The sequence below is a fragment of the Chroicocephalus ridibundus genome, chromosome 7 (assembly GCF_963924245.1).
Source record: "Chroicocephalus ridibundus chromosome 7, bChrRid1.1, whole genome shotgun sequence".
In the NCBI taxonomy this organism is placed as follows: Eukaryota; Metazoa; Chordata; class Aves; order Charadriiformes; family Laridae; genus Chroicocephalus; species Chroicocephalus ridibundus.
This window is the reverse complement of record NC_086290.1, coordinates 21,773,887-21,893,980: the sequence shown is the minus strand read 5'-3', so window position 1 is coordinate 21,893,980 and position 120,094 is coordinate 21,773,887. Positions and strand designations below refer to the sequence as shown.

Below are 120,094 nucleotides of genomic sequence, written 5' to 3'. Positions count from 1 at the left end.
CCTTGGATTAGTCTAGGAGAAGAATAGCTGAAAAAGACTGTTGTAGATTTCAGGTGATCTAATCTATATAATGATAGATTTCAGGTGAGAAGAGCATCTGAAGGCATTCGGCATCTGAACTGAAGATGACTAGAATGAGGTTTGGAAGGGGTAACAGGCTGGGGAGATACAAATACCTAAGCGGCAATGCGGGGGAAGGGGTATTTAGGCAGCAGGAATCTGGTCTCAGGATTTTAATAGGAAAGTCAATAGCTGAAAGCTTGACTGTCACTGTACAGGACATAGAGAGGTTAGAAAAGCGCAACTAGAACTATTAATTCAGTTAGAGAGCATTATTCTGTTACCTGGGTGTTGAGAAGGGGAATTGCATTACTGCTGAAGAAGGTACATGTGCGTCTTGTATAAGAACCTCACTCTGTATCACATTTTGGTCTGGTGGGGTGCTATCTGCCTTTTTAAAATAACTGTGTTACGCAGCACAGTGTTCATGCCCAGGGTTACTTTCCGTTTGCCTTCCCAAATGAGGCCAGTGCTGGTCAGGAACAAAAGGATTGGCTCAGGACATGAGCTCCAACCTGGGATTCCCTAAACAAAGGGACATCCCACCACAAAAAATTGTATTCCAAGACCAAAATGCAGACAAATGGCAAGAGACAAGTTTTAGATAACCTTGGTAGAAGCTACCTAATGCTGATTAAAATAAATACACGCCTTCAACTCCACAGTTCTGGAAAATGAAGTGATTTCCATTTTCTCTTCTTTCCCTCACTCTCTCCAAGACTTGAATCACAATAATGATGATCAGAACAGAAAAGGAAGTCTTTTTTCTTTTTAAATTTTACAGCATTCACTTAAGTTGCCATAATGACACTGCAGAGAGATGAGCTGGTTGATTCTAAGATTTGTGGCATACGATAACTATGTCAAGGCATTTCTTACAGTAAAAGCTATAAACAGTCTTAAAACATAGACTGCAAAGGAAAACTGGGGGCATAATTTTCAGAGTTGGTATTTCATTAAAAGTTGCTACCTCATTCTCAGCTCCTGTGTTTGTCACTTCAAGTGTTATGTGGTCCACAATTTCTGCTTTCTGATAGAGGACTTTATTAAGTCACTTCATAATGAAATAGATATAAGTTTCAGCTCCATCATCCTAATTTAATTAGTTGCTTTGCCGAGGGACTGTTGGTACAATCAGAGAAAATCACAGCCCTGCTCTGTTGGATAGTGCCAGGCTGGGAGACTTTTCTGCTGGCGGCAGCACCTGGTGCAGTGCTGACGCCCCTGCCTCCAAGAGACTGAACAAGCTGCCTCTAGGCAAGGGCATTCAGTGGGAGCAAAATCCAGCCTCCCCATGCCCCGAGCAGTAGCTCCCACGACGACTGGCGTATCTCCACAAGCATACCATAGGACAGTGGTAATGGAAGGGCATTCATTTTTGTGGATCTGTTTTATATTTGTCTCAATTGCCTGTGCCTCAGCTGGCTCCTTCCCCACAAAGGCAGGAGGAGTGGGCTCTTCTGGGAAGACACAGCTCTCTGTTCTCCAGCCCTCTGGGCTCTGGGGAGTGTTTGAATTCTGTAGGTTCTAGACGGGGGTATCTTTTTGAAGGGAAAATCAAAGCATTAGAAATAGTTTAAACAAATCACTCTTCATGCCAAATACTGTATTTGAAGAAAGATAAACTGTGGAAGGATTTCTCTTTTTGGTATGCCAGCATGACAGTGGGGTGGCTTTTTTTACACTTCCAAAGAGCTGTGCAAAACAACAATGTAACCCTCCAAAGTGAATGTTAGGAACAGAAGGTGATAAGGTAATTCCAGGAACTTGCAACTTCTCTGAGTGCCTTCACATTAGCAATCCATCTGGTTTTGCAGTTCTCTTACAAGGAGTTTTGTTCACTGCACTGTATACCAACCAAATTATTTTGCATGTTCATTATGCATGCACATATACACCAGGGAATAAAGCTGGTGTGAATGAAGAGACCCAAAAAACCTTCTAGAACAAGTAAATCTTCAGCGATTCTTTCTCTCTCTGTTGTCTCTTCCTGTCCATTTGAACACAGACTTTTATAAGACTTGTTTAAAAGACATGTAAAATTTAGACATCCTGTGTTTTAGGTGGTAGTTCTCAGCACTCAGATTCTGCTGTTAATCTCTAACTTTTTTTAAAGACAAGGAAAGCTAGCTTAAAAAACAGGTAATATGATGAGAATAGGATAGAAAGTATAAGTAAATAAAACAGCAGTGGAGAGAATACACATTGGGAGAAACATTATGTCGACACAGAATTTTTGGCCACCCTTCCCATCTCACCTGGTCATGTTCCAGACCTAGGAAGAGCCAGATACATCTGTGAGCTGTCTGGATCCCCATGTGCGATGAAAATTTTTAAAAACTTCACTCTAATAATACAAATGACCACTGAATTTTTCAGTTTGATCACCATTAAGCACAACACAACTAGAACAAAATGTTAACCTGGATCAGCTTCTCTTCAAATATTACAGCACCTGAGAAGTCCTGGTCCTACACTTCAGAGCTCTGTTACATGTGACAGACCCATGTCAAGGAGCACCGCTCCTCCTTTGACTACAGGTCCCACCAGCAGCCCCTATCCTCTGCTCCTGGCTCACCTGCCCTCAGAGGGCAGCCCAGCCCTCGCTGCTCCCTGATAGACACCGCTTGTAGACAGTCACCTTCCAGAAAGCTCCAAGTCTGGGAATCTGCTAAAACCAAACACAAGATGTATTATCCCTCGCACACACCTAGCTGCCTGTGCGCTCATCCCCCCAGTCTGTGATAAATCCCAGAAACAGCCCATGGGGAAAAGTAATCAAGGTATACAGAAGAGTAAGGAGTAGTATCATAAAGCTCTGGTGGGATAAAGGTGAGAGATCACATCTACTGTAGAGCACCGATACTGCTGGAGAGAATAAATGAGTGCTTGAACACATGGACGTTCTTCAGTCCTGGAACAGAGTCACTAAACCCCAGGCAAAATACAGGTAGGTTGGCAACTACTTGGAGTTTAAACCCTTTAAACAAGTTGAGGGAAACGGGTCATTGGCACCTGTGAGGCACAGATGCCTGACAACAAGGAGGGAGGCAGAGAAGCTGTCAGGGCAGTAGGATGTAGCAAGTCATCAGCTCTGGAACAACAGCAGGCACAGTATGGCAAAAATTATCTGTACTGAATTTATGATTTTTAATAGGTAGTGAAATTATGTTTTGCTCTTCCTAGACTCATCTCTGGAAAGCAGCCCAGGATGAGACTGAGAGGCCAGAGCCGCAGTGGCTGTTCCCTGAAAACATTCTCCTGTCCTTGGCAGCTGTCTCCAGTTCCGACCTGCACCCATCCCCAAGCTTTCTGCTTCAGAACTGAAGCAGCTGTGACCTGAAAATTTGCCTTTCCTCTTCATCCCCCTAATAGTATCAATTAGAATGATAAGAGATCACTCCCTCCCATAACCTTGTTTCTGAGAGTATGAAGAAATATATAAGCTATACTCTAACAAAACCTCTCTGACTCTAAACAGACTTTAAGTAGCAGAAGGATGTACACATCTACCTGGTAAAAGTAATTCGAGCTTCTGCAAATTGCTTAGATAGTTGAACTTATAAGCAAAGGCAAGAATGGGAATTAAAAATTAACCTATGAATCTAGAAACTGACAGTCTACAGGTGAGAACAGTCCCTTGGCCTCTGATTACAGTGTACCTGGCCCTGTCATCTGGCTGAGTGAGTGGCAGCTGCTTGGGAATCAGTTCATCGTCTCCTTGCAGTTTGGAGCTGCTGCTAAATGATGTTCAGTGGCATTCTCTACAGAGAGACTGAAGATTGATGGAGTGGTAGCGTCTGAAACGGTGTTGACTCTGCAGCCAGAGGAAGCCTGTCTGCCTGCCTGCAGTATTACTCTTCTTCCATTAAGCAAGCGGTTTTAGCATCCTGGCTAGCCAGCTTGGCAACTTTCAGGGGCACAAGGTTAGAAATACTTTAAAACTTAAGAAAACATAGGCTCTTTCTGTTATGAAATCTCTCATTTGAAAGTAATGGTTCCTTGGGTTTGTCTGGCTTGCCTCTACAAATGATATGAACTCATAATTCATCAAGTCAGTGGAAATGTCACCTGAACCGTGCTGAGGAATCTGGGATCAGCACTAATACAAATCAATACAGTTACTTTCCCGATTCATAAAGCAGGTGTCAGGTTGCAACTCCCCTGGCTGAAGGCAGCCTGCCTGATATATTTATCTAGTACTTGAATCAGTGCCCAGCTCTGCAGAGTGTAAGATTTCCATTTAAAAATAATGGTGAGTTTTGAACCCTGAGGCTTGTTCAGAGATCTCACATTGTCATTGGGGTGCACAGGTGTTTAAATACAGTTGGATACGTGCCCTAAGAAAACAGTCCTAACTGAGCAGCACTGTTTACAGCTCGGGGGTTCACCCCAGTCAGCAGGGCCAGTTTCCTGAAGGCTCTTATCATTCATATGCTGATGCTTCACTTGTTCTGATGCCAGTAAGCCTTAGACAGTAGGGCTGAGTCCTGCACCTCTTGTGAGTCACCTTTATGTTCTCTGAAAATATATCTGGCAAATGTTTTTTCTTTTTTTTTTTTTAAATCTGAAATATCAGTCAGTTGGGGGCAAAACCCATTTGAACTGATTTAAATTCTTCCCCCTGCTTTTTGACTAGTTCACATACCAGTGCTTCACAGAAGTTACACAGTTGGATAAATACTTTGCCAGAATTTCTAAGCAGCTTTGAAGAGGACTAGTACTATCTGCAGTGCAAATGCTAAATTAAGTAAACAAAACCAAAACTATTTTATTCATATTGCGGGAAAATCTTGTGTAAGCCTAGAGTAGATAATTTACTTTACAGCCCAGAATCTAAAGCACTAATTGAAAGCATAAGTCTTTATTATTTGATTTAAGAAATTTGGCAGACTAGATCTGAATCTAAAAAGCAAACATATTTTCTAATTTCTCTGTCTCTATAGATATGCGGTTGTTTAATTGTTCAATACAGCATTCATACCGTGAACTCTATCAGAGAATATCAATAAATATGCACGCAATTAGTCTGGTTTTTGCTTCATTAAAAATAGCAGCATTTTACTGCAGCAGAAGAAATACATCCTGCAAATGTTATAACTCCTACATATTTTGAGTTTACATATTGCACTGCTTCAAGCAGCGAAAAATACTCTTATATAACTTCAGAAGTACAACAAAGGGGCAACATAAACTTGTCCCTTTAAGGGAGAGACAACAAAAAGCCCTTTATGTATTGTCACTTGCTGGGAGTCTTGGGAGAGTTAACAAAAAAGAACTGCTACTTTATTCCTTGTCTGACAAAGCAAGGGAGGAAATATTCATTTCCTTTCCTATTATTAAAGGCTACTGTGTTTCTGCCTATTAAAGAAAAACTATCAGATGCAAAAGCAAGTACAAAACCTGATTGGTCTTCCTTAACCACGGTGTGAATAGATTCTTGGAATACATTCAGATACCTGCTTGCTAAAAAGCTTGTAGCAGAGAAAGGAGTTCCTGCCCTTCAGTTGAGGTGGTGTAAATGACCATAGGAAAGCCCTTAGCTGATTTTAGTGCTGCAACTTTCTTTCTGGACAACATTTAAAAATATATGGGTATTTTTAAAATTTCCAGGTGATAAATGGAGCCCACTTAGATGGTTTACAACTTAAAAATGACAGTGATTCTCAGACAAAATATCAGTGCTACTGTTGATATGGAAAATTCATTTGTTCTGTTTGTTTTTGGTGGTCTTGCCACAGGTCTGCAGCAAACGTTCACTCTTACATCTCATTCTGTATGTGTCTGGTCTCCCTCCTTTCTGGGAGCTGGGTAAGGTGCCATATGTTCCTTTCACTGTCTCTGGCTGGGGATGACCTTATCTGTCATCTCTCATATCTATGATGACTTATTTCCATTTTTGTCTTTTTTCAGAGAGGCATTAATTCGTAGGTACTCACTACCTTTGTTACTTGAGTTTTCTATTTTTTTATACGTTTGCACATCCCATATTTTCTTCTGCCTCCAGTTTCTTCCATTATTAGTATTCTAGTTTGGAGTTTTCTATCAAAAACGCCTGCAGGTTACCAACAATGATTCATTGTTAGAACTGTTAAATTATACTTTGCACTATTAAATAACAGCATATGGCATCAATGAAACTGAATCTGACACTGTTTCACTACAATCCCTTTCAGTATGGATGTTAGTACTTTAAAATTACTTTCACCTATCCCACTGAATTAAGGGAGAAAGATGACCAACTTTACTGTGACGTCCTCAAACTTGTGCCATGTAAACTGCAACCTAGAATATTTATTTAGCTAAACAAGTCTGACTTTGTCAATCAGCTGCTTAGCTGAGATAATCCTTTAGTTTATCTGTTCCAGCAAATTGAGAATATTAAATTATACATTTTTGCCACCAACATAAACAAGTCTATGAAAGATTTTACTCATGCCCTTTTCTTTTGTCACCAGGACATACACTTTTGTCCCCACCGGAGCTGTGTCCATGGCATATCACAAGCTTCTGCAGTTAACCTGATATCACAGAAGCTACAATAAGGCCTATATAAAATTTTACTAACTCTTTTGTTTGCTTTTTAAATCCACACGGAGCCTATAATTTTTAATATATTTTCCTCTAACACCTTAACGATCAGTGCTCTGCTGTCTTTTAAAAAAAAAGTTGACATAGGGGTGGGATCTTGCTCCAGAATCGTTAAGTGGAGCTGGGCTCCTCCTGTCCCAACCTGTGCTAACAGCCTTAACTTTGCAGGCTCCGTTGTTCAGATACATTTTGGCAATCACAGTCCACATTTTGTTAAAGTCAATCATCTGGGTTTTTTTGATCTAATCATTATTTATCTACCTGCCTTTCACTTTTGTTCACTTCCGGAAGCAAAGGCTCTTATGGCATTTCTTTAATTTCCGTATGTTAGGTATTGCCCTCGTTTGTGCTGCTGTTGTTAGAACCACCTGCAGGTCTTCCTGGATTTTGAGCTCTGACACCTTTCTCTCCTCAGGGCTGGTTCTCATTCCCACATGGACCATCAGGGTGTTTTCCACTCTCTGCAGATTCCTTCCTGCAGTGGACAACTGCAGCTGTCTCAGCGCGTCAGCAGTCTAGCCTAGTTTTGGAGAACTGAAAGACTGGGAGTGAAATTTTTGTTCAAAGTTCCATCCACAATCCAATCCATTGTGGGAAACCAGAGTAAGTTCCTAAAGGTGCACAGCTTAGTCAGGTTGCATATTCCCTTACAGTTCCACTTTCCTTTGGTTCAAAGACATCACACTCATACATTTCAAATATATGTGTAGCGCATTGCTCAAGTCTTTGTAATACAACTTTGTAGCAAACTTATTCTAAGTAAGCGGTGTCTGCCATGCATGCGTTGAAGAGTTTTTAGTTAATATAGGAAATGAAGTGATACTCCAAGGGTTTTTTTTTTCACTGACGCTGCAGATTCAGATGAAAGCTCTGTTTAAGTATCTTCCTGTTGCCTTTTGTATTGTTGGATATTCAGTTGTCTCAGAGCTTCCAGCTGCGCCATTCTTCCCATCAAATGCTATCCTTGCCTTTTGGTTGTTACCCAGCAATATTCACCCTGGGCCCTACACATGCCAGAGCGAGCTGTGCCTGCTCCCCTTGCTCGTAGCATCCTCTTCCCATACAGTTCTCTCTGGTGCCACTCAAAGATCATATCCTAGAACTACACCACTGCAGCTGATGCTTTGTGTAAGTGGTTCGACCTATACCAGTGAGTACTTTCATACCAGCACTATGCCATGTGTTGGTATACTCACTGGTAAGACAAACCTGTGCCTACGCTAGGACTTGTTTACCAACAGAGGTAAAACTGCATTTTACTGGCACCACTTCCAAATGTTTTCCTGTATATTGGCAAAATTAGGCTTTTATATTAGTACAGTAAGCACCCTTACATAAGCATAGCAAACAGAACTAGTCAAAGTGTGGTTTCTGCTGCTATAACTAGTTCTGTAGGTGCAATCATACTGGCCAGAGTACTGGGTCAGAGCGACTTTGATCACTGTATTTGCAGAGGACGCATTACAAGCTATAACAGCAAAACCTGCCTACACCAGGGAATCTGACTGTCGCGCACAGTTGATTCTACTATTGATAATGATTGAAACAGAATTAGGAGTGCTTTCTTGACATGTTATACCTAGTGGTATATACTAAATGTAGGGCTTTTATGTGTACAGCATGATGTCTGCTGGGGGTGTGTTGTTTGTTTTAATGATATGCCAGTAAAACTTAAAATTAGGTTGTGCCTAAACCACCTAATTTCTCTTTCTTGTCTATTAAAAGCACAGCATTGATGAGTTTAGGTTTCTGTCATCCATAGATAAATCGGATATTTTAAAAAATCATAAAAAAATAAGGGATGCATTTGCAAAGAAAGTTACTTTTCTTAAATTACACAAATGGTGTAAGACTTGAAACAATTGTTAAAGGTCTTCTAGAGAAGAATAAAATACAAATATTTGAGTCAACAGATCTTTTTCCAATACTGTGAACATGCACGGAAATTATTATTGTATGGTTTAGCTTTTCTTACAGATAGGAGAGAAAGGAATTAGTGTGTTTAGGAATTTTAAAGCACCTCATCGTTATGAGGAAGAGAGATTTCTCCTTTAGATTTGAGTTCTATTTTTAGTGCCTTAACTGGCATTTTAATCTTCCCAGAGTGGAGACTACTCATTTGTTACCGGATTTTTGTTTCAGGCATTATTCCATAGCTTGTCTTGGTGCCAGGAAGCTTTGTGAACTTTAATTGATAAATAGGAAAGGATGGCAACTTCTGACCTTTCCCCTTTGGGTAGATCGCCTTGTTTCAGCACTTTATTAAAGTAGAGGGAATTGGAGCAATAGGCAGTTTTCTGAATCCAAATCTGAAGCTATGCGGATGGTACTTTTGCTCTGCCCTGAGACTCTGGAAATTAATGATGGTTATGGTAAGCACTCCCAACCAGAGAAACACTTGAGACTTCTTGATGCTAAGCACATGCTGCCAGGGCTCTGACCACACCAACTGCATTTGCAACCTCTTTCCCTACTCCTAGGGGTTTCACTGTCTGTATTCAAGGCCAGCTCAGATATGGTGCTGCTCTGTAACCTTGGAGCAGGTCGCTGTGAAAAGAGCCAAGGTTCAATAAAGAGCTATGAGAAGCCTTGCCCGGGTCCTCTGCCGCATTCAAGCTCAGGCCCTTGCCTGTGGTCCTTGCCTGAGCTACGCTGCAGCCATGCTTGGTCCTTGCCTGAGCCTGATACTCTGTAGTAGTGCCCAGTCTTGCACCCTACCCTTGCTGACTGAGCTTCCTAGCTGCAGCTTGGACCTGCCCTGTCCCCACAGACTCGCCTGGCGGTCATCGGACTGTCACCAACCCTGGCTGCCATCCCTGAGCCTGCTCCCTCACCTGGCTGGGGTCCTGCCAGGCCCACTTGGTGCAGCCACTGGCCCTGCTGCCTTGCTGGCACCCACAGCCCAGCCCTCGCTGCTCCCTGACATGGCTTGCTCAAGCAGGAGCTCTTCATTAAACAGCTTTCTTCCTCAAGAATGACCTAGGTTGAGGAGCTCTGCCAGTTCTGTGAAAGCAGAACAAGCTGCCCTGAGAGATAGGAGCCTCAGCTTTTTATGATGCTCAAGTTGGACTGGGAATCTTGTTGAATTACTTGAGGGGAAATTTAGCCAGCAGCTCTGGACAGTTTAATTTCTCATTTGCAAATCATAATGCTGGAAAGAAAGATAAAATACGAGCAAGCTTTATTTTGTTCTTAACTGCCATTTTGATTTCCCAGAAAGCGCTGCCATCAGACCCCAGGTTTTCCATCAGAAAAAAAAAATTGGAAATTTTAAATGTCATCACAAATTTTTCTTTAATGGTTGGGTTTCATATACAGGCACACTTATGGCATTTAGATTACAAAATTATTTCAGCTTACATCTTCAAAACCAAAAGGGAAACATTTCAAAGTGTTTCAATCCCAAGAACTCAAGCACTTTATAAACATTGCTGAATTAAGTTTGTAGTTTTCCAGTAAAGTATGAACTGTTCCTTCCCTGATCCTATAAATAGAAAACGAGGAAAGGCTAGAGTCATTTACTCAAATGATGAATAGCCTTTTATAATTAAGGCATTTGGTTTGGATTTAGTGTCATTTCGTGACCATCTAACAAATCTAAAACTGTGCTCCTGCTTAAATCGTGGCATATCCCATTCCCTGCTATTGGCCACATTTTTCTCTTGTCTCTCCTGCCTATCACCTGTTTGGCTGCCCAGTGAACTCGCTAATATTTTCAGCTGAACGAAACCAGGAATTAGGTGTCAACCAGATTAGGCCTCTGCTCTTGCTGTGAGGCTGTGTGAAATCCCATCCATAGAAAATATGTGTTATATTCCCAGTTTTGCTACATGTATGACCTTTAGCAAACCCCTTAAGCTTTCTCTGTTTCCAGTCGTGAAATTGAGATAATTATATTCCCCAGCCTTTTGGTATGTGAAGATTAATTTATTAATATGCATGAGATGTTCATATCCTACAGTGATGAAAGCCATGGAAGTTCCTAGATCAACTCTTCTATACGTTTGAGTTTTATCCATTCACAGATACAGAGAGTTCATTCCTGCTCAAAGCCCCAGTAAGCCAGACACCCCCACAATATCTTAATGATGTTAAACTGGAGCTCAAAAGCAACAATAATCTTTAGTCCATTGTCATCTTCATGGTGACTGTAGCCTAAATTCATTCAAATCATCATAGCAGAAATTGATTCCTCCAGGTTCCAAAAGGCATTTGTTGAAAAAAGGCTATTGTTGCCAATACACGAATGGCTAGTGTGTAAACATTCTAAATGCATGCACAGCTCTGAATTTCGAATGTTTGAAATGTATAATCATTGGTGTACCATCATGATTTAGGTAATGACCCACTGGTGCTTATGATGCTGGAACGAGCTAGTCATTTTTAAGCTGATGATTTTCAAGTTTTGGCTGGTTTGGTACCAACGGCAAGTTAAGGGCAAAATGCCTTCTGCTAGTCTCATCTGAAAAACTGGATGGGGAGGATGGGAATACTTAACTACCTTAACAGCGGTTCCTATCACGCAATGCTAGCTGTGACGTTGAGGAATGAGCTCTTTGGAGACTGAGGCTGCGTCTGCTCTCCCATTCTGCAGAGAAGCTCACATAGGCTCCATTATTCTTTTAAGTGACGCCTTCAAGATGCCTGTCAAGGCCCCTCACGTTCAGAGTGGTTGAGACAAAGATGTGAGCATTTCCTTTATCTGTGGCCTGAAAAATAGCATGGTCAAATAAGAAAATACTTAAGAAAAAGGTTTGGTGTTCACATGGAAGAGAACAGTACTTCATTCTGTTTCTAACAGAAAGAGTCACTAATCACAGTGGCATGTAGTGTGGCACTGACTGTACTTGCCAGAAAGGCAATGGAAGTTTCTGTTGCAAGGACCGGTAACAGCTTGGGATATGGCATATAATGAAATAATTAAAGGGCTCATTAGACTATATAACAATAAACTCCAGCTTAATGGTTACTGGTTCAACAATCATTAATATCCAGAACACAAAATCTTCCTACCTGAGTTTAAGGAGTAAATTTGCTGAGTGGAACAGCCCGCAAAGCTTTACAAGGTGGGGGGGCAGAAAAGAGACAAAGGCACCAAGGCCTCCAGCCTAGGAAAAAAATAAAAGTGGTTTATTTTGTAAGGTCACTATGCTCTGATAGACATTAACTTCAGTGAGACTTAGTAAGAACACAGCTGACAGTGACTTCTGAATCAAATGTTTTCCAGTATATTAAGGCACTTTTTGTAATGTGAATTTCCAAGAAGATTCTCATGTCTTCTGCGAACAGAAATTGACCTAAGCTGCCAGCTTTGATGAAAGCAAGCATCCTAGTGACAATAATGGGTGTGTTACCTATTTAACTGTACATTCACTAGAGGAGAAAGGAAGGTTGAAAGCATTTAGTCCACTCCCATCAGCACCAGCTGCTGCTGTTCTGTCAGCCTTCAGATCTCACTACATGGTTTAAAGCACAGCTGTCCCTCACCGCTACCAAATTAGAGGCTCTCAAAATTTACATACATAATTGCAGAGAGCTGTGCTACACCATGTGATGGTCATAACTGCAATATTAGGCCACTTTTTGGGAGAGAGGATGGTTTTACTTTACTTGGTTTTTTGAGGCAGAAGTGATGGTAAAGAGAATAGTTCCTTTTCACTGTTTTAGTCTGTGTTAGGTTATATGGCCGTTTACGTTGCATCTGCTGCCTTTCTACTCAGAAAAGAAGGAGTGAGTGGATGTTATGCCTTATGCATGCTACTGGTGTATGTACCGTGGCTTTGAACCCCAGTCCTCCTGCTTGTCTTTGACTTTATATAGGTATGTTTATGCTTATAGCTAAGTAATAGGTCTGAAATGTTGTTGTAAGCACCAGTGTTATTCTTGTCTAAACCCTTCAAACCTGTAAATGAAGTCTGAGTTATTTTGCTCTAAACTTTTTTTTTTCTTTTTTTGGCTCTATCTGCAGAGGGTACTGCTGGGGACTATCGAAAGGTCTGGGCATTGGCTTAGCTCTTCTCCCATGGTGGCCTACAGGGTTTTAAATATCACTAGTTTTGCTTGTAGCTTGGCTATGTAAAGCCTTTTTTCACTTTGGAGTCAATAATTTGTTGACTGGACTCGGTGACCCGGCCAATCTCTTGGAGTTCTGTGTCTTCAAGCACTAGGAAAGGCCCAACCATGTTCAGACAGGATCGATCTGAACTGGCTTCATCTTGGAGAACAGTGATTTTAAGTGAGTCCTAGCTCTTTCTCTGGCATCTCCAAAACCTGCAGATTGCTATTCTTTTCAGTGCCTGAAAAGTCTTGTGGGAGAACTCCTGCTTGTAACGCTTTGAACAGCAGAGCCTTCGGTACTGCAGGGCTCTTCTCCTCTATCTCCAGCAGGGGACCTGCTTTTCAAAGGCAGCTTGGCCTACTGGCACGGACCAGCTGCTTCAAGGTCTTGCTCTTGCTTTCCTTCCCATTATCTTACCCGGCTCTGATGTTTTTCTTGAGTTGTACCCTAAATGCACAGCACATCTCACACAGGTTCATAAAATTGCTATCCTGGAAAGTTCTTCCTGTAAAATCTGCTCATTTCAACAAGTTGCGAGTGCACTCTACAAATTCCCAAAGTTGTAGGATTATTGGGGCAATAATCGTGACAAAAATCACTATGATGGTATCAGATGTAAACCAGCAGTCTAGACAGAGATATGGCAGGAGCATCACAGAAATTCATGGCTCAGGAACCAAAACCACACCATACCCCCCTGCCACCACCCGCAACAACCGAGTACAGATGGAGAAGTTGGCTCTTTTCCATCAATAGTGAGTAACCCATTTTTCTGTGCTGATTGATTTGGCCTGTGTTGTTGCTGTCTTTCTTTTTTTTTTTTTTTTTCCATGCTATTGCTGGCAGAAAGGTCTTCTCTACTAACAACAAGTTTGTCTAGTCTTGGCATTAAGCTTAATATTGAATGACAATTTAATACGTCCTCATCCAAGTCTTGCTGACCTTTAGTTTTGTGGCAGATAATTTTTAACATGTGTACATGAAAATATTTTAATCACCTAGCTTTTAAAAATGAGATTGAGAGTAATCATTAGTTTAGCACAAGAATGTGCGATATTTCTTCTACTACCTAGAGCCTCTATAGTGAGCTTAACTGTTGAATGTGAGAAAACGGAAGTTCAGTGCACAAATTATCCCTGTTTGCAAGTTGCTGATACACCTTCTGATGAAATGTTGAGAGGTAGCGAGGAATTCATTCTCCCTTCAGCTTTCTCAGCAAGGCAGCAGAACAGAAGTAACTTGCTTTCCTTTTCGGAATAACCTTTATTAAGTGAAAGTCTTCACTAAATAAGTTAGACAAAAATGTTTAGTTAGTAAAAGAGGGTTATCATGAACTGAACTAGGACTGAATAAGGTAATCTAACAGGTTGTGTTATAGGTATCTTTTTATGACTTTAAATGACACTTCATCATACTTCCTAACAATTGATGAGATTCAGTTCTGCTTTTAATCAGGTGCTGACTTTGAAAGCTCTCCTGCTCACATATTTTCATTATTAGTTCTAATTACCTTAAATTCCTGCTGTAGTAGGAAGTGGGATTTCAAAATCTACAGAAGTCTTTTCTTACCACTCTTCCAAATCTCCATAAATCTTAAAATATAAGGCATTCAAAGTGGGAGTGAGACTGTAGTCTGTACAAATAGCTATTTTCTAAATTATTTCATAGTAAGTAAAATCCTGCTGATATTATACAAACACTGGTGCTACAAAGAGGGTGGAAAGATAAAAAATAATTCTGTACTAGTATTATCAGCAGAGTTCCATCTAACCATAGACTTTTTTTTTTAATTTCATCTTGTTTGGGAAGCAGTTGAGAAGTTTAATTATGATTCTTGTTTTGAATATTTGTTTAAATCACTTGTTTCTGGTTAGCCGAGGGGAACATTTCTCGACTGTACACAGTCCTCCTTGGCAGCACGAGCGGAGGTGGTGTCCACACAGAGGTGACCTGGTGCAGCTCTGCTGCCCTCCATGGAAAGGGCCGCTCAGGTCAAGTAGCAACTTAACTGCTTTGCAGGACTGGAGCTCTCATCCCTGATGAAAACACATAGGTTTTTTTCACATCCCCAAATTTAAATAGAGGTAATCTTGCAGCAGCAGTCCTCTCAGCAGTAATGCTTGTATGCTTGAGAGCTCCAGGGATGCCTGTGTGCTTATGGTACCGGCCTAACAGGTGCTTTCCAGCATCCCCACCATGCCAAGCACCTTCCCTCAGGGCCTTCCCTGGCTCCTATCCTCAGCCCTGGCGGGGTCTGAGGGGGCGCCTGGGGCTTTGCCGGCGGGGCCGGGGCCTGCACAGGCTCAGCCCGCCGCCCTTTACAGGACCTCGCCGTGCTTCCAGCCGCGGCTCGCAGGGAGCAGCGGAACGAGCCGGCAAGGAAGATGTCCGGAGATGCCGCCAGGCAGGTTACCAGGCGCTGGGGAAGGCGGCGAACCCCCGGGGTGACCGGGGCCGCCATCCCCCCCGCCTCCGCCGGGGACCCCACCATTCCCCCTCAGGCGGCGAGAGGGCGGGAGAGAGTGACCACCGCGCTCTGCCGGCACCGGCCGGGGGCCGCCGGGCCCAACAGCCACCCTCCCGCTCCCCTCAGCGGTGCGGGGCGAGCGGCTGGGGCCGGCGGCGGCGCCCGCCTCTGCCTCCTCCCCCTCGGTGCCCTGCCTCCTCCCTCCGCCGGGCGGCCGGCTGCGCGGGGAGGGAGGGAGGGAGGGAGCGAGCGCGGCCGAAAGGTGTTGCTGGAAGGGAAGTTTGAAGGAGGTCGTCGGGTGCCTGTGCGCTCCGACAGCATCATGGCGGAGCAGGGCGAGTCGCCAGTCCACGTCCAGCAGCCCCAGCCGGCGCCCGCGCCCGCCGCCCCGGCCGTCGGCTGGCCCATCTGCAGGGATGCCTACGAGCTGCAGGAGGTTATCGGTCAGTGGAGCGCAGAGGGCGGCGGGGGGGTGGGTGCCGCGGGGCGGAGGCAGGGGATGCCGCGGCGGCTAAGCGGCCGGCCGGCCGGCTCCGGGCCTACCGGCGTTCATCCTCCGGCAGGCTGGGGCTCGCTCACTGCGGCGGATGCGCCCTGCACTGCAGTGGCGCCGCCGCCGGCTGCTGCAAACTTTATCCGCCCGGCAGCGGGCGGGCGGCGCGGCCCCGGGGGGCGGCGGCTCCTTCTAGAACCCGCCGCGCCGCGCCGCGCCCCGCCCGGTGCGGCCCGACCGAGGGTGCTGCAGCCGCTGCTGCTGCCGCTCCGCTGCCCTGCGGTGCATCGTCAGCCGCCGCCCGAGCCCTGTATCTGCCGGTGTGCGCTGGGACCTCGGCAACTCCGCAGAAGCGCTCTCGGTGCTTTGTGTGTGTGCTGGGTCCGGCTGTGGATGCGCACATGTGCGTGCATCCGCTTAGATTACTCTGCATTTTTGCGGTGGTTTCATGGGGGAGGCAAATCTCACCCCTAGATCTGCTACTATCGTGGTGACTTCCTTTTACATTTATTTTTTTTTTATATATATATAGATATGTTTAAACCCCTTCCTCTTCTCCCTCACTGTTTAATCTTGCCCTCATCTCCTTGTGCCCCTGGGCCCCGCTCCTCGTCCCCGCCGGGGGCACGTAAGGCCGGCGGGGGATTACAGCTCCGTTTCACCCCAGCCGACCTGCCGCCGTCCCGGTTTGCCGTGTGGGGTTGTGCCCGCCTGCCGCCCCCTCCCCGCGGCCCCGCCGGCCGGGGGTGTCTGGTAGCGCTTCAGCGCTTTGTTCAGGCGTCCGGCTAACGCAGATCAGATGTCTTCAGTCTCCATCCCCTATATTTGGATTGGATTATTTTGAATTTTACTATGTGAAAAGATGACTGTTGTTAGCAGTATGTGCGATGGAAAGTTTTGCCTCTCCTGACCTAGATGTTGCTTGTTGCTAATGAACTACTTTGGGAAAACTTGCTATATGTAACATTTTAAACCTCCAGCAAATACTGTGAATGGCAAAGGCCAGCTCTAAAACTGTAAATCACTATTTCTTGTGAATGAAAAAAAATCCAGGAGTTTAGCGTGCTGATGCTGTTGGTTGTTTTAAGTATTACACATTATTGCTAATTGTTCTCAGGCTGATGACAGCTAGAACTAAGTCTTATTGATCTGGCTTGCAAAGTTGTGCGTACTCAGCTTTTGTCATCAGCTTTTTATTTTCCACAGGCAGAAACAAAATAGTTGAGAAAAGTACTTCATCCTTAAAATGGGATGGCTTTCTGTTGACCCAGGTGGTGCCTTTGTGTTTCTGTTTGCACTTCCTAGTCTGTGAAAAGGGACTGAGGAGGGATTGAGGGTTCAGGTGTTCGGATCCCTGGAGGTGGCTGGCCTGGACCAGACTGGTGCTCAGCGTCAAGCCAGTGCTGCCAGCGCAGGGCCCCCCATGGGCTGCATTTCCTGGCCAGAGGACTTTGTCTTACTCAGTCTGGGGAATGGATCTAAATTAGCCAAGTGGAAGTGATTATATTAGCATAAGGTCTATCTTTGCTGAGTAGATCCTTCTAAGGTAAAAAAGGCCTCAAAGGTGTTGGATTAATCCTTGTCTAGGGTGTGACATGAGTCATATGGGTTATTTAAATAGTAGTTATTTTCTGTTGTGGTACTTGTAGAATGCCTTTGTGAGAGTTTAATTTAGAAACTCCTTTCCACTTTATTCTTTCCACGTAAAAGCTTGTATCTTTTGATATGTAAAATGTATTTCTAATCGTTTATATATAAGCATACATCTATTTTACAGGTAGATGCTAAATTGGAGTAGCAAATACCTATCTGTAGAGAAACCTACTAGTCCTATCTGTAGAGTTACCTACTAGTGCAATTAAATGTTATTTATTATTTCTTTAACTAAAGTGCGTGCCTAGTGAGGAAATTGAGGTCAGTTTATATTGAATCAGATTCTTGGACACACTGAACTTGCCTGAGTTCGGTTGACCTTTCACTAAGCTTAGATTGCTTACATGACTTTCTCTCAAACTCACTGAGATTTATTTTGTACCACTTAACTTAAAAATATTGTGTTTAGTCAAATATGTATTTTTTTTCATTAACACCTTGTATTTGTTGTCTTAACTTATAGGAGACCCACTATGAGATTAAATTTAGTATTGATACTATTAAAAATAGTAAAAAACGTACCAAACACACCCCACCCCGCTTCCTCCAAAAAAACCCCAAACCTTTATAAATTCTATATATTTGACCAAATGCGTGCATAATTTTGGAGATGTTGGATGAATGTTGTTACTTTTAATGAACGTAGTGAGGGAGTGATTCTTAAAGCATCTTTTATACCTGAAGGAGGGGAGATGATACGGTCTGAACTTGGTTCAGCAGCAAGTTATATCCCTTTGCATCAGCCATGCCAGGGTTAATTGCATTGTGAACGTGAGTTGTTACCACTTGCTGAAACAGAGCCCTTCACTTCTGGAAAGCACTACACACCTCTCCCTGAGGAGCTGGGTAGCATCTTAAGGGATGGGTTCAGTTACAATAGCCCTTTGCCAGTTAAATGAGAAAAATAACAACAAGGAAGCATCTTTGTGGGCTTTGCAGGAGGAAAGGTACACAGGGTAAGGTACACCAGGATGGTTTATCACGCCACTTACCAACTGAATAGGCTTTATATTGTATGGTAACTAAAACACAGATGCAGAACGACTTCAATGGCCTGTTTTAGGGGGCATTTGAAAGTTTTGGTGGTGATCATAAAGTGAAAATCATTGTTAGTCATGTGGGCTGTCTTCATCCTGTGGGTTTAGCAAGTTGGAGAAGTTCTGCTCTTTTTCTGTGTGAGAATGTGAACTTTTCTTGTTGTTCATCTGTGTCTAGCCAAATGCTATTTTCAAAACCGAGGCCACATTATATGGATTTCAAATGATACAGGTTTTTTTCCTTCTCTGTCCGTTGCTTCCTTTGGGATGGTCGGGAGATTCAAGTGCCTGTTAAAGAGAAAATGCTGGCTTTAAGGAGTGCTTCTTAGGAGATGTTATTCCATGTTTGCTTTATTTTTAAGGTGGCTAGCCAGTTCTTCATAAACTCTTGGTATGCAGTTCCATGATACATTTAATTTGCTCTAACAGGCAGCTGTTGAAAGGATCGCATTGATCTGCCAGAGAACTAGTTCTTCTGCCGTGTTAGTTTTCTGTTGGATCAGGTTCCCTGTTTGACTTGCTGCATGGCTGCGTGATTGATAGATCTGATGCAAGGAAGAGGCTCTTCCTATTAATGCCTATTTTCTGGAGCAGGAAGAAACAGTTCTGACTGCTGTCTGTAAATGTGTAGGTTAGCGAATTAAGAGGAAATTCTTACATTAATTCAGATTGATACAGGCTGTCCATACACTTACCCATTTGGAAGTTAGAAGGGGATTTCTAACTTAGGACAGGAGGACCCAAAGCAACCTTCCGGTAGGAGTTACAGAGATAAGAACTGTAATTGCCATTAAGGGAGAGCCAGATTTAATTTAGTGAAGACCTGGGAGATGTCTTTCTATGATTTTAATGCATTAGGTTAAAATGTGTAGTGGACTTTAATGTATGTGCTGGGTTTTTTTGTAAGCTGGATATGACTTAGATTAAAAAAAAAGCTAATAAGAGCAATGCTGTGAGATATGTTCTTATTCAGTTTGTGTTTAGAACCAAGTATTCTGACTAAAATAACTGAAATAGATTTCTCTGAATTTGTCACTTATGTATGCGAGGTTTTTTCCTCCTTAGAAGCAAATCTTCACAGAACAAACATTTAAATGGTAATCGACTTCAAAATGTGAAAATTGAATAGTGTTAAAATTCTATTTGTACCTTTCAGATTGTAATGAGTCCTACATCTCATGGATGAGACAAAGCAGCACTAAATCTATGTTGTTTTTTTTTTTGTTTGGGTGTTTTGGTGTGTTTTAGTTTGGGTTTTTGTGTTTTGTGTTGCTTTTGTTTTAAAAAAAAGGTTTCTTAAATTGATATGAACAAGTGGCTTTGCCTTGTTTTTGGAAAACTGCATTGGAGTTGATGCTGTTTTGATGTGATTTAATGTTTGTCAGTCTGCGTTGATAATTGTGGAAGAGTTGGTTATGGAGAAGCACTGGATTATCTCGTGATTAGGCTGGGTGATCGCTTTCATTATAAAATTATATTTTCAGCTCTCCTGCTGCAACTGACTTGGAAAATTAATTTGGCTAGAAACCAGCCAGAATTAATTGGAAAATAAAGGGTTACTGCTACATGATGGATTATCTATATTGGCTGCAACTCATTAAAAAGGTTACCTTACTTGAACTGAGGCTTTCCTCTAGTTTTGCCTTTCTAACTTTGAGCTCAAGAATGTCTGTGGCTTGTTGCCTCATGAGGTGCGGTGTTGCTAAGTCAAATGTGTTAAGATTTTGAGTAGAACGGGTTATCACTCGAGACTGTTCTGCTGATTTTATAGTTCTTATTGTGAGCAGCCTGTGAGCCACTCTCACGTTAATGGCTCTGGAGTCGCTGGTGTTTCTATGGCATGCTATTTACTTTTTTCTTTTTTTTTTTTTCCTCCCCCTCCCCTGCTGCATGTGTATTGCTAATGGCTTTTTGTCTGACAGAGAATAGACTCTCCTATATTTGTTGTTATCAGAGATCTTTGACTCTGTAGAGAAGTGTCTGATTATGATGCTCAGGAACTAATGTTGAAGCCTGTAAGCACGGTGTATGCTGTTGTGAAAAGCCTCCCTATAGTTAGAAGTAGAGTTACAGTTCTGTGTTGCTCTGTTAATCAGGCGCTCCTGTCTCATTCACACTTTTAAAAATTTCTTACCCCTGTGCTTAATGAGGCTTTTTGGTTTTTGAGTGGAAAAAAACCAGTTGCAGGGCTTTCTTTTGCAGTAGTTGTTATGTATATGCTGCAAATTAGGTTGGACTGCGGTCGGTGAAATACCACACCATAGCAACTACAGCTATGGTAAACTTTGATATTTGCTCTTGCAGAGATTTATTTTCAAAACCCCTGTAATTCTTGCATAAGGAGCTGCATAATTTGCTAAGTAATACTTAACACTACCTAAGATCTTTATACTGAAGCTTTGTGTTAAAAGAACGGTGTGCCTGCCTTAATTCTGCTCCAAAGCAAATTCTCTTCCTTACCAATCTTAAAAGTTACCACAGCAGCCTAAGGATATTGTATATGCACATATTAAATATAGCCTTCGTAATGTTAATCATAACTTAATACATCTGTAGCTTGACAGGAAGAGTTTATTATTTTGTAAATTAAAATTTTATGTTTTGGGAAGTAAGTGCTCAAGATCTTCTGTTAGCTAATAACCATTTGACGGAACTCTAGAAATGTTAAATCCTTATTTAATATTTTTATAAGAAGTGGCTTCTAATTTATTTGTCACAGTAAAGATGGTCACGGTGCAATTTAAAAATACCTTGTAGAACACTCAGAGTACTGTGCTGCTAATGAGGCTGTGCAGAGCTTGTGGTTGTTAATTATTTGCCTTGTCTCCACATGATAGTAATAGTGTTGGGGAAGGGAGCTCTATCTTGGCTTTTTTTTGAATGAAAATGAACTTTCTGCGTTAGAAATACCCGGATTGGAGACAAGGCTGTAGTTTTCATTACTTCAAAGAGGTTAAGCTTCGTAAGTGATTCAGTGATCAAACTTTGTTATATAATTTAGTGAATTTAAAAAAAAAAAAATTAACTCATGCAACTGGAATTCAGACTTATCAGGAAGAAGATTAATTATGTTTTACAAGAACCTGAATGGCATGAAAATAAAGAAAATTATACATTACTTGCTTTGGGGTCATCATGATTGTAAATAACCAGCAAATAAAGCTTGTTTTAAAGTTAATTTGTTAACTGGAACGGTAAAGGTGCATGTAATCAACACATCAGGCAGTTTGCTGATGCAATGTAATGATAATTTACAGAAAGTGTGCTATGCTTTCCTGCTCTTGGAATCTGCCTACCTCCTTTATGCTTGGCCCTCCTGTCCCTATGCTCTCCCTGCTCCAAGTTCTTCCTACAGATAAGGTCTGAAACCTCTGAGACCTGGAAAGTCCTGGCTCCACAGGAGCTGCTTGAGTGCTAGAAGAGGAGCAGTTCCACTGGTGACCGTGTGGAAATTTGAAGAGACTGCATGATTTTCATTCTCATTAAGCCTTACAACAGCAAGGCTTTACATCTTCAAAGTGGGACCACCGCTCGTGACCAGCATTGTAAGGGTACTTTGATAGCAGGGGCCAAGTTCAGACCTGGGAGAGCAATTTTAAGTTGGGTCATGTGTTGCTCTGCAACAACATAAGAACTGTTTTACTTTTTTTTGTTTTGCTTTCAGTGAAGAAGCACTTTCCCTTCAGTCAGAGACCAGTTGTTTTTTTTTCCAGAATCTGCTTGTCAAATGGAGCCTCTCTTTGTTAAATGGAAACAAAACCAGATCTGTTCTGAGTGGCCTGAGGGCCAAAATCAGTGAGCACTCAATGCAAAGGAGATGTGGGTGGCTGATATAGTGGCTAGAAGTGTAGGCCATATTTCATTTTTGTATGACCCTTTTGGTTTTCTTTCTGTTTCCTCTTCCTCTCTTCCAAAATAATTCAGAATGATAAGACAGTGATAGGTCGAAGCTGGTTTTATTTCCAGTAAAAATGGCAATTCTTGGTGTTGAAAGAACAGACCTTAAAAATCAAGTGAAGTTAGTTACTTTTATTAACTTCTTGGGTTTGCTGAAGTCACTGGGATACTGCTGAGACACTGCACTAGAGGAGCAATCTGTTTGGAAGATAAATATGTCGCTAGGAAATTTACTGGTGCCCAAAATTAAAAGCAAGATTTTTAATTTATTTTTTTTTCCCCTAAAGGAAATCACACTTGACAGAAGTTGATACTGCTTACCCTGTGTAAAAGAATAATTAGCTTTTTTGAATGAGTGGATTTTTACTTACTGCTGCCTTTTGCAGCACATCCTTGTTGGTAGATTGAAATCCTGACAGCACTGCTAGATTTCACTGTTTCTTGCTAAGTTTGAAGGTCTTTTGGGTGTGCATAAGGGTCGCACGGTTGAAGCTTGTGGGTGTAAGAACATTATCATCCAGCAGTGGCAGAATGAAGCAATGCTGGTATGAAATCCTTGAGAGAAGAGTTTCCTTTAAAACTTTTCTTTTTCCTTCTTATGTCAGTCTGTATACACACCGTACTAGGTTCTGTGTGATTGTGCAATCAACTCCATCATTGAAGCGACTAGTGCATGTTGAATGCTTGTCCCGTACCTTCTTTGGTGGGGTTTGGCTGCTGTCCTCCTCCCTTGCCTACCCTAGGGCTGTGTGGTGGCAATGCAGCTCTTCCTTCTCTCTGCCACCTGCTTCCTCCTGCACAGTGCTTCTGGCCGGAGACCGTGCTGTGGTTTTTAACACGTGCCTGGGGGCCTAGGAGGGCGAGACTAAAAACATGTGGAAAAAAAACCACCCACAAAACCAAGGCCTGGGACAGAAAATGTAGTAATGAGAAAAACCAGGGAGAGTATACAGGGAGAAACAAGCCATTATGTGGTACCTGACAGCGCAGGAGGAACTTAATTTTTCCTGAAACTGCTGTCAAGTTAGAGTTACTTTATGAGAGTTGGTTGCCTTTCAGGAGAGGGTAGATAGTTGGGGAATGGCAGTAAAGGGGAAGAAGCTTAATCTTCGTGGAGAAATGTGCATGCCTCCTGACATTTAAGTAGACTTCAGTTGACTGGTGACTGTTTTGTAGAAAGTTTCCGTGGCTGTGGTGAGATGCTGACAGTGCTGATGAAGGTGGTGGATTTTTAGAGTCTCTCTGATCAATTCTCAGGTGCGATTTTCCAGGGTTGCTGTGTCAGTCCTGCAGCTTGCTCCCGAAAGAACCTCAGTGAAAAGTTTGAGCAGTGTCGCTCGTTCGTTCGTTAGCTGCAGGATTAAGTTTGTGGCATTGGTGGAGTCAGTATTTCCAGTCCTTTGCCCGTAGGTATTTGGCTAGGTATGTGACTTTACTCAACAGTTTGATGAAACCCCAGTATGATAAATTAGTAGTCTCCATTAATCTTTTGTCTTTATGATTAACAATTTCTGAATCATTTTATTAGCCTAATTATTTCTGTGCATGTCTAACTTCCTCTGAGGTATTCTGATCAGAAGCAAAACGTAGGTGAAACTTGAGGATGTCCTGTCAGGCAGATGTAATGATTATATTACACAGCTTTTAAGTTGAACTATGCTAACACACTTAAAGAGAAGCGAGGACTAGAAGCAGACTAAAACTTGGAAGGTTTTCTGAGTTCCTAGTCATGCTTTCAGAAGTAGTATGAACTTAAAACATACGATCTTGAAGGTCAAAATCAATGTTGAATGTCTAAGGGTTTTCTTAATAGGAACAAATTATTTCTATAGTTGTAAGCAAACTATGTGCCAAGTATACCTGCCTCAGGGTAGTGGTACAAAACCAATTAATTTAGCAGACCATAAAAATGTTGTGTATTTACTTTTTGATCATGGTTTCTGTCCTGTAGGAGTAATACAGGCAAGATCATAAGTTTGAGGTATTGCTTTAGAGTCCTGAGAAGAAACATGCTTAGATTCAGAAGGATCACAATTCAGTTATAAAGTTACTTTTCCCTTCTCACTTCTTTAGTTTGAAGACACTTTATTACAGGGACTGAATTTAAACTTATAATTTATTCCTGTTAGTGTCTTGTGCTTCCAGCATCTGAGCCACTTCAAACTAATAATAGGATCTTCATTAGAATTAGATTAGAATCACCTGATGAAAATTTAATGCTATGATAGCATTTATATTGCTCCAGCTCTTCCGTTGTTTCATGAGAAGCAGGATGAGAAATAGGTAAGTGTTTCGCTTGTACAGTGTGGCCACGAGGAGTTCAAATTCTAGCAGGCACGTTCTGTTGGGGTGAACTGGCTGAAGATGCTTTGTAGCTCAACATTGCAGTATTAATTAGAGATCTTCATGACAGTGCAGTAGCAATACTGCCTTTGTTTTGGGAGATTGCTGTTCTTCATTCTCGGAAGAGAATGATGCACTATGTGGTGACATCCAGAAGACTTGGAAAATATTGCATTTATGGTGTTAGAATTGTTCCAAGTGTTTACTTTCAAACTAAATGAGAAACAATAAAACATGCCAACTAAATCAACACCAGCATTTGTTTATAGTGATACTTCAGAAATGAACAGTAATTCTCTTTTAACAGCTTTTTTTTCTAGGCAGGATATCTGGTTCAGCACAGCAAATCTTCGATTTACCCTGCTTGTATAAGGTGGAGTTAAGCAGATTTCTGTGGAGTTCTGATGATGGCCTGGTAAGGTAACTTTTGGTCCCACAGTGAATATCAGGTATCAAGTTCTCACGTAGTTATGCAGAGCCATTTCCAGTATGAGTTTTGCCTTCCAGATGTCAGGATTTGCATGCACATTGAATAATGGTTTCTGTATTGATGATGAAACAACAGGGAGAATAAAACGATCACAATCCTTGTTTCTTTTTCTGAAAATATTTTACCTAAAAATTAGATCTTGCAGTTTATCTTAGGGGGAAAAACATCTAGCCATGTAACATAATAGTCTTTAAAGATTGTAGTAGAACATATGATAGGAAAGGTGTTTTGTTTTTATTTTGTATTTTTTAGGAAGAACTGACTCTGTATTAGAGTGATGCTGGAGAAAGAAGTTATTTCCTTACATCTATGAACTCTGAAGGAAAATCTTTATTTCTGCATTGGTGTCATGCACCTATATTTGGTCTTATAAGATGACATTGCTGTGGTAAAGTATGATTCAAATTAACTGCTAGGTTAACTTTTTTTCTTCCTTATTACAAGAAGGTAATTTATTTTGAACTTTTCTTCCTTCTAGATTTTTGTTGTGTAGACAGCTGTAGCTCAAAATAGCTGTTTCTTTCAGATATATTATTCAGTGTATGTTACTCTAGGGCTTTTGTTTGTGGTGTTCTGAAAACTCACAGCTGAGTGAGGTTTGGGCAGGCAGGTAAGGAGGAGATCAGAAACAGTACAAAACTTAGCGCTGCCGGTCATGTCTCAGCTTGGACAAACTAAACCTGTTCAGGAGGTCTCATTTAACAGAGATTTTCCTCAGCTTTGTACTTCAGGTGTGAGCCTGCAAAACTTCAGCATGTCCCTGGCCACAGAGATGATTATGGGACTGGAGCGTCCTTCATTTGAGGCTGAGAGCTGGGACTATGCAGCCTGGAGAAGAGAAGGCTCAGGGGGATCTTATCAATATGTATAAATACATGATGAGAGGGAATGAAGAAGAGGGAGACAGACTCTTCTCAGTAGTGCCTACTTACAGGGCAAGAGGCAGTGGACACAAAAATCTTAACACAAGAAAACTTCTACTGTGAGTGTGATCAAACACTGCAACAAGTTGCCTGGAAAGGCTGTGGAGTCTCCATCTGTGGAGACACTCAAAACCTGGCTGGGTAACCTGCTTTATCTGGCCCTGTTGGAGCAGGCAGATTGGACTAGATGATCTCTAGATCAGCCTTAATGATTCAATGATTCCATAGTTTGAAACATTTTTGGTGGTATCTTTGTGTGAAATAGCAGAAAGATAGTCGGTTGGGGCTTTGTTCTTTCAAAGAGCATCTTGAGTTTAGGAAGCAACTCTGACAAAAGTGTTCCTGCTAACAGAAAGGCAGATTTGGAGAGTATTTGTGGATTACAAATTGGTTGCACATTGGAATTTCATTAGTATCTTAGTTGTGTCTATAAATTTCTGGTGAAATGGGAGCAGATAAAGGGAGCGAATCAGTCAATGTTGACATCTCTACGAACTATTCGGGTTTGGAGTTTTACTTCGAACAAGATATACACTAGTTCCATAGACCAAACATCCCAGCTGTCCTTGTTTTTTGAAAATATTTGAAGACTGGCTGAGCCATTACATTTTTCAGGGGCTAGAGCATGTTTCTGCTGGAGCAGAATTTCCGGTTCAGGTTCCTCCAAAAGGAGTTGATTTTGCATGCACAAGAGCTGCTCTACAAAGCAAACTAAAGCTCTGTGAGGAAGATTGAGAGGATACTCACTTCAAAACTGCCCTGTTTGCTCAAAGCCAAAATGCAAATGTGCAGGCAACTAAATAGTATGAAGTGCAGGTTGGTGCTCTCTTTTGAATTTCCCTCTAACCTCAATTACTTTATCTTCTGTCAGTTATTCCTCTGTTTTTTCTACTGTCTAGAAATTTTTAATTTCTCTTGTGTCTGATAGGAGGCTTTGCCCTTGAGTAAGAACTGCATCTGGATACGTGTATTTCTAAATTGCATTGTTGGTCTTTTTAATACTTGAAGTATTACTGCTGAGATTTTTCCTGTGAAACTCTTGTGTTGACTGTTCACTCTAGGATAAAACCCTAGACTTTTGCAACAACGCATTTGGATACAAAATTTTTAAGGGAAGAATGATGTCAGCTTTTCCATTCTCTTCTAGATAAACTTCTTTGGTTTAAATTGAGATTTATTACCCAATGTTCTTTTGTTGTGCAGCTGACTGAATGATAAGGAAGTTTATTCTAGCAGTTTTTCAAATGAATGTAGAAAAAAAAGCTAGTTCTCGTGGCACGTCTCTGAGTGAAGTGTTTATGCTTCTTCAGATCGATGACGGAAAAATGAAATGCCCCCGCTGGTATGCTTTCTGGAGGGCTAATTAGGTAGAAGAAGATCTCTCAGATTTCTTGTAGAAACACCCTCTTCTACAAAAGCCCTGGAGACTTTGCTTTTTCTTTCTGATAACAGATAGCTTGAAGTCTGCGATTTTTTTAATTTTTTTTTTTAAGTGTTAAAGTATATTGTAAGCAATGAGGTGAAAAATACACTTTTGGACTAGCCCGGTAAGAACAAATTTATTATTCTCCCAAAATGTGTGCAAAATTCACCTAGTTTTATAAAACTCTGTAAAAACAGAAATTGTCAAGACCTCTTACATGTATTTCAAGGTGATTTTTTTTTTTCTGTGTAACACTGTATGAATGACAAGAAAAAGTTTAAAAAAAAAAAAAAAAAAGTGAGACCTGTTAGGTCATGGATATAGTCTTTGACCTAACAGTCCTGATCTAGTTAAAGATGTTAGATCTAGTTAAATCTTTGACCTGATGTAGTTGAAGATGTCCCTGCAGGGGGCTTGGACTAGATGACCTTTAAAGGCCCCTTCCAACCCAACACGTTCTATGATTCTGACCACAGCATATTAAAACAGCAAGAAACTGTCTCTGTTTTACACAGATGTTCTTTTGTATGGCGTTTGGTTCTGTGAATTTGATGGCAAGTTTTTGGTACAACTCTTAAGTGGAAAAAAAAAATAAAAAAATCCAAACACAGACGTTTACATTATTACCTGAAAATCTGACCTACATTGTCAGGATGAATGGAAAATAACACGACAGACAAAATTAATTTTAATTTTTTTAGCAAATTCTTAAACCAAGTCGTAGCCTTCCTTTCAACTCTCTTTCACGCCCTTTGTTGGGAAAATGCAGAATGCGTACGGATTTGTTGGATTCATTCATGTCAAGTACAGTACATCCACATTTCTCCTTATCACACGATGGCCCTGGTGTAATTGTACAACGGGAGTGGACTCCTGCTGCAGTGTGCCAGCTGGGCGGCACAGCTGCGCTGCCCATTATGCTGCAAGAGCAGCGGAAAAGCGTGGGTGGAAAAGCCTGCTGCAGGTTCTTTGGCTGCTGCTTTTTCTGTTTCTTCTTCCCTAACAAATTTGTGGTGTGATTGAAGTTGGATTCTTTTGTGTTTTGCAGGAAGCCAGTGCAGATCTGATTACAAAACTAATGTGAACCGGAGAAGGGCTCAGGTGCTTCATAGCTTTCCTTCCCCCTCTCTGTCTTGTGAGCTAGGTTAACAGATAATAATACGTCTTACATGTGTGCCATTGTTACCTGTGGCTCAGTTCCTTGTTTTGGTCTTCTCAAGAGTTCTTTCAGAGAACTTTTACAAATGATCCATGCTCCTGCCAGCGTATTCTTTTACAGAATTAGACCTAATGACAACCTAGCAGGGTAGATCTTCCCTTTTTTACTTTATGTGCTGGGCTGAAATGGATTTAGTTAGTTAATTATTTTTCGTCATGCCCAAAGGAAAGTATTTCTTTAAATCTCTTTAAGTAATGGACTGTTATGTCTAATAGTAGTCATTGTTCAATGGCACAGGTATCTTCTAGACCATAAGTTTGGTGAATTCACAAGTTAACCTTTATACACTGATACAAAAATTTGAGGCATCTTAGGCATTCGTTAGGTAAGTACAACTAAGCAACCTCCTTGTTCTCTGATCTGATACATGCTATTTCTTGGTGGCATTGAATTCCCAATTCCTGTTCTGCAACTTTTGTAAATTTGAGTAAAATTAATATTAAAACAGAGCCTAGTTTATTTTACTCCTATGCATAATACCTGGTATCAATTTTTTTTTTTTAACAATGGCAGCTCACATGGAGGGTAACGTGATTCACAGGAAAGATCATTCCAGGTATAGAACTTGACTTTTCACTGCTAAGTTCAGTTTCATACTCCTTAGTTCATTAAGCTCTTAATGAACTAAATTCATAATCACAACCTTGGAAAAATCATAGTGAAGGGATTATAAATGGACTAGGAATATAAAGTGGTGATAAGATACCTCAAGCAGACCTGAAAGCCATGGGACTTGTGAGGAAAACCTAACTTGTGCAAACTGGGACAGAGATACTTTCTTTGCATTTCACATTTGATGACCATTGAAATTCTTATGTTGTAGGTTTTAAGTAGCATATTTTACGAGAGATTTGATGTATTTTGGGGTCAGAACTGAATGTTTTTAGCTTGTTTATTTGTGTTTTTTTTTTAGGTTCAGTTGTATTTATTAATTTGTCTGTGTATGTTGGTTGTTCCCCCCCCGCCATACCCTTCTCTTTTAGCACATGTGAGCAGGATAATTTTGTGGTGTGCGAGAAGTAAATTCTGCACTAGAGAATAACATCTGTTTACTCCCAAGAATCTGTTAATTGAGCTTACCAGTTGTCACCTGTCACTAAGGGGACAGATATGTTCTTTTAGGGATCCTTGGCAGAATGATGATGGCACAAAATTGTAGTTACAATTAAAGCTTTATTTTCTCAAGAGGGTATTATGATTAGTATAGCACAGAATTTATGATTAGAACAGCACGGGATTTCTACAAGCAGAATCAATATAGTACAATTTGTAAGTATTGTAATACAGAATTTATAATATAACTTATGAATTCTAATCACCTAAGTAATACAGAGTTTATAATACAACTTAACTTATAATTTCTAATTACCTGGACCCTCGGCAGATCAGGTCAAGTATTAATACATGGTTTGTTGTATCAATATAACAATCATAATCTAGACTAGAAAATCATATAAAAGCATATGAGTCAGTCAGTCCTCGGAGGAAGCAGATGATGGTGGAGGCAACCCTGACCACCGAGGGTGCCGCAGCTCTGGTCCACGTTCCCTGCTTAAAACTTGTAACTGCTTGATTTTATGGACAGTGCTCTGTGTGCCGTTATGCTTCCCTGTTCTGTGATGGGGTTGCCACCACCACCACCAGCTTGGCTGGGTGCCTGGGACCTTCAAGGCCAGTAAGGAAGGGAGTAATCGGCCTGGCGCCCAGGAATGTTAAGGACAGTAGAGGGGGAAGAAGAAATCTGCTTGGTTTGTCTGCCTGGTTCACAGGACCTTCAGGGCCTGATAATAAGGGGAAAAGGAATCAATACGTGACCTGCTCAGTCACAGAGAATGGCTCCTTGCCTTATAAAATGGTGCTAGTTATGCTAACCTACATTACCAGGGGTTGGGAGCAGGGGCCGCCAGTCACACCAGTCTTATCCTGACACCTCCGCAAGGCAAATTCCAGTTCTGATAACTGCAAATTCTGAAATAGTGGTGATTGTGGATTTTTTTATATAAATATTTTCCACTTATAACAACACTTCTTATGAAGATGTTTGAGATGTGGAGCAGAACAAAAGGAATTTAATCTTAGGTAGTGTTAATAATATGGGGTTTGCCTAGACGGTCTAATTTGAGTTGCTATAGTTCCCTTTCAACTTCGTTATTTAGACGACTCATCTATTTTAAATGGCAAGTCAGGGAGAAGATAACACCTGCTGAAAGTGGACTGCTTTTGTTTAGGTTTTCCTTACCTGCTGTGGTGCTGACATTTCCTTGACGTGTATTGCTAATGAATGGGAAGATGCTCTCGTGCCAGGTCTGGAAATATACCAGGCTCCCTATGAGCTCCATGACTGACACATAAGAGGACTCAAGGCCATGGAGTACTTAGTTAAAAGATAGATTTGGTGATGACACTCACAGATGGGCATTAAACTGCCTGGATGTTTGGCATCACTCCAATTTCCTTTCTAATGCATCTACACCTTTCTTTTGGTGTCAAGTACCAAGGTGTTTTTGGAGTATGTGCGGCTTCCTATTCAAAGATGGGCAAAATCATAGAATGGTTTTGGTTGGAAGGGACCTTAAAGATCATCTAGTTCCAACGCCACTGCCATGGGCAGGGACACCTCCCACTAGACCAGGTTACTCAAAGCTCCATCCAACCTGTCCTTGAACACTTCCAGGGATGGGGCATCCACAGCTTCTCTGGGCAACCTCTTCCAGTGTCTCACCACCCTCACAGTAAAAAGTTTCTTCTGAATAGCTAATCCAAATCTACCTTCTTTCAGTTTAAAACTGTTACCCCTCATCCTATCACTACGCTCCCTGATGGGGAGAAGCATTGAGGTTATTTTCTGTTTCTGATGCAATGTGCTTCTAAAAGTCGATGCTCAACTTTGTTAGCACCTTCTCTTACCTAAAAGACTTGAATTGCTTTGTAGGTACCTTCTTTAAAAAATGGGCAGGAATGTGTTTTTGTCATGTACCTTGTGTTATTTTTGTGATTGACAGGGCTGAAAGTTTTCCAGTGTTGAAATGCAGGGCTGTCAGGTAGGTTGCTAACCATGTCTGCTGCTGTGGTGTTGTCACTTCAATCACTAACCACGATAGCACGGGGGGATAAAACTGTTCTGCACTATATGTAGTATATTGGATTGGAAAACTGGTAAGGGAGCTGGGATACTGACTGTCTTACTACTGCAGCTTCAAAGGCAAGACTCTGTGCAGTATGTGACATGACTGCATGGGGGAACAGAATGTATTTCTCTAGCAGAGAGGCATGGCTTTATTTCTACCAAGCTTCAACAGAATGTGTGATCTTGATCCACCTGTAAATTATTGTTTCTCCCATGTGCTTAAACACAGTGACTATATTTATTGTGGTTCACTTATTTTACTTGTTTCAGTAGTTGCACTAAATATAGCCTCTCTGACAAATGAGGGGAACAAAAGAATCTCTCAGACTGAGATTTAACATCAGCACTTCTTGTCAGTCTCTCTTGGGAGAGCCGGGATGGGAACAGAGGGAGGGGCAGTCCTGAGGTCAGAGGAGATAGCGGGCGTAGCCTGTCTTTCTTTCCTCCCTTTCCAAACTGTGTGCTTATTGCCAGCTTTACTTGAATACCCCAAACACAGTTAATGGTCATCCTTGGACCTTCTAATCTGATTTTAATTTGTTGATGGCATTGTACCAAGCTGACAAGTGCTGACCTTTTTATGGCTATAGGCGCAAGTCTCCTCACCAAGAAAGTGTCTGAAAGCAAAAAGCCATCACTTAGGCTGATACCTTATTTCAAAGCTGAACACGGTCACTATTAAATAAACCTGTGTCTAATCTAAATGTATCTGGATTCACTTTCTAGCCACAGATTTCTTTAATGCCTTTGTTAGAGTAAAGGTCTTTTAAAATTCTTTGAACTATGAGTGGTGGTGATAGCTGATTGTTCTTCAGATAAGACAGACATTTCAGAAGAGTTCCTTCAAAATAGTGTGTCTGGGCTCATTGGTGGAGGGAAGGAAGAGTTTTACATTTTCCAGGTCATCGGTATAAGTTCTCCACTTTCTTGTACAGTATTGATTTGTCTCATTTCCTGAATAATTAATTTGTGATTGATAGTTATTTGCTGTACTCTGATGCTAGAAACCTCTGTATTCAAGAAGGTAGATTCCTGTTATGTGCTTTTCTCAGAAGAATTTCTTTATTCTGTTATACAGATTTGACAGGGAGGGAGTTATAATATAGTACTGCATGGAAAACCTCTAAATATTTCCTATAATTTATCTAGCCAAAACATCTGATACAACCAGTCCTTTTACTATTTTAGTGAGGGTGGAGGGAAATAGAGACGAGTTCAAAAAGTCTAGTCATTCCCTCCTGCCTCTCTTTTTATTATACGTGGGGTTTTGTTGCTGATTGTGAGTCCCCCGGCTTTTTTTTAGTTCATGGAGAATGTGATGTCTGGTTAATGCTCAAGCTTGCTGTATCTTAGCCTTGGTACAGGTTGGCTCAATGCATGTGTAGAAATTCTCTTGTAGATTTTCTATAATGAATAATTATTTTGATGTGGATGTTTAGGATACTTCTCTAAGATTTCAGTGGGATCACTGAAATATTTGTGGACCATTATCATCTTTGGGGAGTTTGAAAAGTAGTATGGGATAAGCTAGACCTCATAGACTTTGTGTAAGCTTCTCTCCCAAAAAAAGGTAAATAGAACAATTGAATAACCCAGTGATTCTATAGCCATAATGGTGATGTTTTTAAATGTCCAACTGCAGAACGAATTCATTTTGTATAGCTCCATGATGAATTAACGAGATTAATTGTTGAATGACGAAAATGCAGAAGTAGCAGTTCTATGTATGCACATAGATTTCATAGAACACTTAGTGTATTTTAAGTGAATTATGTCCTAGTCCTAATGGCTAGGATAAACAAACTAGTATCCAAGTGAGTTGTAAGGGTGAGTTATAAGATTTGATCCCAGCATGAATTAAGAACACAAAGTGGGCAGAAATTGTTAGTAAATTGTATTTACATGGTTATCCTGAAGTTCTTAGAAGGCAAGCATTTATGTTGTGTGAAGATGGAGAGAGAAATCATGAGTTCATTTTCTGTGAAGAAGTTCAGTTTCATAAAGTTTTAGGGTTTAGTATGGTGGCCTAAAGGAACATAGTGAGCTGAATTATAACTTATTTTTAAACAAAATGAGTAATACTGAAAGATCTCTTTTATATTGTGGGGTAAAAGCTAGAAACTGAAAGAAATTAAAGGTTCTTGTTTTCTGTTTCTTAACTGAAAGTACTGCTTTGCCGCCAACAGAATTGTTTCTTTTAAGACTGAAGAGGCTAGTTCTGCACCATGCTGCCATGGCATATGTTCAAGTACTGATCAGTTCATAATACATACGTAGTAAATCTGGGAGTATGCTATACAACATTGCATGCAATGTACAACATATGCAACATAGCTTTCAAAGCTTGTATATAAGCACAGCTGCTTTGTATGTTACATAAAAAAAAGCCGCATGTGTTTGAGTGGAAACCTAAGCTAGATTGCATTTGTGCAGGCACAGTTTGTATGCACAAGTGCATTCTGCTCTATGCAAAAGGAATCCTTCAGTTACACTGCATGTGAGATGCATTTAAGAATTAGCTAGGTGACTGTTCTTCAGAACTGGACTGAGAGATTAAATAAAAATACTTTCATAGCTGCTTCATCCATTTTCATAGATTTTATTCTATTTAGTACTGGCTTCTTTTACAGACAATTACAATATAGTCTTGGATTTGAGGCTGACTTAAAATTTGTGTGCACTAATCAGCTCCATTTAATAGGAGGTTTCTATATGTTGGGGGAGCAGAAGAGGTATGTAAAAATGCAGATGGTATAGGTTGGTAAGTTAGAGTTTATATAGATTCTGAGATAAGGTATTTAGTGTTCTCCAATTCTGTCTGCTGTCTTACCTCTTCAGATACCTAGTCGACAAGAAATTACATCCTACTCTTCAGAGATTAGGCAGAAGAACCATGGGATTGGGGAAGGTGTCTTTGGGTAGAGTGAAGGGACCTAGTGAATGCAGCGATCTTTAAAAGAGGTTTGTGTTGGAATACTGTGGAGTAACAATAAGCTACTAAAAAAAGACTTGGTAAGTTATTATGCGGTAATGAGGTAAATCAATTTTGTTTGCGAGGTGAAGAAGAAAATTGAAAGGAATACTTCTAGACCTATTTTGAATAGAGTTACTGTGCAGTGATGAATGAGTGGAAAGTGTTAGACCTTTATACATAACAGGGAATAAATGAAGTGTCACATGCTTGTATGAAGAAGGATATGTGCATGTGTGATCTGCATATGGTCTAGCCATCTCGCCTCCCTGTCTGTCTTTTTGAGACTTGGCTAGTGGAGGGTAGATAAAATGAAAACGTTAATGTCAGTTGTTGATCACACTTGTTCAAAGATCCTTCTTTTCTTTGCCAGCTGGAGACAGGTCCTGTGAGGGCAAAATTCCTGTTTAAAAAAAGAAAAAAAAAAGAAGAAGAAAAACACCTTTATGCCAGATTTAGAAAAACTTGAAGGAACTTAATCAGATAAGCTTAAATCCTGGATGAGTATTTGTGTTTGTGGGGTTTTTGTGTGCTTTCTGTGAAGCACACGCAAAATGGAATACAGAATGTTGTTTTTACATTATATCCTCTAAGTGAAGTGTGGCCGTACATAATAGCCCTTGAGAAGGTTTCTATTGCACAAACCCAAATAGTTAAAAGCTTTCTAATGGCTCTGCTGCACTGAGGGCAGGACAGTAGGGAGTGCATGGTTCATGGCATGAAGGAACAGGTTGGCTGAAAGGGCATGCTTACGCTAGAGAGAAGGGTGGCAGCAAAACCATGAGGACAAGATGAAACTCTGATTTGTTGCCTGTTGTGAAATGGGAGTAGTAGGCATCTTGTTGTGTTGGACTGAAATTGCGTTATTTCACTGCTAACTTTTGAAATTGGCAAAGAGAACTTGTCTGTAGCAGGAGAACGACTTTTCCAGTAATGGAAAAAACCCATCGTTCTTACAAAGCTGGTTTTTTGAGTCTGACCGCTGGTAATCCTTTGTTTTGTTCTTCTGCAGGAGACAGCTGGATGTAAAGGCTTCGTGGTTTATCCAACCTGAGCTTTCATTACACTAGATCAGTTTTGTATATAGAGACTGGATGCTAAAACCAGTCTGTGCTTTAGTTGTGGTGTAGTTAGTATGTTCTCTGCTGTGAGAGTTAGGTTTTTGGAAGACTCGTAAGGTTCAGCATACCTGAAGAAGTCATGCCTTCTGACAAGAAATGATTGACTGTAATCTATTCTATGCAATAGTTTTCTGTGACCCTAATTTGTTATGCTAAGTGGTTGTCTGTGACAATGTTATTTCACTGTATGATAGCGCATTACTTGTGGAGTCTGTTGTCTCTCGACTGACATGCTTATCTGCATAGTCCTGTTTATAACAGCTACTCCTCTGGAACACTCCCCATTTCTACTTGTTTGGTAGACTAGAGAAGGACCTGTCTTTATTGACACAAAAGGAGTTTTCTGACCAAGTGGGGAAGTTGCAAATTTTCCTAGTCTTTACCCCCCATTGTTCACTTTGTGAGCTAGAGGAGGAGAGGGGAACATCTCCTAAGAGGAAGGAGGCATATAGCCACTAAGTGCCTAGCTCCTGCTTCAGTAATTGAAACCGCCTTTTCAAACGAGTTTTGTATGTAGACCCACTGAGAATGCAGGCTGCATGGATTGCCTTTACTATCAAAATACTATATTGTGTCAAGTATTCAAAAGGCAGGAGAAAGAAGAAACCAAGGTAGATTGGCTTTATTCAAAACGTAGAAAGCTTTTTGCATTGTCAGTGCATCATATTCTGGTGGTGAAGAATATGCCACTGCAAGTCTTCTCTGTCTGAGGAGAAAACACGGGGAAATGCACCGAAAGGCTTCTCATATAAATAAATTTCGAACTCTACTTTGTGTCTTAAAATCTCACATCTCATCCTCTTTCAGTAAGCAAAAGAGGAACAGATCTTCAACTTGTGCATAAGGATGGCTCAGAATTAATTTTGCAATAAAGAGTTTTTAAATAGTAGCACATAGTCTTTGGTTTGGAACAGAACTTAAGCAAGTGATACAGTGGGGTGGGATCAGGGATGTGACAGGACTTTTTTTTGTAACCTAATTTTTCTAAAATGTTTTGAAGTGTTACTTACTGTTATTAACTTGAGGAAGCAGTCAGGATTTCATCCTGCTGTTGGCTGAATAATTTTTCTGTGGGATTTTTCTGTTTGTCCTTTGTCTGGCCTTTGTATATAAATCCATTTTGAAAGTGAAGATCTGTTGTTTTTTCCTGCAAGTAGATAAAACTACTGGCATAGATGAAAAAGATACATGAAGGAAAATCTTGGTGTTTGTTTCTGTATCCTTAATAGCTAAAAACTTGGTTTCTTCCCCCTGTCTCAACCTATAGTTGTGTATCCAAAGTAACAAGAGAATTTGTGTCTTGATGTCTACTGAATGAGAACTTCATTAAAGTGATGTAGATGAGTCTTACTTGAACTGAATTGTGCTGACTTGGTGGTTCCTTCCTTAAGATGTCTTACTTAATTTTTAAAATCTTTCTTAATTCTTTTATTACTTACATTATTGGAATTTTTAAAGGCTTTGTTCTGTAAGCAGACAGAACAGGACATGTCAATATTTGTCTGTGACCGCATCCTGCAAAAACATGACTGGTTTGTCCTGTTGAGACTTTTTTTTTTTTAAGATGAGCTCAGAATTTTGTAATGAAATTCATACACGGAGTTAAAAAGCTTTGTGATTTGAGTGAAAATGTCATATGAACAACCAGTACGTGAAAATAGCTAAGCAAATAGCAGTTAAAACATGGACAATAACTTTCAGTCATGAGGTATTGTCGGTGCTGTTTTCAGATGTGCAGAGGGAAAAGCTCTCAATTGTTCTTAAGTCGGCTGGTAACTGAATCCACGTTTGTAGAGCTTGACAACAAAAGGCTTTTTGTTCACAATTGGTATTCATCTAGGACATGCTAATTACTGAGCATAAATAGAACATGGTGCATGAGCAGGCCAATATAATGTGTTGCTCAATTTGTGACTTACCAGAAATCCATAATTTATATTAAAATAGTCAGAATTACAGGTAAGCTACTCGTCAAGGGATTTTTAGATTTCTGCATGAACGAGCATGATGTAATTGCTTGGAGAAGCACACACTGCTGTATTTGATGTGGCAGAAAGATGTGCAACCCGGGCAAAACTCTTTCTGAATATTACTTGCAATCATATAATTAATTTAGTCAGACAATACTGACTGTAGCAAGGCCAGTGGGTGCTTGATAAAAGAAACAGCAAGACCTGTGTACCCCTGCTATTTGCAAATAAAGCATACTAAAGAAAATTTTTCTAATGCTTTCCTCAAAACTTGTTCAGTTCTCCCAAGCTTTGTTGCCAGTGTAGTTGTATGATCATATGTGATTTGCATGTCAAGTAAGCATGACTGACTTTCTTTGCTGGGCCATTCAGCAACATCTGTCGTATTGTTGGTGTGATACGTACGCCTCCCTCGCTCTTCACAAGAATCAGAATGCTTTTTGTAGGATGTTACCGTAATCATGATGAATGAGCAGGAACACAGTTGAAACTGTAGGTTTGGCATGTACAACATTACTGATGTTTTTCTGTTCTTTGCATAGTGGGAACAGAAACTTGGTTAAACAGGGACTGACCTGAAAGAACAGAAAGAAATAACACTTGATAAAGTACACACTCCCTGCCCCTCTGCGTAATGTTTTTAATTGTGTTAACTGTGCAAGTCACGTTCTTGACTAAAACAGATGTGTCCGAAGACAAAAGTGTAATGGTTTCCAAACTATATGAAATGCATTGAGGTGGCAGGTGTGACTTGATAAATGAGCATGTCATTTTTAGTTATTGGCTTGGGATTTTTTTGTGGAGTATGGAACAGAAACTTTGAGGGTTTTCTTCTCTATTTGAGAAGTGTGCAAGCTTTCTAGCCTAGTGGAAAGGTGAGCGTGTGGGGAAAGCACTGAAAAAGGATAAACAGCAGATTTTAAGTTCTTCATCAGCATGCAGTTCTTATGTTGGTCGCTGGTTTAGACTCCTGTTACATTAAGACTGTGTTCCTTTTCTGCCCTTTTCCAGGTAGCGGTGCTACAGCAGTTGTCCAGGCAGCACTATGCAAACCCAGGCAAGAACGTGTAGCAATAAAGAGGATCAACTTAGAAAAATGCCAAACCAGTATGGATGAATTACTTGTAAGTAAATCAGAGTGGAACATATTACATGGAGGCTATCTTCTGTTTGGATTTTGGTTTTCGTTTGGTCCAAGAATGAGGGTAGAATTTTATGGAGGATAATAGTGAGGAAAAGATTTGAAAATAATCTGCAAGAAATATGCCCTTTCCCTAAAAACGTATTTTACTAATGTATGTTCTCTAATACCACAAAACCAGGAATTGCAAATTTGGATCTTGAGATAACCAACTGCTGTGAACTGTGGGAAGAACCTTACCCCTTGCTTTCTGGAGGCTTGGTTTTCAAGAGATTACTGTCTCGTTGTCTATCTCTTCTTAATACTGAGGAAAGACACGTTTTCCTTTGGTTAAACACTGATTAAAAATATAAAGGTAAAATTTAGTAGGTCTCCTTAAAATGTCTAAAGCACCAAAACATGGCAAAACCTAGTTGTTGGATCATTTTGTAATGGTAACTTTTGAGGGGAAAAGTAGGAATGGCTACACTGCCACCTACACAAGGAAACTCTTGTTAAATCTAATAACACACATTTATCCGATAGGCCATAACAAGCCATTTGAGGAATGCTGTTTGTTTGGATCACTAATCAGAGGAGGAGGCGCCCTTCTTAAAAGGGACTGCAGTAGTTTTGCTCTGCACTGGTTATGGCAATCCAGACAAAGTCGCAGAGAACTGTTAAAAACCGAAACGTGTTGCTTTCTAATGCTCCTAGTCAGGTGCTTATAAGAGTAATGCATATTTATATATAGGCAGTGTAACAAGAGTTGAAGGACACAAGACCATTCCAAAAGTGAGAACACTCTCTTCTGTTCCGCAGGTTATACTACTGCCTAGAGACTGTGGGCTTTTTCTAATGCAGAAATTCCTGCCTCTGAAGGAAATGGTCTCCTCAGCAGGGAATTGCCAGTGCAAAAGATATCTTGAATTTGATACAGAGGGTATGGTCCATCCAGTTTCTTCAGATAAGATGGCTTGTTTACAGTGGAGGACCCAAAATGCTCTTCCCCTGATGATTGATGGCATTCACCTTCAGCTTATGTAGCAGCTTGTATGGGACATTGTTGTGTTTTTCTTAAAAGAGGATTGCAGTAGTGGAAGCTACCTCTGAGGTAGCGAGGCTTCTGTCAACTAAAAACTCAAAAGATAAATTCTGAAATGTGTTTAGAAAGAGACCAGCCCAAGGTGAGATGCTGTGCATGATATAACATCTACAGCCCATAGAGAACACTTCTATAAAACCAGAAATACTAATGCTCGTAATATAAAATGGTCTAAATTTGATCTTTTTTGATTAGAATTTGAACTAATAATGGCAATTGAGAATTTAAAAGTTACAACAAATAAAACTAGACAAAACTGCCAAAAGTCTGCAAGAAATACCCAGGTGGTCTAGAGAAATAATTAGTTAGTTACCAGCTTGTACAAAGCTACCTTAGCAAGTGCTTGAGTATCTTTACTGCTGACGTGTCTCCACTGTCTCCCAAATAAGGCAATAGGTCTTCAGTTTTTGGTCCCATATTGCTTTCTTTTGGTACGAGGATAACTGTCCATACGATTGGTTTTTATTTTTTAACATAAGTCAATTTCTGCTTTTCTGTGTTTAGATTTTTTTGTTTCTTTTATTTGTTGGTCTGTTTTGATCTGAACATGAATTCTGGCTTTCCAAGGTCCTGGTTAGGAGGTTTAAAAAAAAAAAAAAAAAGGGCCATGTTTCCTTTTATTTTTGTATGTGCATGCACACATGGGCATGCATACACAGAAATAATTATTTTTCTGTGAGGAAGTATACTTGCTTTGACTCAGTTCTAATAGATTTTAAAATTTTGTTTGAAAAGTAGAGATGTTATTCTGTAAAAGGGCATCATTGACCTTCAAAACTCTTGTTACAACTGTACTAACATTTTTATTTCAGTTGATAATACTTAGAATGCTCTTTCATTTTGGGTTTTTTTAACACCGTTTTTGAGTCTGCTCAGTTTTCAATCACATATTTTTCTGATCAAGCAGTTTCCATTGGCACAGGGACGTTCTAAAACTCTGTCTGCCCTCTGAACATGCTGTTTTGTAAAATCCTGCTGCTGAGTGCTTATGGATGGTGTGCAAAGGCACCCTTTGCAAATTCTCAGCTGTGTGGCCTTCAGAGAAGTGGAAAATGCAGCAAGCCTGGTGCCCACGTAAGCAGACTTTGGGCCAGTGTCAATTAAAATAGAAGGGCAGTGGGGGAGGGAGTTTAAATAATACTAAGGTTACACAAACTGCCAAACTCCTGAAATTCAATACTCCGTTTCCTGCAACGTCCTGTGTTCTCACTATTGTAAGCTAAATGTAACTTAACCCTATGAGCCAAGGAAAAAAGTTCCTGTCCTTAGGGTTGTCCTGACGGGGTATCTTCCCCCATCCCCTTACCTCCAGTTTTTTAATACAACCAACAATCTCAGCACTACAAACCAAAGAATATTCTACAGAATGGCTTATTTGACTGAATGGGTTTTCAAACAGCCGTACCCCGGGTATCCCTGGAGGAAGCCCCCGGGAAGCACCCACAGAGCTGTGGCACCTGCCTGGTCACTGGGGTCTGGACCTGTCCCTGTGGGCGCTGCAGCTGAGCACCAAAAGGAGCCGTCTCGCAGTTGCTTATTAACTGTGTCACCCACCTGCCCTTAGGCCGACACACATTCTTCTGCAGCTGCTTGGTGAAACTGGATCAGGAATAACCTGGCCGAAAAGAAGTTAGTTTTTAACCCGGCTGTATTTCCTGATGCAGTGCACCAACGCTTGTGCTAGCACAAGGGAAGGAGAAGCAGAGGGAGAAACTTTATATTTTAAGTGCCATTATGGCTTTGGTGCTGTTGAGTTGATGAAGGTAGACAATATTCAAAGCACTTTCCAATTAAAGATTGTGAAGCTTACCACAGTCAAGTAATCACATTTCTGCACTGTTAACATGTTAGTAAAATAGATTAGGTGTATTTTTGCTTAGTAGTAGCAGGTAGATTTCTTGACCCATTGTTGTATTACCAGCATAGGAAAACAATAAAACGATATAAGAAATTAAATAGTAATCAAGAGTGGGAGAGGCACATTTCAGATTCGGTATGGGTAGCTGAATTCAGAACCTGAGGCAATAATTTGACTTGTGTTTAAGCTGACCTGCCTGGGTCAGCTGGGGAAATGTGCCCCACATAAATTTCTTCTGTTTTTGACCTACTGTCTCCTGGTGGGGGGAAGCTATTTTGCAAATTGCTGAGTTATTCACGCTCACTGCATGATTATCCAGGCTTTCATCCTTCTGTGGTTCAGGGCTCAGAAGTTGTCTAGGGAGGAAACTTTTGACAGCAGGACTAGCTGAAGTCCGTGTCAAACTACAGCCTGACTTAATAGTCACCAACATGTATCATGAGATTAAATCACAGTCTTTAATAGATATAATTAACTTTTTATTAGAAAGTGGCTGTGATCTCGAGTGCATTGCAAATATCAGCAGCAAAAAACCCTCTTTCAGACACTTGCTGAATTGAGGTTGAAAGCTGAAAATGGCATCTGTGGCAGCTTTAACCAATCTTAAGTGGGACTGCCAAAGTGCCTGCCTTGCACCAGGGCTGGCGAGTCAGCGTGTAACATGGGTCCACCTGAAAGCAGTTGCTTTTCAGGGAGGGAGAGGAGGTGGAAGAGTTTGGTTTTTAGCTGAATTGGCTCCCCGACTGGCTCACCCTCCAGGACCATGTCCTTTAGCACTAGGGATGGATCTGTGTGGCCAGCGGCAGAGAGGGAGAGGCTGGATTGTGGGAGCTTAAGTTGGTGCGAGGCCAAACCCTCTAGTACAAAGGAGGCCTAAAGGCTTCTACATAAAGGATTGGCAGGATAGTGAGAGCTGCCGGAAAGGTGTTAGAGAACAACTGTGTGAAAGAGTGAATAGAAAAAGGACTGCGTTTGAAATAACAGATACAAGGCAGTCATTCTTAATGCGTACAGCTGTGGCGTGTCATAGATGGTGTTACTTGGTAGTGCCACGTTGTGCATCTGTTGGTGACTGCTCCTCTACTCAATTGTTTCCTCCGACTTTTGGTCTGTAACGCTGCTTTTTCCTCTTGCACTTCTGTTTGATTGCGTGGCTCTGGTGTCTGCCTGTCCATCCCACAGTAGCTGAGACAGTGGTGCTGTGTCCTTTGTCCGACAGCTTCCTTCCTCCTTTCCCAGCTGCTCCCATTCTACTCTCTTTCATATCCCTTTTGAACAGGAAAGGCAGTAGGTTTTGATCTTTCCTTGCGTTTTGTTGTCCAGCCTGTACCCATGCCTTCAGTTCTTGGAGACTGTTCATTCTTCATTGCTCGCTCTGAATTTGGGACTTTAACAATAATTTTTTTGCTGCTCTCAGAAGAAAATTGCGGTAGTTAGGCCTGTATCTCCTTGCCAAGCCTCCCTCGTGTTCTTTGCAATAGCGTTTTGTCTTGCATGCAGATCTATAGATAAATTGAAATGTTTTGGTGCCTTGATGCATATTCTGTGCATACTTCAGTTCTGTTCTAGTATTTCACTTTGGAAATTAAACTTTCTCTCTATACAAGCAGAACTGATAGCTGGCTGTGTTATGCTGGGCTTTGTATTTCTTACAGAAAGAAATTCAAGCAATGAGTCAATGCAATCACCCCAATGTGGTGACCTATTACACATCGTTTGTGGTGAAGGATGAACTTTGGCTGGTTATGAAGCTGTTAAGTGGTGGTAAGTTACTGATTTCACGTGTTTAGCTGCAAGGAAATTGTATGTTGTTTTTTTTTTTTCTAATGTACCTTGTTTGGGTTAATTGACCTAAACCAAATAAGGAGAGGGGAGAGAGACTACACAGGATGAACCTTGAGACACAGGTGTGTTATAGCAAGAATGTGCAAGCTTAAAGAGTTTGTATATGTACAGGCTAAGAATTACTTGAGATAAATTGTGTTGATCTAGCTACTATAATTTTTTTATTCTGAATCAATATATTAAAATTCTCTATCAAGGTTGCATAGGGGAAAACTGATGAGAGTTAAGTCACTTCTCTGTGTGTCCTTTTTTTGAGTTTCTCTAGAATCCACTCTGTTTTTGTGAAAATGCATATATTTCTGATTTCATAATGAGTGTTTCTCATTCCGTATACAAGGAAGATTCTTCTTTGGACAGGTGTTAAACACGTTGCATCCTTTTTATTGCTTAAACTAACCAAACACTCATTACAGTTTTGATGGTTAATGGTATAAAAATCTTACTTGGTTCTGGGAGAAGAAAAAAGAGCTGAGCTGAATGTGCTTGTGGCTTAGAGAAGCGAGGCTCCAAAATAATATGTGGTGGTCCTGGTTGCTATATGATATTCTTCAAGATTAGTCTTGATGGCAGCAGACTGCTGCACCGTCATCCTAGAAAGCAAGGACAGGAAGTGCTCATAAAATAACGCTTGTTATATCACATTTGATTGGTTTGTTCGTTGCAATCAAAAGCAAGCATAGACCCTGAGAGAAACCAGTGATTCATGACAGGAATTTACTGTGAGCTGTTGAAAAAAGCTTGTATTAAAACAAAACGTTGCTGTTAGATTCCTTGAGATTTATAACTGAAGTTCAGTGTCAAGCTGGTGTTACTAGGGATGTTGTCGTCATTTCTTTGGAGAGAATATCTCCTTCCAGTCTTGCAGCTGCATGTTTACGTGCATGTTGTGAACATGTGAACTATGAACTAAGCTGGATAATAAACCAAAACGTTTGCTGCACATGTCTTTTTAAATGTGGGATGCTCCTGAATTTTTAATAAATGGTAGGTTAGCAAGCTGTTAGCAGATCTTTCTAACGAATCATTGAGTGTTATAGTATTCTTGACAAAAAAACAGTGCTTTGTTTCTTGTTTGAACGAGGTAACAGTGTGTCTTATTCAGAGTGCTAGTTACATGTGGTCTTCACACACATATGCAAAGATTTAAATAGCAGTAGCACAGAAAGAATGAAGAAATAAAATTTTCTCAAGAATCTGATATGATAATGCTGTACATGTGTTTTCTTTTCTTTTCTGGATGTGCAATATAGGTTCAATGCTTGATATAATAAAGTATATTGTCAACAGAGGAGAGCACAAAAATGGTGTCCTTGAAGAACCAATAATAGCAACGATTCTAAAAGAAGTTTTGGAGGGCTTAGACTATCTACACAGGAATGGGCAAATTCACAGGTAGGAGCATACACACAGTGAAAAGCATTTTCAAAGTTGAGTATATAGTTTGTTGATACTGGTCAGCTGCAGTTGCTTGGCTGAATTGTGTTGCCTCTCACATACTGCAAATGCGCTTAGTAATTATCAAATGATAACACTAGGGCGGATGCTGTAATCTTACTGCAGTTTGTCCCTAGTACATGCCTGTCTATCTGTCTTATAGTTAGGATAGGTCTGTGCTGCACTAAGTATGCCAGAATGTCATCTATACTCCTGTGCCTGCTGGTACTCCAAGAAGCTAATCTAAATCTAGTTTATGTGATATGGGCTGTGACTTGGTTATTGTGTTGCCCAGTAAATCTGTAATCTTGGGCATTTGGGCACTGCTGTATAAATGTGAAACTTACTTTTTCCTGGTAATCAGTTATGTGTATTACAGATCTCTCTTTATGACGACACATGAAGCTGGGGTTGGTGCTGTGGAAAGTCACCTTGGGGTATATATGTGTCTAGTGATTGTTGCCTTCTTTATATTCTGTCTCCATTGACTTCCTCAGTGTAAATTGTGCAGATCCTCCGGGGTGATATGTACATATCTGCTGTAGCAATCCACAGGTTGCTTCCACTGTTTGGGTGTTGGAATTGTTGTACTCCGACCTCCCTAATCAATTTTACTGAGGTGAATTTGCCTTTTAAGGAAGGTGCCTACAACAGGTGCTCTCTCCCTGTTTCAAGCATTGGCCTTTTGTAAGGGAATCTTTCAAACAAAGACCAGATTCACAGCAGACAGAACTCTGAGAATGGAGGTAGTGCAGATGTAGCACAGTAATTGTTCTTTATGTGTACTTCTTATGTCTCATCTTATAATGAACTGCCTCTGATGTAAATCAAGAACTATTTCCTCCTTTTGCAGAAAGAAAATTGAGATAAATGGAGAAATAAAGAACAATTATCTTGACTTCTGGTCTGGAATGCCAAAGATCTGCCTCAAACCTTAATTCATAGTCTTCTGTTAAACTGATATTGTTGCGGAAGGAACGTTCGTTAACTTTTAAGGATAACAGGACCCTTTGAGGTCGGATTTGGGAATTCTCTTTGTCTATTCTTAAAGGACCTTAAAAAAGATAAAAAGAGATCTATTTGTTACATCTGAGATTTCTCCTTTTTTATAACATCTAATTTGTAAACTGTGCAGTACCACAGAAGTCCTGTTCAAGAAGATACAGTGTGCATTCCTTTTCCCATGTACATTGTAGGTGAGAGCTGTGTAGTTCAGGGAATGCAGTATCAGGTATTACTTGCCAGTTGGAGATGTTTACAAAATTGTTCTGGGATTTTTTTTCTGTTGTTTTGATACATCCTTTTTTATATATAAGGAAACAGGTTATGTTGACTTTCAGTAGCAAGGTGTTAATTATTTTCAGTAAATCTTGGAATGAGAGATCTGCTCAAATTCTTGATGTTTAAGATATGTTCTGTGTGAAAGATTTATCCTGTGCGTTAAGAATGGGATGCATGTTTCTACAAAACAAAACAACCTGCACTAAAAAAAAACAACAAAAAAGCCAAAAACAGCCAGAAAGATTTCTTCTTAATGTTATATGCGAATAGTGTGTTAGATGGATATAGCTGACTGTCAAGGACATGCTGAATTTTTGAGGGATTCAGTGTCAAGTGACTTTTCATCATGGTACGCTATAGCAAAATACTGTTGCTATTCGTGAGCTTTAATAGCTTCATTGGGTAGAAATCTACAGTATATTTACCTTTTTTGAAGATTGGTATCTTCTCTGATGAGATCAAAGAGTATAAAAAACTTTTGCAACTTTTCTTTTTGAGTAGTGGTGCAGTTGGATGTGAGAAAGCATTAGTTCTTGCTTTAAAGCTCTGAAAGATCGCAGTTTGTGAGATTTACTTATAAAAGGAGGTAAAACAGACTTTGCACCTAAATATTTCTGTTCTCAAAATCTATACCTAAATTCTGCTCATTTTGTGCCAAAGCTGAATTTGGGTCCTTTTATACAAGAGAGCTGGGGTTTGAGAGTCTGAGTTCTGTACTCTATTTTAATTGTAAACCAGTTATATTTTATACTTCAGTTCCTGCTTCTGTCTCTTAATTTTAAAATACTAGCTTGTGAAACGAATTAGTATGCAATATTTATTTCTTTATTTACATAAAATGTGCACATATGTACTTTCATACATAAAAGTAACCTCTGTTTGTACATTCTAGAGATTTGAAGGCTGGCAACATTCTTCTGGGTGAAGATGGCTCTGTACAAATAGCAGGTAATGGCGGTGGTAGAGTAATGGCTAAATAAAAGAAAAAGGTAATTGCAGCTGTATTAGAGGCAACAGATAAAAGTTTTCTGTTGGCTTTTAACTGTTCCTTCTGGAGTGCTGTAGCTGCAACTTAACCGATTTCAGGCTTCTTGATTAATGATACATGATTTAGAAATTCCTCAATGTAAAAGGAGACTTTTTAATGTCCTCTTAATGTTTCCTTATATATTTGATGGAACACAGGAAAAAATATTGATTAAACAGCTTGCTGTTAATAAACTGTTCAAGTTTATTTAATTTATTACTACAAGTGATTATGATAGTTCTTGAGAATTCAAAAATCTGTATGTACTGCCCTTCACGAGCATGCTGGCTGTAACTTAACTAGTCACTGAGATAGATGAGAGAGATCTCACCGAAAGTAATTTTTGGCATTTCTACCATTTATTTTGCAATGGTATCGATTGGATACAGTTTAGCATCTTAAATACCCTATGAATGTATCTATATGTTTCTTGAGTGGTAGTCTGTAAGAATCAAATTATTTGGTCTTTATAAGAGCTTAAATACTGAGCAAGACCCCATATCCCATCTCTCAAGTTAGTATCAGATACCTGGAAAATAGAGCGAGCAGGTGGTGATACCCATCCCCTCTCCCAGCACACTCCTAGGCCTTTCACAATTTATAGCCCGTGACTCAGCGATGGAAGCTTTGTGTTTAGTAGCCCTCAGTAATAAAAATGGCTATAGCCAAAAGTTCTTTTTTATATAAATAGTGCTTTCAAAGTACCATGTTAACGTATATTTTGAGGGCTTTAATATGCCAGTGTCTGAAGTCTATGAAACTGGACAGGCAAAGATTGGCTAGTAGATGAACTATTTACTAATTGGAGCTGGTTTAAGTCTTCTGTTTTGAGTTCAAGACTTTTTAAAGTAGTTAGTCAATTTTACAGACTTGAATTTTAGGAATATACTTAATTTTTATTTATTCACTTGATTATACCCTACAGTTGTCTTCACTTTGTATAGCACTTTGGGCAACTGCTGACATTCTAGGTCTATGTTGTTCAAGTATTTTTAGATCATCTCATATTGTAAAGGAGTAGATGTCCAGACAACTTAATTAAAAATAATAAAAATATCTTAAAAGTTGAAAGATAAAAATCTCATGAGCCATCTGAACTAAAGCTGTTGACTTTACATTGTTTTTTTCACACATAATGAAATTTACTCTTCTAGTAATCAGATAACGTTCAAACAACAAGTTCATTTATTCCTTTCTAGTTCAGCTTCAGGGCTTGGTTTCATGACCTTTTCCTCCTTTTAGCTGTAGGCATCTTAATGAGTAAGGCTTTAATTGTGCTGCTAGGGCGTTCAGGGCATGCAGGACTGAGGACGTTCAGTGGCTGGATAGATATGTGAATTGTGTCTTTCTGTGATGCGTTATTTCAATACTAGGTTATTTCCAATCTTCAGGCGAAAAGTGCAGCAGTGTCAAACTTGTTTCTTTGTTGGTGTGGGGCTGTTCTGTTTGGGACAGCCAAACATTGCACATTAACTGAAAGCTGATTCTGAATGTCAAAGAGACTGAAATTCATTCTTTTTACATCTTTTTGCCTTGACAAAGTAAAAATCTCCTTTCATCTCCTTTCATCATACCCACAGAAATGTTTGGAAAAGATCTGGTTAAAAACAGGCAGAGACTTTGTCTCAGATACTCAAGCCAGATGGAGGAGAAAGATTTATCAGGGACAATTGTTTGGCAGCCCAGGCTTTCCTTGGCTGCCCCCATTCTCACAGGAGCTTGATGCTTTATTTCTCTCCCAATCTTAACTGTAATGCTACACATGGCCTTGGCTGAGCCTTAGGCTAAGGATGAGCCTTAGGCAGCCTTAGGCTGCTTAGTCTGCAGCCACTGTCAAGGTGAGAAAGTTATGGGAGAAATGTTTTTGCAGCCTGTGCCTTCCCTTAGTAGGCTCCTTGCAGCCCAGCTCCCTTGGAGACCATAGGCATTGTCTCTCTCCCAACCCTACGCCTGACACTAACTTGATGTTGGCCTTGGTTGAAGCTTGGCCAAGTGCCCAGCCCTGGCTGAGCTGAAAAAGGTGTTAGGGAATAAATGATTCGTTGGCTATGCTTATTTGTGCTTTACTAATACATTTAAATCAGGGCTCTTCATTAAATTTGTTTTTTCTTTGGTATTAGCTGTGACTTTTAGTGCCTAAAACTGCTGAGTTGTTCAGCTCTTTCCTTGTAATACATTTCCCTTTCCTCTTTACGTTAACTTGTTCTCAAGAATACTTTGTCTCCTATGTGATAGGAAGCTTGTCACTGTAGGTCATCTCTTCTTTTAAATAACCTGTGTTTGTGAAAGCTGTGCCTGGGATGGGAAATTAAAGTCTTGTTTTTATTGAGTAGCTATCAAAGCGTTCTTTCCCTCAGTAAACATACGACAGTGTTTCAGTAGTATTATAGTGAAATACTCAAATACTCATCACATCTTTCTCAGTGAGGTGTTGCAACATTTCATTTTGAAGCTTGTGCAAGAAGAGATTTTACTTAGTTTTTGGTTGTGGTTTTTTTTATTGTCATCCCGCACCCGTTTATATTTCTTGTTTGTTGTCCTTTTCAAAATTAATGTTATGTTAATAGGGAAAACAGCAGTAAGGGAGCAAAGGTTAAGTCAGGATTTTAGCAGTGTGTCTCTGTTCCTGAAAGGACATGTGAGCAGTTGTCCAATACAGACTATTTATCTTTGGTACTGAAAGGACATCAATTTTTTTCCATATCTATCTTTATTTATTTATTTATTTTATTTCTGCCTATTCAGCTTTTCCTTACAGGTAATAGTTCCTCTTCAGAAAACTGTCAATAATACCAGCATTGATTTTTAGGGCAGTAAAAACTCAGAAGCAGGTGTTTCTGAAGCTGTTCATTCTTTTCAGAAGTACAAACAAAACCTGTCTATTCTATAACCTACAAATTTTTGGGAAAAAAAATTTTTGTTTTTTTATTCATCAGGCAATCTGCAGGGAAAATTAAAGAATATTGCTTGAAGTTGGCTTCTTAATTGTCTACTGAATTTCTGTGTGTTTTAGCAATGTAGAAGAGGTCCAGAATTTGAGTCTGTGACGCTTAGTGGCTGTATAGTGGAAAGTAAGGATAAACCTATGTTTTATGGAATTGCTGATCTTTTTAAATTTTTTTTTCCAACCTTAAAATCAGGGAACAACAGTGAAATAAAAATTGAAGTAGGTCTATACTAAAGCACTTGATTTCAGTGTAACTGGATTGTAAATAGCACAGTCTAAAATACTCTTCACAAAGCTCCACTCAAAATGACAGTATTTCTCCGTACACTGGTAATCTGCTCTTTCTTCCATTTATCCCCTACCTCTCCCAGAACAGCTGTCACTGACATGGTGACTAGTTAACAGAACATGAAGGTTTTTTGCTATTTTGGAATTTAGAAAAAACTATTCATGTCATGGTCTACTATTAAATATATATTGTTGATCACTTTGATTATCTTTGATTTGTCAAATCTCCGTAAGTGTTTAAGTTATGTGTAGTATTCCCTCGTGTTTAAATTGCATTCAGATGTAGTAGCTATAGAGTAGGTAGCTCCTTATCTTTGAATAATAGCAGGGGCAAATCTTTCAAACCTTGGTTCAAAGTGCACGTTTGAAAACCTTAAAAGTGACAGATGTACTGGAGTCCTTTTAACCATATTGAGAAAGACACATACTAGGGGGTTAAACTTGAGGGAGTCCTAGTGCAGATCTCCCAGCTAAAACTATACTGTTTGTTCTGTAGCATTTCAAGAACAGTGTGTCATGAAGCAAAGGTAAGCTCTGCAATGGAGAGTTTCTATAAGTAGACCTTTATGAACTGACTTCATTTCTAAAGTGTAAAACTTTTGCTTTGTTATTGGTAGTTTAACAGATTTCAACCTTTTCCCCCCTTCCCAGATTTTGGCGTTAGTGCATTTTTAGCAACGGGAGGTGATGTTACTCGTAACAAAGTAAGGAAAACATTTGTTGGTACTCCATGTTGGATGGCCCCTGAAGTAATGGAGCAGGTATTCCTAGTGTTAAAAAAATTTTTTTTAAAATAAATGAATATATTTAGTCTTTAACTTTTGGAACTTGAGACATCACCACCTTGTTTTTCCTTTCTGGTTCTATTCCAGGTGCGAGGTTATGACTTCAAGGCTGACATGTGGAGTTTTGGGATAACAGCCATTGAGTTAGCAACAGGAGCAGCACCTTATCACAAATACCCTCCTATGAAAGTAACGATCACTTTGTATTACTTTGTATTATTAATGCTGCTAGACAGTCAGCTCTACTTCATTTTCAGTAGCAACTAAAATATTTAAATATACATATTCTATGGAATGTTTATTCTCTTTTAATTTCCATGTGTTTTTGAATTGATTTTGCTTACAGTACCTCTTTTTTGGGTTTACTGTAGGTGTTAATGCTGACACTTCAAAATGACCCGCCCACTTTAGAGACAGGTGTAGAAGACAAGGAGATGATGAAAAAGTATGGCAAATCCTTTAGAAAACTAATTTCATTATGCCTTCAAAAAGATCCTTCCAAAAGGTAGGTCATTATTGCCCTGTACAGTGGAATTATTTTTTTAAATATACAGACTGCTTAAAGTTCCAGTGTTTAAACAGCACCTTTAAACGTATGATTTGAATTTTGTAAATAGCAGCCTTTAGTCATCTTCATCTGGGGAGAAGAAAATACCTCTTAGCTGTCACTTAAGTTTTCTTCTGAGTTGTTAACCTAATTTATTTATACTTAAATATACTGTTGAATTAAACTCTGATCAAACAAAAGTCCTCGCTCTACGTCTTAATTTATCATCTGAGGCAAGATAGATTGCTGGATATTGTGTGTAAGTCTAACAAGACTGTTCAGATTGGTTGTACAGAATTGTTGGTAACCAAGCATACCAGTCTCTTGGCCTTTAAAATAAATTAAAAATAAATAATTTTATGTTGATTTTTATCATTTTGTGACATAAGCTTAGTACTGCCTTAATTTGGATATTTCCAGAGAAACTTACTTATTAAGAGGTATTTATTTTTTACTGTAAAGTTAGGGGTTCCAAGCTTGTTTAGAGTTTTCCTCATGTTTACATAGGCAATTGAGTATCATAGTATCTCTGTGTTTTGTTCTTGCTATGTTTTGTGAACGGGATAGCCAAGATGATGAAAATATCCAACATCTATTGCAAAACCATTGCTGAGGTCCCAAGTTCCCAGAATGGTTAATTTATTTACCCTTTATTCATTTTTATGCAGACCCATTTTTGTAGTTTCTTTTGCTGAAGAGTTGGAGGAGGCACGTTCTAATTAACGTTATTTCTTAAGGGTATTTAATGTATCACTTTTTGAAAGAGTTTCAGAGCTGGTATGTCTGGGGAAAAAAAAACAGTTCTGAGGGAGCAATCCTGAGTGAGTATTGTGTAGGTCTTTTATGGTGTGTACTCCTCTTTGCTGATGTTACACTAGCTAAATCCAGGATATTGTTGTAGGGAGTCAAGTCGAAAAGGTGACAGCAGCAATACTAATTCTACTAATACTAATAATTAAGAAAAAAGATTACATGGCCACATCTTTATTCTTGAATCCTTCATTTGCGTACACACACACACACAAAATCACAGAATGGTTCAGGTTGGAAGGGACCTTAAGGATCCATCTAGTCCCTGGGCAGGGACACCTCCCACCCCTTAAAATTGGTGGTCTAAGTAGCAAGTCCTGATGCTTTAAGTTTAGCACTGTAGTTTTGCTACTTACAGACAAGAATGACATGTGCTCTTTTAGTTTCCAGTGTCGAGCAATTTTCAGGGCAGGATTAAATTGGTATGAAAACATGAGAAGTAAATAATTAAAATTCCTTCTCTCCTTGAGTACGGAATGCTGAGTTACCTGATCTGTAGTTATGACATCAGTGTTGAAACACTAGTGTTTAAACTAATTACACTAATTGATTACACTGATATTTAAACACATGCAATATCTTCATACTCAGGATTGCCTTGAATTGAACAATTAGACCAGGAAACCGGTGATTAGATCTGTGTGCCAGTTACTCAAACCAAGGAGCAAGTGTCCTTATATTGTGGGGTCATTGCTGTTTTTTGTTTTTCTCCCAAGCCAGGATTTAGTTTTGCATGGAGATACCTCCATAGTCATCGTGTCAATTGTGGGAGAAGTGCCTGCTCTCTGTGACAAATTCTAGGACTGGCATTGCGCTGGTGTTGTCTCAGACCACCATGTTTTTCTTTTGGGGATCTGTGTGTGGGTGTTTCTCTCTCCCCAGTGCCAAGGGTGCTGCTTACAGTCCTCAGTTGCAATTCACTGCCATGGTCTATGTGGAAAACAGGCCCAGAAAGCACGTCCAGACCAGTGTGTCAGGAGCATCTGGCATAATTAATAGTAGAGGAATGGGGAACACTAATTTGGATAAAACTTTACTAAGAATCTAGCTTTTAACTGTGCATATCCCTGTTATGAGATATGATGGTACTGGATCATTGATACTTGTCTTAAGAGTTAATTTGAGATAGAACTTTATAACTTTAACACAGAAACTGTTTGGGGTTTTTTTATTTTATTTTTTTTTTTACTTTTTAAATGTTCCCCTTCGTTTTTGCGCATCCAAGGTTTATGTGTGAATTACTGCTAAGCTTCGTGGTCTCCACAGTACCACTAAGAACTCCTTTATTGTAGAGTTTGGCTCTTTGGTGGGGAAGAAAAAATAAGTGCTCTATGGAACTACTGTCTGTGTCTAAATTGGACGCCCCTTGTTGATGTCAGGAGTTGTTTCATTATTTCTAGCGGGAGTGAACTGATATATACATACACACTACTTACTACTCTTTTCTTCACTTACTCTTCAGATGTGTCCTCAGAGAAATACACTACCACAGATTTGGGGTTTTTTCTGAAACTGAAATTTTCCAAATTGAAGCTTTCCACTCTCGTATCTAGTTTGTGCTATATCCAATTTCTTGCATTAATTCAAATGGAAAGCTATAGCAGATGTTGCTTATGTTCATTTAGAAATGATGAATCTCAGAGATTTCAGCTTCCCTAAATTTAGCTGTGTCTTGGATAGTGGTGTGGGCTAATGAAAAGGATGAAAGAAACCTGGAGGATTTTATTCATCCCAAGAGATGCTTCACTTCTCTCCAGAGTCTCCTGCAGTACCTGAGTCTGGCTTCAGCTAGATAGGCTTTTTAGATCCCTGAAGCTAGGGGAGACAAATCTTGCTGGTGGAATCACTTTGGTAGCTGTGCGATTGTGATTATCTGTTGAAAACATCAAAAATAGAAACTTGATGATGGTGGGAAGAAAGAAACTTGAACAGAACTGCAAGTAAAAGTGAAATGTCTAAGTTTTGACCTTACAACTGGTGCTTTGATTATTATTTGTCCGTTTTGTTGGAAGATGTTCCTGATTACTCTCTTTTCGGTTTATGCATCTTGTTAATAGTGTCAGTATAGTTCCTTGTGAATACCTGCTGACATCAATGAAGTAAAAGAATGCCGGCAGCAGGTATTGATGCTACTCCTTGGAAAATGTAATTATTCTTTTATTGCTGTGGAGTAAAGTTCAGTTGCATTCATAGAGTCACTTGGGGAAGAACATGATACCTGAGTTCTTTTTTTATTTGTTTGTTTGAAGGGTAAAATGCATTTGTGTGGAAAGAAAGGGGGAAAATTGGCAACCTAGAGACTGATTTTTTTATTTTTTTTTTTGGTTATTTTTGCCATAGGGAGGCTTAATTTTTTCGTGTGTGGTAAGTGAGTATGTGTGAATTAATGCAGTAGCTATTATCATTCATTCCCCATTCATACAGTACTAATTCAAAGGTATTAGAGACGTACCATTTAACTAACGTCTTGTACTGTATTCACTGAGAGGGGTCTTTGTTTTCTGTTCTAATTTATTATTGATCTTTCAGGCCCACAGCAGCAGAACTTTTAAAATGCAAATTTTTCCAGAAAGCCAAGGTAAAACGTTTAACCCTACAAGTAAATTTTGCTCTGCCTTAAAATCTACATGAAATTTCTGCTTCCCTTGTATTGATTTTTAACTTAAGAAATGTTGGTTTTGCAGAATAGAGAATACCTGATTGAAAAACTTCTCACTAGAACGCCTAATATAGCACAAAGAGCAAAAAAGGTGAGTGTATTCACATCTTTTTCTTGACTAGTGTGCAAGAGAAAGCATGGACCGCTCAGTTGCCTTACATTTCAGCGCTGACTGACCGAGCCATTCTCTTATGCAGTCCTTCAAAGATGGTGACTGTTGAATGAATGGTTTCTGCATCCTAGCTTTCTCCAGGAAGCCCTGGGGCATTTTGTCTTCCTTTCTGGCCTTGCCAAAATAATACCTGGTATTTGTCATCATATATGATATGATTTTTTTTTTCCCCACTCCCTTCTAGAAAGCTACAGGTGAAATGGTTGTGTAAATTAAGAGAGATCTGCAAGCATATGGGTTCATAAACTGCAGAATTCATATCTTCATTGATCACCTAGAGAAAGAGTGGAGATACTATAAATAGTATTTATTGAGGACTGCCTGGTTCTTTCGATTATTTCAAACGTGATGCCCAAAGGAATGGAAGTTGGGTCCAAACTCTGCAAGAGTGCTGCTGAGTTATTCAGACCAGTGGAGACTTATCCCATTGGTGATGAAGTTAAACCCACAGCTATGGCATATGCTGGTATTTCTGTGATGCCTGTGGCACTTTTGTAAATGAACTTACCAGGTGATGTGCAGCAGAACTGAAAAAAAAATATTCTTAACAGGTAAGTATTTCAATACTGAAGTATGAAGTAAGCCGCTGTTCATAAGAGCTAATAAACAGGAACCAATGTAGACTTCTGCTTGTTGTGTGTGAGAAATCATGGAAATCCTTTTCTGTGGTGACTTAGCTCACCATGTCTAATCAGTATGAGGAACCTGCTCAGAGATTGCTGAGCCTCAGCAGGTGACAGGGCAGTGTGCTGAGTCCAACTTTCTAAAAGCAGGCTTTCTGGCAGGATGTTTTGAGGAGGATGCATTAAGAAAGGAACAGTTTTGGCCTTTGTTGGCACATCAGTTAGGCTTCAGTTACCTGGACTGGCACTTGTACAATTTTGTGTTATCTTTGTGAATATCAGTTTGGAATAATTCCACAACACTGCAGTGTTCTTACAGCTGGTGGCTTATGCTTGGAAGAGAGCGTCAGCAAGATCTGAATGCCTTAAGTTCCTTCTGATCTTCTTTTAGGTGGAAGTAATTTGGGAGATTAGTGGCAATGATGGGGCTTTGTGAGAGGCTGGAGTAGAAAGCTGGAATGAGAGGGCTTGTGGAAGGGCTGGCTGCTGAGCAGGTTAGAATCTGCAAGGTGTGGAGAAAGGGTAGGAGTAGTTCAGCTGTTTGGCCATCTGGTGGCAGCAATGCCCACACTAAAAATTCTCTAACCGGGATGGGGGGGGGGGAAATCGTAGGCGTTTGCTTTTCATATTAAATCTTGGGCCATACAGGAGTAATTTAAATATGTTCTAGTACCAGCTAGGTTTCTGATAGAGCAAGTGCCTCATGAGATTTGTCTCCCAGTTGTGTCCTCAGGTCAACTTTGGAGACTGCATATTAAGTCATACATATATGTGTGTATACTTAGTTCTTTAAATAACTTAGCATCTGGATTTACACAATGAATGCAGGGTAGCCTCCCAGACACCACCAGAAATAATTTCCTGAGTGACTTTTTGGACAATTCTTTCTGATTTGGAAGGGGAGTGATTCTCATGAAATCAAAGCTGTACAGTGCTAGAGACAGATTAATAGATCTTTTAATTACAGCATAGATGGATAAAATATTGAGGTTTTAGCTAGTGAAAACGCTAAATTATTTATATTTTGAAAGGACACAATATTAAAATTCATATGGGATTTAAAAAGTAATTAACTTGTTACAACTTTGCATGTAGCTGCTGTTTTAAGATACCATAAAATATAAATGTATTTTAATATTAAAACTGGGGGGTTTTATTTAAAAAAGCCTGTGTAAGTAGAGTTTGGTTGCTCAAACATTAACATGTAAAATGTCTAAGAGGTCACACTTGGAAGATGTAACTCCTGTAATGGAAAAGAGAATATCACCAGGGAAGAGATGGGAAGGAGCTGGTTTCCTCACTGCTTAAGTTATCTTCTGTAGCACTTGGTGTGAAATGCCCGTAACTAATGACCTGTAGCACCGCTGCTAGCACAGATGTCAGATCTGTCTTGCACTAATTTAATTCTTCTTGCATTGCCACATGTGTAATTACTTTGCCTTGTTGCCCATAACTCCAGTCTTAGTTTAGTTTAACTTCAAATTCTTTTCTCTTGACATAGTGCTCTCATGTTTTGCTTCTGCCTTTACAGCTTATACTTGGCAAATGTTTTGACTAAATATCAGTCCAGGTCTGTTTGTGAAATCCTGAGAGCAGGTACGTGTGGTCTTGTATGTGTGAGGAAAACATTTGATGCTGTAAAGGTGTGTCCTGTTTTAAAACCCAATTTGATAATTAAACACCACCTCCATTGTATGTTTAAAATACTGTTTAACATCAGAGCTGTAAACTACATCTTTGTACATATATTCCACCTGTCTCAGTGTTTCTTTATTTGTTTTCAATTCTGCTAATTTTGAAATGATGCCCTCCTTCCTGGCCCTTAGGGCTAATACTGAAACACTCCTGGAATTGACTTGCCCAGGAAGAACATGTCTTGCCTCTTCCTGTGCAGAACGTGCTTAAGTCCATACCGGTACTGATCCACAGAAGTGAGTGTTACACCACGCAGCGTCTTCCTCGTGATTCTGGGTTTCGTTAATGTGACTACTCACTTATGAGAGCATTGCTGGTGTCAAAGCGAACTGGAAAAAAGGCTGTGGTGAATGATCCGAGCTGGGTGAGGTCTGGTAAGCGGGGACATGCTCTGAGGCTGCACTTGTGTCGTTGGTAGAAATGTGGGAGCCCTGATTGCAGCCTCTGCCTTGAGAGGTGGCGTGACGGTAGAGCAGCCTGCCCTGTCCTGCTTGGATCAGGGCTGTGTACGCCCCGGTTATACAACAGCTTAGCGAGAGTTTAGAAACACTGCTTATTAACACATGTTGAAGTAGTTTTAATTTTGAACGGAATGCTAAGTCCTTTCATTTGTGATGAGAATTGCAATATTGGAATAGAGGAAATTGGAAACAGCTTCCAGTTCCACAGTCAGTTTTGAAATGTTGTCACACTAAAAAATTAATTATAACCGTTAAGTACTCTGTGTGCCCAAAGGCCCTGTGTCAATTTTGTGGTTTATAATCCTGTTTCTTTAATTTTGAAAATCTCCTGCATGACTGCCACTTTTACAAAGTGAACAGGGAAAAACATGTATCTGCATTTCATTTTATTGCTGTCTGAAGTGCTGCTAGTAAAAAAAAAATAAAAATCTGAGAAATAATTGGGCTTGAATTCTGTTTCTGGGAAGGTGGTATTGCTCTGCGATGTTAATAGAAGCTCTTTGGAGCTCAGAGTTGTAAGTTACTGGGAAAAACCTGTGACAGCTTAAAGAGGTTTTTATTAAAACTTCAGTAGATATACCCTGCCTGATGGGCTGGAATTCTAGCTATGCGGTACAGCTAATTTAGGGAAATGATCATGTTACCCTATAGAAGAAATTAACATTCCCCTGAGTTTAATGAGGAAAATGTCATTAGATCCTAGATTTCTTGGACAGCTGTAACAGCATGATTGCACCTCAGCAAGACACACGTATGCAACGTGTCCTTCTTTCAGTAAGGCATTTAATCTGATAGATACACCTCATCAGTGATGGACTCCAGACCTTTTGAAAAGCAGAGAGCAACATTAGTTTGAGCTCAGGTTATTAACAAAAATGTATATTCATTGCTCTGATTCTTTACACTTTAAGAAATGCTTATTTCATTAATGCTGATGTATAAAGAGAAGGGACAGGTGCTATACTGGAACACTTTTTTCTGGAAAACAGGCTGAACTATATGTATTTAGCAAGAGTGTGTGTCGGGAAGGCCCCTCCATCGCAGAGGATTAATTGTTCAGTTTACCCGGAACACTGCTACAAATGAAAAAGATAGTGCAACTGTTTTTACATTGTCGGCTGTTACTAGGAAAAATAGAGAAATTGGCATGCAGACCATGTTGGATTTTTTTTGTTTCTTTTCAAGAAGTTGTTGGAAGTAAAAATTGATGAAACACTTTTTCCATAAAACATAAATTTGACAAAAATTGATGTAATCAGCAAGTAGTGCCAGTGTTAATGGATAATAGAAGTGGAAAGTGTTTTCAGGGGCAGACGTGCAGTTGCATCAGCTTTGTTTTAACATTTCAGACAAAGGGAAAAGGTTGCTGTCAGTATTTTTGCCAGGTATACCTAAATGCAGTTGTGCCATAAGATACAAGGAACTTCATGCATTATATGGGTTTGCCCATCCTTTCTGGCATACAGTGCTTTTATCATCTGTATAAAGCTTGTGAGGTTGGACTTTGTGCTCTCAAATGGAGCTCATCTAGTACAGAAAAGACGAGCTTTAAAACAAACTATGGAATAGCTGACTCAGTTGAGTGTCTTTTGTACTTCATATGGCCATAAGCATCTCTACAATAATTTGTATTACTTGATTTGGCAGGGTTTAAACCTCACACATGGTTCATCTTAATCATTAAAAAGTAATGCTTTCCCATGTTGGATAGTGTCTTACAGTTCATGGGCTATCATGGTTCAATTTATTCATGTGTTGAATGAGTCAATGTCTCTTTTGTAATAGCATTGATCTGCTCATTAGTTAACGTGGTGTTCATGACCTGTTGACTTGTCCAAAAATGTCTAGAACATGGACTAACATGAGGTGGGTGTCTAATGAGACAACTTTTCTGATTAGACCAGTGGCTTTAAATATTTGGCATTCATCTAGCTGTTGAGACTTTCAGTACTGGAGGAGGGTTTCATTACTGTGAAATGCAAGTGTACTGTATTCTTAAAGGTGCTATTGAAGAAGTCCTGGTTAAAGACTCAAGACAGGATAAAGGAAGTCCAGGTGTGCATGATGCTGGTGGTAGATCTTTTGATCAGCAAGTAAGTCTTGTAACTAACCAGAAGATGATCCTATTTTGTTGACCTGTGTTTTTAATGATGTAGTCTTCTGTTTCTTGCTGAGAATGTGCAGGAAGGTCCTGGTTTTACCTGTTTGCCTTCTGAGAAGTGAAAGCTCAAACACTTCACTTGCATAACGTCCAAAACCAGATTGCTTCTCTTGGATTTGAACTGATGTCCTAAGTGGAAGGTGACTCAACTGAATTAGTTGTTATTACATCTGTTCCCAGTCTATAGGCCAAATCAGTATTTCGTCAAGTCAGGCAGCCACCACTGGCATGCTAGGGTCAACTTAGTGTCACGAGGTTTCCCACTGTGCTGTCTTGAGCAAGGCGGTAGAAGAAGCCTTTCTGCCTGTCCTTGTTCATAAAAGTAACGATGAGTTCTGGGAGAAAGTGAAAACATATGTTACTTGTGATTTTGTACATTTTTGGGAAGTTTGTCAGGAAGGTCATGCGGGGAGGTGAATTACAAAGAGGGTTCTGTAAATGAAATAGCTATGTGAGAATTTTGCTTTTGTATGGAGAAGTGAAATCTTTAGCCTTCCTAGTTCTAAAAAAAAATAAATTGAAGGGCAGAAAAAAAAGGAGTCCAGACCCAAGAATCTGAAGAAAGTAAAAAGTAAATACTTTTTCCTGGTTAGACCTTGTCAAGCTTTTAGAAGTACAACATAAAAAAATTGCATGCCATTTGTTTTGATACTCGCCCCCCGCCCCCATGCTTGAATAATTATGCAAGAATATCACCAGTAGTGATATTCTTGACATTCCTGTGGAGAACTGCAAGGGAAATACAGCTGAAGGAGGACAACTTTGAGATTGTGCTACCCACTGGTATCATGGGGGACTTAATTTAGCTGAAAGTGCTCTTGGCTCAAGAAGTTTAAATTACAGCTGGAGCTGAAAACTTCAAGGTTTTAAGCAGAACAAGCAGTTTAAGGCTAGCAGAGCAGAAAGATGGACTGGAATAGTAATATCTTGTATGCAGAGTCCAGTTTCCGTTTAGCACCGAAAAGCAGCTCCACGAGAAGATTATTCAAACCGTGCATCTGCAGGTAAAGTGACAGTGTATGAAGTGAAAGGGGAAAAAGTCATCGGGGTGACAAAGGTATGTGCATCCCGTGTGTGCTGGGTGGGAGTCCTAGACAGCAGAGGGCAGCCGCATCTAAGACACAGTGCGACGAGCAGGGTTCAGTCCTTCCTGAGCTGTAAAGTCAGGCAGGCTGGGACAGAACTGCTCAGGAGGGCTCTGGGTCTGTGATTTCAAGTGCTATAGCCTGGTTGAATGCATGCTGCTGCTTGAGATTTAACTAAAATAAAAACACTGGGGTTCTGTAAAATTTGATTTTTTTATAAAAATTGCAAATTTGCATTTACAAATGCAAATTTTCATTTTGATTGCCTTAATATTTTTCTTAATGTCTTGAATAAGCTTAGGTCTCTCCAAAATCTGTGTGGAATGCAGAATGTATATTACAGTTATTTCTCTTATGTGCATAAATAAATGGAAACCTTGTAGAAAATAGAAAAGGGGAAGAAATCAGAATTTCACCTTGCAGTGGTATTTTCAAGCCTTTGAGCTTGAAAGCAGGTGAAAATTATAGTAAATTCTTCTTTGAATTCTCTAATAGTTGACTATTTTCCTAAGTATTCTTTAATGTGATCATATTGCTGGCATCTTATAGTAAGTCTTCTACTACTGAGTAATGAAAGCTTTGCATGAAGCTGTATTTGTCTTCTTTCGTTTTCCCTCTGGTCATTTTAAGCAAGTAAACAGGCTGGATGATAGAATATAGCTATGAATATATATTTTAATTCCAACAGAGGTTCAGTTTAACTTCTTGAAGAAAATGATTGTGAGATAAAACATGATTTATGAAAGCTTGACCCCAAAGTAAATGAAATATTTTTGGCCGTTATTCTAACACAAAATTTTAAATGGGATAACTATTTCTCTCAGTGTTGCCATGTTTTGCAGACACCATTTGCATTTGACTTGGAGTTGAAGAATTCAGTTGAAATTGGCTTGTAGTTGAAGGATTTGCTGTTCCTTTATCTTTCTAGTGAGATAACAGATACATATGCAAGAATATCCTCTGCTCTTGCTTTTACTGACTCAGGACATACCACCTGAAGTGCTAATGACACCTCATGTCCTCCCACAGTAAGGTCGCCTTGGAATACTGAAATTCAGACCCTTCAGACTGGGACGTTAGGCCATGGGAGATGTGTACTTCAGATAACATGTTTCCTTCCTAGGAGCGTCCATGTGTTCTTTGGTCAAAAAGTTCTGTTTTACGTAGGGAATATACATACCAGAAATGTCTAAAGATATTTTTCAGGAACTGCAAAGCTTTAAATCATTTGTGTCCTTTCAGTCAGCAGTTTGGACAAAATCTAATCATCAATTTGGACAAAACCTAAGCATGGTTTTACAATGTAGAGAAGCAATAACAATTAATTTGACGTGGAGTATGAATGGTAACTTTTGTAAACTTTCAAGGTTCAGGACCAGCCTTACCTGTGCTTTTCTGCATATGTGAATTTTTTCCCCCAGGAAAGTTTCTGTGGCGTGTGGTTGTGGGCAGTGAAGTAGAAAACTTGGACCTCTTCATACCACGAAAGGTGTAATGCAACAAACCTCCACAGTTCTTGTAAAGGGAAGGGTCTTATATTGTCCTTAGTGATGGCTTGCACATCTCAATTTTTATACTGAGTTGAGAGTTTAAGATTAGTGTCTGCTCCTGAAAGGCCAGCTGTAGTTATCCAAGAATTAGTTTCGGTGCCAAATTAAATTCTTGCTCTCAAAGCAGTGTCTTAGGCCTGCCTGCACTTAAAAAAACCAAACCACCCAACACCAACCAACCAACCAAAAAAAAGCCATCCCCCTGCCCTGTTCCTGCATGTGAACACGAAACACTTAGAAGTTTGGTCTGTCTTCTTTTCTAAGAAGGAGATAAACAAAGATAGACTAAGAGGAAGGTTTTTTCCCTATTATATTTGCAGTATGCAGAGAGGCTCAAGAGGAGGGGATGCTAACACCAAATTACTGTGATGTCATAACACATTTTGAGCCCTGCAAAACAGAAATGCCAGGGTGTTATTATAGAAAGGTAGTGGTATGTCCCATTAATAATTATAGTCTGCATAAGTCAGGGTGAGAAAAAATAAGGTTCCCAGTTGCATAAAGCACATTCAGGTTTGCAGAATTTTTGTGGTTGCCTTGGAATAAAAAAGAGACTTTACATTATAATGAAGTCAGGGGAATTTAAGAAGAGTGAAGGGATTGGGATTTTCACATGAGCTGAGACTGGACTGGATGGGGACTCTTGAGGAAATGCCTCAACTCTTGAACAAAGGGTGATGTGTACATGTGGGCATTCATGCTCTGTCATGGACCACAGGTTTTGTTTTTGTTTGGTTTTGGTTTGTTGTTTGTTTTTTTTCCAAAAATGTGATTACAGTGTAGGTGTTCTTATGCAAAAAGATGATGTTCTCTTGCATGGAAATATATTGCAGCAAGTGACTTCTCCATGGTCTGCCTTTTACGACAAGTGCTAAGCTGTGATTAAATGTGTAACTGTTTTGAGCAAAATGCTTGTGCCATGATTGGATAAATGTGATGATATGCTAATTTCCTTCATTGCATTGAAATGCAAATAAATGCATAGGTTTCTAGATTGAAATTTGCTTTTGTGTTTTAGGAGACATTCAGGAAAGGTTTGCAAGAGGGCTAAAGGTAAAAATTATAAAATCCGATTGCTCTACAGGCTTAAGATGTGTATGGAAGGAGCTGGTCTGTGTTGTTTGGGTTTTTTTTTTGAGAGAAAAATACACAGAACAAAATGTGCTAAGACCAAAACTGTGTTCAGTAGTGTCCTGTTTCTCATCATTGTTCTTCCTGTAAAATAACTGGCGTGGAACTGGTGTGGAAACTGGCATTGTAAATACTTCCCATGAAGTTATGTGACACATGAAGCTCTTGGGACTTCTGATTTAAAAACAACAACAACAAAACCAAACAAAAACCAACCAAACAAAAAAACCACACACACACACAAAAAAACCACGGGGCAGGGTGTGCAGGGTTGGGGATGCAAAAAACCTAGCCTTATCAATTACCAAGTAATATTGGCACTTTAAAGAGTAATTCGGCATTTCTGGGATCTGTGTAATGGGGGAGTCCTTTCTCTATAAGAACCGTTACCACAGTCTCAGGGAAAGGTGAAGACATACAGCATCTGTTGAGTGGTCTTTCTCCTTTCTGCCTGAAAGTCAAATCTGGGCTCTTACTAGGACAGACTGCAGAAAATGAAAAAGACAAGGTGTTTAAATAACCACCTTGTCATTCCTGCTGTCTGGGGCACCTGGGATTGTGCATATCTTGAGTACTGTACTAGCAGATGTAGCTGAAGGGCATCAGGGGTAAAATAAAAGACGATTTTATCTGCAGAAAAAGCTAAGCTACTTGATTTGTTGGACTGCAGTATTTCCAGAAGGATGTGTGGTTTGTTTTTTTTGTTTGTTTGTTTTAAAAAAAAAAAGGAAAAAAGATGTAGAAAAATATGGATTGCCTTCTGTAGATATGCAAGTGCAAAAAATGGAGACCAGCACTGCCTGTTCTCTAGTTAGAAATGAATAGGTAGCAGTGTCAGGGTTCCACAAAGACTTTTGCAGATGTGTTTTAAGCAGGTGGGGTCTACACACTTGCCTCTCCCTAGGAATTCAGGAACAAATTACGTTTGGGCTCTAAGTAACCTATATAAGGAGGGCAGCAAGGCACCTTCCATGTTACTGAAATGTTTAATGCTTATTAATGCCACAAATGCATCGTATTTACCATACTTTCAAGTCGCCATACTCTTATGTGGAGCAGAGTTTAAAATGTTTTACATCTATCCAGGACTCCCTCCCAAATATTAAGTTGCCAGAGTCTTTAATAGAAATAGCTTAAATAATTGAGATGGGGGGAAAAATCAAGATGACCAGTTCAGTCATCTTCCTGCAGAATGAGGAAAAAGACAACGGATGCGTAATACTACTCTTACCGAAAGAATGGATTTTTAATGTGGTTTAGATCATGTGCTGTACCATGTATGAATTGCAGTAATGTTTTATATGTGTATGCATTGTTATTCCACAATGTATCCTTTTAATGGTTTTTTAAAAATTAGACAGTGAAATAAAATACTAAATCTGTAAGCGGGCCCAGTTCTTTGCTGTTTTCAGTAGTTGTGAATAAGGAAGTAGAAAGATCTTAACATCCTGAAAATGTTCATTCCCTTCCTTGTCACCCTACAAAAATAAACTTGTAAAGAGATTGCAGAAGCAAAAGAATCAGTGATGAATAATAGATTCTTCTTTCCCCAGTCTCTAACATCTACGTATAACAAGCACATCAGTGCCTAGAAGACAACAATTTATGTTTTGCTTCCTTATGCTGTAGCCTGCTTTTCATCAAGCTTTGGGAAATGTGGGCAGCTTGTGCATTCTGATGCTGGAGTTCTCTCTCTGTCAGGCTGGTTTGGGCTAAACTTCAGTGGATGAGATTTACAGTTGCCCTCTTCATCTGGTTAAGCAGACATTCTCCTGGAAAGCTGGTGCATGCTCTTTTTGGCTGGGAATGTTAACTTACCTGTATCATACTTCAAAAGGGTGAGGACAAGTAGTTCTGTCAGCAGTTTAATTTATTCTTAAATCTTTGTGACTCTGCTGTATACTGGAACAAGCTTTAACCAGCAACAACATATACAACAATAATAATAATACGATGCTTAATATTTTGGTGGTAGTCATGTTGTTTTCACTCACTAAACTGTCCGAGCATTCTCTGTTGCAGCTGATATTCATAATATCTTTCTTCCACAGCTGTGGTAATGTTGTCAGTGGCTTGTTAAGTTTTTCCTCCTACAGACTGCTTTTGGTTGTAGATTACAATGTTCTGAGCTGCTTTTGTGTTGGGTGCAGTTTAAATGCCAGTCATTCAAAATATTTTTTTATTCCCTGTGTGCTCTTCTGATTTATGTGAAATATGTTTTCGATTATGTGCTAATTTGTCTTTGTAAGGCTGAAGGCTTTCATTGTTTTCTTTATTAGCTGGAGTTATGATTCAGTTTAGGTCCTATTTTGGAAGGAGCATTTAGGTTTTTAAAACAATAAAACCCAAATTAGAATTGAGCGTGTTTTAACTTGTTTCCCTTTCCCTCTGAAATATTTACTGAGAGAGATACAATCCTAGCATAAAGAACTATCAGTGCTATGTATTTTGACTAGAGCTGATGGAGAAATGGCATTTGTATAGCTACTGCGTGCAATGTAAAAGAAATTCCTCCTTATTTTTGTAGAGATACAAGAAGTTTCTTTCACTTCCACGCTCTGTTTTGGATTTGCCTTGTGGCCTTGGATGAATCACTTCATTTGTCCACTTCTTTATTTCCTTCTGTAAAATGGGAGGCCTGTGGCAGGGCATCAGGAGAAATATGTAGAGTATTTTCAGCTGCTGTAATGCTGTAATCATTGGGGTGAAATGCAAGCATGCTGCCTTCGATACCAGTCTTCTAGTTGTATCTCAAATGATAACCAGTAGTGAAATTACAAATATTTGCAATATTCCAAATACAATCCCTGTTGTATATTCTTGCTAGGAACAGTGTTAAGACTGTTGTTCCTACCTTCCATTTGGCTTTTCTTCCCTGTTCATCCAGCACTTCAGATATTAATTTTTGACAACCCTTCTTACACTAGCTTGTAAGGAAACTAATTTGGTTGGAACAAATCAATCATCTGAAGCAAACTGGATCTGAACAAGAACATGGAATTAAAACTAGCTATAGCACCAAGTGCTAATGTCATTTGAGAATGGGCATCTGTTCTCGTGTTGCTGAACTTTCCTGCCAACTTCAACACTGACAAAAGAGGGATTGACAAGTTGGACTGAAGTCCACTGAGAAATTTAGGCTTGCATATGGAGGTCTGCAGAGATGTCTTCTCTCCAGCAGGTTGAATCATGAATTTGCAATCAATATGTCATTATGATGCAAACCATGGATGTAATTGCCAAATAATGTTTACAGTCCTAAAAAATCCCTCCACAGAAAGAAAAGGGGAACATAGAAAGAAGACACTTTAACTGTCTATACATAAACAACAGGAGTTTGAGATAGCATGAATCAGGAAGGATATAGTGCATTCTTTGAAGGACAGCGCATATGAGGGAAATGCTATACTTGATTGTGAAATAAAATCAGAAGAAGAGAGAGGTTTATGTGTTCTCTCAAGGGTAAAGTGTCATTGAATCTCATCAGACGTTGATAAACAGGGCACGAAGTCTGGGCTTGCTTTGTTTCTTGAACACGGTATGGCATCCTTTGAGAGCTATGCAGTAGTCATTCCTGAGTTATGTCTTCAAGTTTCTGAGATAAGCATGGTTTGAACTTCCTTCCTTCTTGTCTTCAGGTAATTCTTTTCCCTCACAGAGTAATACTACACGTTGAGATGAATGGTCTGCCTTGCATACGCTTGGCGTTGTTCATTCACGTTAGTTTCCTTTAGCACTTTATTTTGAGGCTAGAAAAACTCTTAATGTCCATATTTGGAAAGTGTATCTTCAACATACATTTCGAAAAACACTTTTGTTGAGCAGAGCTGGGACTTTAGATGCTCTCTGAGGCATTCATCATGTTGCATTGTCTCTGTGAATTTGGATAGGAATAGCGTGGCTGTTTGAAAATACTTTGATGATGTTATTGATGTCTGTCTGTGTGATCTTTTCAGATCTGCTGCTGTTTCTATCAGCTTTTCCATGGGTTCCTGCAGTGACCCAGTGAGGCTGAGATTATTGGCAAAGCATAAATGAATAGTCTGTACAGTGGTGAACACAGCCTTCTGTAACCTTCTGTCAGTAGACATCTAGTTTATTTTTTAGGTAACAGCTGAGCGTTATGTCCCCATGAACTCTCCTCATCATTTCTATGTAGTGATTTTTGTGTTGGCCCATTGCAGCGTTTTCGTGAACTTCTACAAGCTGCAGCATTTCAAAGAGCAGCTTAAGCTGCCCACCACCAAAGGAAAGAATTTGTAAGCTTTGCCATAGGGTACTATGGTTTGATGGGAGAAAATGGGATAATCATTTCCCTGCCTCTCCCCCGACGGGCATACCGTAATGTTTTTTTGCTACAAATGCTTGACACCTGAGGCATAGATTCTTCTTTTATTGTGCAATGTAAGTGCCTAACAGGCTACATTTCAGTACATGTATGCATATAACTATTCTTCAGCAAAACAGTTCTGTGTATTGCACACCTGCCCTTGTAAATGGAAAGGAAACAAAACAGTAAGGTATATGAGAATATCATCTAGAGAAACGCTCTCTTTGTTTCTACCCTGACAAAGATGCATTTCTGACAGAGCAATTCTGGCTCCGGTGCCACTCAGTGATTGCTTATCTTTGTTCCTTTTTTTCCTTTTTTCTTTTCCTCTCCACACAGGCCTGTTATAATAACCCTTAGTGTACTTGCTGGAAAAGGTTTTTCCTGTGTTTTTCCTGTGTTGAAGGTTGTTTAGGCCTGTAAGGACAAAAGGGATATAGAGCTTTACCACACTGCGGCGAACACTTCAAGAGTAATCCAAAAGGTCGGAAAGACTCGATTGTGATTAAGTGTAAGTCTTCAGAAGATTTTAGCGTAGAGACTTGGCATACCTTTATATTAAATTCTGCAGGGTTTTGTGAGGTGGGGCCGGGGGGGGGGGGGGGAAGTTAGAGCAGAAGATAGATTGTATCCTAGCAAACTAGGACTTTGGGTGGTGCAAAAGACAGGTGTTTGGTGACCAAAGACAAGTGTTCAAGAAGAATCTGTTTCTTTAGCGGACAAAATTGCTTTGATTTTATCCTGTGGTTATCAAAAGGTCTTAGGACTTTTGACATTATTTAATGTATTATTATGTATGCTGTGTCTGGATATATTTGCTCCCTGCTCATATTTATGTCTATCACTTTTGGGGAGTTTACAGTGCTTTCTTACTATGGATGATTGGGGCTGCTACTGAAAATGATGTTCCAGCTTCTCCTCTTATGCAGGCTCTAGCACTTGTGCTAGCTCATGATCAGCTAAATTAAAAAGCTGATTTGGCTGCAAGCTAACTGTGTTCCATGTTAATTTTTCAATTGTCTTGTCTGCACAGCTGTAGGAGCACAAATGAAAGCTTGAGGAGACTTGGTGTGGCAGATTGTGCACTCCAGTCATGATGCTGCGTTGTAAGCATCTTAGAGTGTGTGATTCTGAGGATCCTGAGGGATTGCTGCTGCCAAAACAAGATAATCCAACTTCACTTTCACTGCCCTTCTTGTTTCTGCCTGTTTGCTTACAGTCTTTGCTATCTGACCTCAAGGTGGACTGTTTTAACTCACGAATCTTACAAAAAAACTTATTCAGAAAAGAAAAAAAAGACTAGTTTTTCTCCCAGGCTGGTGGGTTGAATCTGCTCACTGTATAACCAGCTAGGTCATGGTGCAGCCATGCTGGACATCTCGGGATTGTCTCTTCCCACGGTAGCAAGCTAGTAGATTGTCTCAGTTGTTTTATCTTAGCCCTTTAAACTGGTTCTCTGGCTGTGCCAAACTCAAAGCCTAAAAGGCTTTAGCTGTACAGTATAGGTTTTATTCCTTTACTACTTCTGATGTGTTTTTGCTTTTTATTAATGTGAGCTGAATATGGTAAAATGCTAGCAGTGTTCTGAAATACTTCACATGTATTACTACCAGTATGAATTTTAATGAACGTGCTCTGGAAAAGACACTAGAAAAATCTGAAGAGAAGCAGCGCTATACTAGTATCGAGTCTGTTACGATAGCTTTCTATTACAACAGAAATTTAAGCTAATGTATTTCCATTCTATGTCTGATGTTGTACAGGTTTATGATGAATGAAAAGCCGGACGTGATGCCCGGCTCTTGCTCTGTCCCGCATCTAGGGTACATGCCCTCCCTACGTGACTGAGTCTTTGTGGCGTTAACGAGAACTGAGCCTGAGCAAAGCTACTGTTAATCAAAAGTCACGCAAATTAATTTGCTAAGTAATGCAAGTGTTAAGCACACCCACCAATAAAATAATGTCATAGGCAACAACTTCACATTTTTTGCAGGTTGAATAGGTTGGCTACTTTCCTATAGCTGAAATTATGATTTCTTTCCTGTGAATATGTGTGCTCGTGGTAATCAGTCTGATTGAAGCAGAATACAAGTCTAAACTTTTGTTTTTCTGCCTTCAGACACCTTTCAAGAAAACTGTTTAATTTAACACGGTGTTTTATTTTGCAGTAACTTATTTTCATTTCCTTAAGCCATTTGTTTATTGCTTATTAAAAGGCAATCTGTTTAAAAACTTGAAATGCACTCCATCTTCATCAGTAGAGCTTTCTCCCATAACTCTCTGCCAGCATCATTAAGCTCCATTAAAATCATTCTAGTTAGAGTAAGTCTTCAGAACAACTGAAAATGGATGCAGAAGAGATTTTGATTAGTGCATGATGTAGTGTGTGAATGTGTCTGTAAACCATTCTATTCTGTTCTGTTCTGTTTGAAAAGCATGGGTTTGGTTGTGGTTGACGTCCTCTTACAGGTTCCTGTGTAGCTGTTGGGGAAAATGCTTGTGCTGTTAAACAAAAGTCTGTGTCAGGACTGTTCCTTGAAGGATAACAAACTATATCCACAAGCACCGGAAAATTGTCTGCTAGATTACCTTGTATCTGTGCTAATCCCTGATGATGTAGACAGTAAGAGCCCACTGATTGTGCCGGGGTTGATTGCAGCTGAGTAAGAAATTGCTGTGCTACTGCTTCTGTTGACTTCTGCTTGGTCCTCCCTCCCAAACACACACAAGCTTCTTGTACCAAGCTTTGAGGCAGCGAGAGCTGCTCAGTTTATGCATTAGGAGCCTGGTATGGAAAATGGTGAAAATAGTGCAGAATTAGTCCCTCTAGTGATGGAAGAGGATATTTCCCCGGTGCCCTGCATAGGTTTCCCCTCTTCTCAGTTTCAAATGAGTACAAAATACAGAGAACCTGGGTAGGGTACTCTTATCCTATTGTGCAGGGAAGAAATGTAAGAAAGAAATATCATAAGGACTGAAAAAGGTACAGAGGTGCTGAGGTTCTGGGAAGTTCACCCTTTACTCTAGTTTAGTCTTGTATGTGCAAAAGGGAAGAGAGAGGAGCAGATGGGCGCTGGAGAGCTTACCTCTCAAATGTACGAGCATTTGAAGTTGTGTGGTGGGAACTGTGTCTTGGTTCAGTAATGTGAAATAATTAGAGAAACTGATTTTAATCTAAACACCAGTGGGGCTGCTGCTTATTGTGCTGTGCTTCCAGCCATCTCCTGGGTCTCATAAATGTACACCAAGGTGTGGGAAGAATTGTTCGATGTTCTTTTGTTTTGCTCAAATAGCCTGAACATGATCCAGGGAAAACAAGCATGTTGTCAGGCTCTGAAAAAGAGCAAGATGGCATCAGAAGAGTATTTGATTTTCAGAATTAGCTGCTGCGTACTCCTATTAAGCCTCATTAGACTGCTTGATCTCTAGGAGTTTGCCCAATTAGTTTGGTGTTGTGCATGCCTGCCTACCTTCTCAGTCTGCATGCAGCTGCTTTTTTTGTTTTTTAGTAAGGATAACTTTACTTTTAAAGTATCCTTGACATCTTTACACATTTTAAAACGTTTTAGCAGAACAATTAAAGTTTTTAAGACTTGTGTCCCAAGAACAGCCTTGTCTGTGTAACTTCTGCTTCCTTGAATAGCCTCCTTTCATTTCAAGGGTTAGTTCATAGTAAGCAATTGTCATCTATTTGAGCTCGTTCCTAAGCAGTTGTAAAATATATTCAAAGCCCGTTTCCTTACATGAATTTTGTATAGCTTAGCTGTTCCCATTGGCTCAAGCATGACGCCTGAGGTCAGATATTATTCCAGTATGCCAGTGACTCTTCCCGGAAACTAATGAAAGCATATATAGAACAAAAAACCCAAAGAATTGCTGATTAACCAGAACACCAATAAAGAGTAAAGATGTCTGTGTAATGTCAAACACTTACTATTTTGGTAGGTCAGACGAGTACCAGGTTCCAGTGGTCACCTCCATAAAACAGAAGATGGGGACTGGGAATGGAGTGATGATGAAATGGATGAGAAGAGTGAGGAAGGCAAAGCTGCTGTTTCTCAGGAAAAGGTAAGTTTTGTTTGTGCCAAGACATTTACACTCTGCAAGATATTCTGTCTGATGTCAATTGTTAATATTTCTAGATCTTTAATGTGTAAACTGCATAGCTCATCTCTCACTGCCATTTGTTTTCCAGTCACGAAGAGTAAAAGAGGAGGAGAACACAGAGGTAAAAATGTCTTTATCAATTTTTTTTTTCTTCCAAGTGTTAGAGTGAAGGGATTTCTTTTTCATTTCTGTTATTAAAAATGTGAATTAAGGCGGAGGTGTTGTTCTGCAGCCTTGTATGGCAAGTAGTTGTGAGGATAGAGCTGTATGTGGCTGGGCCTGTAACAATTAACTTGAGCACACACTAGATAAAATGGATAGGAAATTCAAAGTCACTTTATGTTTGTGCCCAGGAGAATTGGTTAAAATAGGTAATTTGTCTGTTTTTAATGAATCTTCATAATTGGATCACACTAATTGCCATCTTTTTGTCGGAGTAATGATTGCTGTTTTGGAGTAGCCAGAAGATCTCCAAATAATTTTTCATTCTTAGGATTTGTATCACGACATGTAGCTTGTAATTAAAATGCTTCATCCCATATACAGTACAATAGTTCAGTACTGTGGCATATCAAATTAATTCAGAGGAATAAAATATCATATTGAGTTTCATGGCCCTGTGCTGAGAGTGTGGGAAGCATCGCTGCTATAAATAATTGCTTAATAGCATTACTGGCTTACAGCCAAAGTGCTCTTTTAAAAATGTCTGTTCCTTGGGTGAGTGACCCTTGCCACTTCACCTGCAATTTTAGATTCTCTGATTTTCATTGGTGTCATAGAAATCTTCTAAAAGACTAACAGCTTCCTGCCAGGTTTCTTCCCGTTAGCTCCTGTGATGACCTCAGTCTTTCCGTTGCAGAGCTAGTTTACATAGCACTTCAGCATCTGAGATGTCTTATGTAAGTTGAGTACAGAAAAAAAACACGTCAACAAAACTTTCACCAGACAGTCTCTTTATGTCTTACAAATTGAGAGTTCTACAGTTTGTGACTTAGTTTGTACAGGTAACTCTTTTGTTATGAGTTGTTTAGTTTATGAAGGATAAAAAAGCTTCTGCTTGAAGTCTTCTGCTGATTTTTGTTTTCCTAAATGCTCCAGAAGATGACTTGGAACTGAGACTAGTGCAGCTTGTCATCGTTGGTGTGTGCCTGTTCATCTGTTGGCAGCACATTTCTATACACTGAAATAACAGGTCTGTTGAAGAAAATAATAGTAGTAGTTACATGAATGGAAGGAACTTACTGAAGCAGAAAAAAATCTAGTCCCCTTTTAGTGATTTAATAATTTTCCGACTATTCATTAACTTTTAAAAATACACAGATAATAAGATACAGGTCTTGTGTAATACTTTTTTTTTTTTTTTAAAGTAGCTTTGATGTGAAAAACTGTTGGAAAAAATCAAATGCGATTTGTGGTGCAAGTCTTTATTTTTGGAGGACTTGACTGTAACCTTTGAACAGGCTTCTGTCAGTGGTGACAATATGCCCAGTTGGGTATGAAACCATAGTGGGGTAGAGGACCCCGAGGTACTCTGTATTTTGGATACACGTTTTGCTTGAGGCTTCATATAAATGTTAGTTGAGGGCTGGGGAGGGTATTATAGTGTGAGGGAGGAGTGATAGTGTGAAAGATATCTGTATTCCTGATTTTTCTCCGTGAAAGACACTCTCCGAGTTGTGATGCCTGCTTTGACATGCTACTAGTTCTTTGCAGATGGGTAGATGCAAGACTTCTTTAACAACCAAAGCTGTTACACAAAAATAATGTGAGTAGTAGCTTGGTGTTCTCACTGCGTGCGTATTATTTAATAGGTTATTGGAGCTTTGATGCAAGGTGGATTAAAAGCTCTTACACTCAGTGCTTTATGCAGGCCTTATCATTTGTATCTCTGTAATTGAAATATGGCAGTTTTACTGGTATCAGCTGTATTTTAGACTGTGTTACTGAAAGTTTTTAAAAGGTTTTTGAGTTAGAGATGTGTAAAATATTCTGTGTTAACTTCAAACTGTTAACATGGCAAGTATTTGGGGATTTTTTTTTTCCTTTGGCATCCATTATAAGACTTTTTGCTTTTTTCTTTAATAGTCTCAGCCTGCTGTTAGTGACGAATATAGTGAAGTTCCATGTGCGGTGAATCTTGTTTTAAGATTAAGGTAAGAGATTTTTCTGTTTATTTTAGCATTCCTTTTTAGTTGGCCGTATTATTCTTGATCTCCCTCATTACTTCCATAATATTAACATAAAATAAGCGTTAGCCTCTTTAATCTCCCAGTATGACCAGTATGAATAGTGTTTCTGTGACTAATTGCTGTCTTTTAATTGCTTACTGAAATAGTGTAAAATGAAAAGCAGAATATGAATGTGTCTTCAGGCTAAGTGTACCCTTCATTAAGTATTTTCTTTCTTTTTTTTTTCCTTGCAATGCAGGATCACAGTGAGAGATTTTTAATGAGTTTCTTTCACACTTCAGCAGTCAGCCTCTGACAGAAATAAACCATAGCTGTATTACAAGTTGCCTACTCAAAACATTTTTCACTGGCAAGTTTGATCAGCCACTGTGGAGAAGTGACAGATATTTTAGAGAATGGATACAAATATGTTGTCTGACTTAAATTCATGCATAGTTAAAATGAGTCAGATTACCTTTAATTAAAATCAATTTATAACTAAGATTTGAATTGTTTAATTATGTGGTCTAGTTCTTGGATAAAAGTATTTTTTCATAAGAAGCTTTGATAACTTTTTATATATTTAGAGCCATTTTCCTTAAATGGTCAACTTAGTTAAAAAACTTACTGCCGCTCACTTTAAAATTTGTTTACATCTAGTCTGCAGTGACGTGATATCTATCAGAGGCTGTAAACTCTTAATTATTGCTATGGGGAAAAGTTAAATGTTATGGGGTTTTTGTGCTAGCAAAAAGATAAAAAGTCCAATGGAGAAATATTTACAAAATTGCAACCAGTGTGTTAGAAACAAATAGCAGATTTATGCATAACAAGTAGCTTTAAAACAGTAGCATCAAAAACTGATAGTAATAAAAAAAAAAAAAAATCTAACAGAATGAGTACCAGCTTCCAAAATCTCTTATCTTCCATTTTCTTCAACTGCTTCTCTAGTGACAGCTGCAAAAAATTATATGGCTGCCAAACGTTGTTTACTGAAGGGAGGAGTAATAAATTTTATTGTGGGGAGAGAAAAGACTTAGAGATTATTTGGATTTGGTTTAGTTGTCCAATTTACATAACTGCCCAGTTATGCTATCAATATTCTTTTTCATCTCTCTGCTGCCAGACAGGTAGATGAAACCGTTTACAAAACAGAGCAGTTCATAGCGCTACGTGGATGTACTAGTGAGGTGCGCTGGGTATTTTTACATTACAATGAAACCTATAGAGTGATTAGCCTCTACCCAGTTACTTGCAGTGTCGGCATATCCGCAGGGCAAACGTTTTAGTCCTGCAAGTACAGTGAAATGTCAGGGATTATGCTTTGTTTTCTGCAGCTCTTAAGCCAGAAGTGAAGAAAGATTGATCCTAGGAGACTTGAGTTTCCCAACTCTCATTTGCACAATGAACTTTTGTTCTTGTTAAGAATCCTCTTAATTGATGGGTGAGAAATTCTCTTCCTTTCCCCTCACTAAAAGCAAGTCTGTAGCAACTAGATTAATGTGTTACAATTATGAAGGTTTAGATGGTTATTGGTAGAGAGGGAAGAAACAATAATTTCAATTTTAGGAACCAGAAAGGTTTCCTTTAAACAAAACAAAGTAGTCTTGAACAGCAGATATACTCTGGTGCGTGTGAACACTATTGGCAATCTCTTGGAAAAAACTAAAATCAATGCATAGTTTTGCAGAGCGAATTTTGTTAATTTAAGCTGACTGACTTTGGAGGGAAGAATGCTCTGCGGTGAATGCTCCCGTCCCCGTGTGAGCTCTGGCTGTGTCCTGCCTCAGTGGTAGGAGGTGGGCTGTTACGCATCTTTGCACCGTGTGTCTGGGTTTCCTTCTGATGGAAACCTGAGCATGTGAGTAGGGTCAGAGCTAGCACATGGTAAGTGTGTGTGTGCACGGTTGGGGGGAATATAGGAGTGCAGGGTATACTGAGCAGCACTTTTCCTTTAGTTGGGACTTTGCAAAGTGCGTGTCTGTGAACGAGGGCTACAAGCACCCTATACTTCTGCCGAGTGGTGTAGATTCAGAGTTAGTACTTAAGCGTTTCTTCATATTTGTGACTTTAAAGGCAAGAGTTATTTGTTTACGGAACATTCACAGAAATTCGAGGCAGCCACTGGCTGGCTGCTATAGACATTGTGTTTAGCAAGGTCCCTCATTGTGCTTCCCCTCCACTGTTGACCCCGGGAGGGGAACAGCTGAGGCTGCTGTGAGCATGGCAGAGCTGTGCAGTCTGATGAATACTTGTCAAGAATTATATTTGAATGTCTTGTTCTTTGCTAAGTTAACAGAAACCTTACTTGGGGAAAGGAGATGATGATTATTTGTTAACTTCTAAGAAAATACTTATGTTTCTTCCACAATCAGATTACCTGTGGGGAGTTACCTCAGCTCATTCTCCAGTCAGTGTCAAGTATCTGTCAGTATATTCTGTTAAAATCTTTGGCCTGTACTTCTAGGGACACCAATAGCGGCCCTGGTCTGGCAGTGAGTGGTTGTACCTGAGAGTAGAGGACTCCTGCGTCCTGCATTTTTTGGGTCTAGGTCTAGCTGCAGTGAGCAAATTCAGAAAACACAGCTCTGGAGAAGTGGTGACTATGGTAACAGTATAGTGCTGCTTTATGGGCATAGGATTAGGAGTCTCCCTCCCCAGCCCTAGAGAGTCTTGGTGCTTGGACCTTACCTTAAACAAAGGCCAGAGTAGGTTTGAGGCTGGCATTCCAGTGAAGCATTGACAAGCTTGTACCAGACCCAGTAACCTAAGTGACGAGTTACAGAGATGCTGTTTTGTGAGGACAGTAGTGTTCAGAATATCAAAGTGTTAGTGCTTGAACGGGTGCTGTAATCTGTTCTGCACTAATTCAGCTGTTTTTTCTGTTTTGTTAGCAGAAGGCCAGTTGTATGGGGTTCCTTCATAAAAGTCTGAAAAATAAATTACATCCTGTATCATAGAATGTAAACCTGGAGGCCCTCAGTCACTCACGGTCAGTCCTGGGTGACGCAGGAAGCCACCTTCTGCATTCCAGCCTGTATGGACAGGACAGTATGCAGCTGTCCTTAGGCTGGGAGCATTGCAGGGTGAATGAGCTTACACTTAAGGCAGCTGTATATGGAGAAAGAAAGAGCCCCTAACTGCTCTCTTTTGTTGTAATTAACTTACTGAGTAAACATTTTTTGACCATCTGAAAGTAAAAATACTGCTAGTTTAGTTTTGGCATTTGTAGTGAATAAAAGTGGTGTAGATGACTTGCTTTGTGTCACGCAGCATTCCTTTGGGGTTGTAAGGTAGTAAACAGCTAATATCCTCACAGGGGCTTCTGCATTTATGCACTTCCACTGCAGATTTTAAACTATTCTGTTGATGTCTTTTGATAAATTGATCATTAACTCATATAGCTGATGGAGACTTGAGCACATCAGAGAATTTTTATGGGATTTGTTAAAATGAACCATAAGTTGTGAACCATATTATTATGGAGCAAGTTAGCTACAGTATGAGGGCAGAAACAATTTCCTGTGATGCTTCATCTACTGCTATTATATAGCTCTTAAAGTATGGCTTGATATTCAGATAAACATTGTGAACATTAGATGCCAGACTTGAAGACTCAAAGCTCAGTATATCATCTAAAATGTTGGAAACTTTTTCTTTTAAAATAATTCACTTGAGGCAATCAAATTATATAAACTGCAGTAGTTTGATGAGTTCAGAACACACTGGTTTTAGATGCTGAGAATTACTGTTTAAAAAAAATCAGTACTGATGTGGGTAAAAATGTAAATACCGGCAAAATATGAGAGGAATGAATTGACTCATGGAGAGGATGAGAGGGTAAGGGAAGTAAACACATCAAGAGAAGGATCAGGAAGGTCTCACCTCTTCATTGCTTTCCTTTCGCGTCCCCAGAGAGGGGCCATGTGATAAGGTGACAGCAAAAGGTGAGCATCTCAGATGGGAATGAGCCCTGTCTGTGTGATGGAGGCTGGCTGGACTAGCACCTGAGGGGAGAAGGCATTTCCCCAGGGTCCTGAGGCAAGAAGGGATGGTGGAGAGAAAACTCTGATGGCACTTGCCATATACTAAACCATAGAATGGTTTGTGTTGAAAGGGACCTTTAAAGGTCATCTAGTCCAACCTCCCCTGCAGTAAGCAGGGACTAGATCAGGTTGCTCGGAGCCCCATCCAACCTGACCTTGAATGTTTCCAGAGATGGGGCACTGTTCCAGTGTTTCACCACCCTCATTGTAAAAAATTTCTTCCTTACATCTAGTCTAAATCCACCCTCTTTTAGTTTAAAACCATTACTCCTTGTCCTATCGCAACAGGCCCTGCTAAAAAGTTTGTCCCCATCTTTCTTATAAAGCCCCCTTTAGGTACTGAAAGGCCACAATAAGGTCTCCCTGGAGTCTTCTCTTCTCCAGGCTGAACAAGCCCAACTGTCTCAGCTTGTCCTCATAGGAGAGGTGCTCCATCCCTCTGATCGTTTTTGTGGCCCTCCTCGGGACCCACTCCAACAAGTCCATGTCCTTCCTGTGCTGAGGACTCCAGAGCTGGATGCAGTACTCCAGGTGGAGTTTCAGGAGAACGGAGTAGAGGGGCAGAATCACCTTCCACTTCTTCTGTTGCGGCCCGGAATATGTTTGGCATTTAGAGCCTGACGGGTAGAAATATGAGTCTTGGGAGTGTGGGCCAAAAGGTTTGAAGAGTAGTGCATGGAGATTTGGGCCTAAGATGATGGGCAACCTTCAACAGGAGCAAGGGCAGGGTAGAGGGGGAAGTAAGTGCTCCTCTGGCTTCGTTTTTTTCCTCTTTTATAATGAGGCTATGCTACACCAAAACCCATAAAATTTTAGATGATAGTTTGCATTTTTTTCCTAGTGGTATGTTCCGAAAAAGGTTCATAGTACCCATAAAAATTACCTTCCCAAAGGAGGAATTCTGGCAGAAGAATGAATGTGTTTCAGTAATTCTTTTACTGGATGGTCAGATTCTGTTATTTTTCCCAAGCAGAGCAGAGTTGGACTCATTCAGTAATTGAGTAGGGAATGCCAGATTAACACCAGACTCTGTTTAGTGCAAATTCCTTGTTGTGGATGAGAAGCACAACTCGCGCTCTGAAATAATCTTTAAAGAATCCCATGGCACTCTTTATACAAGTGCTGGTATTTAACTCTGTTAGCCTGGACGGTTTCCAACTTCAGTATCTGATTTTTCTGTCCTTTACTTGTATTTATTACCTTTTTGGTTTGGTAGTTTTCTCTGTGTGTCTAACTTGTAAAAATATTGCCTACTGTCAGAGCTGCTTCTTCAGTTGGAGGTGGCAATTTCCAATTTATTTCTCTTTTCCGCTGTTGTGTCTTGGAGTATGTTGCCCCAGAAGTGAAATTAGCAGAAGTGTGTTTTAGATAATTCCACGCAAAGCTTTTGAAAGGCTCTGGTATTAAATACTTAATATAGTCCATTATTATTTTAAAGCTCAAGTGTAATTAAGAGACTGTACTTGAATTTTGCAATGAATTGAAAATGCTGGTTCTCAGTTGTTGCTTGATCTGTTGCCATGGCGTGTAACTATGACCCGGACTGACCGAGCGATCGTTCTGTTGAAATGTACTGATGCTTCTGTATCCTCAGTCTCATTGAGGAAGAGGAATTTGAGAGTGGGGAGGAGTGAAATCCTGTAATCCAGATTTTCTCCTGTGAGGCTGTGCTCACCGTGTGTCTTGGCAGTGGGCCCTCGCAGGAGCTCTGCAAACAGGGGTTTAAGGCAATTGTCTGCGATTTAGTGCTTGGTCGGGACTGTTCATACCACCAGGGAAAGGTGGAAAGGGGGTGGGGAGGAATTACCACTCTTGATTCGAAATTTCCAGTCCAACCACAAAGTTGTTACAGTTGCAGATTTGAGAAGGTCACTGTCAGAGGGTTTGACTATTTAGATTAATAACAGAGACATTTCATGTTAAATTAGGAGACTTGTTAATGGTTAATAGGTAAGAATTGCAAATTATCTGAAGCAATCTAAGATGGTTAAATTAGCTCCTATGACAGGAAGATAATTTACTGACGGTAATTTGGAATGTCCCAGGACCTAATTTAATACAGTTCCTGCACACTAGATGAATTAAGGCTGGGGAAGAACAAAAGGGGTAAATGGAAAATTTTTACTTGATGCACTGGCAAATGGGATTCTTCTGCTATATTATTGCATATCTTACTGAAAATAGTGTGTAGGGAAAACGCTAAGGCAGAATTGTATGTAATGGCACTCCAGTTGTGTTATTTACAGATAAAAGTTTGTGCGTGTCTGTGTTTCCTACAAAAACATTTCTTCAGCTAATATAGCTGGTTTACCACAGTTGGAAACCGTGTGTTTTCTGATCCTTTCTGAGGAATCTGTCTTCTGGGGAGCTGGACAGACAGATACAATTCAGAATGACAAGTCAAAGGTGTAGCTAGCAGCAGACAGTTGCCTGTGCCATGCTACAGCAGGAGAGTCATTAGGATTTAAGTGAAATATGATTTCCTCCATGTGCCAGAAGATCGAGGATGAGATAGCACTCGCTAGTCTGAGCTGAAGCTCAAGTGCTGATCTTACCGCTTTCATGTAGGCCTGCTTTTTTGACCTCTTTCTTACAAAATTCATTACATGTAAAGTTACAGAAAGGCTGAAGGTACCTAGTAGACCTACTCCTGTGTTATTAATGTTTAAGTTTGAGGCTTAGATTTTTTTGGGGAGAAACAAACTCCAGTGAACAAGCAAACCCCAAAATCTATTCTGGCTAGAGGCAGAATGAGCCTGATAATTGGCTCAGTACCATAACCCATAATTCTCAGTTCTCTCTCTTTTCTTTGTTCTCGGTTTTTTGTTATCTTAAAAAAAATGTCTATCATTCCAATCTCTGTTGTAAGGAGTGGGGATGATGTGTATACTTCACCAAGGGCAGTTATTTCTCATAATTTTTGCTATTTAGAATGGCTTCTGTTCTCCAATGTATTTAATGACGAAATCCACAAGCTTCCAGCAGAGTGGTAGATTTACAACTGGAAAGTAACAAAACTTCTCTATAAGCTGGGAATTGATCCAGTAACAAACATCATAAACAAAACCATTTGTGGAATTCTTGAAATAAATGTACCTGTGATTATATTTTATTTTGCCATCACTTCTAAGGTTTGCCCTGGGAATAAGGGAGGTGCGGGACATGGTTACTGAACTGAATTGTATTTTCACAGCATGGAGACTTGATTTAAATAACCTGTTTAATCATGATTAAATCATGACTGAAATCAGTAAGGAGGAACCCTTGATTAAGCTATTGATTCTAATCCTGTTTTCCTTTTGTACCTCTATTATTTCTTTCAAAGCTTGCTCTTTTAAAATAGTAAATTATGCATTTCGTACTCACTACTTAAGGATGTTTTTATGCCTTGCTGTATTTTTTATTGAAAAGAAATTGAACATTTAAAAATTTATTTTAATTATGACCAAAATAATCCTGGATGCAATTGCTACACCGTCACTTACTTAATAGAGAACTGGTATATTAGTTTATCAAAAAAACTTTTCTATATAAAGTTGATAATTATTGAGCCAAGGAATCAATATATTGTTACTGCTTATTAAATTTAGGGTATCAAGAAGATTTGAATGTCTAAATATTTAGATGGCAAGGAATTAGCCATTTAGCCTGCATAGCTGTGGTTGTAAATGAAGCAGACAATTGCATTTGGGGGTGTTGCTGACACTGAAATTTTAAAATCGCTAGAGGTACTTTTTTATTCCATTATGACTTTTTATTGTGTTATTTACAAAAGACAGAACAAAAGAGGGGAAACAAAAGGACAAAGAAACCCGATCTTTTGTCTTGATTTTACAAATGAAATCACTTTTCTAGAGCTCTCTTCTGAAGTACCCCTAGCCTCCTGGCAATGATCTGGCTTTCGCACTTTCCGATTTAAAGAACTGAAATTTTGCTTCAAGCATTTTGGCCATTTTACAACGCTGTACTGGAGAACTTGTCACTGGACTAACAGGTTATAATCTCTCTTGTGCACCAGGCATGCAGAAGCATACAAAGTAAGCCTTTGTGTGTTTAATCTGTTAGTTACTCTGCCACCTCTCATCAGCCAGGCAGATGGTGCATCGCTTCAGTCACACAGAGATTACAGGTTTGACTTCCTTAAACTGTGCAATGATCAATAATTTTTGGTATCAAGAAATACAGAGATCTTTCACAGACGTACTCGGAGGGGGTAATTTAAACTATTGGCATATCCAAGAAAGGCAACTATAACCACAGCATGCTGTAATGTTTAACAAAGTGGTCAGATTATGTGCGTGGCAATTGTCCTCTCTGTTATTGAAATGCTCTCACTGATGACTTCAGTGTGATTGTTTTTGAACGTTATTGATTTCATCTGTACTTAACTCCACTTTTTTCTAGGAACAAGTCAGTTTTAGATCACTTCTGGTTTTGACCAAGTATGGAGATTTTACCACATTAATAAATTCTCAGTGTAACTGCGTAGTGCCCTTCATTGTATTTCAAGTACTTGTTAAAAATACTGATGCTTTTCACAAGTTAAATCTTTACCACTGTTTTCTAAAAAAACTCCTGTGCTAATTCAGGAATAATTTTAGGGAAAACTGATGATTAATATGGCCCTTTCTGCAGCAACAAAACTGGTAGCTCTTTGTCTAAGTTTTTTCCACCTGCCGATATATGAGAGCAGGTAGGAAGTGTGAGCCTCAAAAAAGATGATGCAAGTGAATACTGCTTTTCACTGCCTATGCAGAGAAATGGGTCACTGAGAATTGAGGTAAAAAAAAACAACTCCAGAGTTTGCTGTTTGAATTGGCTGGGAATGAACGTAACAAGGAAAAAAGTTGGAAGGGCTGATAACATTCTTTTCATTTGGCTTCAGTAGCTGCGGAAACAGAGAAGAGCCTATTTAAAAGTATGTTTAGGTATAGATATATCTAAAATGTCTCTAGTTCTAACATATTTTTCTCAAGGAATGATGACTTGGGGCTGTAAACCAGTGGATGGAGCAGATGGCCTAATGTTCCTACGTCACTTCTATAATGATTAACACGGTTTTGCAGAATTGCCTGTTGATACTTGGGTGTATCAGCTAATTTTCTTGTGTTTCTTCTACAACACAACTTGTGCATTTTCTTAGTTTTACTATCATATCCCATCCATTTTTACTAGATTGGAAGCGTTCTATTTTCTATTAAGTCTTAAGCAACTTGGGACTGGTCAGCTATGGGTTGAACTGTTGTAAAGTCCCCTGCTGGAGGAGCTGTGGGCTGCCCTGGAGCTGTGGACAGTTGATCTAATTGTGTCTGTAACAATTCACTTGGCTGCTTCTTGTAAGGTACGCCTGCCTTTTGTATGGTAGATGGCATACAGATAGTAGATCTTTAACAGCTGTTTCATTCCAACAGCTTGACAGCCAAATGACAGTGTCTCATTGGGACATTGGCTGTTTTTCAGTCTTGAAAGCATCATTTGGCTGTGTTTGGCCGTTAGTATTACTGCTACCTCTTGAAGTACAGTGATTAACAAGTGGGCCCTGCATCATTTCAGGGATCTGCTTTTTACCTAAGAACATGTAAAAATTAAATGGTAGTGACAGTGTTTTGTACATTTAACTTTTGGGTCCTAAAACTTAATCTTGAACCATCATCAGCTTCTTTCTTCCTTCTTCCAGTAATGTATATGGCAGTGGATAAGTTGTAAACCTGTGGAGTTTTTTCAGAACCACTGAAGTAAATGGTAAAGTTTTTATGGACTTCAAAGAACTGTATATTTCAGGACTACGTGTTACTAATACAGAGGGACTGTGGTCCCATTCTACTTGGTGGCAATCTGGACGCAGGGCAGACTTCAAACTTCTGTTTCACTCCTACCAGAAGTTAACAGAAATGCCCTTCCATTTAATCTAGAATTGACCTGAAGTCATTAAAAATAAGTTGAGAAGAACCATCTCTCTCCACAATGCTGAACAGACATGATCTCTTTCGATAGTATGGTAATGTGTAATGGAGGGGGCTGGATATTGATTGGTAAATGATAACTGAGCATGGAAGTGTTGGAGAGAAAGGGATTTACATAAACATGTGCTGAATCCTCAGAAGGCTAATGCTTCTTTACATACAGTAAATGCTTCTGTTGTGTTAGTGTGATGCAACAGGAGCTTTAAAGTTCTGATTCATAAAATTACTTTAATAAACAGGCATCCCCTTATTACTGCTTTGGTTCTGCTGTGTGCAGAGTACCATGACTTCAGAAGAAAAAAAAAGAGGGGGAGGGGGCAGTGGGGAAGAAGTGAGCTGTGATTTGATTTTTTTTTTGTAGGGATAGGAGTAGGTTCTTGCTTTCCCTGCCCTAGCTGAATAGATACATTCCCACAGTTGATGCATAAGACAATTGTAAGGCAAAAAAAGTAAAAGATCAGAAGATTTAGATGCCAGGCAAAACCTCTAACTGGGACCACTTTCAAAGATTCTACTCCCACATCCTCATTGCAGTACTGAAAGTAAAGTCCCATTTTGCATTTCACAGTTTTGTGTATATTATCTGTCTTCTGTAAATACAGTTGAAACAAAGTTTTAATTAATCAAAACCAAGATTAGAAACAGGTACTATATATCTTCAGTAAAGGTTTTTAATAGACAATACTTAAAAAGGCGTACTGCATCTCTTAAGCAGGATTTTCCTTGATGAATAGCTTGCCACAAACTAAATTCTGCTGGAAAAAAAAAACCAGTAAATTATTGCCTACCAAGAAAGTAAACTCTCAGTTGTTTTTACGGAGTGGTGCTGTCTGCATCTCTTTCGTTGCTTCTGTGACCAGTTTTCTCCATGTGTAATGCAGAGCATTGACTGAAAAATACAGCACTTGCGGAATAAACTAATGCTATAAAAGCCAGGTTATAAAGAGAGCCGTGTTTAACTTGTGCATTAAGCCTTAAGCACGTGAAAGTGAGAAATGGGTGACAAGTTACTGTGAGAAGGAAAATGACCTTTTGCATTTGAATAACATTTGGTGTGGCCAAATAACATTTGTCCTTCCAGCATTTGAATAGCAACAAAAAACAACAAAAACCCCAAAAAGCAATAACAAACCCTAGTCTTCTGTGGTTTTCCCTTAATTATATTTCTTGCATTGTGCACGCACAGATCTTGCCCCAGAGATGTAGAATTAAAATTGGATGAGTACAGCTCTAGGATGTACAGCCTACCTATCACTCTGATTAGTCCACTCCATTTTGATGTGAACTTCTGCTTTCTCTGCAGTCTAAATGGAACAGGTCATTTAAATGCTTCTGTGGTTTTAATTACACCAGCAACTGCAGTGACACAGTGCAAATACCGTACTGCTTGCCCTTGTTTCTTAAGCTATGCTGTCTTGGTTTTTTTTTCCATTCTAACTTACAGGTTTTTTTCCATGGTAGTTTCAATGTAGTTCAAATTTTGGAGGGGAGGAGCATCTGTGAGACCTAAATATTGTACAGGTGTGATAAATGTGATGTTTATTTTCAGTGCGTGTATTTTGTTAAAGCACACTGACTTTTAGACTTGGCCAGTGTCACTAGTCCCTGAAATTCTGTTCTTGTGCGAGTAGGGCTAGTAGGAGTATGGGGAGAGGAAAGGCTGGCTGGTGAAGCATGTGTTATGGTGGCATTTATTATAACGTTTTTACAGTTTCAGTTGAAGACTACTTTATTTCTGGTTCCAGAGAAGAATACATATTCTGCTGCTGTCTCTTCCACTATCCAGACTTGTTAGGGTTTGACAAAACTACCCATTGACAAACTTTTCCATTTTAGGGAGCACACACTCGATGCACATTTTTTTAACGTGTAGATCAGTTCTGTTGCTGAGTTACAACAAGTCATGATCTGAAAAGTGGATGGAAGAAATAAGTCTTGTGTCTGTCTTCTGAGAATGCTGTCTTATGATTTGGTTGATTGGCCCATGGCCCTCCTCAATGCTGGTCAGGCCCTGAAGGTGCAGGTGCCCCTTTTACCAGGCGACCTGTTCTTTAAAAATGGTGCTTCTTGACTACCTCCCCACATGGGCAAACCAAGGACCCTTGCCTCGTCAGAGCTTGTATTTTGTTGACCATACCATAAAGCGTAGCTTTTGGGTTGGTGGTATGTTGTTTGGTTGTTGGGGTTTTTTTGGGGGGGGAGGGGGCTGGGGGTGGGTGGTGTTTTGTTTTGTTTGTTTTGGGCTTTTTTGGTTTTAGGTTTTTTTGTTGGTTTTGTTTTGTTGTGTTGGTTTTTTTTTTAAAATGTTTTCACTTATTGACTGGGAATGTCCTCCATGTTCAACTGGAGGTTGAACGACCTCAGTAAAAAGAGGATGAAAGAAGGAAAATCCATATATATAGATACATCTTCCTCCTCCTATCTATGTAGATATATATGTAGGTATATGTAGATATCTATCTTATATAGATAGAAGATATATAGATCTATTACTATCTATCTATCTTTCATATATATATATATATATTTAATTTTAATCATGCAGAAATATGGAAAAATAAGTGAAAGAGAAGGTAGAATGTGCCCTAGACCAGAGCTGCAGCATCTGTATGCTGGAGTCTGTTAAAATACGTTCAGTGGTAAGGAAATGGGCTAATAAGAGTGAACTCGTTGCTCCAGGAAAGCTCTGTCTTTTGCTGCTTCCACTCATCACTCCATAGAAATAGAGAATATGCCTATGCCTTGTTAGGGCTGGATAACCGTAATACAGAAAAATCATATACCAATGAAAAGAATTGTTAGCATGCAAGATGGATAACGTTAGCATAGAGCAACATACTTTTAGGTAGGTTAAGATCACGTATGCAAGTGGAAAAAAATGGAGATGATGAGAACTAGGATTTTTGGATTGGTTTTCGGTTGTAGGGATGGGAAAGGATGATTAAACAGTTGCATTAAAAAATAGCATTTGATTAAGAAAATAAATAGTTTCATGAAAGAGGATGTATTTGTGAAATGCCAGCAGAAGTTACCAATGATTGAAAGCGTGGATGTCTGGCGTGCCTGTAGTATAGACTAGACAGTGCTTGCTGTCGACGTGACATAGTGATGTGTCTGGTGATGATGGGGCAGTGCCTGTAATGCATGGTTTCTGATTTCACCTCAAATAAGAGAATGAAAAAAATAGGGAATCTTGCTTCTGCTGTAACTAATCAAAAGCCATAAATTATGCAGATTCCATGTGATGTACATGTTCTCTGTACAAGTCAGTTTTGTTGATTACCATTCTGTTATCACCTGTGTTTTTGGACACTCAGCTCCGTATATCGGTCTTTGTAAACCACGCATGATGATCAAGTAGCTCAAGTCTGAAAATTCAGCAAGTGATGCAGAGATAAAACCTGTGCGTTCTTACACACACACACACGCACGCACCCTTCTTCCAGCTTGCCTTATTTGAGATTTTTTTTTTCTTTTTTTTTATTTTGGGAAGGAAGAATATAATGTTACTTAGCTACGGTAAGATGCATCTCTGCATCTCATTCAGCAATACAGACTCTCCCTGAGGGCTATATGGAAGATGCTGAAGCTTGGGGGAAATGGAAGCTGATGTTTCAGGTAACTCTGCATAGGGAGTGGTGGATAAATTTGTGGAAAAAAAGAAAAGTAGTAGTAAAAAAGAATGAAAGCTTGAAGCTTGATACATAATCAAGCTCTCCTAGCATGATTCAGACTTTAAGTTTAATTCCAAGTCATCTAATTTTCTTGAATCTCACTTACATGATAGACATTCTGCATTTAAGGACAAAAGAAATAATGACATTTAATGTCTCCAATTTACACTTGCATCACTGCACAAACATGATTTCCTATTTTAAGTCAACAATGTAGATCTTTTATCAAGAGCGTGGAACATAGTTAATTTGACTATAGCAGGAATTACGCTATCATTAGATAATTATTTGAAAGGCTTTGTCTTTAAATGTGAATGCCTGAAATCTCTTTCATGTCTGTGGATTTTTTCAGTAGAACCATGTCAGTCTGAACAGCTGCATAATTTGTTTATTCTCTAATCCTGATTTTTGTAAATACCAGCATTGTTCTGCAAATCACTTCCTTCAAAACAGAGCATCTTTGTTTCATATCCTAATGACAGGATGGCCTGAGTTTATAGGCGGGGGGCTAAGTGATGAAGTTGGCCCATGTGCTTTTTCTGTTTCTTTGAGGAAGCATTATTGCCTAGAAAAGCAGATCTAGCAATCTTAGTGTGCACATCAGGTGGTCCTGATAAAAACAAAGTAATAATAGAGATTTGCAAAATATGCTTTCATAAAGTATAAAGTTTTAAATTCTGAAATTACTTTGCGAGAAAGATGGCTGCCAAAATGTCTTAGCATGGCGTGCTTTGGTGTCACCCTTATTCAGTGCAGTTCCGCGGAATTCCTCCTGTTGGAGGTGACAGCATAATGAAAAGCAACCTGCAGGAAATAAATAAACTTCAGTGTACTAAAATGCACAAACATACTTAAAATTTACTACTTTTTAGAAGAGATGGGCTGTTTTTATCCATGATAATCAAGGTCTATTAGTCTGTAATGGCACCGAGCAAGAAGCAAATAAGAGGTATTATAAGAGATGGAAAAAAGGTCTGAGTTTGCATTTTAAAATAGAAATAACTTTTTCACAAACACATTAGAGAAACTAGGGACCATTAAGAAATGATGAAGAAGATAAAATTATTAATCACAGAGATACTAAGTGCCTTTCTTCAAATCCTATTTCTATTTAGCAGAAATAAAGTCTGTGTGTGGTACTGCATGATAGGAACGTAATGGATGTAAGTAAAAAGAGAACTCCAGTGGAACAAATGAAACGCTGCTTGGAAACTGCCTACAAATAAATCAGCAAGTCCAAACAGTTGTCACCAAGCGTATCAAGGGAACTAGCAAACTCTAATGTGCAGTAACAGTGACACTAACTAGAACCAGGGAAGTGTCTGAAGACTGGAGAAGAGCATGAACAGCTTTTAGGGGAGAATTCGAGTGCGTCTTCTACTTGGTGGACTATATAGTGGAATAAATAATTTATGAAAATCAATAAACGTCTGGAAGGTAATGGAAACATAAGCAAAAGCACTTACAGGCTTCTAGCAAATTAATCTTGCCAAACTTCCTTTGTTTTGCTTTTCCGAATAGTAGTGTACCATTAAAGAGAAAGCAGAAGTGTCCTAAGTTCAAAATAGTTCAGTGTGACAATTCCAGATAGCAGAGTTGGATGGCTGAATACATATCAACCTTCCTTGATTTTTCACCTTGACTTAAATAAACAGATTGGACCCATTAGCTTTCTATTTGGGACATTCTGCAATTTGGAGACAAAGTAAAATACGCCCCATTTGCATCCTGCTCAAGGAAAGAGGCTGCATTAGGAACAGCTGGTCTTTCACATAGCTCTATCAGTCTGTTAGGAAGCTGGTTAATTTTCATGGGAGTTCAAAATTACTTAGTGCCTTTTTGTATGGTGGATGTTCTACTTATGGGAGGTCTGTGGAATGATATAATCTGAAAGCCTAATGTATTAGTTTCTAGATAGGTGACTCTTAAGAGTGCAAACTCTACAGAATTACTTTTCAGCTGGTTTTAGTGTTGGCCTCTGTGGAAAAAGATGTGCAGGCTGGAGCAATTCGGTATAGCTGCTAATAAGCAAAACTTTCTGTTTTACCTCTGCAAAGGTGTGAGATAAAGTTTTTATTCCTTCAATTTGCTTCTTCAAAAATGTGTGCAGGAAATGAGTATCTAAGTCTGAGCTGCATTCCACATTCAGTCAAAACATATCTTATATAAGAAGGATGCTAAATTTCTTTGCAACTTCCCTATTTTTGGAAAGCGGCACTTTTAACAAGCTTATTAGATATAATAAATTTCAGCAAAAGGAAGTGGATTGTCAAAAGAGAACTCAGAGATGGGTCATAAGTTTGGTTTTGTTTTTTTTTCTTTTAACAGAAAGCCATCCAGGTTTTTCCAAGGGGTGGGGAAGAACTGAGATTTATACTAATTCTCTGTTGAATAAAAACAGACTCTGCAATATTCCATATAGTGGCTGCAGATTTCTACAACAGAAAGAAATGAGCCTCCTAAAGTTGTATCTGGCTACCTGTGTTATCTGCGGCTTTGTACTAGTGATCTGCAACTCCTATAGTTTGTTTTTTTTTTTTTTTTATTTAGAGTAGAATTTTGGGAACCTGAAACTTTTTCAGCTTTGAAGCATTCAGTGTATTCAGTAAATGAATACTTTTCATTTTAAGCACCGCACATGGCATACTTATTTTTCAGGGTTTGATATCTTGCTTTTGTCTGGGTTGCCGATCAGTTTGGGTTTTGCGTTCCTGCGTGTGGCTGTAATATTTTTGTAAGTATTTAGCAAGTGATAATAGCTGTAAGTCACAGCTGAATATGCCTGCCTGTTGGATTTAGTTTTCCCACAGCAAGACTTCATGGCCTGGTACACTGAAATATGAGCTTGCATACAGTTTCCTTGCTGAGGAGAAGAATAATGGACTGCAAAACACATTCTGTTGCTATTAGCTTTTCAAGTGGATTGAGCTATTCATTGGAAAAAGTGTGTGCTACAGCAATTAAGTTCATCCCTGTGCTCAGTCGGCTTGCCGTTTCCGAAAATGAGATGGACATCTATTTTGCAAAGAGGTTAATGTTTTACTGATGGTAGAAATTATTAACTAAAACAGAAGCTGGAAACGTGCAAGGAATGGAGTTTTGGAGCACAGTATGAGACTATAAAAGAGTTCTTTAACATAAGTATTAAGTCCCTTATGACTGTGTCATACGCTGAACTGGTTAAAGCACTTCGTGTCAAACAGGAAGGCAGAAGACCTTTGGCTTTCATACTGCTGCTTATTGTACGTGCAGATAGAACCTCACTGCGGAGGCGATGGTGGTCAGTGAAAGAGCTACTCATTTCAAAAGAGATGTGTAAACACTGTGCATCAAACACTGCTTTTCAGCATTTAATGTTTGCTAGATACTTTGTCTCTTAAACGAGCATCCCTGTACGTATGTGATCTCAGTTAGGGATCTTTAAGTCCAAGTCAGTATTTTGTTACTCTTAGAGGAGAAGGGGTAACGCATACGATTCAGACTATGTTGAACTAGTAGAGTAGGTATGGCGGAGTGTCTTTTGAACTTGAAAAGGAAAATATTTATCAGAGGACCTTATTTTGGTCCTTTAGGTTACCCAAGGCGCTCTTCAGCTTAAGCACATCTTTCTGTTAGTTTTCCCAAAAATACTGCCATGAAAATGTGGCGGAGTCTCTCCAGTCTTGGCACTTTGGGAGAGCAGTGTTTTTGAAGTTGAGGAAATCCACACTACAAAAATGCTGTTGTCAATGCCATAGGTATTCTTTGGGTGTAGGAACTGAATAGTTGTTTTGTTCTGTTGTGTTGTTCATTACATTTTAATGTATACACTGAATGTTTTTCAGGAACTCCAGGAAAGAACTTAATGACATACGGTTTGAGTTTACTCCAGGTAGAGGTAAGGCTCCTTCAATTGAATTATTCTTTTATTGCGCAAAAAGGTATTTCAGAAATTGATTATTGCTTATAGATAATACAAACTATCTCTCTGAAATGCTTCCTACTGTGTAGAGCTTTGTATTGAACTTCACTTGAACAAGAATAGCACATGTATGTAAATTCTAGTGGCAAGTTTGCATAATGCATAGTATATATTAGAAGACTTGATCCCCAGTATACTTTATAAATTTCTTGTCTTGTTGAAATGATCTATGTGGCATATAAGATCTTGCATAGCCATATTTATGGATTTATAATTTCCACTTTCGCATTTGGAAAACATCATAGGAAACAGAATATAGTAGCTATAAGGGTGTATGTGGTGATGGTGGCAATATTTGAGTTTCTTTCCCCTTTATAATAAAAGATGATCTGTTAACAAATATGAAGTGCACACCATTTTTTCAAATGCTGACTTCACTGAAAGTTGAGTTGCATCTCTAGATTTGGTATCATCACCAGAAAGAAATTCTGTCATTGAAACTTAAAACTCTACTGCATGTTTGTAGGACTGTATTGGCTTTCCAGTGCTGCGAGTTATAAGAACTCGTAAAATTTACTTTTGTTTGAATAAGACCAAGTGTTACTGGGATAAAAAGCACAGGAGGCTGATATGTTGCATAAGAATTATAGAATCTTCATGGTTGGAAAGGACCTTTGAGTTCATCGACTCCAAACATACGCACACAAAAAAACCCTACAATCTCCGCCACTAGAGCATGCCCCCCTTTGAACTATGAACGCATTTCATATATCTCAGAACTCAGTATTCACTATATTTAGAATTACCTTCAAAGAGCTTCCACCTAAAAATTAATCCAGATTGGAAGAGGTGTCTCTTTTCCTCTAAATCATAGTCTCTTTCATGTGCAGTGGTTCTGTGCACGGATATACTCTCTGTTGTCTACCTGCATTTCTCATTGATTTTGGCAATGGGTAATAACAAAAGAGATCTCTTACTTAATTGGGCACATAGCATCCTGGTGTAGCCACTCATCAAAAGAATTCCTTAAATACTCTCTAAGCAGTTACATAAGCCATTTGAGAATTCTGACTTGGACAGAATAGACCAGGACTGTTCCTAGTAGTCAGTCACTGAGGCAGCCAGAAGGCAGCTATGATTCTTATCTTCAGAGCTCTCCAGAAATTGTGGCTAGCGTAGCTATATTGTTTTTCAGCTCTGTGTTTTTCTTGAGGAAATGATGCAACTGTGTAACTGCCTCAAAGCACGCGCTCCACGCAGATATTTGGGTTGAGACCATATTACAGTTGAGACTTAGCTGGAATTTATGCTTCTTCCTGCTGTTTCCTCCTACTTACCTCTAAGCCTTCTGAAGTCTTTATCCATGAGCAAGTAGTAGTCACAGGGACTTAGGAACTGTACCCATTCAGGTATAGCAATTCATGCAAAATTGATCCAAAGCTCTGAATTTCCTGGGTCACAGTGCTTAAAAGCTATTTTAAGCCTAAAGCTCAAAATAATGACTATTCATGTAACCTGTTGCCCCACTGGTAATAAACAAGAAAGGCTATGTAGCACATCTCTATCTAGATACGCAGAACAATGGAGACCATCAAGAAAACAGTGAAAACCACACCAAAACATAGTTTCTTTTTTTGGTTGTGAAGATACTGAACTTAAAAATTGTGTAGGAGTACGTAGTTAGGTAATAGAGGAGAAATGCTGGTGGCCAGGAAAGGTCTGTAGGGGGTTTGCAATGAACGAAATCATCGCCTCATGTGATTTGCTGTGCAGAGGCTGATAAGATAATTATCTTTTTTCCTCCTAATTGGAGATAATTTTGAATTCAAGCCTGCCTCCATGGGTGTTTTGGAACTAAAATATATTTTTACTGAATTGCATTGGATGACTGATACTTTTTGTTGTTTTTGTGGGCTCTCATGCTTATTCATTTCACCTTTTGGACAGACACAGCAGATGGCGTTTCTCAGGAGCTGTTCTCTGCAGGCCTGGTTGATGGCCACGATGTAGTTATAGGTAAATTACATTTTTGTTTGCAATTACGCTCTTGTGACAAGTTTGTGTTAAATGGATGTGAAAAATGTTTTCTCTAATGCTGGTTTTCATAAAATCCTTTTTGTCCTAATTTTGCTTTCATGTATGGATAGTTCAATCAACAACCCAATTTTGATACTAGTCCAAAGATTGCTTTTGGAAGTCAGAACTCTTTAGTGGTTTGAGAGGATGATATAATATAGATCTCCTGAAGGATTATTTACAATTCAGTGATTGATAATTTTTGTGCTAACTTAATTTTTTTGTTTAACAATAAAATGATTTTTCGGTAGGAGCTTGCAAAGTGTGCTTTGGCAGCTTGGAAGTTAGTAAGTATTCTGCTTGGGTTCATGGAAGTAGAAGCAAGCCAGAGTTCAGGATCTGTGGAAATTGCACCTAGAGGTATCAATTCCACGGTAAAAAAAAGATAATTAGAAATGTCTTCTGGCTGATGATACTCCTGGCTGAAAGATATTTCTCTATTTTCCTATTCTGTGCTTCAGTAAATTTTTTTTGTAATTTTTTTTTTTTAAATGGAATTCAGTGCCTGGCAAAGATGATTAATTTGCAAGTGCTTATTTCCCTGCAGTTCCTTCTCTTCTGGTTGCGCAAGACCAGTAGATACATAGTTACCAAAATCAGAGGGGGGCTAGCAGATGCTAAAGGTGTGAGAACTGACTTGAGGAATACGAGCAAATCAATCTTTGTCGTGCTGTCAAAGAAGTTCATATCAATTGGTGCAGATATCATTACCAAACTCAATGATATGGAGAGTGTTTTGTAAATGCGTAAATTCATATGACTTGCTTGGAAGATTATCTAAATAATTCTTAGTGCGTTTGTAGGGTAGCTAAAGTATTTCAGAGAGGCAACAATACCTTTTGCTGTCGTATGTTCAGAATACAGGTTGATTCTATCTGACAGAAGAAACAAAAGCTCTACCTATGCTTTTATTTTAATTTCTAAAGAAAATGTATTTAGAGGAGGTTCGCAGATGGTACGGGCTGTGCCTGCTAGCCTGTACCATCTGCGAACCTCCTCTAAATAAGGGTTCAGGGGAGAGGGATAGCTTGGCCTTAGGTTGTTGCCTTTTTAATACCCAGTATGAAAAATGTCATTGCTATACTGCTGATGATGTTTTTCTTAGAATTTTCATTCCTATGAGATACTTTAGTTCATTTAGAGATAATAAATAAATATTTTTGTCTGGCTAAGAGAAGAATTGTTATCTGTTGGCTATCCCACCTGCCTGGGCGGTCAGCTGGCACTCGGTGTCGCACAGAAGTCAGATGGCAATGCTGCAGTGCAAGTCCTGCTGGGACCCAGTGAGACCCCTTTTCCCTTCTTCGCTCTTCCAATGTAAAGTGCCAGTATTTTTATGGAAATGGCACCATGAATGGGATTTGTTATCATCTTTCAGGGGGAGAGATAGGGGAAAGGCAAATGAAGATAGATATCCCTCATGGCTTTAGCGATGGGACTTTGGTCCTTGAAGAAGCACAAATATTTAATTTCCCTAGCAGGCTTGGTTAGAGACACTGTCTAGTTAATAATACAAGTTTATTTCCTTGCTTAGTTCCTGTTTTGAATTTCATCAGACTTTGATTTTTAAGCACTATAATGATGGTCCTTTCTATTCCTTCCTGTTTATCTTTTTATTGTGGCGTTAAAAAAAAGTAAGGAAATGAAATTTCTTGTATATATTTGAAAGCATTCAACATAAAACTAATTTCATTAATTATAATTAGTTTATACATTCACTTTTCTGTGATGTTGTAACTTACCTCAGGTTCCACAGGCACAAATTCTTGCATGATTTTGTACTATAATTTTCATTTTTCTGTTTGCTTCACCTGTGATGTTGTTCACACTTTCAAATGTGTTTGAACATTGTTATCTTCCTAAGAAATTACTTTGGTGTTCATGTTTTACTGAAAGAAAAGTCTTGCTAAATGCAATTTCACTTTTAATTAAAAAGAAGTTAAAGTTGGACTTAAGTTAGAAAATGTTTGTGATTTCCTTTGAGAAAACCGGCAAAATGTTGTATGGGCATGGAATGAAACAACTTGCATGCAAGCAGATTATCACAAATTTCAGAATTTCACTGTAGCAGTGCAGTCCTAAGAAATATTTCAGCCCCTTAGTTTAAAGCAATAGGTCATATAAGAGAGCAGACGGTGCTGAAAATGTAAATCTGCTTACAAAACTAATTTTCTGTGTAAAATGATTTTGCCACCTTGTTCACTTGAAATCAAAAGGTTTAAAATCTTCCTATATAGGAAGAGAGGTGTAGTATAGAAGAGCTTGGTTAAACTTGCCCGTAAGAACTGATTCCATTAGCTTCCAGATTGAAAGCAGCTGATAAATTACCTTTCACTGTTCAGCTGAAGCATGCAGAAATTCAGCTTCTATAACATGAATGAAAACCAAGTTCTGAGTCTCATAAAAGTTGTTCCTTTAGTTTCTTTTAATGGATGTTGGAATGCGTAGAGGCTGGGAGAAAACAGAAAGGTGAAAATACCTGTGCTTATGTTGAACTCAACAATTTGTTGGTGTAACGGTGTCTGAAAGGACACTTGAATAGAAGTCAGCAAAAGCTGTTGTGGAAAGTACAGCTGTGGCATACGTGAGCTGAAGCTGTTAGTGGGGACCAGCTGACGTGTAAGTTTTATAGAATTTGCTGCTAAGCATCAAAACTCTTCACCTTTCGAATCTTGCTGGATTTGCTTCACTTAACACAGGCTTCCCAGGAAGATTTCCATTCTGATAGGCAATAAGTTCAGCTACCTGTTCTGCAGAGAAGCAAAAATCCCATCGTGCATGTTCAGTTCTGGCTACGATTGACTGGTTTCTGTTCTTATTGACCGTAGTATTGTTTCAAAGGAGGTCCCTAGATCAAGGGAATCGGTGCAGAGAATTTCATTTAAGAGCAGAGTAGAGTTTGCGTTTGCAGAGGGGAACGAGTCTTGGAGCTTATATGTAGGCACTGGTATCTAGCTGATGAGGTATTATCCTACAGTGCTGAAACAGCTATGTTAAATCATATGAAAGATCTGGAATATTTTCAAAATATATTTTGAGATTAAATATATCTTTGTGTGCAATGCAATATACGTATATTAGCTAGTAAACATTCATCTGGTAATGCTTTATTATATTTTTGATACCAAAAAGGAAACTCAAATCATATCAACAGTCAGTTCTGTTGAAGATCACATAGTTGCAATCCTGTTCACTGGTATGTACAATGGCATATAATTTCAGCAAAGCCTTAGGCTATAGTTAATTTTCTAGAAGCCTTGCATGAATTTCAGAACCTAAACATGTATCTACAGTTATTAAATTGGAGTATGTTAAAAAAAAAAACAACCAAACTTCCCTTCCTGAACTGTTTTTATTTAAGCCTTGCTACCCATGCCATCGAGAAATGTGCTACATTCACTATATTAATGTACCTTTATTTTGGATATTTTTGTCAAAAAGTATCCATGAATACTTTGAGCACCATGGAAGATGGACCTTCATTTCTAAATACACCAGACATTAACTACGGGTAAATATGTATCTCTCTGGTGTTGGAACCAGACCCAATTATCCACTTAGCAATGCAAGGAGCAGCTTTTAGTCAGTCAAAAGAAAAGCTTCCTGCTGAAAGGTCTAAAGTCTTTAGAAGAACCAGCTGAAAACCCAATAGATTGTATTTTGAAATGAGATCATATTTTGAAAGTAGCAAGCTTTTTCATCAACATCTTGAAAATTTTCTTAGAAGTGTGAATACAGTAGGTGCCATAATAGTTTGACTAAGGGTTTTGGGGTTGTTGGATTGGATTTATCTTTTTTTTTTTTTATCTTTTTTTTTTGGAGGGGGAAAACAGCTTTTTTTATTTGTTGCAGTTACTGTGGTAAATAGAAAGGACTTAAATTGGCATCTAGAATTAAAAAAAAAAACAAACCATGGCTGTTGATTGGTTATTTGGCCATGAGCGCAGAGAACATGTATTTCACCAAATCCAGAATTATTTTATTTCAAGGAATGTTAAACAGTAATTAATGTGTGTGGTACACAATTAATCACAGTATTAAAGCATTAGAAATTGAAACAGCTGATTGTCTTACAGTATCATGTCCACTGATGCTGAAGGTACTTTCATTCTAAAATGGAAAGATGAAAATGCAGAAGCCCAGTTCATTGTATACTGTCTGTAACAGCATCTTAACTCATAGTAGTACTGATAATCTATTTCATAAAGAAGCCACAGCATGCCACAGTGAATATCCTTTTCCTTTCCTTGGGTTTGCTCTGCATTTGCTTATACCTAGTTTACTTTCCTGTTTTGTTAGATTAATCATCTTTGAAAGTGAATGAAATGATGCCTTTTGTTCAACTTCAGCTTAGCATCTTACTGTAATCAGAAAATCCGATAGCGCTGCACAAGTAGAAAACATACTGCATTACTTTCTGTCCTCAAAGAGCAGTAATGTTGCTATGGGTAGATGACTCGGATAGCACTACCATTTGAAGGCAGCATAGGTGTGTCATTTACTATCACTCATGTTTTGAGATGCACTGATTATTTTTTTTTTTAAAGGAATTTGTTAGAAGTTTTGGGGGGTTTTGTGTCTGTTTATTCTTCTGGTTTATACTGAGTGAAATAACTGAATTTTTAGTTAAGTGTATGTCCTGGTTTGAGGTAAAACAGAACCAATTTTCTTTTCAGTAATCTTACTTTTCAGCTCAGCCTCTCCTAACTAACTGAACTCTCTGAAATTAACAGCATATTTTTCAGACACTGTCCGCTTCCAGAGTGACAAGGCCTTGTTTATAATTGATACCTAGGAATGGTATGCAGAGAAGCTCGTGCTTATATTTATTGCTATAACAACCAAGGTCAGCTAACTGTGTTACGTGCCCCACTGGAGGGTCAGAAGTGGAAAAGCGTAGAGGGGTCGCACCTGCGGTTAGGAGCGGACAGGGCAGGTGACCCAAAACTGACCAACAGTGTGTTCCGCCCCATCTGCATCATGCTCAAAACTGAGGGATCCAAGGGTCAGCCTCTTTATTCAATAACCGGCATCCGAGGATGACTCTGTCTGCCTTTGACCCTGAGATGTGCATTCTGGAATCCAGTTCCCGTCTGTCGCTGAGCCCAGTGTGGGACTTTCCCAGTGCCTGACAGTGATGTGATCATCATCCTGGGAGCTTCATATGGTTTTGTGTATGTAGTATATATGTCATTAATTTCTATTATTCTATTAATATTTTCATTAAAGCAGTTTAGTTTTCTTTTAAACTAATAAGTCTCTGTCTCCCTCCTCCCCCCACTACCTCCCTGAAGGAGTGGTGGGGGACGGCATCTGTCGTTCATTTCAGTGGCCAGTGTGGCCCAAACCTCGACAGTGTATCATGTTTTTTATATGCTCCAAAGCTCAATGTACCCATAAACTTTCTAATGAGAAAATGCCTTTAGAGACCATAGCAATTAATTTCAAACGATAGACTATATACTTTATGTTCACTTTTTAATGTATTATCCAGAAAGGAAGCTTATAGATTTAATGAAAACCTGGCTGTACTTTAAAGTGTTTTGTAGAAACTCTTGTGCCTTCAACATGTGCTCATAACTCCGTATCTCTTTAGCAAGATATGCTCATGCATTACAGATCGGAGAATATCTCTAAAATCCCCAGGGTTTAACTCAGGACTTAAATATTTCAACACATCTGGCTCATTTAGAGCTAATGCATTGAAGGGTGACTCATAATGACTAGACTGCCGGGAGTTCTAGAAGCTTGAGGTACACCCGCAGGTAATCAAGCTTTGCATCTAATTGCGCCTTCAAAGTTATTTTAGCTATATGTGGTGTACGTAAAAGGTGCACCTGAGAAAGTATATTGTGTGAAACTGGCTGGTTTCATGCAAGTTCCCACCTTGCTGAATTTTCAGTGTGATGGAAACGTAAAAAGGTTCAAAGGTAAAAAACCAATATTATGTTAGGTGAATGATCACTGCTGCTGTAATGGTTGTTGTGGCAGAACTATAAATACGTGATGCATGAAATTCTCCAAGTGTGCAAATTATTCTCCACACATATACGTTTGTTCATGTATCGTAGTAAATGTGCTAACCTTATAGCCATGGTCAAGTAAATAATAATTTTAAGTTACTTCAAAGGGAAGACAAAAAAAAGGTGGATTGGCCTTCAGAGACAGGGGGTTTGGTTTGGTTTTTTTCAGCATACAGTCTACTAGTTCCTACTTAACTGTGTAAATGAGGAATAGATCCATCTGTTTATTAGTGGGATTAGTTTGGGTTTAGCCTGAAACAGTAGGTGATAAAATCTTAGGCCTGAAGTGTGTTCCCTGCCCTCATAGGTCTGAACTGTAGTTTTGAGACCTTTCCTTTCTAGTTTAAAAAAAAAGACAACTGTAAATTTGAATCAGAAATTGCAAAGACAGCAATGTAAGTAATGTTCCTTTTTTCAATAGTAATTTAGTTGCTGTTATTTGTTTCCTTGGCATTCACTTCTCTGCGAGTGGTTACTATGTCAAAATAAGGATTTATTGAGGCTCTTCAAACCAGAGGTAGTCCATTTCAGAACCTAACTCCTGCACATCAGGGAGTCTTTTCTAAATATATTTTTCCTTGTTTCAAGTTTCAGATATAAGGTATTGAAGTAGCCTGGCTGCTATTTCATCTTCTTAATAGTTTTGTCAGAACAATATCTATAATTCATAGCAGAACTCGGGACAGGAGGAGTTGTGAAGATCGGATGGGGAGGGGAGATTACCAAGTAATAATATGCATAGCAGAATGTGACCTGCCTTATTTCAGCATAGACCTACATTTCAGCTCTGATCCAGCATGATGAAGGTATTTGTTAGAGCTGTCTTCAACATCTTGATGACTATCAAACTGTTGTCAAACCTTTGTCTGAAAGCTAGTGCTTGCTTTCCACATTCAGTCACAGGCAAACGATTTTTTTCAACCTTGTACTCTGACTCATTCTTTCATATAGAGAATTTATGAGGACAATTTACTGTAATATCTCCAGCTTGTTAAATATCCCTACTAGCAACGTTGGGCAGCAGGTCTAAATTTTTATTTTAAATGTTCATTTGAGATTAGACTGAGGTTTAGAACGCTCAGGATCATCAAAGTGCTTTTCTCAAGATGGAGGGGAAATTGTGAAACCCGTACGTACTCCTTCCTCATCTTCCTGGATGATCTACCCCATTAGACACATACAGAATCAAGTTCTGAAATAGATAAGCATTTAAATATCCAAATATATTCTACTTATCTTTTTATAACACTTTTTTAAAATGTGCAGTGGTTAAGTGTTCTTCACACACTCTGGGGGGGGAATCAATCTGAAGTATCAATCTTTATTTTTTTCATAAGTTTCTGGGAAAAGGTACAATTTGCCAGTTATATTATTTTAATTTAATCAATAAAAACGGTTATCACAATTTCAGGGTTTTTTCCCTTGTTTTTTTTTTGCTTTTTGCTCATACATTGTAGAAAGTAAACATTACCTTGGGATCAGGTATCCATGCTAAATAATTGAGAATTCGGGAGTTTAGTAATGTGTTATTAGAACTGAAATAAGATTTCTAGCACTAATTTATTTCACTTTCCATTTTGATACAGTGCTCCTGTTTCATAAAATATACTGCTTCTGTTGGGTGGGAATTTTTCCATCAGCTACCTAAAGAAAAATGAAATCTTGTGTATTACTTTGTCCTCTGTTTTCCCGTTTTTGTCTGTGAACCCTGGGTATTACTACCCCATGTTAATGGATCTTAATGTGAAGACATTTGAGGTCTTGTATTATTCCATAAACTCTTTCTTTTTTTTTCCCAGTTTGAGCAAGGATAAATATTTAAGGTCTTTATTTATCTGTAGAGGTCAGTCAGGAATATGTGTCCCTGATGTCTCTTCCATGCCTTTACCTGTTCTACTCTTGAATAACGGCATAACTGGTTGGTTGTTAAAGCTTTGGTCTCACTTTCCTCCCCCCTCCTTTTTTGGAATGAGATGCCCTGATGCCAGACTACTAGTTAATGTCCTTAAAAATGTCTAAAAAGACATGAACTAGCCTAAGCTTTGGTTGTCTGTATAGAGTAAATGAATTCATACCCAAGTAAAATCAGCACAGATTTTGGTACTCGCTAGGGATAGTACAACCTGTGCCTATAAGTATTTGGGTTATAATTTGAAGTATTGCTTGCCTCCTTTCTTCACTATTGCTGTATCTTGGGCCATTCTTAGGGAGGTGAGAATGGTTTTATTTGTTACAGTTCTTCCTCGTTCCTGGTACTTTATACTCACATGAAACAGCACACGTTCCTGGGTTTGCAATGTTGGGGCTCAGAACCCATATGAACCACAGGGCTCAAGTGGTTTTAATCATTACTTTAAGCTGTGGGAATTGCACTGTGAAATTGTAGTCCTGTTCATAAGGATGCTGTAGGGGGACCTTTTTCAGTCTCCCGGTGTTCCTTTCAAGTGAGATCAGCTTTAGCCTTTTGTTGTCCTGTAGCTGTCCTCTTTGAGCCGTGTTTTCTGATCGTGAGGCTGCAAATCAAGGTGTTGGATATTGAAGTATCAAATGTTGAAATGGAGATAGTTTCCATTGTCTTTATCTATATCTACTGATTCAGCAATGTACTTTGAGAATTCAGACAAATTTGTGAGCCTTAATCTCTCTTTGATAAATTCCTAATGACAGCCTCTTCATAAATAATACATTTCTAAATGGTTTTAATGTTTCTCCCTTATAAGTGTCCAGTAGCTTCCTCAGAAGAGAAGCCAGGCTTGCTGTTGATCTTTCTATTCTCTCTTATTTCTTTCTGAAAAGAATCATGTCTAACTCCTTGCAGTCCTCTAGCAATAAACACTCGTTAGTTAGCTGTCACAGATCTCAAAATGCTTTAATACTTCTTTTGGTACTGTTCTCAAGCAACATAAACAAAAGAGGTTTTATGACTAGCATCCTGAATGGGTGAACTAATGGAATCATGCTGTACTTAAAAGACCTTTTTGACCTCACTTTTAAAAGCCTTTTACTCTTTCATGCAGACAGTCCATGAGCTCTAAGATAATATTAGTTAATAATAAGAAAGTCAGACATCTGGAGGAATTGTTACCAAAAGTTCTAAAGGTCGATTGCGTTGATGGTTTGCATAAAGTACTATAATCCAGTGCTAGCTAGAGTTTAAAATTTAGTTTTGATTTTATTATGAATTTGCAAATGCATGGAAACGGCTGTGCAGTATGAAATATATATGAATGTATATATATTGCAATGAACCTCTTGCAATATGTGAAACCAACTCAAGAGCGTGCATAATAAATTCAGCCCTTTGGAGGAAAGCCCTAACAACAGCTGAATTTTCAGGAGGAATAATTCCATTGAAAAGTATTCCCCGTCACTCAGGCATCCTGCTTCCTAAGACCCGGAGAATACAGGAGAATACAGCATTAATCCTCAAATCAGCAGACTCCCAAGGCAGTTAATTATGTAGAACTCCATGTACCAGATGAAAATGGCAAAATAACTGCCTACAATTGGGGAGGAGGTAATATCTGAAACAATCAGCAGGAAAGCCAAGAAATCTGTGAAGCTTTGAGTTTGGCCTCTCTAACAGTAATACCATGGATGAAGTAAGGAGCAGTTGAACGTGGCTATTTCTTACAGACTGAGTTGTGGACTACCTAAAAATTATTTCACTTTTCACTTATTAAAAATATTTTTTCATTTTCTTGGAGCGTACAATTTTTCAGGGTTTTTTTGGACAGTGATTTTGTGCCTGAATAATGTTTTCCCTTTCCTCATATCTGAATTTCAGGATTACAATGTGCAATTGCTTTGCAAACTGTTGAACCTAAGCATACTGTTAGAGGTTCCCCATCCACCCTTTTCAAAGTGGAAAAGCAGATGAATCATTATTCTTTTGAGAGCACCCCAGAAATATCATCTCAAGCTTTAGATTCTGCTTGTGTCTGTGTTTATGCCAGATGGCTCTGGCTCAGTTGGCTGGGTCGGCATTGTACTGGAAATAGTTCTACTGTACTTCGTGTAGCTTTATTTACTGTCTCATTAATTTTAACTTTTACAGAAGTTTTCCCTATTCAGAAGTCATTAGGGTTAGGATTCATGCTGTGTTAAGAATTTTAAATAACCAGGCACGGTACTGTCACATTACAGGAACAAACCAGCTATTTGAGACAGCTCAAATTATGGTTATTCTCTGATATTTTTTTGCGATCTTGAAGGTGGCCTTTTTTGTTCTGTTACCTCAGATTATATTTATCACTTATTTAAAAATTGTAACTGATGTCGTTGGCCAAAATTGTCATATGGCAAAGAGTGATTTGTAGAATATTCTACATAAATATGCATGCTAGAGGACTGTAGTTACGTGGGGTTATTTTATTTATTACATCTACAATTAGCAGTCTGTATTGTGTATGTTCATATGTTGGGTTTGACTTTTTACCGTATTGCATGTTCCACAAGTGCCGACACTTACTTTGACAGAGTGGCACAACCATTTGTCACTGAGCAAAACCTGCAAAAGAACCTGGGATGATTTGTAGTACAGAGGTTGATTGTATGTCCTTCAGAAGCCTACTGAAGAAAGTGGAATGGCACCTCATTTATTGTTGTAAACAACAAAAAGCCTGTTGTGCTAACTGCTGCTAACATTTGAAGAGGGCTTTTTCTCCAAGGCATGATTTGAAGTATATTCTATTTGGTGGAGGTTACTGCTGGCAAAGGTTTCTCCGTCACCACTTAATTTTTTCTTGCAGTTATCATGTTCATGTTTCTTCTTCTGACTTTTATAGGAGCATGGCTGTAACATCTTGAGAAAACACTCTGCAAAATGAAGTCGAGTCTAGTATATCCAGGCCGTGTAGAAACAGTGAATTCCCAAGAGGATTTGAAATTGTCAATTAGGGCTGCGTGCAGGCAAACTAATCTACTCTGGATTTCAGGACTATAACATCTACAGCATGACTTCCGAGCACTTCAAAGAAAAATGGCTTTGTCAATAGGAACCTGTCGTATACTTAACTTAGAGATAAGGTGTAAAGTAGAATCCAGAGACATATATTTTACAGTGCTCTCCACTTTTCCAAACAGTTTAAGTATCAATGGAGAGAACGATTCCTACCTCTCTAGAAACTCCTAATGTGAAACTCATTTTCACTTGAGGGAGAGCATTACTGTATTAAACGGACTTTGTTCACTGACTTGCAATAGAAGAATGGTTGGGAGTGCGGGGGAGAGGTGGCGAGAGTGGGATGGTTGTTTTCCTCCTTAGTGTTTGCAGTTGTGGTTGGGTTCATCTGCGTTTAGAAACTTCAAGCTTATTTTTTTTATTTAAGCCAAATAAAAACTTTGTATTTGAACTGTACTAGGAGGGTTGGTGAGTCTCGACCCAGTAAACCATTTTCCTTGATGAAAAGAGCCTAAATTTAGTAGTTGAGGGAGATGCTCATCAATAAAGCGTAACAGCAGTTCTGCTTAAAAGTAATTGTTTTTCTTTCTTGCCTGATGCATTCGATAGTTCTGAATAGGGCTGAACAGTAGCAGCAACTGCTTGTATGTGAGAACACTGTTTACTGGTCTGGCATGAATTTCTCTCTTTTTCATGAGACTTTGCATACTTAGTGGTCAAAACTGTGTAGGTTTAATAATAGTCCTACATTTTCAGAAGCATATTCCTAAGAGTGGTAAGTCAGTTATATTTAATGCAACTGATAGCTTAACTTAATTGCATTTAAAGTAGGATGAGTATTCCACTCTATAGTAGTTTGTTGTACTTGTAATTTTGAGGATGTCTTTACTGTACTAAAGATGGGACCCCCAAATTTTCTGGAGAAATAATTGGAAGGCACTGCAGGCTGGCTTTCAGGAAGGACTTTCAACTGCTTGGATGGCTTCTGCTGCCTGTGCTGCTGGCTCTATTTCTAAAGGAAGTTAGCTAAACTAGAGATGCCATGGAGACCTGCAGTTCATGGGATACTGCTGTTTTTCCTAGCTGACTGTATCAGGCCCCAGAAGACTCCAGTTACCAGTTGAGCCCAGATCTTCAAGGTGTTCAGGTGGAGAGAGACATACCCAGCGCTATGTCCTTATTGAGGTTCTAGAACCTTTGGCTTGCACTGAGGTGAAAAGGATCAAGATTGTCTCATCCCTAAAAAAAACCCAACAAAAACAAACAAAAAAACACAAAAATACCCCATGCAACCAAACCATATTTTAAGTAGCTTCCTGAAATGCAGACTTAGGTATCCAAATTCAGACAGTTGGCCTTGCAGTCTAAATAAGGACAAGACCTAACCAAGCAAAAGCAAGGAGTTAGAAAAATGAAAAAGATACCAAAAGGACTGTATGGTTTTGCTAGGTAATTACGCACACATACTTGCTTCTTAGTTGATGTTAATTACTTTCACTTTCAAATATTGCAGAAAGAGCAGGCCGTTGGGGGGATTCGCGTTCATGGTGGCTTGATTAAATGGGATTAATGACGTTATTTTGGCAAAATCATTTTTAGTGCCATTCTGTAAACACCAGAAAATGTAAAACACAGTACCAAAAGTCACAGGTGAAACGCTAATTTTACTTGAAAAATGCTAAATGCATGTAATTGAAATTTAAAAGATCTCTCTGTAGGAAACTGCAGGTGTGACTATTTTTAATGTAAACTTGTATTCTACTGTTATGGACTCTTTGCAGGTCTGCTTTCTCATTTTCATGCATAGCCTGAAAACATCTGGCATTACTCCCTTAAATCCTCCTAATCTTCTGTTTGATTAAACGTGTCCCACTCTAGTTATGGCCCCTCAGAGAAGCAAAAATAAAGCATATTTCATATGCTTGCTTCAGATGTTTCTCTAGCATTTTATATGTATAAGTTTTTGGTTTGTGTTTATATTAAAAGTAAAGATAAGTGAACAAATACAACTGTGTTCCTGTAGCCTTTTAACAAGCACTGGTCTTTGAAAAGCAGTTCTTGAAGAATGATATCCATCTAAAATATCACTCCTTTCTGTTATGGTGTTTAATTAACCAAAAAAAAGTCATTGGAATTAACTACTGACATATATTGCTAGTTTATCTTTTGCTATTTTGGCTTTGAAGATTTTAATTTCTTCCCTGGTAAAGAATCAACAGGATGGTGAGGGTTTTTTAAGATTTTGATACTACTTGTGAAGTCCTCAGTGCTGCTTTCCGCTGTATGATAGTTCATTAAAACAATTGCTGATAATGGGCTGCTGTTTGCAAGTGCAGAAATAGTAACTTTACCACTAACTTTGCCTAAAGACAGCTGGAAGTTTTTGCATTCAGGTGAAATCACCAGGCAGCATGCTGACTTGCTTTAGTTGTTCTGCACCTGCTAGGCATTAAATGAAAGGCCGTCCCTCTTGAAGACGGGCGTGCATTTGAAGCTCATCTTTTTGTAACATTTTATAATAGGTGAATAGTTGGAAATAGTTGGAAATCTTTGGATTTAGGACTCAACTCCTATTTGGTTTTGCAGCACTGTGGCTCCATTTCAGCGAAGCCAGCTAACAGTAGCTACAGAACTTATTCTTTCTTTTTTATTTTTTTTTAAGACATTTTACAGGGATTTGGATAACCCAGAACTGCTGTTGAGTGCCTGATCCTATTTTGTGGATTTTTAAGACATAAAAAATTGAAGCTATTCTATCCTGGCTTCAGGAGCTATGAGTCTGAACACTCCTTTTTGCCTACAAATGAAGTTCTAAGTATTAATTGTAATGAAAACCATTATCTGTATTTGTATGTATTTTATCAGGTAGGAGGTATTGCAATAAAATTGACTTATTGATTGTGGAAGTGAATCATATGATTAAAAAAACCTGTTTGTAATGACTAGAGTAAAGAAGATTATGAATAATGAAGCTTTAAAAACAGAAAGATTTTCTGTTTTAGTGCCTGTAGTTGAGTTCATTTGACTGTGAAGGTTAATCTTTTTTGTTGCCAAAAACCATACTCTATAAAACATACCTTGTTCTTGCTTTTAAGGCTTGTTTTTAGATTCAAGCACCCTTTCATCCCCTGTCGAACTTGTTACAGGTGTATAAACAAACCTTGGTGCCATTTCAGTGGTATAAAGAAAATGAGACACAAAAAAATTTTAATTTGCATTTAGCAGTGGTAGATTGCCCTAATTGCTTACCTCTCTAAGTTCCCTTGCCAAATACTGTACTCCCCTCTATGAGGCAAATTTCTGTTACTACAGTAAATCATACATGATCAGGCACGGTAGGAGTGAAAATTTTATCATCGTGATGTTAGAAGATGGAGGAAGTAGGAACCTGAGTTTGTAGCAGTAGGACGTTCAACATGGAAACGTGTGCTCTGTATCTTCCACCTCATCAAGTCTGTGGAAAGTATTATTTATGGACAACATCTGGTTTCTTGCTTCTCTGCTTTATGGTACTTACCTACTCAGTGAACTAAGAAATGTCTGCTACTTTATACCTGCTTATTTCCTTTTTAAAATCTTGTCTAAACAGCTTTGCCAAGTGTGAGGTCTTTTTCTCATGCTGATGTCCTGTTGATGGCATCTTGTGCTCATAAGTCAGTCTTGAACAGAGGCTCTCAATGGGTCTAAGTTAGCTGTGCAAAGCTGGGGACCAAGTTTAGTAAACGTACAAAGCTGAAAGCAACCAATTTTTTTGGTCATGATTAACGGTAGCAACGTTGTAAAAAGTAGACCAATTAAAAGTGTGATTTCGATGTTTTGATAGAAAAAGAGTTTATTATTTTCCTGCCTCCTCTTCTGTTTTCAAGGAGTAAATTATTCCCTTCCTGCTACTTCTGTTATGGCATACAGCTTCCTTCTCTGGACACTCGTGCTCTGTAGATCTAGTTAAACTGTTTATTGCTGTTACATCACAAATCTCGATCACACTTACTGAGAGAGTAGTTTGAAGATCAGCTCCTTTTGTATCACTCTTAGTTTTGCTCGTTGTTCTTTTAGTAGTGAGCTATAACAGATCACCAGAATCTGTGTGGTACTAATACCAGCCCAAAAAAGGGACAGAAGCATGTACGTAAAGCCAGGAGAAAGAGAAGTTAGGGAGTGAGCTCAGCTTTATCCTAGAAACTTGCGCTGATGATGGCCCTGGCTATAATAGAAACATAAATAATGACAGCTGTCAGCTTATCCTTGGCTGTGTGATTCTTCCATTTTCCTTGCACTTGCATTTGTGATTGTTAATTGTTTATGGAAAAGACTAAACTGAAAATTAGTAGTTCGGGGTTTTTTGGTCGTTTGGTGTTCGGGCAGATTTTTCTCCAGAATCAGTTCACATAGTCACAAAGTATCAGTGACTGCAAAAGAAAGGAGGCAGGATTTATGGCAGCCCAGCTGCCCTGTGACTTTCAAATGACAGCTAGAGAATGATTAAATGATTCAAGTGGAAATTTAAAGACATCTATGTGTGTAGAATTAAGCAGAAGATTCAATATGAGGCTTGATGTCATATTGAATGCGATTTCTGTAAATCATATTTTTTCATGCTTTATTTTACAGTTGCTGCTAACTTACAGAAGATAGTAGATGATCCAAAGGCCTTGAAAACACTGACTTTTAAGTTGGTAAGTAAAAGCATGAAGGGAAGAAACAAACTAATTATCACAGTATTCACACAGAGACTGGATTTTATCTCATTTGCAGCTATTTTGCTGAATAAATGTGTTGAGAGAGAAGATGATTGAAATTGCCACGTGTGAGAGAATAAACCTAAACCCTGTTTTGACAAGACATTAGAGATATTTACAGTCACACAGCTCCATAACTGTGCAGGGGAAGCAGGTTAAAACAAGTAAAGTAGAGAAAACTGTCGTCGTTAGGTTAACTCCTCTCCACCCCGACTCCCTCAGCTCTGTCCTGGCTGAAGTGTCTTCGCTAATCAACATCTTGTTCCAATCCCAACGTGTTTCTTCCAACATCTGCCACCATTTTTCTTGCATGCAGGTCTCCCTCTCCACTGCTTGCTTCTCCTTAGTTCTTCCTTTCAACCTTCTTTCAATTCACCATCCACACTCGCAAGTTGATGTTGCTCCCACTGTATTTCATTACTGTTTCTCCCTCCCCGCCTCTTTCTATCTTCTGTATATACAACATTAGACCCTGGTGTTGGGTCTGGGACTGTTTCCTGTGCTGCATTTTGTGCCCTGAACCATGAATCCTACATTTGGTCAATTTTGATGCCGTCATGATAGATCTAATCTAATGTGATATTAATAACTTTACATTGCAAAAACTTAATTTGGAATTGATGTGCTGTGTTTGTTTTTATTTCTTGCTGAAATTAAGTTGAGAAATGTACATAGCTAAAGCTATTGAATGATTAGTTAGGTAAATACTAAATTCTCACCGATCTGTTTTCAGCACCCCTTGCTGAGAGTGACTCAGGCGCATATGAAAGACTAGACTGACTGTCTGTGAGATAAGTAGGTCTTCAGAATCATAGCTTTGTTTATAACAGCAGCTGCTTCGTATGGGCTGTAGAGAACTGTTTTTAGAGAGTAAGTGACCTAATTGATGATAATGTTGTGATTCAGGATTGTTCTTCCTGTGTCACTTTTTTTAAATATAGATTTGAGTAGTTTAAACCTACTAAACAAGTTGGACTCATTTTTCCTCTACAGTCCAGTAAAACCACCAGAACTTACACGTTTCTTTTGGGAGGAGGACATGCAACTCAAATCGTTCTGTTTCTGTGGCTCTTGCTATCTAAATTTAGCTTAAAGGCTGATGCTTCTCTTTTTGCAGCTGATCTGTGTTCTTGCTGTCTAAACATCTGACTTAGCTTTATTGTATAGTCAATGGCATCTCACCAAGAGCATTTAGATATATAGATACTCCAAAGGCTCTGTAGAAGTCTGGGTTTTAGTTCACACATTTAAAATAAAGGCTTGAAATTCCAAAACGTAATATCCCATAGTATCCAGTTAATATTTATATAAGTTGAAAACAAATCCACTTGAAAATTTAGGTTGGGGTATTTCTGTGATTCAGTTGGATTTATTGCAGTTAATGTCACATGGTATTTCAGATTCCAGTAAGTGAATGCTGTTATAATCCTATTTCTTACCATAATCAGAATTAATCACAGAATCACAGAACAGTAGGGCTTGGAAGGGATCTCTGGAGACCATCTATTCCAAACCCCCTTCCAGAGCAGGGTCATCTAGAGCAGGTTGCACAGCAACGTGTCCAGGCAGGGTTTGAATGTCTCCAGAGATGGAGACTCCACCACCTCTCTGGGCAGCCTGTGCCAGGGCTCTGTCACCCTCAGAGTAAAGAAGTTCCTCCTCATGTTTAGGTGGAACTTCCTATGTTCAAGTTTGTGCCCGTTACCTCTTGTCCTGTCACTGGGCACCAGTGCAAAAAGACTGGCCCCATCCTCCTGACACCCACCCTTTAAGTATTTATAAGCATTGATAAGATCCCCCCTCAGTCGTCTTCTTTCCAGACTAAAAAGACCCAATAAGAGAGGGGTTCCAGTTCCCTAATCATCTTGGTAGCCCTTTGCTGTCCCCTCTCCAGCAGTTCCCTGTCCCTCTTGAACTGGGGCTCCCAGAACTGGACACAGTACTCCAGGTGCAGCCTCACCAGGGCAGAGTAGAGGAGGAGGATGACCTCCCTTGACCTGCGGGCCACACTCTTCTTGATGCAGCCCAGGATGCCATTGGCCTTCTTGGCCACAAGGGCACATTGCTGGCTCGTGGTCATCCTGTTGTCCACCAGGACTCCCAGGTCTCTTTCCACAGAGCTGCTCTCCAGCAGGTCAGCCCCCAACCTGTCCTGGTGCAGGGGGTTATTCCTCCCCAGGTGCAGCACCCTACACTTGCCCTGGTTGAATTTCATGAGGTTTCTCTCCGCCCAGATCTCCAACCTGTCCAGGTCTCTCTGTATGGCGGCACAGCCTTCTGGTGTGTCAGCCACCCCTCCCAGCTTTGTGTCATCAGCAAACTTGCTGAGGGTGCCCCTCAAGTTTGATTGTTTAATAGACAATCGCAAATCAATGTCACTTCTCAAGGTAAGTCCCATTGGCTACGTGACAATTCCTGAGGTTAATTTTTAACCTAAGTTTCTTCCTGATATTTTAAACCTAGGTTTCCTGCATTAGTTCCCTACTTCCAGGGAAAAGAACGTAACCACAGAAGTATCCTAATTTCTTCTTATCCTTGGTTTAATTTAATAAACATTCTGTTTCTGCCTGTTTCTATATTGTCTAGTGGAGTTCCTAAATGAATTGTTGCCTAGGAGAACTGTGTCACTTGTTTGTATGCTCTACTGAGTCTTTGCTACCTCTTAGCAAGGTGTCACTGAATTTGAGAGCACTTGTATACAGCTTGATTAAGACACATTTTGTTGGTAAATATTTTATGGGGATTCAAAGTCTAAATGTAGCTAATCCTATGTCCAGTCAGAGAATCAAATTGAAAAGTACTCTTTAGTCTAGGATTAGTTACTATTATTTGTGGACAGGGAATCTAGTTCGTATATCACTGTTTGCAGATTGGTTTTGCTGCTATTTTGCTGGTATATAATATTTACATTCAAACAGCAAGCATTTTCATCTTTGGGGAGGAAAGAACAACAACTTATGTCTTAAACATTTTTATCTTTAATTATTGCCAAAATGGTAAAAAAAGGTATTGAAGTGAGGTGTCTGGATTAATCTGTCTTTAAGGTTTGATCTCCCTCTTGCATATTTTTTTAACAGTGTATCTTTGGTCTTACAACGATGTCATTCTACAGAATGTATATAGTATTAAACCTCCCTTACTTGTCTTGGCTAACACAGAGTAATGACTTCCCTGCAGGATCCAGCTGTCCACAATTTGGGAAAGATGCTGCTTTAATACACAAGTAATCTTGGCAACACTCAAGGAAACACAAAATCATTGCGCAGCATAATTTGCATTTTATGTAAGGATTTTTTCATATGAAAAAGGGAGGAAAAAAATATTAACAAAAGAATGCATTCAGTCACTAAACAGTGAATTGTAAATATCAAGAGCTTTTCTTGTACATTGCAGTTTGTGTATAGTAGTTGTACTTACACTAAGCCCAAAATATAAACTGGTAGGTTCCAGGTGCATTAAATATTAGACAATATTTATTGATAAGGAAGGCATTTAAAAATCTATATGCATCTAGATATGTTACATGGCTTTGAGGAGATTGATAGCTAGCTAGAGTGTAGAATGATGTAAAAATATTATCTCTTTTTATCACAGTATCTTAAGTGCAAAATTGAAACTCCATTTATTTAGTAAATTGCCAATCCAAAACCCATTCAGATAACTTAATAGTAACCAATGGTTATGATCTCAGACCTTTTACTTGCTGCTTCAATGGAGTAAGACCTGTGAAATACTCTCTGAAGACAGAAGTTCTGTCTTCTGTCTGTTCGCCGTGTCTGATCAAAGTAAATTTGAAGGAGTAGCCTGATGTAATGCTTCCACAAGTATCGAGTGAGTTTATTTTTTGTCTTGAAAACTCAGTGGATAATGTCACTTGGTGCACCTTTTGTGCACAGTCTGAGAGCTCTTTTCCATGTAGTGCATATACACAAACCAGTTCTACTAAAGGGTTCAACTGCTACAAATGCAGAAAAGCATCACGAGCATTTTTATAGGGTGAACCAATTGTTCTGACACTTTTTTGGGGGGATATGCCAAAGAGTCTGAAGGCATCTGTCGTGATACATTACACACCGTGCATCCAATTGTATTATTATTTTGATTTACCTACCACACAGGGGAAGAATGCATAAAAAACTTTATTAAAAATGTAGTCACTCCTACAGAAGCAAATTTTGTATCTAAATATCAAAATATTTTGCCTACAGCATGTATAATTTTTTAAAGCAAACCTAAAATAACAAACCGAGCAAGGTGGTTTTGTATTTTTACCATTATTTGTGTAAAATTAACTGCTCGCTTTTGCCAGTTTGTACTGGGATGTTAGTGAAGAATCTGAAGTATACGGCTTTAAGTACTAGATTGTACTCTCAGAAAGGAGCTGTCCTTTTGCAACTATTACTCTTCGTAGGCTGCTTCCATCTCTTTAAAAATTCAGTGGGCTGGTATTCCAAACTGACTTGATAGCTGGACTCATGGGTCATTTGGTGGCTACAGCACAACGGTAAAAGGTGGATTTTATACATGTAGATTATTATTCACTTCATGAATGAAAACAGCATGCTCACATGAAAAAGCAAATCTGGCTCCAGTCTGGAAAGTTTGGGTTAAAGAATTTGGGTCTTTTAAGTGTTAATTTCCCAGTATTTTTTTCATAATTTTTAATATTGATTTAAAGAGTTTGCTAAAATTAAGGATGCTGTTGGCTGATCTGGCAGCGGATACACCAAGCAGTCTGAAAGCTTTCCTTCAAGTAAGCTATTTGCTGACTAGGTGATCCGGGGAAAATTTATAACCTGGCTGTCAAACCCTCCTTTGTAGCGTGATATACTAAACATTTCTGTTTGTACTTGCAGGCCTCTGGCTGTGATGGCACTGAGATTCCCGATGAAGTGAAACTGATTGGGTTTGCTCAGTTAAGTGTCAGCTGATGTCTGTCCCTTGACCCCAAGCTGAATCGTGAGATTGCGAAGAGTCCGGCTTAGATGCAAAGGAAAATTAATGCACCACACACTGAGTTCTGCTTCATTCCCTAGCAATTCACAAAGTCAGAACAAGCAAAGCCCACAGCTACACCGCTGCTGCTAACATTCAAAATGCTACTAAATGTCTCTTAGCAGTTGATTTGGATTCCCCCTAAGTGAAAAGCCTGTGGAAATGCACTCAGGTGGCTGTATTTATTGGTTACAAAAGGAATTTTCTATCAAGCTTACTTCTTTCATAAACTTTGAGTGATACTATTTTACCTGTATTTGTGGTTGATAATACTGCCTCTGTTCTGTTATATTTAGAAATTAACATAAATATAAAAGTTAAGAATTATTAGCCAAACTTGAATTCTAGTTTTAAAACTGACTGTGAATTTTATTTTTCATATATTTATGCATTACACATCCTAGTAATAAGAAAATGATTTGACTTGATTATGTGCTATTTGCAGTTAATCTCCCATTATTTAAAAAAGTTTCAGGTATATCTTTGAAGTATTTGGTAACTTATAGGGTTTTGGTTTTTTTAAAATCAATTAGGCATTAGCAAGCTTTTGTTGGTTGTGTGTCTAAAAACCAGTCCACAAACTGATTGTCAAGGGAGTGGGAGGTGCCTTGCAGACATTAATGTTTTAAGAATGTGCCTGAGGCTGCTTAAATAAATAATCTCCATTTTCTAGAAGTACCATACATATGGTACAATATATATAAATATATATAGTTATCTGAGCAAGGAGGGGATCTACAGTAGCAAAGGTGTTAGAATATTTTGACTATGCTTTATTGGGAAGTCTATGAGGTAGAACTACTTTGAACTGTTGTCGTTAAGGTAGACTGCTTACTGTGTCCAGCTCCCATCCGACTTATCCTTAATGATAGAAACCGGTTTCATACAGGTGATTAAAAACTTGAAGAACAGAACTGAAGCTTTACTTGAAGTTCTACAAAATACGAAGGTGGAGTGAAAATAATAGGGCTTTGTGCAATGATCAAGTAAAACTCTGTTACAAAGAAAACACTTCTGACCCAAGTAGTCTTATGCTTAACCTGTGACATAGATGTTATGGAGCTAGTGAACCTTAGAAAGACTTTCAAATCTGGAGATGTGTTTCTCGGAGGTTACAATTTAAACTACTTCCTAGCTAATCCTAGATAAACGGCAGCTCTTTAATGTACTGAAAACGGCAAATATATATTATTAAGAGAAGTTATTTATAATGCCTTGTCATGATCGTTGAGGTGTTCTAGAGCCATTTGCGTACGACTCAATGTAATCCCATCCCATCCTACTGTTTACATGATGATTACTCCAAGATGACTGCAAAGGTTAAAAAAATAAAATAAAAATAAAAGTGTACTGCACAAACAGATTTGTATTTTGAATTTCAATGCTCTGTGTGCATTTTGATGGCTGTGTGGCAGGGTGATGTTATAAATGTCTGCTGCCCTTACTTAGTTTATGAGTGGCACCTGCACAAAGGGATCTGGTTCCTCCTGTTGGGGAGGAGAAGGGGAGAAAACATCACTTGCTTGCTCACAGGAGAGGGTTGCCCTTGACCACTTGCATTCCAGTACTTTGCATAAGCCAGTTTTAAGACCCCTGAAGTGTTTGTACTTCAAGAAATCATTTGATTATTCGGGGCAGGACCCGTAAGCCTGTGGGATGCTGGTTTGTGTGGGGAAGAGCGTGAGAGGGCCCAGGGCAGGGCCAGGGCTGGCACCTGCTGCCTGTGGCCCAGATGTGGGGCTGGTGGCCACAGGTGAGATTCGTTGGGGTGGTTCAGGCCCTCCTCAGGTGACCGGTGTCCTCAGGCCCATTCGTGTGGGGAGGTCCAGCCCCAGGGAGGGTTTTGGCAGTGTGGCGGGGGCTGGAAGGGCCCTGTGCGCTGGTGGGGCTGGGCCTGCAGCTGGCTGGCGGCAGCGAACGAAAACGGTAAGTGCCTTTCCTCAGGGACAAAAAAAAAGCTGTGTCTTTCCTTAGCTTTGGGGTGTCTTTGTAGGTGTGGTATTGCCGATAATGTGTTCGGTATCTCTTCCATGTCAAGGGTATCTCACCTCAGTGCCGTATCATCATCTGTTTATCTCCTGCCTTACTTTGGTAAATGCTTTGCCTCGGTCAGCGTGTGCGCTGTGCTCCCGGAGCCGGGCAGGGGCCTTGGGGCAGGCCCCAGCGGTGGCCGGGCGAAGGCTGTGCCTCTGGGCACCCGTCGGCCTGTGCCCCGGGAGCCCCCGCCTGGGCTGTGGGGGGCCCTGCATCGTGTCTGATTGGGGGTGGGGGGGCAGGCTGCAATTTGGCAGCTAATTATTCAGTGGGAATCTTTGTGTTGGAGTCAGAGTAAATTAAAAGGTACCTTAAATGTGCATCTACTTTTGAAAGTTGATAACCTGCAATGCTGTGACTGGGTGGCTACTGAGCAGGACCTGAAGGAGTTAAGTATTGCTCTTAGATAATTTTTCTAATGTACATTAATGTATGCTGCTCAAAACGTTGCACCAGTATTGACTGATCCACCTGCAAAGCAGTTAGCTGGTTAGCTTTCAGGCACAGAAATGAACGTTCAGGGAAGCTTGTTATTTTCACAGATCTATAAAAGAAGTGGGAATATATAATTTGATGAAAATCATGTTCCACTCGCTATACGCCTCCCCGAAGGCTGAGGAAAAGGTGTTGGGGTATGAGTAGCAACTGTCAAAAGTGCTCATCTGCTGTACTGGTTGGGTCTGCAGGAGGTATCTAAATAAAGAAGAATGTAATACTTTAATTGAAGCAGTCAGCAGTATTGTACCAAGATAAAGCTGTAACAGTTGTTGCTCACTTGCAGTTGGATGCAGGAAGATGCCAATGCTTCACTGAGCTTCCTTGGTTCAGTGAGAGCAAATTCACGCAGTAGTGTTATTTATCGCAGCTATGTTGGTTTTTAAATATTTTTTTTTGTTGCTGCTAAGGTATTGTGAATAAATACAGTGTGAGCAAAATGAGTTCAGAAGGACAGTGACCTGAAAGAAAAGGTAGTTAAAGCTTTAGTGTCTGTTAAAATGAAGTAGTTTATTCTTGCAGCTATACAGAGGAAAGGTAAGAATATACAGTAGGTTGCAGTAGAAAGCAGTGTGCAAGCGATGATAAAGTAGAAATAGAGACCTAATGTAATAGGAATTTTCTTTCTGAATACTGTATTCAAATCCTCTGTTGAATAACAAGGGAAAAGAGAAAACCAGCAACTGTTCATTTATTCATGTTTACATGAAAAGCATTTAGGAGATAGGTATGATTCTCATATGTACGACATGACTTGCCCCAAAGCTGCTCCTGTTAGAGAGGTGTTGCTGGACAATACCTTGGGCCTGTTGCTGGCTGGAACACCTGGCTGTGTTTGAAGGAAGAGGTCTCTAATTAACGAGGTGAAGCTGGAACAGGTGAGCTACCATATAGCTGTCTCTGATGCCAGGAAAATAGGGCTTAATTAGATGGTTCTAAAAATATAATCATCTGTAGCAGTGATTATATGCCAGTGCTTGCAGCTGGGCACTTGAGGCTCTGTGGACTGATGAACATCGGTGTCCATGGAGCCAGCCCTGCCAGTGCGCTCTGCTTTATTGTGCTCAAAGTAGCTCTGTGCTGTGGACGGAGATGGAGGACAGTTGATGAAACACACTTCTGTCATTTATTATTTTCAAAGTGTTAAAAAGGATGACTGTAAACATAGAATTTAGCTCAGCACAAAACTAGGTCTGGAGAATAACTGGTTTGTGCGTGTGGGAGGGGAGGGACGTTTCCAGCCTTTATCTCTTGGGACTCCAGCGTGGGCTTTGGGCCAGGAAAGCTGCCTCCCGCTCTGGCAGCGTATGCTTTTCACGTCAAGAGAACAGGAGCACATGTGTCTCTCCTGACAAGTGCTGACCTCAGATATTCCCAACACTGCAATGCAGCTACCTAGTGGGGATAAATATTTTTGTTTTCTAGAAATACTATCCTATGTACTACCACAATTTCCTCTATAGACCTCCCCGCCCCAGAGCACACTTCTGCTTTGTGCGTGGAGGTAGAAGGGGCAGCACAGAAATAAGCCAGGAAACATCATTGAATTTTCTCCCCTCCACATATTCTCTCCTGAGATAAAGATGTATGTGTGCCTTTTCAGTGAGCTTGGTCTAACTTAAAATCTCCAATTCAGGGGCTTCCAAAGCAGTCTTATAAAATCTTATTGTGGGGCACCCCTTCAGAATGTTTTTAAACACAGTTATTTCTCTGAGAGGGAATGTTGTGTGCCCTCCCCCTCATGCTTTTCTTAATCAGAGATTTGTTTTCCTTTTCACCACCTACCTCTACATAACGATGTTGGGTGGTGAGATTGGCCTGTGCCTGAAATCAATTAGCTCTGATGATGAATCTGACACAGACCTAAAACACTGCTAATTGAGTGCATTGAAAATGCTGATTTTTTGTTTAGCAGGGAGCAGAGGATGCCCTCCCCCCCGGCCCTGTGTTTTTTCAAAGCAGAAAAAAAAGTTAGATCTTGTTGATAACGAATAGCAGTTGGTATGTATATTTTTTTTTTCCTCTGGATCAATTGCTATATAACTTTATTCAGAGAATTGCTGTGGGTTTTCCCACTGCATCAAGTGGGCAGCCTTTCCACCCTCTTCCAATGCACTCGTGAATGTGCATGCACGAAGAATGCTAATTACTTTAAAATGAGAAGTTGGAAAAGCAGCAGGAGCCTACATATTCAAGTTCCCTGTGCATGTGCT

At 39.3% G+C, this 120,094-nt stretch overlaps 1 protein-coding gene across 2 annotated transcripts; it reads left to right on the top strand.

Annotated features, from left to right (window-relative positions):
- Nucleotides 1–15,365: 15,365 nt before the first annotated feature.
- On the top strand, nucleotides 15,366–116,702 carry STK39 (serine/threonine kinase 39). Of its 2 annotated transcripts, XM_063340873.1 has the most exons (17): nucleotides 15,368–15,619; nucleotides 38,855–38,967; nucleotides 43,582–43,690; nucleotides 45,022–45,163; nucleotides 47,379–47,434; nucleotides 51,400–51,509; nucleotides 51,621–51,722; nucleotides 51,905–52,038; nucleotides 55,420–55,468; nucleotides 55,575–55,640; nucleotides 72,703–72,825; nucleotides 72,953–72,985; nucleotides 74,950–75,017; nucleotides 92,540–92,592; nucleotides 94,564–94,632; nucleotides 110,230–110,294; nucleotides 115,214–116,702. In XM_063340873.1, the coding sequence occupies exons 1-17, from the start codon at nucleotides 15,499–15,501 to the stop codon at nucleotides 115,286–115,288; spliced, it is 1,488 nt and encodes a 495-aa protein (XP_063196943.1). In that variant the 5' UTR covers nucleotides 15,368–15,498; the 3' UTR covers nucleotides 115,289–116,702. The 2 variants fall into 2 exon arrangements, with proteins under 2 accessions (XP_063196944.1, XP_063196943.1); XM_063340874.1 differs by lacking the exon at nucleotides 94,564–94,632 and having other exon boundaries at nucleotides 15,366–15,619.
- Nucleotides 116,703–120,094: the final 3,392 nt, after the last annotated feature.

What these genes read in the sequence shown, in the direction of transcription:
- STK39 (XM_063340873.1), top strand. Translation starts at nt 15,499, where the DNA reads ATGGCGGAGCAGGGCGAGTCGCCAGTCCACGTCCAGCAGCCCCAGCCG. An exon ending in CAAAAAGATCCTTCCAAAAG is followed by an intron (nt 52,039 to 55,419) that starts GTAGGTCATTAT and finishes TTGATCTTTCAG; the next exon opens with GCCCACAGCAGCAGAACTTT. An exon ending in TAGCACAAAGAGCAAAAAAG is followed by an intron (nt 55,641 to 72,702) that starts GTGAGTGTATTC and finishes CTATTTTGGTAG; the next exon opens with GTCAGACGAGTACCAGGTTC.